The sequence below is a fragment of the Humulus lupulus genome, chromosome 8 (assembly GCF_963169125.1).
Source record: "Humulus lupulus chromosome 8, drHumLupu1.1, whole genome shotgun sequence".
Classification (NCBI taxonomy): Eukaryota; Viridiplantae; Streptophyta; class Magnoliopsida; order Rosales; family Cannabaceae; genus Humulus; species Humulus lupulus.
Genome location: NC_084800.1, coordinates 175,178,693 through 175,322,871, shown reverse-complemented (window position 1 = coordinate 175,322,871; position 144,179 = coordinate 175,178,693). Strand labels below are relative to the sequence as shown.

General features: G+C 39.0%; 2 protein-coding genes, 1 long non-coding RNA gene and 1 other non-coding gene across 6 annotated transcripts; 2 read left to right on the top strand and 2 right to left on the bottom strand.

The window, feature by feature from the left end:
• Positions 1-41,370: 41,370 nt before the first annotated feature.
• Positions 41,371-41,477, bottom strand: LOC133798911 (small nucleolar RNA R71). Its single transcript, XR_009876128.1, has one exon. It is a non-coding gene; the product is annotated as a small nucleolar RNA R71 (small nucleolar RNA).
• Positions 41,478-48,030: 6,553 nt separating this feature from the next.
• LOC133794750 (uncharacterized) lies at positions 48,031-51,545 on the top strand. Its single transcript, XR_009875307.1, has 4 exons — positions 48,031-48,331; positions 48,724-48,788; positions 50,157-50,287; positions 50,791-51,545. It is a non-coding gene; the product is annotated as an uncharacterized LOC133794750 (long non-coding RNA).
• A 26,226-nt stretch (positions 51,546-77,771) lies between these two features.
• On the top strand, positions 77,772-102,701 carry LOC133798682 (uncharacterized). 3 transcript variants are annotated; one of them, XM_062237117.1, is made up of 13 exons: positions 77,797-77,977; positions 78,717-78,902; positions 79,201-79,251; positions 80,099-80,229; positions 80,349-80,465; positions 81,465-81,584; positions 82,363-82,454; positions 94,454-94,620; positions 100,465-100,518; positions 101,406-101,515; positions 101,645-101,758; positions 101,860-101,985; positions 102,438-102,701. In XM_062237117.1, the coding sequence occupies exons 2-13, from the start codon at positions 78,726-78,728 to the stop codon at positions 102,463-102,465; spliced, it is 1,287 nt and encodes a 428-aa protein (XP_062093101.1). In that variant the 5' UTR covers positions 77,797-77,977; positions 78,717-78,725; the 3' UTR covers positions 102,466-102,701. The 3 variants fall into 3 exon arrangements, with proteins under 3 accessions (XP_062093103.1, XP_062093101.1, XP_062093102.1); XM_062237118.1 differs by lacking the exon at positions 77,797-77,977 and adding an exon at positions 78,026-78,115; XM_062237119.1 differs by lacking the exon at positions 79,201-79,251 and having other exon boundaries at positions 77,772-77,977.
• Positions 102,702-125,966: 23,265 nt separating this feature from the next.
• LOC133796276 (uncharacterized) lies at positions 125,967-127,163 on the bottom strand (the record flags this gene model as incomplete). The annotated part of the gene is made up of 3 exons (XM_062233750.1): positions 125,967-126,216; positions 126,632-126,817; positions 126,948-127,163. Coding segments are annotated over 3 exons (594 nt in total), but the record flags the coding sequence as incomplete, so codon positions are not given.
• Positions 127,164-144,179: the final 17,016 nt, after the last annotated feature.

Below are 144,179 nucleotides of genomic sequence, written 5' to 3'. Positions count from 1 at the left end.
TGCTCATAAAATGCTTTTATCCATTTACAATTTACCATAACAGTCTCCTACACTTGTACACCACACTATTACATTTAGCATAAAATTTAATCAACACAAAAATCAAACATCAAATATGAACCTATGCCGAAACCCTCATGATCAACATCTCATATTTCTTTTGCATTCTTACAAGAATATTTAAAAGACAACAATATCATAACATAGGCCAAACCAAACTTAAGCCCTAGCATGTGTCTATTATCATTCTTGCATTCTTGTTACATAAACCATTAGATTTAAAATAACCATGAAAATATAACCATAAGATCTCATACTTCATGCATGCCCAAAAATAACTAGTCATGCTTGCCCATATACACCACATGCCCAAGCATATTCAAACACATAAAATCATAGAGCCCACACGCCTAGGACATATACACTTCATAGAAAATTCTTTAAAGAACTACTCAAACCTAATCAATATGCATATTCCCCTTCATGCTCTTATATACATCAAGAAAGTAAATAACAAAAGATAAGAATGAACATAGACCAAAACCCTATCCCTTGGCCGAAACTCAAACAATATAACAAAAATATACTCTTCAACATATATCCCATCGAAATCATTGATTCATTTACAAGGACAAGAGTATCGACAACACATATTCATAACCCAAAACCAATAATACAAATCAACATGTTTTTTCCATGAAAACCATTCAACTCAAAAGAACATAATAACACATCAAGTAAATATAAGGACAGTAGATCCATTACATCCTTTGATAGAAATCAAAACCCACAAATAACTATGGTCACCCTCTTGATTGCTAGCCTCCAACACCTTATCATCATCACTAAACCATTAGACCAACCAAACCAAAATCTCATATCAAGCAACATAATGGAATAGAGAATAAACTTACTCTTGTAGGCCGAAACCCTAGGCCAACACCTCCCTATGCTCTTGTGATATTAAATCCTACCATCACCATGAATTCCACCAAACTTAGAACCGAGAAGAGGAGGAAAATGAAATCATAAATCATACCTAGGAGATTCGAAGCCTCCTCTTCCCTTCTTCTTTCCTTCTTCTTTTCTTCTCTTTTCTCTTCTTTTCTCCTTCTTCCCTCTAGGTTACGGCAGCCACAAGACCCAAATGAGCCTTCAAGCTTTTTTTCTTATTATCTATTTAAAGGCCCAGCTAATCACCAAAACCTAGCTAAGAAAAATGTAATTATCAGTTTCCTTTATTTTCCCTAAATCAAAAATAAAATCAATTAATAATTTTACACAGCCAATCAAATCCCCTTCACAATTTACAGCACACTAACTTCTCTCTTTCCTTCATTGGCACACCACACTATTAAGGAGAAGTTTAATTTTCGTAGTTCTAGGATCCTACAACTTGGGACTCAAATTTGACCCTTTTTCATTGTGTTTTAGGAAAATACTATTTCACAAAAATTGTAGATAATTTAATTATCTTTCTAAGGGTATCAATTTTGTTTAAATTTCATATATACAACTCAAGTTATTACTATTTTACTGAGACTAGGTCCAGAGTTGCGGGAATTCAAAAATGACAACTCTATCCCTTCTTACCATTTGTTTCCCACTTCTTTCTTGTGTGAACACAAGCTTTCTAGAGTCTTCTATCTTTATTTCTCCCATTATTTTCCTCTTAATTAAATAAAAACTAAATAATAAATAAAAGGAAAAACCTAGAATAATGCATGGGAAAACTATTGCATGCTCACCATGCAGTCATGCGCATGTACACACAAGTGCTAAGGTGCATTTCTACTAACCATGCACATTGGTGCATACAACCAAAACTCATTCACTTACAAATTAAAAAAATAAAATAAACAATTAGCAAAAATAAAGTCACATAATTTCTACCAAGTAATTCAAACAACTAGAAATAATTTCTTAACACTTAACAATTAATAAAAAAATCAAAGCACAAAATTAATTAAACTAAAAAAAAAAAACTGGTGCACTACAAGCAAGTTAAATGATTGAGTACTCATTTATGTGATTAAAATTCACGGAAATATCACTTACAAGGAATTGATAACTTCATTTTATGGTTATTTTAGAAGGTGTTTTTGTGGTAGTCTTGAGTTTTTATGTGTGTTTTGTGCAAGATTACGCTTTTGTTTGTCTTTGTTGTAGGTTGGTGCGATGAATCACGAGAAAAATGCAAAAGGAAGCGAAAATGGTGGAAAAACGAGGCTCTTGGCAATTATTGGACTAAAAATGATACTAAGGATACTTAAAGGACGGGTTTTGATGAAGAGATGAGCTCAAAGATCTAATCTGAGAAAAATTTGAATTAAAGTCGCGACTCAAGGTGAAGTGAGAGGCACATATGCTTCCTGGAAGGAATTAATGTCGCGACTTGGGCTTACAAATCGCGACTCAAGAGGGAAATAGAGGCTCAGCTAAGGGGAAACTCAGACACGGGCCACGCCTTGAGATTCTTGAGTCGCGGCGCCTGAAGACTCTACACGAGAAGGAAAGGCCTTAAAACAGACACGGGCTACGACCCAGAGAAGGTCAAGTCGCGGCCTGCACACAGAAAAACACAGATTCTTTTAATTTCTTACTATAAATTTGTATTTAGGGTTTAATTAAGTCATTAGGTTAGTTTTTAATTACGTTTTTAGAGACTAATTTTGTTTCTTAAGCTAGTAATTCTGCAGATTTATATTTTTCTTTCTTCTTTAAGTTTATTAATCTTATGTTCTTTAATTATTATTTTATTGATTTAGTCATGTCTAATATGAACTAAACAATTTTTATCTAGGGTTTAATGCAGTCACTTGGATTTCTATCTAATTGAATTATGATGTTCTATTGAGTTTTCTTCTCTATTCTAATCTATATAATGTGTGTTTAATGCTATTAAATACTTGATCACTATTTGCTTGATTTAATGATTTTGATTCAAAATTCGAAAGATGAGAATTGAATATGGTATCATTATATAGACATAGGTTGCATATTGGACGAAAGTACCTGTATGGCTTGTGTAGTAATTATGTTTCCATGCTTAATGTCTTCTATATATTTAAGTTTATCACAGAGATGTAGAAAACCTGCATATAGGGTGAGATCTTATATCTTGAAAAAGAATTTGAATCGATTTATGTTAACATGCTATTAGAATAGAAAAAAAGAAATTTAGGATTGATTAATACAATTAGTATAATGAAAAGTTGATGAAATTAACACCCTAGGTTTTTTTTTTCATTGTGAGTTAAATCTTTTATTTAGTTTTTTTTGTTTAAAGTATTTTCAAATTTAAAATTAAATTCAAAAATCAAATTCTTAGTTTCCAAATAAAAATTTAAAGAACAATCAGTGGTACTTGGAAGAAAGTCTTCAAGGGAACGATACTTTACTTATCATATACTACTTGAATCGATTGTGTGCACTTGCATATATACATATTTTCACGATCAAGTTTTTGGTGCCATTGCCGGGGACTTAATTTCTAATATCATAGTTGTTTACCCAAAAATGGCTTCTGATGACATGACAAGAACTTATTACATGTGGCAGTGTCAAAGTGAAGAGATGTTGTTCGACTATCGACCAGCTCCTTATTGCCTCATCAGATCTCGCGATTAGATGCAACCAGCCTGGTCGAATGCTTTGGTTTATTTCCTTTAAAGATATGTAATCTTGTAATAATTGTATTTCCTCTTTATTTCCTTGATACGTGGATATTAAGAATAATTAAGGCCCATTGGCCCATGTAACCCCCCTTGAGCCTATAAATATGAATGAGAGGGCTCAAGGAGGGGACTTTTGAACCTTTTTTCTAAAGACTCATAGCAAGAGCGTAAGTGTGATTATCCACCATTTTTTTGTAATTCTCTTAAGGCTTGTGAAACTCAAGAACCCTAGTTCTTTGATCACAGCATTGGGATTCAACATCAATAATAACACTAAGTGGACGTAGGTCATTACCACATTGTTGGGGCCGAACCACTATAAATCATTTGTGTCATTTCTTTACCATTTGATTCCATTCTTGACTATCATCTCATTTCTTGTCATAATTCTGACTCCGTGTCATTGGCCAAATCAAGGGTCAACATTCTGGTGCTTTCATTGAGAGTTGAACTCAAGAAGTTTTAAGAAGATCAAATGGCAAAGACATCCAAGAAAGCTGGACAGACCGCTGGAACTGCGTCATCTCAACCTCCTCCTCCAAATGTGGCTGAGAATGAACAACATTTGGAATTCGAAGAAGAAGAATTAGATTCGGAGACGCTGAGGGCAACACTGGGGGTGTTACAGGATGAGTTGGCCAATCAGGAGAATGCAGTGGAAACCTTGGCGCTGCAGCAAAGGGAGATTGAGCGTCGGCGCCAGGAGCTGAATGAGCGGTAGGCGGACATGGACCATCGGCAGAGGGATACCATAGCCGCTCTTGAAGCAGCCATTCAATTGGCTAGAGGACAGGCTATGCTGGCCTCTCAACTGGATCAGCCACCGAGTGCGCCACCTCAGTAAACTCCCAATCCAAGTCCTCCGCTCCAGCCAGCAAGCCCTCAAAGGCCGGAGCAGCCACCTATGGCTCAGGATGATGTGGCAATTCGGGATCCTGAGCAGCAGCCTCCATCCCAAGCTGGTCGCGGCAATCCCTAGCGCCAGAGGCAGAATAGGGCCGGGCAGCCGCCCCGCAGTCCTAGACGCCCAGGGGACGAAGAGCCAAATCCACCGAGCAGGGGGCAACGTCTTTCTGCCAACAGAAGGCACAACGAGTTAGGCTCTGCGGTCAGGGGCCCCCCACTGTATAAAAATGCACGGGGACCCCACGACCAGTGCAGGCCTCACCCTGACACTCGGGAGATGCCAACCCAAGGAGGAAACAGCGTGTGTAACCGATTGTGCCATAGTCGGCCACAGTTTAGAGACAGTCATGACTATAATGAGGTCGATTCTGGTAGAGGGAATGCTGGTAAGAGGAATGAAGAAAGAGGTGGAGACAGAAACCCCCCACCTAAAGAAAATAGGCCGACGAGCCATAACGTTGGGGGGAAACCCTAAAAAAATAACGTCTTTGATTGGCTAGGAGTTAGCGAGCAGAGGTGCAGGGATGATGATTTGAGGGACGTGCTCAATGACCATCATGAGAGGCACGATGAGTACGCTCCTCCAGCACCAGCCGCCCCAGCGATCCCAGACGTGGTTCAGGCACAAATTGATGCTCTGAACTAGACAGTGCAGCAGCTGGTCGGGAGTCGAACATCCCACATAGAGTACGACCTGAGGAGAGGCACTCTGTTTGTGCAAAGGATTGCCGTGGCAAAAACCCCCAGCAAATTCAAAATGTCACTATTGCCAAAATTTGATGGGTACGAAAACCTACTATCTCATGTCAACAAATTTGAGATACAAATGGATATTCAGAAGGTGTCGGACGATGCCTGCTGTGGGATCCTCCCAGCCACACTATCTGACACTGCTCAGGAGTGGTTCTTTAAATTCCCTCCTGCTAGTATAGTATCCTGAGAGATGTTCGTAAAGGAATTTTACAGACAATTTTATGTGGGTCGCGTGCACCCCACTGAGGCCAACCAGTTGGTCGAGATATGCCAAAAGGAGGGAGAGCCCTTGAAGGAGTATGTCCAGCGCTTTATGCGAGCAGCAGCTGGAGCCAAAATAGTGGGCGACGAGAGAAAGATGATGGCCCTAATTGTCGGGGTCAGAAGCCATTCTCCCCTCTGGAACAGCCTAAGGAAGAACGGGGTAAGGAGTACCCAAGAGTTTCTGGATCGAGTTGATCGATACATCAAGCTCGAGGATGCAATTGCCAACGAAGGGAAATCTCCTATGAAAGACAAGCGACCAAAAGAAGAACCCGCCAAGGCCACCAACGGGTTGGATAAATCCAATGGCAATGGCAAAGGCAATGGGAACGGAAATGGTGGAAAAAGGGCGAGCAATAAGCCGTCAGCATCTGAGAATAAGCGCCCCAAAGGCAATAGATACGAGCCAAGATTCACCAACTATATGGCCCTTGTCGAAATTCAAGCAGAGGTCTACCACGCGACCATCTCTAATGTTCCTTATAAGCAACCCGCACCTATAAGGAAGGTGTTGACCCTGATTTTGGTCAACGACACGGAGTCTAGAAAATGACAGGAAAGTAATATAGAGCTTGAGAAAATGATCTAATGGAAAAAATAAAGAACACAGAGATTTAGAGTGGTTCGGCCCCAGGGATTGGTAATGACCTACATCCACTTGATACAATTATTAGTATTGAGCTCTAAAGGTGTGATCAAAGAACTAGGGTTCCTGAGTTTCACAGACCTTAGAAGAAGAAAGCAATACAAACGATGGATAATAGTACTATAATTCCGAAAGAAAAAGATTGATCCCCTTCCTTGAGCTATTTCTTGTGTATTTATATGCTTAAGAAGGATTACATGAATTAGGAAATAATATCTATCCTTAATAAACGGATCTGCAAGTCATAATGAAAAGATATTCTCAGATATCATTACAACTGTACAGATCTTTACATAAATGAACGGAGTATACGACCAAGCTGGTCGTTTGTAAAACTTGATCTTTTCATGTGGAAATAATGCTGGTCGATAGGTGAGCCGTATCTTTGCTACGTGTCCGCCACTTGTTGAAAATCCTTGCCACGTCATAAGCTGCTGATTTATGGATAAAAATTTGCCTTCCAAGTTTATTTATTGCGACCAGCAATAAGTAAACTTAGGAAACTAACTTTTTGTATGCCCCACAAAATCTGTCAGAGCCTCTCGTGCGTTCTTGAAAACTGTGACCTAATCACGTCCAATCATGCCTTTTCAGTTTTCAAGAAACTTTCGACAGCTGTTACACTCCCCCATGCCTTGAAAAAGGTAGCTCATGATTACCCCTTTTCATCCCATCTCAACCTCTATAAATAATCCTCACATTTACCTTTTAACTCTTTACACGCCATCCCTTTGCCAAGAACTCTCAAGAACCATATTTCAGAGTCCGGAACTTCAAGGTTTCAGTTGCTTTGCTAAGGATCTTTCGCCTACAATCCCAAAGCTACTCCTTTTCAGAATCTCCAATCTTCATTCAGGTAAATTTCTTCGACGTTTAATCCTTTGAGATGCCATGCATACTGCTTCTGTGCTCTGAAACTTTTTATGTTCTTGGGTAGAAATTTGTGAAGATTTTGTATATACCGTTTGATGCTTGATAGGGTAGCATAGTTTTGCTCTGTAGAAGTTAGGAATCAGTTTGATAGTTAGGATCATGGGTTTAGGGCGTAAAATCAAAGTAAAAATTCGATTTTTAGGCTAGCTGAAAAACTGGGGTTTTCCCGCCCCTTTGGAGTTGAAAAAGCTTTTTCCATAAAAACTTTTTACTTTCACTTTTTGATCCGTTTTTCAAACTGTTCGCATAAAACTTATTGTTTCAGTTAGAATGCTGCTGGTCATAGACACAAGCAACGTTATTCCAACTTTCAACATAAGCTCCCAGGTTGTGCGTCTTATCTCCTCCTTTGTCTGTTTGTAGTTTATATGCAAGACCCATGGGGAGGAGAAAGACCCATCGACAATGATCTGCTAGCTCAACTGCTCGAGGATGAAGAACAACCCTCGATGTTGATACCCGATATTCCTTTTTCTCGTACCAATCGAAACACTTCCCCAGTCTTGATCCGAAAACATGGCTCGCACCAAAACCAAGGCCTAGAAAAGGAAAAACTCTGACCCTTCTCATCAGCCTGCTGCTGTGGCTAATGCTCCTTCGACCAGTGGTCGAGATGAAAATGCTCCTGACCAAAACATCCAAAGACATGCCTGCCCTCGACACGCCATTCAGCCGGATGTTGAGTGGCATGTAGTCTCTGAAAGTAGGGTGACGATCAGAATGATCGCCAACTACTTAAGGAAATATAGTCTGCCAGGGGTGACCTTAGCCCAACCAAGACCAAAGGGCTAATTTGCCTAGAGGTGCCTATAGCGCCTGGTCGTGGTTTCATATTGAGGCAGGGGCCACCTTGCCTCTTCACCCATTCTTTCAGGGGGTGGCCAAGTATTTTGGAGTTGCCCCCTTTCAAATAACCCCAAATGGATATAGGATGCTTGCTGCATTCTATATCCTGTATAGCCAGAAAAAATGGCTTGTGCCATCGCCTCATGAGTTTAACTACTTGTTCGACCTCAAATCTAACCCTAACCATGAAGGCACGGGGTTCTTCCACCTTTGTCATCAGGAAACTGGGCGCACTTTCCTGACTGACACGACTCATATCTCAAACGTGGGGAGGTACTATCAAAAGTACTTTCTTACGGCTGACATGGTCGTGGACAACCTGGCTTTCGCACGAGGAGGTAAAACTTTCGTATCGCTGGCTAAATTCTTCACTTAGTGTTTTCCTCCACAATGTCTTAAACTTTTGATGTCTTCCAGGCCCGTGGCTGCGACCAAACCCAACTCTGAGCATGGAGTCGAGATCGGCACTCTTAGCCAGCATGACTGATGCTGAAAAGAGTGTCAAGAATCTGGTTACAGAGGCTATCCTTAGGTTGGCTGGCCTCTGGGCCCCTCAACCGGATACGAGGGGGCCCTCGGCAAGGAGTGCTTGCGCCGAAGAGGAACCCAAGCAGCAACCTCAAGCGTCACCTCCACGGAGGAGACCGACTGGGGTCACGATCAGGGAACCTGCTGGCACTCCTCGAGCAGAGAGGCCCTTGGCCCCCTTAGGGAAAGGAAAGCAGAAGGCCACCAAGCCTGCCGACCTCTCTGACGACTCGTCGGATGTCAACAGTATAGTTATTTCGCTTTTAGAAAATTTGCCAATTCCCTGTCATCTATTCGACAAGGATGGAAATTTTCAATATGCTCCACACTTAGAGCCAGACTTCTTCATGTCAAAGAATGAGTGTAAGACTAGTAGAGTCTGTAGTGTAACGACCAGTAATAATAGCTCGGGTATTGGACTTTGCAATCCTTTTTTTTTCCTTTTTCTGATGTAATGTGTTTGGCTATTAATGCTATCTTACTGTTTGACTTTGTTCTAGCTTTTTAGGCATGGACTCCACCAATGTGTTTCATCTTTACAGCACCCCAGAGGTTGCCGCTGCTCCTCCAAGCAAGAAGAAAACCAATAAAAGACATACTGGGGAGAGCAGCAAAGCGCCTCAGACGAAGAAGGCCCGAAACGCAGGCCCTTCGAAGGACAGGCCCTCTACCACAGCGACTCCACCTTCTCCCCGCGAGCAGCAAACTCCATCTGCTGCGGCCAGGTCGAATCCTTCTCCCGATGCCCCATCTTACCAACCTCAACAGGGAGATCCTACCTCAACCGGGAACTTGATGGTTGGTCACGCCTTCAAGCTGATCAAGGAAAGGGTCACCAAGATTGCGAAGCATGAACGCTGCCGAGAGGCAATGGCTGCTACGGAGATGATGGGTGTTGACCCAATTCTGAACCGTGCCCTAAACGAGTTCACTAGCGTAAGTCATCTCTTTTTGTGAAAACAGGTCTTTGTTAGTTTACTGTTTGTCTAACTTTTGTTCTGACTGCAGGCCATGCTAACCCTTACTGCCAGCCGCATCTGCCTGGTTGCTGTCACCGAGCAGGCCAGGACTTCGGAGCAATGGCACGAAGATGAACTCAAAGTTGTTGAGGCCAGACATGCTGATCAGCTGGCGGCGATGGTTGAGGGAAAGGCCCAACTTGCTAAGGAGTTGGAGGAGAAGCTTAAGTCTCTGGAAAAAGCCCGCGAGCAGTGGGACCAATACAGGGAGTCCAACCATTTTAACTTCAAAGCATCTAAACAACTTGAGATCGACTTGATTGCGAGCAGGCAGGAAACCAGAGATTTGGAGGGTTGGGTTGAGGACTTGGAGAAGACCAACGCCGGCAACTTGGAGAGGTAAAAAAATGCCACCTTGAGGTGCTTCTACGATTTTTGGAAGCACAATCAGGGTGCCAATTTTGACTACCTTCCTGAGAATGCGAGGGAAGCTGAACTGGCTTGCTGCGCGGCTCAGTTGGCTAAAGAAGAAAGATCAAGGGTCCCTGCTTCCCCTGAAATCTCGCTAGCCACTGGAATTGAGGGTGTAGACAACCAAGCTGCGGTGCTGTCGACCAGAATCTTCCCCAGGATCCTCCAGCTCCTCAAGCTCCTTAGTCTTTTCTTTTTATATTTCTTTTCTTTTTTAACTACACGACCTATGGCCCGTGATGTAAAGACATCATAATTTTTTGGCTTGCTGCATGGGCAGCTCTTACTTTTATTTTGAACAATTACATCCAAGCAGTTACTACTTGCGGTGTAAAAGGATCGCTTTGATATTATAATATATTTACATATTATTATAACATCTATTTGTTCGCATGACCGAACTTAGCATAGCACTTTAGTTTGATTTAACAAAATATCCAAATTTTGAAAAATACTCTAAGTGCCCTAGCATGCTTTCACTAATTTTGCTCATGTGTTTACATACCTTTTAACGATATGCTTTGCTTACTTGTACCTTGTATGCCCCCAAGTGATCGGGGAGCTTTAGGTCCTTGATCACTTGCCTTAACTAGAACCTGCCCGAACGTTACTGCTCGTAGCAATGTGATTAGAATTATAATACAACAAAACAACACATGTAATGAGCAAATACTTGTAATAAATACAATAGTTGGCAAGAAATGACTGGTTGAGCACAGTCCCTTTTATTCTCGTAGTAACTGGACTAAACATGTCTTTACGAGTGATCAATAAGATCTTACACAAAACTTGTAAAAAGTAAAATTTGTACAAGCCAATTCTTTAAGAAGAATTGTTCATTGGTATTACTTGCGCAAGTGTTCTCCATTCCAATATCGAGGAACGAGATCTTCATTTAAGCGTGCAAGTTTATAAGTGCCTGGGTGAAGGACTTCATCAATCTGGTAAGGCCCTTCCCAATTTGGCCCGAGTACTCCAGCAGCTTGGTCACGGGTGTTAAGGAAAACTCTTCTAAGCACAAGGTCTCCAACATTGAATTTTCTTTCTCCCACTTTAGAGTTGAAGTACCGGGCGACCTTCTGCTGGTATGCAGCTACTCAGAGCTGGGCTTGTTCACGCCTTTCATAGATCGAGTCCAAGGATTCCATTAGTAGCTGGCTGTTAGGAACCTGGTCATATGCTAATTTGCGGTGCGAGGGTGGATCCAACTCGATAGGCGACATGGCTTCATACCCGTATGCCAAGGAAAACGAGGTATGGCCTATTGCTGTTTGGTGGGAAGTTCTATACGACCAGAGGACTTCAGGCAACTGTTCTGTCCATGCTCCCTTGGCTTCCTCAAGTCTTTTCTTCAGTGTTTCTTTTAGCGTTTTGTTAACTGCCTCAACTTGCCTGTTCACCTGGGGATGAGCGACTGAAGAAAAGCTTTTGATAATGTCGTGACGTTTGCAGAAGTCCGTGAATAGATGTAATGCCCTACTACCTTAGAGTCGTTACTAAGTGGGTTTAAAATGTGCAATTAACTCGCTAAACGAGGTTTTTAGAACAAAAGTGTGATTAAACAAAAAGTCAAGGCTGTAATCTTTAAAAGTACTCCATTCCATTAAAAGTTCCAAGAGTTTAACATTTGGGGATCCCAAAATAAGGTTTGTAAAATATTCACAGTTCAAAATAGGTTTACAGATGACTAATTATCAAAAACATAGTTTAATACAGCCATTTCTCAAAATGCCCCCAACCAAAGCAGTCGGGCAGGCCAAACATGTACGCGCCGCCCCCACGCTCTCTGTACTCATGGCCGGTTGACTTTCTCCTTGCCCTTACCTGCAACACAGAGCACCCGTGAGCCGAAGCCCAGCAAGAAAACTCATACAGCACATAGCATATGCATATCACACAATCCATAAGATTTAAACACATACACGTCCATGCCGTCCCAGAAGCGTTACCAAAGCCTGGGTTCTCGGTCCACACCGTAAGGATATCCCATGTATCCATTGGGGTCTCCCCTAACCACAAGCACTCCATGTGCTAAGTGATATTCCCGGCCCCACTGCCGTTCTCGGCCTTCGCCGTTCTCGGCTCTTCGCCGTTCCCGGCTCCTTTGCCGTTTATTCTGCTATAACCACATATAGCATTCTCAAACAACAATCAAACATATAATAATTCATTTAAAACTACATCTTAGCAATAATACAATTTAGGGTCGTGCCCTGCAACAACACTATGGGCCCATGCCCTGCTCTAAGGGTGTTACAGTTTTCTTACCTGTATCCCAAGCTTTCCGATGCACCAAGGTCACAAGCACGGTCCTCTATCACGAGCCTCTCCAAAATCCTAGTCACAACACATATAAAACACTTTTAATACTAACCAATCCCAAAACCACTTCCCGGGACCAATCCCGTACTCTCGAGACCTCTAATTCCCTAAAACAATGTATTGGAACCATCCCCCAAGCCCCGGGGCAAAAGCCCTAAAAATGCAATATTTGGCAACCAAAAATAGCCTAGGGCCGCGGCACTCCCATCAAGGGCCGCGGCGCCCAGAAGCATTCCCTGATCCTGATGCAAGCCTGCGCCACGGCACCAAAGAACAGGGCCGCGTCGCCCCTACGCGAACCCAGATTTTTGGGTTTTCCCCTGCATTTTCCCCGAGACAAAATATCTCCAATTCAACCCAAACAAATACCTAAGCCCCAAAATCAATTTAAAACCCCAAATGAACCCTTTAACAACCTATAAACATAAAAAACAAGCTTAATTACACAATCACACCCAAAATCTACACTTGAGTTTCAGATTTCAGAAACTCAAACCATGGCTTCTAAGACCTAAACCAGAGCTTGAAAATTATACACCATGCCTCTAAAATCTTAAACCACACCAGATATGCAATTCAAACATGATAAAAAAACTCTTACCTCAGTCAAGAACTCAGCTTGAATTCTCCTCAATCCTAGCTTCAAGTCACATTCCTTTTGAATATCCAAACTGAATTTTCAATAAAAACCAGCCATCCTATCTTTAAATTCCACACTTAATCTCTGAAAATCAACCTTGAACTCAAGCAATAACAGAACATAATCCTTACCTCTGAGTAGTCCTAGCTTAAATTTGACCTTGGTTGTCTCCAATCCCTCTTGATTTTCCTCCTAGGTCTCCCAACTTCAGCCCCCTTCTTCTTTCCCCTTTCCTTCTGGTTTTCTTCCAATTTTCAGCAAAACTGAATTGCCCAAGTGAGAATAACGTGAATGATCTTTCCCTTAGCTGAAGTAATCTAAACCTTTGCCAAAAGCCCATTTTACCCCTCATAGAAATCCTTTCCTAACTAAACCTCAAGGCCTTTTTTGTCATTTCATTTATATTACTATTCTACCACTTTCCCATCACAACTTGTTACTCTCAGTAGTTACTAATGGTTACTCAGGTTACTCAATCACCAATAACCATTAACCACTAATTCTTAACTCAACTTACGAAATTCCCCAAAGTACCCCTAGGCTCCTCTCGAGCCGGGTATAAAATCCCATTGTGACTTTTAAGACAACTAGCACTCTAGGACCGTCTCAGCATGTGCATCACATTAATATCACCACACTCACATGGTACAAATCACATAATACAATTATCACATTTATGCCCTCAGCGGGCAAAAATTACCAATTTACCCCTAACATACAAACGGGGCCCACATGCATATTTATACCACCTAAACATGCATTCTAATCACATATTCATTCAAATTCATATATTATCATGTTAATTCACTTATTGCCCTCCAGGCACGCTAATAAAGGTCCTAAACCTTATTAGCAACTTAGGGTGTTACAATAGATCACTTTCAAACTAGGTGCCATTATCTGAGACAATCTTCCTTGGTAATCTATAGCGACAGATGATGTTTTTTACTACGAAGTCAAGCACTTTCTTCGTCGTTATGGTCGCGAGTGGTTCAGCTGTGGCCCATTTGGTGAAGTAGTCGACGGCAACCACTGCATACTTTACACCACCTTTCCCCATAGGCAAAGATCCGATTAGATCTATTCCCCAAACTGCAAAGGGCCATGGACTCTGCATCTGCTTTAACTCGTTGAGAGCTTCTCGCGGGATTTTAGAAAACCTCTGACACTTGTCACATTTTCGCATGAACTCCATTGAGTCTTCATTCATGGTTGGCCAGAAATATCCCTGCCTTAGGATCTTTTTTTACAGGCTTTGCCCCCCAGCGTGGTCCCCGCAAAAGCCTTTCTGTACCTCCTTCATCTACTCTTTGGCTTTCTCCCTTGTAATACATCTCAGGAGTGGCAGTGAGTATCCCCTTCGTTACAGGATTCCATCGACCAGGATATACCTAGCAGCCTGCCGCTGAAGGGTCCTAGCTTTGTTTCTGTCCACTAGTAGCACACCGCTTGATAGATACTCTACATATGGCGCCATCTATGTGTCCGTCATCCGGATGACCAGAGTGGTTTCTGTTGCTTGGATGCTGGGCACGGATAGTCGCTCAACTGGCACTATGTTCAGAGTATCAGCATCTTTTGCACTTGCCAATTTCGCCAAAGCGTCCGCGTTGGAATTCTGATCACGAGGAACTTGCTGGAGAGTGTATCTGTCGAACTGGGCTAACAGATCCTTTGCTTTATTGAGAAAGACGACCATCTTCAATCCTCGCGCCTGATATTCTCCCAAGATTTGATTCACAACTAGCTGAGAATCACTATAGACGTCAAGCGCTTTTATGTTCATTTCCTTGGCTAACCGCAGTCCAGCGAGCAATGCTTCATATTCAGCCTCATTGTTGGAGGCAGTGAAGTCAAATCTTATTGCACATTGAAATTGATGCCCTTCCGGCGTTATCAATATCACTCCTGGTCCTGCATGGGATTCATTAGATGAACCGTCTATGAACAATTTCCACGAGGGTGCTTGGATTTGACATTCAGGCTCCTTGATCTGCTCGCCACCCGTGGGCTCTGTGAACTAGGAGATGAAGTCAGCTAAGGCTTGTCCCTTTATCGCTGCTCGCAGCAGGTAAGATATGTCAAACTGCCCGAGTTCGACTACCCACTTTAGTAATCTTCTGGCAGCCTCTGGCTTTTGTTGGATTTGACGAAGAGGCTGTTCGGTCAATACCATAATCGGATGGGCTTGGAAGTAAGGTCGTAGCTTCCTAGAGGCCAATACTAAGTAGTAGGCTAACCTTTCGATGGGGGGATATCTCAATTCTGCTCCGATCATCCTTCTGCACACCTTCTTCTTCTCTCACCAGAACAACACTAGCAGCGTAACCCATGATTTCCAGGTAGATGAACAAAGTCTCTTTATCGACCGGCTTCGACAGGATGGGAGGCTGCGCCATATGCGTTTTTAGTGCTTGAAAGGCCTATTCGCACTCATCTGTCCATTCAAATTTCTTATTGCCTCTGAGTAGATTGAAAAATGGGACACACTTGTCCGTTGATTTTGAAATAAATCTACTGAGTGCAGCAATTCTCCCAGTCAAGCTTTGGACATCCTTAATCTTCACTGGCGACTTCATCTCGATGAGGGCTTTTATTTTCTTGAGATTAGCTTCAATTCCTCTTGAGTTAACTATGAATCCCAAGAACTTTCCTGATCCAACTCTGAAGGAACATTTAAGGGGATTTAGCTTCATCCTATATTTATTCAGGATGTTGAAGCATTCCTGCAAATCCCTTACATGTCCTTTTGCCTTCTAGGACTTAACCAGCATGTCATCGACGTAAACCTCCATGTTTGCACCGATCAACTCCCTAAACATGTGGTTGACGAGTCTCTGGTAAGTCACACCAGCGTTTTTCAAACCAAAGGGCATCACTTTGCAACAGTAGAGCCCTGTATCAGTTTGAAATCTAGTGTGATCCTCATCAGGGGGATGCATACTGATCTGATACCCAGAGTATGCATCTATGAATGAGAGGATCTCGTGTCCTGCAGTGGCATCGACCAGCTGGTCGATCCTCGGGAGTGGGAAACAGTCTTTGGGGCAGGCTTTATTGAGGTCTGTAAAATCCACGCACGTATGCCACTTGCCTTTCAGCTTGGCCATGAGTACGGTATTGGAGACCCACGATGGATAAAACGCCACCCTGATGAACCCATTCTCCTTCAGCTTCTCGACTTCTTCCTTCAAAGCTTTTCATCGGTCTTTGTCGAGCAGCCTTCTTTTCTGCTGCATAGGTGGAAAGCTTTTGTCAATGTTCAGGACATGGCTGATGATTGCAGGAACTATCCCAACCATGTCTTTATGCGACCAGGAAAAGACGTCCTGGTTCCTCTTTAAGAACTCCACCAGTGCTTGTTTTGATGTTGTCTCTAAGTTTTTACCGACTTTCACAACTCTGGTCGGATTTTCCTCATCGAGTTAGACCTCTTCAAGGTCCTCGATGGGGCCTACTTCTTCTTCTAAATCCCCAAAGTGAGGATCTAAGTCTTAATCCTCACTTTGGGCAACGCCCCATTTGGTGAGATTATCACCTGAGCGGGCTTGAACATCAGTTGCCATTTGCAACTCCTTCCCAGCAGCATCCCTCGATACACCCTTTTTTGCCTTGGTGATCGAGGCGTTGTAGCATTCTCTCGCCTCCCTTTGGTTTCCCAACACGCATCCTACTCCTGCGTCCGTTGGGAATTTCATGGCGAGCTGCCATACAGAAGTGACGGCTCAAAGGTCAACCAGAATAAGTCTCCCTATCACGGCATTATACGCCGAAGGACAATCAACTACTATAAAAGTAGTGAGTAATGTCCTGTTAGCAGGTGCAGCACCTGCTGTGACTGGGAGTCTAATTGACCCCACTGAGGCGAGCCCTTCTCTGGAAAAACCATAAATGTTTTGGTTGCATGGCTCTAGGTCCTTAACGGACAATTTCATCCTTTCCAGTGAGGACTTATATAGGATGTTGACTGAACTTCCTGTATCGACCAACACCCTCTTTATAACGACCCAAATTTGCTAATAAGGCTTAGGGCCTTGATTAGCGTGCCTGGAGGGCAATAAATGAATTAATATGCTAATATGTGAATTTATGTGAATATATGATAAAGATGCATGTTTAGTTGAATTAAATATGCATATGGGCCCCATTTGGATAGTAGTGGTATGTTTGAGATTTTAGCCCATTGAGGGCGTAAATATGATATGCATGTGATATATTTCTGTGTAGTACGATCCGAGACAGTCCTGGGGAGCGGTTAGCCAGAAAGTCACAACGGGGTTGAGAATCCGACTCAGGGCGAGTCGGGGGGTACTTTGGGTATTAGATGTATTATGGGGTTATCGGGTTATGGAAATAAATATTTGGAGATATATTTGAAGATAGAATGTCTAGGAGGGAATATTGGGGAAAATTTACCATTTCGCCCTCAGGGACGTTTTGGTACCCCGACCCTTAAGGTAACCTTAAAGCTTAAGTTAAATAAAACAAAATAAAGGAATTGTTGGAGAACTTGGAGAAACTGACCTTAGACTCTACCATACTCTCTCTTTACTCTCAAAGCTGCACTAAGGGGGAAATCTTGAGGAAGAGAGCTAGGGAATTCAGAGTTTCAAGTTGGGGATTTGGAGAATTGTAGCTTGGAATCTAGAGGATTGGCTCAGAAGTATAATCTAGCAAAGGTAAGTTCCTAATATGTTGAATTGTATCAATTTATTAGCTGGTTTAAGGTTGAATATCTGAGTTTGCATGTTAGCTAAGTTTGAAATTTGTTCTTAATGGTTTGGCTGAATTTGGTGCTAGACTCTGTTGGGTTTTGAAGCTAATACTGTGTTAGAACTCTTGTGGTGATAATCTGGGACTGCTATTTAGTTTTGGGTGAATTGGTTTGAAGAAAATGCAGGAAAATGATGGAGATTTTTGGGTTTGGAGGCGAGGGCTGCGGCCCTAGGAGGGGCATGCCGCGGCCCGTGTGCGCGCACGGCCATGGGAGGCCAAGCTGTTTGATGCGCGCCATGGCGCTTGGCCAAGTGCGTCGCGGCCCGTGTGTGCTTCAGTGAGGTGCTAGCCTCTGTTTCGAGGCTAGCCTCTGTTTCGAGGCTAGCCTCTGTTTCGAGGCTAGCCTCTGTTTCGAGGCTAGCCGCGGCGCTTGTGGGAAGGGTCGCGGCTCTTAGTGCCAGTTTGTGTTTTTAAGTGTGTTTAGGCTTGGGAACTCAAAGGTTAAGGCTCGGGATGGATTTCATCACCTGGATTGATAGAATTCAAGGTCCCAGAGATTAGAGATATGGATCAAAGTTATTTAGTGGATTAGAACTTGATGGATGGATATTGTTAATGTGTTGTTACTATGGTTTCGGCGAGGCTCAAGTTAGAGGACTGTGCTCGGGATATCGGTGCTCGGAGAGCTCGGGACGCAGGTAAGAAAACCCTTATTCCCATAGAGCTTGTATGTAGGGCTGCCCCAATATGTTTGAATTGCAGGGCGTAGCCCTTTGACTGAATTTGTTAGTGTTAAGTATTTGTTTATTATGCTATGAATGTTATTGTGTAAATGTTCGGCAAGAGCCGGGAACGACACAGGCCGAGGTCAGCAGGGGCCGGGAATGACGTTGGGCACATTGAGTGCAAGGCCGAGTGCGGCAAGGGGCCGGGAGCAGCGTTGAGCACGTGGAGTGTGATTTTCCAAGGTGAGACCCTAAAGGATACCTGGGATATCCTCACAGTGTGGACCACAAACCCAGGGCCTGGGACGGCTTGGCCATATGTGTTTAGCCTATTGATGGCATGTTTATATGCTATGTGTTGGTTTTGCATATGTTATCTGTTTGTGGGTTTTCTTGTTGGGCTTTGGCTCACGGGTGATCTGTGGTGCAGGTAAGGGAAAGGAGAAAGCCAACCAACCATGAGTGTAGCAAGCATGAGGCGGCGTGTACATGTTTGGCCTGCCTAGCTGCCACTGCTAGTGGATTTTGGGAGATGATTGTAATAAAACCTAGATTTTGTCGTTTAGCCGACTTGGTTGTATTCATATGTTGTAAATATTTCTAAACCTTATTTTGGGATCCCATGTGTTAAACTTTTATGATTTTCAAGGAAATGGAGTTATTTATAAAGTTTCCACTATGTTTATGTTTTAATTATACTTTTACTTTAAAAGCCTCAATTAGCGAGTGTTTGCACGGTTTTAAACTCACTTTGTAACGACTCTAAGGTAGTAGGGCGTTACAACTTGGTATCAGAGCGAGCCAAGGTTATTGGTTCTGGAGATTGACCGAACATGTACACTCGCTGTCAGTGACAAGCTCGACTCACGGTTGGTTGGTATGATTGACTAATATGCTTGAATGCCCTGTTTGCCTGCTTATGTTATATGGAGCATGATGAATAAGTTAACATGTGCATGATTCCAGGGCATGGCCCGTTGTGTGTTATATGTTATCTGTATGCTATATGAGTTACTGTTTGTAGATGGCTAATGTGTTTGGGTGGTGGTTTCAAATGTTGTTATCATGCCTGATGAGCTGCGTCATTGGTTGCAGGCATATTTGTTGAGATGCCTCGACAATCATCTAGACTCCGAGGCAGTAAGGCTGAGGATGACAACTAGGGTCAGGACCCTCCACCCCCACAGAATTGGCAAGAAATGTTTACCGAGATGGAAGTGAGACTGCATCGAACAAAGGAAGAGCTGCGACAGTTGAGGCAGCAGGCCACACCTCAGGTCACTGGGTTGCCAGTTCAGCAAGTTGTGGCGCCAGTGCCAGTTCAATCTGCTATGGAGAATAAGTGGGAACCTTTGTATGAAAGGTTCAGGAAACAGTATCCTCCCACCTTCGAGGGTGGACCAGACCCACTACGAGTAGAGCAGTGAATGAATATGATTTCCTAAATTCTGGATTTTATGAGGGTCAGGGAAATGAGAGGGTAGCTTGTGCTAGCTACATGTTTAGAGAGGATGCCCGCATCTGGTGGGACGTGGTAGTTCAGAGAAGGGACGTAACAGTTATGACTTGGGAAGATTTCAGAAACTTATTCAATGAAAACTATTACAGTGTGGCGGTTCGAGCTGCGAAGGTTGACGAATTCATCAACCTAACTCAAAATTGATTGATAGTGACAGAGTATGCTTTGAAGTTTGATAGATTGGCGAAGTTTGCGCCAGATTTAGTGCCGACTGATGAGGCAAGAAGGGATAGGTTTGTGCGGGGGTTGAACGTTATGATCGCCCGCGATGTGAATATTACTTTGGATCTAGAGACTTCTACTTATGCCCAGGTAGTGGACAAGGCCCTTACAACTGAGAGGGCTAAGGATCAGATATGGAGGGAGAGCGCTGTTATACACGATGCCAGGAGGACAGTGCCACCTTTTATTAGATCCAGTCAGGGTGGTGGCTCTAGTGAGCAGAAGAGGAAGGCCCCAGATTCCTTTGTTCCTCCCAGTTTAGATAGGAGGGCACGAGGTGCTTCTACTGGCCGTCAGGGTAGAAGTGACAACTGGAGGAGTTTCGAGTGTGTTCGCGGTGCAGACGTCGCCACCAGGGTGAGTGCAGGATCAGGGTCTGCTTTGTTTGTGGGAGTGTCAGTCATCTAAAGAGGGATTTCCCTCAAGTCAAGAAGGAGGAGCAGAAGCAGGGTGACAGTCTTGCTCCTGCCAGGGTATTTACTTTGACTCAGACCAAGGCGGAGGCTAGCCCCTCAGTTGTGATAGGTCAGATCTCTAGTGTTGGTTCTCTGTATATTGCATTGTTTGATTCAGGGGCTACCCACTCATTTGTATCTGCTAGAGTGATAGATTAACTTTCTAGACCTAGTGGTGTGTATGCTAGGGGATTTCAGACTTTGTTGCCAACATGAGAGTTGGTAGTCTCTAGGAAATGGATTAGAGCATTGCCAGTAGAGGTAGATGGTAGGGAACTGTCTGTGGATTTGATTGAGTTAGAGATGGATGACTTTGATATGAATCTAGGGATGGATTGGTTATTGAAGTATGGGGAAACGATTGACTGCAAGCGCAGAATGGTGACTTTTGAACCGGAAGGGGAGGTACCCTTTGTGTTTGTGGGGACAGTTAGTGGACCGCGGGTACCAATGATTTCAGCATTGAGGGCTAGAGACCTGATGCAGGAAGGTTGCATGGGATTCCTAGCGAGTGTTTTGGATACCTCTAGGGTAGTGTCGGTTGGACCGGTAGAGACTAGATTGGTGTATGAGTTTCCGGATTTGTTTTCGGCAGATTTTTCAGGGTTGCCGCTGCAGTGGGAGATTGACTTTGTTATAGAGTTGGTACCAGGAGCGGAGCCAGTATCTAGGACACCTTACAGAATTGCTCCAGCAGAGTTAAAGGAGTTGAAGATTCAGTTGCAGGAGTTACTTGATTTGGGGTTCATCAGACCGAGTTTCTCGCCATGGGGTGCTCCAGTATTGTTTGTTAAGAAGAAGGATGGATCCCTTAGGATGTGTATTGATTACAGGGAGCTAAACAAGTTAACCATTAAGAACAAGTATCCACTGCCTAGGATCGACGATTTATTTGATCAGTTACAGGGAAGAACAGTGTTTTCTAAGATAAATCTCTGATCAGGTTACCATCAGCTAAGGATTAAGGAGGAGGACATACCAAAGACCGCTTTCCGAACGAGGTATGGACACTATGAATTCCTGGTTATGTCCTTTGGATTAACCAATGCCCCAGCAGCCTTTATGGACATGATGAATAGGGTTTTCAGAGATTATCTGGATAAGTTTGTGATTATGTTCATCGACGACTTCTTGGTGTAATTTCAGTCAGAGACAGAGCATGAGCAGCATCTGCGGTTGGTTCTACAGCGGTTGAGGGAGCATAAGTTATATGCTAAGTTCAGTAAGTGTGAGTTCTGGTTACCACAAGTTACATTTCTGGGCCATATTGTCAGTAAGGAGGGGATTCTGGTTGATCCAAGTAAGATTGAGGCGATCAGAAATTAGCCTAGACCGAGCAATGTTCCTGAAGTGAGAAGCTTTCTGGACTTAGCGGGGTACTATCGACGGTTCGTTGAGGGGTTTTCCAGAATAGCTACGCCATTGACAGAACTAACAAAGAAAAAGACAAGGTATGTTTGGACGGATGATGTGAGAATAGTTTTAAGGAGCTGAAGCGGCGATTGATCACTACGCCAGTGTTAAGCTTGCCGACAGATAATGAAAAGTTTGTGGTTTATTGTGATGCATCCAGACAGGGTATCGGATGCGTGCTGATGCAAGCTGGTAAGGTTATAGCCTATGCATCGAGACAGTTAAAGGAGTATGAGCAGAGGAATCCCACGCATGATTTGGAGATGGCAGCGGTGGTGTTCGCACTTAAGATTTGGAGGCATTATCTTTATGGTGAGAAGTGTGAGATATACACCGACCATAAGAGCCTAAAGTATTTCTTTACTCAGAAGGACCTGAATATGCGCCAGAGGCGGTGGCTGGAATTGGTTAAGAATTATGATTGTGGTATCCTATACCATCCTGGGAAGGCTAATGTGGTGGCTGATGCATTGAGTCGGAAAGGCCCAGGACAGTTGTTTAGTTCGAGGCAGATATCCGATAAGCTAGCCGAGGAGATGACCAGAGCAGGTATAGAGTTGGTGGTTGGTCAGTTGGCCAACATCACTCTTCAGTCTACACTCCTTAAGAGGATCAAGGAGGCACGGGGAAAAGATTCCCAGTTGAGAGGTCACAAAGAGAATGTCTTAGTCGGAGCGACTAAGGACTTTTCTATTTCAGAGATGGGATTACTGAAGTACAAGGGTTGGATCTGTGTTCTAATAGATTCTGATATCCGGCGGGAGATCTTAGATGAATCGCATACCACTCCCTATTCCTTGCACCCGGGTATGATGAAGATGTACCAGGATTTGAGAGCTTTGTATTGGTGGTCGGGCATGAAGAGGGATGTGGTGGATTATGTGGCCAAGTGCTTAACTTGTCAGGAGATTAAGGCTGAGCATTAGAGGCCAGCGAGGTTGCTGAAGCCTCTGGGGATCCCAGAATGGAAGTGGGAAGATATCACCATGGACTTTGTGGTTGGTTTGCCGAGGACCATGGGACTGCATGACTCGTTGTGGGTGATTGTGGATAGGTATACCAAGTCCGCCCACTTTTTTCCTGTTAGGACAACTTATACTGTGGAGCAGTATGCTGAGTTGTATGTGAAGGAGATTGTTCGACTTCATGGGGCTCCGAGGTCGATAGTATCCGACAGGGACCCCACCTTCACTTCCAAGTTTTGGGAGAGTCTGCAAAAGGCTATGGGCACGCAGTTACGGTTTAGTACCGCTTATCATCCTTAGACAGATGGACAGTCTGAGAGGATGATTCAGATATTGGAGGATATGTTGCGAGTCTGTGTGCTAGATTTTGGGGGATCATGGAGTAAATATCTCCCTTTGATCGAGTTCTCGTACAACAACAGTTATCAGGCGACCATCGGAGTGGCTCCGTACGAGATGCTCTATGGAAGGAAGTGTAGATCACCTGTTAATTGGGATGAGACAGGTGAGAGGAGATATCTGGGTCCAGAGATGGTTCAAAGGACCAATGAGGCGATTGAGAAGATTAGAGCGCGAATGCTCGCCTCCCAGAGCCGTCAGAAGAGCTATTCAGACCTAAAACGCAGGGGCGTGGAATTTCAGGTTGGTGACCGTGTGTTTCTTAGGGTTTCACCTTTGAGGGGAGTGAAACAGTTTGGCGTTCGGGGCAAGCTGAGCCCTAGGTTTGTTGGCCCCTTCGAGATTCTAGAACAGGTTGGAGAGGTAGCATATAGACTAGCGATGCCTCCAGCCTTATCAGGGGTTCATAACGTTTTCCATGTGTCCATGCTCCGGAAGTATGTGTCAGATTCGACACACGTTCTAAGTTATGAGAATCTGGAGCTTGATCAGGATTTGTCCTATGAAGAGAAGCCAGTTCAGGTTCTAGACCGGAAAGATAAAGTCTTGCGGAGCAAGACCATCGCCTTGGTGAAGGTGTCGTGGAGGAACAGCAAGGTTGAGGAGGCGACGTGGGAACTTGAATCTGAGATGAGGGAGCGGTATCCCGAATTATTCAAGTCATTTCGAGGATGAAATTTCTGTAAAGAGGGGATAGTTGTAACGACCAAAATTTGCTAATAAGGCTTAGGGCCTTTATTAGCGTGCCTGGAGGGCAATAAATGAATTAATATGCTAATATGTGAATTTATGTGAATATATGATAAAGATGCATGTTTAGTTGAATTAAATATGCATGTGGGCCCCGTTTGGATAGTAGGGGTATGTTTGTGAGTTTAGCCCATTGAGGGCGTAAATGTGATAAATATGATATGCATGTGATATATTTCTATGTAGCACGATCTGAGACAGTCCTGGGGAGCGGTTAGCTAGAAAGTCACAACAGCGTTGAGAATCCGACTCAAGGCGAGTCGAGGGGTACTTTGGGTATTAGATGTATTATGGGGTTATCGGGTTATGGAAATAAATATTTGGAGATATATTTGAAGATAGAATGTCTAGGAGGGAATATTGGGGAAAATTTACCATTTTTCCCCCAGGGACGCTTAGGTACCCCGAGCCTTGAGGTAACCTAAAAGCTTAAGTTAAATAAAACAAAATAAAGGAACTGTTGGGAAACTTGGAGAAACCGACCTTAGACTCTACCATACTCTCTCTTTACTCTCAAAGTTGTACTAAGGGGGAAATCTTGAGGAAAAGAGCTAGGGAATTCAGAGTTTCAAGCTGGGGATTTGGAGAATTGTAGTTTGGAATCTAGAGGATTGGCTCAGAAGTATAATCTAGCAAAGGTAAGTTCCTAATATGTTGAATTGTATCAATTTATCAGCTGGTTTTAAGGTTGAATATCTGAGTTTGCATGTTAGCTAAGTTTGAAATTTGTTCTTAATGGTTTGGCTGAATTTGGTGCTAGACTCTGTTGGGTTTTGAAGCTAATACTGTGTTAGAACTCTTGTGGTGATAATCTGGGACTGCTAGTTTAGTTTTGGGTGAATTGGTTTGAAGAAAATGCAGGAAAATGATGGAGATTTCTGGGTTTGGAGGCGAGGGTCGCGACCCTAGGAGGGGCATGCTGCGGCCCGTGTGCGCGCGCGGCCATGGGAGGCCAAAGTGTTTGATGCGCGCTGCGGCGCTTGGCCAAGTGCGCTGCGGCCCGTGTGTGCTTCAGTGAGGTGTTAGCCTCTGTTTCAAGGCTATTCGCGGCGCTTGTGGGTAGGGTCGTGGCTCTTAGTGCCAATTTGTGTTTTTTAAGTGTATTTAGGCTTGGGAACTCAAAGGTTAAGGCTCGGGATGGATTTTATCACCCGGATTGATAGAATTCAAGGTCCCAGAGATTAGAGATATGGCTCAAAGTTATTTAGTGGATTAAACTTGATGGATGGATATTGTTAATGTGTTGTAACTAGGGTTCAGCGAGGCTCAAGTTAGAGGACTGTGCTCAGGATATTGGTACTCGGAGAGCTCGGGACGCAGGTAAGAAAACCTTTGTTCCCATGGAGCTTGTATGCAGGGCTGACCCCAATATGTTTGAATTGTAGGGCGTATCCCTTTGACTGAATTTGTAAGTGTTCAGTATTTGTTTATTATGCTAAGAATGCTATTGTGTAAATTTTCGACAAGATCCGGGAACGGCGCAGGCCGAGTTCGGCAGAGGCCGAGAACGGCAAAGCGTCGGGAACGGCGTTGGGCACATTAAGTGCAAGGCCGAGTGCGGCAAGGGGCCGGGAGTAGCGTTGAGCACGTGGGGTGCAAGTTTCCAGGGCGAGACCCTAAAGGATACCTGGGATATCCTCACGGTGTGGACCGCAAACCCAGGGCCTGGTAAAGCGCCTGGGACAGCTTGGCCGTATGTGTTTAGCCTATTGATGGCCTGTTTATATGCTATGTGTTGGTTTTGCATATGTTATCTATTGGTGGGTTTTCTTGCTGGGCTTTGGGTCACGAGTGCTCTGTGGTGCAGGTATGGGCAAGGAGAAAGCCAACCAACCATGTGTGTAGGAAGCATGAGACGATGTGTACATGTCTAGCCTGCCTGGCTGCCACAGCCAGTGGATTTTGGGAGATGATTGTAATAAAACCTAGATTTTTTCGTTTAGCCGACTTGGTTGTATTCATATGTTGTAAATATTTCTAAACCGTATTTTGGGATCCCATGTGTTAAACTTTTATGATTTTCAAGGAAATGGAGTTATTTCTAAAGTTTCCACTCTGTTTATGTTTTAATTACACTTTTGCTTTAAAAGCCTCGATTAGCGAGTTTTTGCACCGTTTTAAACTCACTTGGTAACGACTCTAAGGTAGTAGAGCGTTACACTCTTCACCATCATATTTGCGATTTGGACATCCACGACCAGCGGATCGGAGTGTGAGAATTGCACATGCTGGGCGTTGTCGTTAGAGAAGGTGATCGGTTCCTCCTCTGTTCGAGCCTTTTTGGGTGCACGATCCTCAACACTCATCATCTCGATGTCCTGGTCATGGCGTAGGGTTCAAGCATATCGTTCCCTCGCTTTTCCACTATCTCCTGCAAGATGTGGGCCTCCACAGATGGTGAGTAGGGTACTTGCCACGGGAGCTGGCTGTAAAGGTGGCGAGTACTGGCGTACAGGCGCCGACTCATTGCCACCTTGAGCCTCTCGTTGAGAACCTCCCTCAGCTCGTACATACCTTCTTAAGTGTCCCTGTCTTATCAGGAACTCAATCTCATCCTTCAGCTAGTTACACTCATTGGTGTCATGCCCGTAGTTGTTATGGTAATGACAGAACTTTGTTGAATCTCTCTTGGAGATATCTTTTCTTATGGGTGTGGGTCATCTGTAGGGCACGCTCGAGCTGGTCGCTTGGAAAACCTCCGCTCGGCTTTCAACAAGGGCGGTGTAATTGGTGAATTTCGGTTCATACCGATTACTTTTGGGGAGCTTACTCTCGGAGGCTGAGGGTTCGCCATTCGCCCGCTTTCCACCATTCTTTTCGTTGCCATTCACGTTGCTTTTGCCATTGCCATTGGGCTTAGACCTGTTGGCGGCTTTGGCGGGTTCTTCCTTGGGCCCCTTTTCTTTTGCTGGCGACTTGCCTTCATTGGCAATCGCGTCTTCGAGCTTGATGTACCGATCAGCTTGATCTAAAATCTCCTGGGTACTTTTAACCCCATGCTTTCTGAGGCTACTCCAGAGGGGAGAATGGCGCCTAACCCCAGCGGTTAGGGCCATCATCTTTCCTTAATCGCCCACAGTCTTAGCTCCTGCTGCGGCTCACATGAAGCGATGAACGTATTCCTTCAAAGGCTCCCCCTCTTTCTGGCGTATTTCGACCAGTTGGTTCGCCTCGGTGGGGTGCACACGACCCGCGTAGAACTGTCCATAAAAATCCTTCACGAACATCTCCCAGGATACTATACTTGCAAGAGGGAACTTAAAAAACCACTCCTGAGCGGCGTCAGAAAGGGTCGCTGGGAAGATCCTACAGCGAGCATCTTCAGAGATTTTCTGAATGTCCATCTGTGTCTCAAATTTGTTTACATGAGATACCGGGTCTCCATACCTGTCAAAATTTGGCAGAGTCAGCATCTTGAACTTGCTGAGGGTTTCTGCCACAACAATCCTTTATACGAAAGGGGTGCCTCTCCTCAGTTCGTACTCGATATGCGATGTCCGCCCCCCGACCAGCTGCTACACAGCTTGGTTCAGGGCATCAATTTGAGCCTGAACGACTTCAGGAATTGCTGGGCCCTCTGGTGCCGGGGGGATGTACTCATCGTGCCTTTCTCGGCGGTCGTTGAGTACATCCCTCAAGTCATCGTCTCTTCGTCACTGCTTGCTGGCTCCGAGCTGGCTAAAGACGTTATTTTGTCTGGGCTGCCCCACAGCATTATGACCTGCTTGTCAGTCTTCTCTAGGTGGGAGGCTTCTGCCTCCACCTCTCTCCTCGTTCCTCCAACCAGTATTCCCTCTGCCTAAGTCGGCCTCATTGTAGTCGTGGCCATCTCTGAACCTTGAATGGCTATGGTGGGACCGGCTGTTTCCTCTGTTACCTTCTTGGCTTGGCATTTCCCGGGCGTTATGGGGAGGCCTGCGTTGGTCGGTGGGACCCCGTGCGTTGTCATGCCGTGGGGGGCCCCTGACCGCAGAGCCTGTCTCTAAGTTCCTTTTGTTGGCAGAAGGACGTTGTCCCCTGCTCGGTGGATGCGGCTCTTCACCCCCTGGGCGTCTAGGGCTGCGGGGCTATTGCCCTGCCCTATTCTGCCTCGGGCGCGGGGGATTGCCTCGACCAGCCTGGGACGGAGGCTGCGTCTCAGGATCCCTAGGTGGGATATCATCCTGAGGCATTGGTGGCTGCTCCGGCCTTTGAGGGCTTGTTGGCTAGAGCGAAGGGCTAGGATTGGACCTCTTTGACGTGGCCCGCTTGGGGGTTGATCAGGCTGCGAGGCAGGCGCAGCCTGATTCCTAGCCAACTAGAGGGTTGCATCAAGGGCTGCCATGGCATCCCTCTGACGACGGTCCATCTTTGCCTGTCGTTCGCTCAGCTCTTGGTGCTGGCGCTCTATCTCCCTCTGCTATGACGCCATTATCTCAACGGCACTCTCCTGATTGGCCCTCAGAGCGGCCAACTCATCTTGCAACACCCCTAGTGTTGTCTTCAGGGTCTCAGATTCCACCTCCTCCTCATCGAACTCCAGATGAGGTTTGTCTTTAGCCATATTTGGGGGAGGAGGTTGGGATGGTGCAGCGGCAGCCTGTCCAGTCTTCTTGGTAGTCTTTGCCATTAGATTTTCTTGAGTTCAACTCTCAATGAAAGCACCAGAATGTTGACCCTGATTTTGGTCAACGACACGGAGTCTAGAAAACAACAGGAAAGTAATATAGAGCTTGAGAAAATGATCTAATGGAAAAAAAAAGAGCACAGAGATTTAGAGTGGTTCGGCCCTAGGGATTGGTAATGACCTATGTCCACTTGATACTATTATTAGTATTGAGCTCCAAAGGTGTGATCAAAGAACTAGGGTTCCTGAGTTTCACAGACCTTAGAAGAAGAAAGCAATACAAACGATGGATAATAGTACTATAATTCCGAAAGAAAAAGATTGATCCCCTTCCTTGAGCTATTTCTTGTGTATTTATAGGCTCAAGAAGGATTACATGAATTAGGAAATAATATCTATCCTTAATAAAAAGATCTGCAATTCATAATGAAGAGATATTCTCGGATATCATTACAACTGTACAGATCTTTACATAAATGAACGGAGTATACGACCAGGCTGGTCGTATGTAAAACTTGATCTTTTCATGTGGAAATAATGTTGGTTGATAGGCGAGCCGTATCTCTGCTACGTGTCTGCCATGTGTCAAAAATCCTTGCCACGTCATAAGCAGCTGATTTATGGATAAACAGAAGGATATCTCCAAAAGAGATACAACAAAATTATGTCTTTTCACAATGACTACGGACATGACACCAATGAGTGCAACTAGTTGAAAGACGAAATTGAGTTCCTGATCAGGCAGGGACATCTAAGGAGGTATGTGCGAGCCGCGGGAGGGTCTCAGCGAGAGGCTCAAGGTGGCACCAAGCAGGCGCCTGAATGCCAATGCTCGCCACCTTTACAGCCAGCTCCTGTGGCGGGTACATTACTTACCATCTGTGGCGGCCCACACCTTGCAGGGGACAGTGGGAAGGCAAGGGAACGATATGCTCGAACCTTACGCCATGACCAGGACATCGAGATGATGAGTGTGAACGATCGAGCACCAAAGAAGGCTCGAATAGAGGAGGAATTGATAACCTTCTCTGAAGACGATGCCCAGCACTCCGATCTGCTGATCGTTGATGTTCAAATTGCCAACATGATGGTTAAGAGGATGTTTGTTGACACAGGAAGCTCAGTCAACATCTTATACAAGTCTTCATTAGAAAGAATGAAATTGTCCATCAAGGACCTGGAGCCATGCAACCAAACCATTTATGGTTTTTCTGGCGAAGGGCTCGCCCTAACTGGGTCGATTAGGCTCCCAGTTACAGTAGGAACTGCACCTGGAAACAGGACATTACTCACTACTTTCATAGTAGTTGATTGTCCTTCAGCATATAATGTTGTAATTGGGAGGCCAATTCTAGTCGACCTGCGAGTCGTTACCTCGATATGGCACCTGGCCATGAAATTCCCAACCGACGCAGGGATAGGATGCGTGTTGGGAAATCAGCGAGAAGCAAGGGAGTGCTACAACGCCTCGATATCTAAGGCGAAGAAAGGTGTGTCGAGGGAAATTGCTAGAAAAGAGCTGCAAATGGCAATTGATGTACAAGCCCAATCAGGTGATGATGTCACCAAATAGGGTGTTGCCCAAAGTGAGGACAGAGATTTAGATCCTCGCTTTGGGGATTTTGATGAAGAGATAGGACCCATCAAGGACCTTGAGGAGGTCCAACTCGATGAAGAAAATCCGACCAGGGTTGTGAAAGTCAATAAAAACTTAGAGACAACGACGAAGCAAGCACTGGTGGAATTTTTAAGGAAAAACCAGGAAGTCTTTGCCTGGTCACACAAAGACATGATTGGAATAGACCCTGTGGTCATTAGCCATGTCCTGAACATAGATAAGAGTTTTCCACTAGTACAGCAGAAAATGAGGCTGCTCGTCAAAGATAGATCAAAGGCTCTAAAGGAAGAGGTCGAGAAGCTGAAGAAGAATGGATTCATCAGGGTAGCATTTTATCCATCGTGGGTCTCTAATCCCGTGCTTGTTCCCAAGACGAATGACAAGTGGCGAACATGTGTGGATTTCACAGACCTTAATAAAGCCTGCCCTAAAGATTGTTTCCTACTCCCTAGAATCGACCAACTAGTTGATGCCACTGCGGGGCACGAGATTCTCTCATTCATGGATGCATACTCCAGATATAATCAGATCAGTATGCATCCTCCTGATGAGGATCGCATTAGCTTTCAAACTGACACAGGGCTTTACTGTTACAAAGTAATGCCCTTCGGTTTGAAAAATGCTGGTGCGACTTACCAGCGACTAGTCAACCACATTTTTAAGGAGCTGATCGGCACAAACATTGAAGTATATGTTTATGACATGCTGGTTAAGTCAAAGAAGGAAAAAGGGCATATAGAGGACTTACAAGAATGCTTCAACGTCTTGAACAAATACCAGATGAAGCTGAATCCCCTCAAGTGCTCCTTCGGAGTAAGATCAGGGAAGTTCTTGGGATTTATAGTAAACTCGCAAGGAGTTGAGGCCAATCCCGAGAAGATCAAAGCCCTGGTCGATATGAAGTCGCTAGCAAAGATCAAGGATCTTCAAAGCTTGGCCGAAAGAATTGCTGCTCTCAATAGATTTATTTCCAAATCGACGGACAAATGCGTCCTATTTTTTAATCTTCTGAGAGGCAACAAGAAATTTGAATGGACGGAGAAGTGCGAACAGGCTTTTCAAGCCTTAAAGACTCACATGTCGCAGCCACCGATTCTATCAAATCCAGTTGATAAAGAAACTTTATTCATTTACTTGGCGATCACAGAATACGCTGTCAGTGTTGTCCTAGTAAGAGAGGAGGAGGGTGTGCAAAAGGTCGTTTATTATGTAACAAGAGGCTAATAGGAGCGGAACTGCGATATTCACCTATTGAAAAATTAGCCTATTGCTTAATCTTAGCCTCTAGGAAGCTGCGGTCCGACATCTAAGCTCACCCAATCATAGTTTTGACCGACCAACCTCTACGGCAAGTTCTACAGAAGCCAGAAGCCACAGGAAGATTATTGAAATGGGCGGTCGAACTTGGGCAGTTTGATATCTCTTACTTGCCACGAGTAGCGATAAAAGGGAAAACCCTGGCAGACTTCATCATAGAACTCACTGGGCTTCCAGATAGCGAGCAGCTAGAAGCGCCTAAAGAGCCCAAGCCTCAAAACCAAACTCCTCATGGAAGTTGTACACAGACGGCTCTTCTAATGAACATCACGCAGGAGCAGGAGTGATTTTGATAATGCCTGAGGGGCATCAATTTCATTGCACAATCAGGTTTGACTTCACTGCTTCTAACAACGAAGTCGAGTATGAAGCACTGCTCGCTGGACTACGGTTAGCCAGGAGCATCCACATAAAGTCACTTGACATCTACAGTGACTCTCAGTTAGTAGTCAATCAGATCATTGGAGAGTACCAGGCCCGAGGCTTAAAAATGGTCGCTTACTTGAATAAAGTGAAGGATTTATTGGTGCAGTTTGATAAGTACACTCTGCAACAAGTACCTCGTGACCAGAATTCAAATGCTAATGCTTTGGCCAATCTGGCAAGTGCCAAGGATGCTGACACTCTGAACATAGTGCCGGTTGAATGACTATCTGCACCAAGCATCCATACAGAGGAGACTTCTTTGGTGATCCAAGCGGCGGATACATGGATGGTACCTTACATAGAGTACCTGACGCAGGGCGTGTTACCAACGGACAGAAACAAAGATAGGACCCTCCAGCAACAGGCTGCTAGGTATATCTTGGTCGATGGAATCCTGTACTGAAGGTATTCTCAATGCCACTCCTCAGGTGTATTTCGAAGAAGGCCAAAGAATTGATGAGAGAGGTCCACGAAGGCTTTTGTGGGGACCACGCTGGGGGCAGAGTTTATCAAAAAAGATCCTAAGGCAAGGATACTTCTGGCCATCAATGAATGAAGACTCGATGGAATTCGTGCGGAGGTGTGACAAATGCCAAAGGTTCTCCAAAATTCCACGAGCAGCCCCTAATGAGCTAAAACAGATGCAAAGTCTGTGGCGGTTCGCAGTCTGGGGTATAGATCTAATCGGATCTCTGCCCATAGGAAAGGGCGGCGTCAAGTACGTCGTAGTGGCCGTCGATTACTTCACTAAATGGGTGGAAGCTGAGCCACTTGCAACCATAAAGACCAAGAAAGTGTTGGATTTCATAGTCAAAAATATCGTGTGTCGCTATGGATTGCCAAGAAAAATTGTCTCAAACAACGGCACTCACTTTAATAGTGATCTGTTCATAGATTTTTGCGAGCAGCATGGAATTATCAAGAGCATTTCTTCAGGTGCTCACCCTCAAGAAAACGGACAAGTCGAAGCAGTCAATAAAATGCTAAAGGATACTCTGAAGAAAAGACTTGAGGAGGCGAAGGGGGCGTGGCCAGAGCAATTTCCTAAAGTCCTTTGGTCGTACAAAACTTCCCATCGAACAGCAACAGGCCCATACTCCAATTTCCTTAGCTTATGGGTATAAGGCTATGCTTCCTGTTGAGTTAGCTACGCCATCGTATCGAAGAATAACGTACGATCAAGGCTCTAATAGCCAGCTATTGATGGAATCTCTTGATTTAGTCGATGAAAAGCGAGAGCAAGCCCAACTCCGAGTAGCTGCTTACCAGCAAAAGGTCGCCCGGTATTTCAATTCTAAAGTATGCGAAAAGAAGTTCAATTTCGGAGACCTAGCACTTAGAAGGGTTTTTCTCAGCACCCGCGATTCGGCCGCTGGAGTACTCAGACCTAATTGGGAAGAACTGTACCAAATTGAAGAAGTCCTTCAACCAGGAACCTATAAACTTGCTCGCTTAAATGGAGATCTCATTCCTCGCTATTGGAATGGAGAACACCTGCGCAAGTATTATCAATAAACAATTCTTCCTAAATAATTGGCTTGTATTAATTTTACTTTTTACAAGTTATGAAAAAGGGTTGGTCATTTTACGTGACTGATCACTTATAAGTGTAAGATCTTATTGATCACTCGTACAGACATGTTTTGTCCATTTATTACGAGAAATAAAAGGGACTGTGCGCAGCCAGCCATTCTTGCCAACTATTGTATTTAATACAAATATTTGCTCATTACGTGTGTTATTTTGCTATATTTTTATTTGAACTTCTTTGCTACTAGCAGTAATGTTCGAACAGGTCCTAGTTAAGGAAAATGACCGAGGACCTAAAGCTCCTCAATCACTTGGTGGACAGATAAGGTATCTAGTAAAGCAAAGCATATCAAAAGGTATGTAAACACATGAGCAAAATAAGTGAAAGAATGCTAGGGTACTTAGAGTATTTTTCAAAATTTTGTTATTTTGTTAAATCAAGCCAAAGTACTATGCTAAGTTTGGTCGTACGAATAGGTGTTATAATAAAATGCATATATTATAATACCAAAATAAATTCCTTTACACTGCGAACAGTTACTGCTCGGATGTAATTGTCTGTTAAAAGAAAAAAAAAAGCTGCCCTTGCAGCAATAAAAGTTAAACATCATCTTTACATCACGACCCGCAAGTCGTGTATCTAAAAGATAAAGAAAGAAAAATAAAAAGTCTACGAGGCTGGAGGATCTTGAGGAGTGTTCTGGTCGGTAGTAGTGCCAGCTTCATTGTCTGCGTCGTCAATCCCCATTGCTAAGGAAATTTCTGGGGAAGCAGGAATTTTGGCTCTTTCTTCTTCCTCCAGGAAAATGGTGTATCAGGTTATTTGATTTCGTCTCAAGCGCTCAGACAGATAGCTGAAGTCGGCCTTTTGATTATGCTTCCAAAACTCGTAGAAGCAAAGGTGGGTGGCTTCCCTATACTTCTCCAAGTTTTTGGCATTAGTCTCTCCGAGCTCCTTAACGCGCCCCTCCAGCTCCTCTGTCTCCTTTTTGCTCGCAATTAGACCGAGCTCAAGTTGTTTGGCTTCTTGGAAGTTGAGTTTGGCACTCTCCCAAAAATTTTCTTTATCTTCATTAGATTTGTTCAGGGTAGCCCAGCACTCCAACAACTCTTCGGTCAGCTGGGCTTTTTGCTCGCACAGTTCATCGTTCTAGTTGGTCAATTCTGTGTTTTTCTCGAGCAGGTCAGCATTTTTCCCCTCGAGCACCTTCACTGCCTCAGTATGCCTGATATCCAAGTCTTTGGTCTGGGTGACCAAAGTACTCGTGCGGTGCCAACCAGCAGTGATAGTCAGCAATCCCTGCGGTCAAATACAAGAAATAAGATGATGGAAGAAATTAACAGAGTAAAATGACTCAATAACAGGAAAAAAAAAAACTTACACTGGCTATCTCATTCAGCCCTCGGTTTATTATTTGGTCGGCCTCCATGGAGCTGGTGCCGATGATGGCCTTTTGACTGCATTTGTGCTTGGAGAGTTTGTATATTCTCTCCATGGCCGAACTAACCACGGTGCTGGCTAGAGTGTCTTCGGGTTGAGTGTGGTGTCGCTGGTCGGTAGGCGCTGGAGGAGTAGAGTGTTGGTCGACCGGTGCAGTTGAAGATGGCTGGTCGAGTGGAGAAGGAGGTGGCATTGTTTGCTTTGTGGGAGGTGGCATGGTTTCCTTCGAAGGAGCAGCTGCTGAAGGACCCTCACTCCGGGCCTTCTTTGAAGCAATTTTGCTGCTTTCTCCGCGAACCCTCTTGTTGTCTTTCTTCCTGCTAAAGGGAGTAGCAACGGTGGTGTAGTGATTGAACACGTCTCCAGATGACATATATGCATGTAAGGAAATGTTGCGAGTAGTGAGACAATGTGTATAGATGGAGCTAAAAAGGGAAGCAAGGAAATTATAAGTACAGTACCCATGCTATAACTATTAGTCGCTACATTACTTACTGAACTACTGCTACCCTCACTTACTGCCTGGAAGAAATCTGAATCTAAGTTTGGAGTATACCTAAAGTTGCCTTCCCCGTCAAATAAATGATAGGGAATTGGCAAACTATCTAAGAATGAGAAGACAGTACTGTTCCCATCTGAACACTCGTCGATATGTGAGGGGGTTCGGAAGCTTTCTTTTTTCCTTTCCCGTAGGGGCAGGGGGAGCAGCTGCTCGTGGGGTGCTGGAGGGTTCCTTGATTGTCACTCCAGTCCTCCTCCTCCTTTGAGGTTGTGACACATCTGGGTGCCGCTCAGGAATTTCCTCGCCAGTCGCACTCCCCGTCGCGGACTCCCTCACGTCCTGGTGAGGTGCCAGAAGCCTGACCAGTCTCAGGTTTGCCTCAGTGACCATCTGTTTGATGCTCTTCTCTACGTCGGACATGCTTGCCGGTAGCGCTACTCGAAGCTCCATTTCTGGAGTAGGAGCTGGTCGCAATCATGGACCTAAAGAAAGCTAAATTTCTAAGAGAAATGCGGATAAAATAAAGGAAAATATACGACCAAGAAAACGAAGAAGTTACCTCCTTGGGTAAAGGCTAGGTTGTTGGCGACCAGGTCGGTAGTTAAAAAGTACTCCCGGTAGTACTTTCCTACATTAGACTTGTAGGTAGTCCCACTTAGGAAGGTGCGGGTCGTTTCCTGGTGGCAAAGATGAAAAAACCCCATATTTTCTTGGTTGGGGTTGGATTTGAGGTCGAACAGGTAGTTGACCTCATGTGGCATAGGAACAGACCACTTCTTATGACTGTAAAGGATATAGAGTGCGGAAAGCATTCTATACCCATTAGGGGTTATTTGGAAAGGAGCGACCCCAAAATAGTTGGCCACTCCTTGGAAAAAATGATGGAGAGGCAAGATCGCTCCTGCCTCGATGTGAAACCACGACCAGGCGCTGAAGGCGCCTCCAGGCAGGTTTGCCCATTGGTCTCTGGTGGGAAGGAATAAAGTAACCCCGGAAATTCCATACTTTCTAAGGGAATTATTTCTCATCCTAGCATTGATTGTGCTAGGAGGAGCAAGGTACCATTCAACGTTTGTTCGAATGGAATTTTGGAGTTGTGCTTGATTTTGGATTTCTGGGTCAGGGTATTTTCTTCTCGACCACTGGTCGAAGGAATTTCAGCCCGAGGAGCATGCTGATTTGAAGGAGGATTGGATGATTTCTTTTTCTGGGCTTTAGATTTTACTCAACCCATGTTTTGAGGAGGGGTCAGAGGATTATTTGGGGTTTTTCGAGAAAAACGGATCTCCAGAATTAGTCGTGACGATTGTTCCTCGTCCTCAAGTAGTTGAGCCAGAAGATCATCGTCAATTGGTCTCTCACCTCCCCACGGATCTTGCATGAAAATCTGAAAACAGATAAGGGGAGATGAGAATCTATGGCCTAAAGCTTATGTCTAAAAGTTGGAATAACACTGCTCGTGTATAAAAGATAAGCTTTTATATGACCAGCAGCATTCTGACAAAAACATTAAGTTTTATGCGAACAATTTGGAAAACAGATTAAAAAGTAGAAGTGAAAGGTTTTTCATGGAAAACTTTTTGACCCTAAGAGGGCGGGAAAAACCTAGTTTTTCAACAATCTTAAAAATTGTAACGCCTTGGATAGCCAAGACCGCTACATTGTGTACTTTTAAAGGTGCAAGACTTGCTTATCAAGTCATTAATTTGAAAACGTGTCATTAAACATGTAAGAACTAGGGTTAAAAAGGTTTTGGTCTTAAAAGACTCATTTTATATTATTAAACTGTTATATACATGGGATCCCAAAAGAAACAGAGTTGAAAGTTGATTTACAGACTTCCAAAAGTATATAAACAAAGGTAAGCCATACTAAGGCAAAATAGACAATCTCTGGGTCTCACGTCCCTGCCTAAACCTTAACCATGGCGGCCTAGCAACTGGTCATGTACATTCCGCCCGCTGAGCTCTCCAATCAATGCTGATCCAACTTGGCCTTGCCTTTACCTGCACCACGTAGCACCCGTGAACCAAGGCCCAGAAAGAAAACATGTGCAACACAAACAATAGAAACAGATAACAAACTCACTAAGCATGAACTCTCATCAAATAATCCACAATAGTCATACATCATATATTCAGAGTCATGGATGCAATCAAACACCTATAACATTTATATCACATAATAATCAGGGCCAACAACTTAGGCCGCACCCTCTGTTTATCCCACTGACTCCAGCCCGCTTAAACCGAGCTCAGTGCATATTAAGCTATCCTCGGCTACCAGTGGCCGAGCCGCGCCCTGTGCGCTAGTGTAACCCTTGGCACCCTTAGGCCGTTGGTTCACTAAATAACTTGCATGGCATAATACCATCTTTTCAAGCATCCATAATAGGGAACCCTTAGTCCCGTCACATATATTCAACCAGGTGCAGTTTTCTTACCTTTGATCTTTGCAGTAATTATTTACGAGCAACACTCCTCAGGCACGATTCGATCCCAAGCCTAAGCTTTTATCACCTAGTCACAACCAAAGTACAAGGTTCCATTAATATTTAAATTAGGGTTTCCGGTTACAAAACTAGCTTCTGGGAATCCGAATTCCACCAAGCACGGTGGTGAAAACGATCTTGAGCATTCTAGACCACATTCCCATGCCTAAAATCCCTAAAAGTTCAAGTGCATAACTAAGGGTTGCGGCCCTTGAAGCTTAGCCGTGGCCCTAGCCTCAAATAGAGCCGAGGACCACCCCTGGAAGAGGACACGCACCGTGGCCCTTGCCTTGGGCACTGCGGCGCTCACCTTTGGCCGAGCCCTCTTGGGTCATCTTCATCCTAGGGCTGCAGCGCTCTAGAACAGATCCGCGGCCCTTCCCTTCGAACCCAGAATTCCCACCATTTCTAGGCTTGAAAACTTAGCCAAAACCACCCTTAAACTTCCTACTTCAACACCCAACAATCCCAACACTTTTAGCATGACTTAAACAACATAATTCCACAGAAAACCCAGCCTAACATACACTAGAATTCTCTTCCCAATTTCTGAAACTCAAGATCTATAAACACTCAAACCAGCCATTCAAACCCAAATTAAAACTTCTAAATCATGAATTGAAACTTACCTCTTCTGCTGGACCACTTCACCAAGCCAAAACCAAGCTAATTCCTAAGCTTTCCTCCTTAATTCTGTCTTTAAACATCAAAACCATATTTACCTCAAAACCCAACCAAAACCCAGAATTTCTAACCACAAAATAAGAAATTAAGTGCTTACCTCAGCCTTGATTTAGTTCTTGATTAATTCTTGAGCTAAGCCTCCAAATCCCCACCTCAATTCTCAGAAATTCCCAGCTTGATTCACTAAATTCTCAATGGTTTCCTCTTTGTGTTTCCTTGAATGAGAGAGTAAAGAGAAGGGCTGAGAGAGAGTCGGTCTAATATTTCTGTCTACTGTTTTCTATTCCTTTAGTCTAACCTTATCTTGTTAAGTAAATCCCGAGGCTCGGGGTGCCGAAACCGTCCCCGAGTGCAAAACGGTAAAATTCCCCAATATACCCACCTAGACTTCCTAACCTCAAATATATCTCCATATTTTTACTTTCATAACCCGATAGTCTAAATAGCTACCCGATACCTAAAATATCCCTGACTTATCCAAAGTCAGCTGTTAAGCCCTGTTGTGACTTTTCCCCGCTAACCAGCCCTAGGATTGCCTTGAGTCATGCTCTGCAGACCTACCCACATAATAATGTGGTTCTCACAATTTCCATATACACATATCACATTAAAGCCAATATAACCACACAAGCATCATTAACCATATAATCATGCATTTATATCAATATATTCATGCAAACCATATTTATTCCAATTATGCCTTCCCAGCATGCTAATCAAGGCCCTTAAGCCTCATTAGCGAATTTGGGTTCGTTACAAAAATCAAATTTTTACTTCGATTTTACGCCCTAAATCTATAATCTCAACTACCAAATTGATTCTCAACCTCTATAAAGCATTATTTCACTACCCTATCAAACACAGATCAGTGTAATCGTCTACCTCGAAGCAATTTTTTTTTCAAGAACAGTCGAGAATGCTCAAAAACTTATAATACAAAACGAAGATGAAACAAGTGTTGTATGGCATCTCAAATAACTGGAAGGTTCAAAAAACTTACTTGAATAAAAATTGGAGTACGAACATGTGCGTCTCGAGCGACTGAGCAGAAGTACCTTGGATAAGCGATGAAAGTTTCTGGGTTTGTTTGGCTCTGTTCTTCGGTGTTCTTGAGGAGAAAGTAAAAAGTAAAAGGTAAAAAATGATCTTGGGGGATTATTTATATTGATCGTGGCACTGTAAAAGAGGTAATCATGGAATTACTTTTTTCAAAGCATGGGGAAACACAATAGCCGTCATATAATTTTTTGGGAAACCGAACAAACTTGATTGGACATGATTGGTTACCTTTTTCGAGAAGGCATGGATGGCTCTGACAGGTCTTATGGGGCGTACGAAAGGTCGGACACCTAAGTTTACTTTATGCTGGTCACAGTAAAATAAACTTGGGGGGCAAATGTTTACCCAAAAATGGCTTCTGATGACGTGGCAAGAACTTATTACATGTGGTTGGCACGTGGCAGCGTCAAAGTGAAGAGATGTTGTTCGACTATCGACCAGCTCCTTATTGCCTCATCAGATCTCGTGATTAGATGCGACCAGCCTGGTCGTATGCTTCGGTTTATTTCCTTTAAAGATATGTAATCTTGTAATAACTGTATTTCCTCTTTATTGCCTTGATACGCGGATATTAAGAATAATTAAGGCCCATTGGCCCATGTAACCCCCCTTGAGCCTATAAATATGAATGAGGGCTCTAGGAGGGGACTTTTGAACCTTTTTTCTGAAGACTCATAGCAAGAGCGTAAGTGTGATTATCCACCATTTTGTTGTAATTCTCCTAAGGCTTGTGAAACTCAAGAACCCTAGTTCTTTGATCACGGCATTGAGATTCAACATCAATAATAACACTAAGTGGACGTAGATCATTACCACATTGTTGGGACCAAACCACTATAATCATTTGTGTCATTTCTTTACTATTTGATTCCATTCTTGACTATCATCTCATTTATTGTCGTAATTCTGACTCCGTGTCGTTGGCCAAATCAAGGGTCAACAATAGTTAATTGTTATTTGTTCTAATTTGGCATTTTTAATTTTTAATATTTAATTTTTATTGTTTAATATTTATTTGGATCAAGGCTATGTTGTGTTTCAGGAATTGTTGGTATATGCGAGGAAGTAAACAAAAGGAAATCATACCAATAGATCTTGAAATTGAGAAAATGTGTAGAAAGAATCGCAAGATAAAGAAAAGTCTGGACTTTACCATGGCTGAGAACGCAAATAACGTTGTCAACCATAATGCAAATATAGATAATGCAGTTGAAGTTAATCTACCATTAAGGAATTATGTACTCCCTACTATTACGGGGATACATTCAAGCATTCGTCCTCCAACTGTTGAGGCAAATAATTTTGAGATAAAACCCTCAATTATTCAGATGGTGCAAAACTGTGTACAATTTGGGGGGTTACCAAATGAGGATCCAAATCTACATATCATAAAATTTTTGGAGTTATGTGCGACATTTAAAATGAATGGGGTGAGTAACGATGTTGTACGATTGATACTATTCCCATTTTCACTAAGGGATAGAGCTAAGAGTTGGTTGAATTCTTTACAAGCCAATTTCTATACTTACTTGGGAAGATTTGACTCAGAAGTTTCTTGGTAAATATTTTCCTACTGCCAAGCCAGCCAAAATTAGAGGAGAGATTAACAACTTCCATCAACTGGATGGGGAGTCTTTGTATGATACATGGGAACGATTTAAAGAATTTCAAAGGAGATTCCCACATCATGGAATAGAGAAGTGGCTATTAGTTCATACTTTTTACAATGGTTTGGGGGGGAATATAAGAACAATTATAGATGCAGCATCAGGAGGAGCGTTTATGAGAAAAAGCGCTAATGAAGCGTATGAGCTGTTGGAAGAGATGGCTATGAATAATTATAATTGGCCTATTGAGCGAGAGAATAAGAAAGTAGTGGGAGTCTTAGAAGTTGATCCAATAGCTATTGACCGCTTAAGTAGCATCTCTAACCAAAAAATTGTAGCAAACTAATCTCGCCACACATGCAATGCAAGTGCAGAATGTCATGAGTTGTGAGATTTTTGGAGGACCTCATTCTTATGAACAATGCCCGAGCACAGCTAGTTGCTCAACAGATGTAAACAATATGTCCTTGGAACAGGCACAGGTTATAGGTAATTTTTGAAGACCTGCACCCAATACTTACTCAAATTCCTATACACCTGCCTGGAAAAATCATCTTAACCTATCTTGGAAAAATAATCAAGGATTACAACCACAATATCCAAAGTACCCACCTCAACAACCTCCTCATCAACCAACTTATGGATTACATGCTAGACCATATTATGATCCAAACCCACACCCATCTCATCCACCACCTCCTCAAATGAACCCATCAACAATTCAGCCAGACCAATTAAATCAATTCATGACAAAGACAAGGTCTTCCATCAGAAGTTTGGAGACACAAATAGGTTAATTGGCTCAAATGTTCTCTAGTAGACAGCAAGGAAATTTGCCTAGTTCTACAAAGGTAAATCCTAAAGAACAATGTCAAGCTGTCACTTTGAGGATTATCCTAAAGAACAATAATTTTTCTATGCACCAAACATAATTATTGTATAATTATGTGTAATTAATTAATTTAGAATTAATTAATTATTTGATTTAACAAAAATATAATTAATTTTGAATTAATTTATTTTTGGGATTTTGGTATTTAAATAATAATAAAAATTGGGAAAAATCACATGCCTTCATTGTCATGTGGTACACGTGTAGCACAGTGCACAGTCACTGTGCTACACACACAAGAAGCTTCTAGAAGTTTCTTTGTTCCACAATTTCAGTTATTTAAATATTAAATAAATAATGAGATATTGTAATATGATTAAAATATTATTATTTAAACAAAATCTGATAACTGATTAGTTATTTTTAAATTGTTTTAAATAACTAATATTTATTTTAATATATTGGATATATTAAATATAGGAGAACAGTTTTCAGAGCGATACTTTTCAGTGATAGAAAATATATCGTGAAATCTCCCTGAGAGAAATAGAACAGTGATACAAGCATAGGTCACTGTTCTTCCAATCTTTGGTCCAAACTTTATCAGATCTCATGTGTTGAGAACATCTGATAAATAGATTTTGCTTATTGTTTTGTATAGAGAGCCCACACTCATTCTTTGTGTGCTGAGAATATTTTGGAAGACCTTGATGTGGAATCTGAAGGATTTTTGCCATACAAAAAGATTGCAGCAAGGAAGGACTTGAGGTAATTTTCTATTCGTATCTTTGATTCAATATATATATATGTATGTGAAGAAGTAGATCTAGAAATCTTGTGGGGTTAAATTAACAATTTTGATTGTTGTTACGCTGCGTATAATCTCTTATTTGATCTATAAAAGCCAACAAATGGTACCAGAGCCATCTTCACATATATGTATATTGAATCTGTGTGGGTTTAGTTTTATGCATTAATTTATTTTTGATGAATGAATTGATGGCTTAATATGATTGAATGCATGGGAATGTTGAATCATTAATTGTATGGTATTTTTGGGTTAGGATTAGTTTATGATTAGATCATTGTGTAAGCCATTAAAGGGCATAGGATTTATGTAATTTTATTTGGTTTTTGACACCATAAAATTGTAATTCCGATCACACAAAGTCAAACGGAGCCCAGGATTCAAAATTCAGCCACCGTTCCTCCGAGGCCACCCTCCGAGCCGCTGTCGGGGACGTCGTACGGACGGTACGGACGTTGTACGGATCCGTACAAGTGGGCCCCCAACACCAAATGGTGCCACGTGTCCCCGTCTTACTGGTCTAGAATTTTTTTTATTTTTTTGAAATTAATCTGTTATTTTTTAAAAAAGAATTAAAATGTTAAATATCCTATTTGTTAGAAATTTGATAATTTTATTATCCTAACAAACTTTTTTGAATATGTTATTTAAAAAAAATTAAAAATAACTGATTTTAATTAAATTTATTTCAGGTTTTTTAATTAAAAGTTATTTTAATTAAAAAGGAAAATAAAATAATGATTATTTAAAAGTTTTGTTTTAATTAATCAAGATAATTAGAAAATTATTTTCTTATTATTATTCTGGACCAACGACACATATCCTGCCGAAAGTAAAGTAAAGAAGCCCAATGGAGATCAAGGCAGATTTATTTTATTTAATTTTAATTTTATAAAGAGGTTGTAAAATTAGAAATACCCAAAAGCACTCGGTTCAACATTTATTGTTTATTTATTTATTTAAATAATTATTTTCATGTGATTGATAACTGTTCATGCATTTTGTGCCATACCTATAAAACTCACACAGTCATTATCGTGCATCTCATTGGTAGAAACATGATTATTAGGATTTTCCTATATGTTTATATGATTTGTTTTGCGAAACCAATTGCATATAAATTACTTAGTTTTATTCTTTGAAAACTTGGAAAAATATCACATCGGTTTTAAGTCTTTATGACTTAATTTCTTTAAACCAAATTTATTTTAAAATTGTTTTTTAGTAAAGTTTAGATTAACATAATTGGTAATTTAAAATTTGATATGGACCTAGAAACTCGCTTTCTTTCCAATTTTAATTATGTTCAAAAAGTTTAAAGAATCTATAATTAATTTGGAATTAATTAGGTTATAAACACTTATTTCAAAATAGTGAGTGGGAGAGGGTTGATAACTCAACATAACCCGTGGTCTCCATTATTAATATAACACCGTGAGATATGAATAGCGCCTCGCGACGACTTTGTTTTCATCCCCCTAAGGAAGGTGTCTAGACATGTCAATAGCAAGGTTATATTTCTTACAAAGATAAAAACTAATGATGTATTTTAGGTTTGACCGACCCTAAGGCGGCATGTCCTAAGTTAAGTCATGAACTCCGAAATAATGGGTTACACTCACAAAGTTATGAGTTGCAGTGGATAATCATAACTTGACCAAACTAAGCGATACTTTAATGTTTAAAAGAGAAAATAATGAGTTATCTTAAGTTTTAAACAATAAAGATAAGAATGTCTTATAAATTCTCTCACATTAATTTGACCGACCCTAAGGCGGCACTTTATGTAATGCCCCAAGTTTCCTAATAAGGTTTAGGACCTTGATTAGGAGGCCGGGAGGGTCATAATTGATTTATTATGGTATTTAATGATTATATGCATGTTTATGTGAATTATATTATTATATGATGGTGAATGCATGCATATGGGCTCATATTTTGAATGCATGGGCATTTTGGTAATTTGGCCGTTGGGGGCGTAATTGTGTAATTTTATGCATATGGGTGAATTATAATTTTACCACATTATATGTGGATTGGTTCGAGCCATTCGACATGAGACGATCATGAGGCGCAAGTTTTCAGTCTTGTCATAACGGGATTAAGTTCGAGGCACGGGGAGAGTCTCGGGATCATTTTGATGATTAGAACATTACTGGGAATTAAAGGGTAATGGGATATGATTTATTGGCATTTGAGAATGTTGAGATTAGCGGGAATCGGAGAGCGTTAATTATAATTAACGGTATAGGTTGGAAATGACGAATTTACCCTTGAGAGTGTTTAGAAGCTTTTAAATTGGCCTAGGGGCATTATGGTCTTTTGACCTTAAGGATTTATATCAGCTTTGGGGTTTGGAAGGCTGTAGAAAACAGAGTAAAACAGAGACATCCCTCCTCCTTCCCATACGTTACTTCTCTCCATTTTCTCCTTTGGTGTTCTTGAGCTCAAGGTGGGATATTAAGTTAGGAAACTCAAAGGCTGAGGTTGTGGACTCGGTTTAGCTATTGAGGAAGGTTCAAAGCTGGTTTTAAGGTGAGTTCTAGCCATTGAATTCAGGTCGTGCTATGTTTTCCTTTTGGTTTTCAACTTATGGTTTTTGATGTAGGAAGTGGGAATCAAGGGGAGTTCTTGTGTATGTTTGGTTGGGTTTTGATGAGGGGGAGTTATGGGTGATGTTTGGAGGTTTAAATGAGTGTTTGGAAGAGGTTATGAGTTGATTTGAAGGGCTGGTTTGAGAGGAAAAACACAGGGGAAAAGTTGAGTTCGTGTGCTGAGTTATGGATGGTCTAGGCTGAGCACTGCGGCGCAGCTATGGAGCGCTGCGGCCCTTGGCGTCTGGCAAGGAGGCCCTCTCTGTCTGGAGGGCGTGCCGTGGCGCAGCAGGGGAGGGCCGCGGCCTTTTAGGTCATTTTGGCCAGAATAGTGTTTTTAGCTTGGGGATTCAAGCCTAAGGCCTCGGGGTTGAACCTAGTACCCGGTTGGGTAGTGTTTGATGTCTCGGAGGCTGGGTTTTGGTTTGGGAACCTTTTATTATTCATTTTATTGATGGAATCCCATAATTGGTTATGACCAGGTGACCGTTAAAGGACCAAAGGACTAATCGTTCTCAAAGGTCGTTTCTTTTATTAATTCTCGCTCGAACCCAAGGTAAGAAAACTGCACCCCATATGTGACATGCATGGCTGTGATTGACGCATGTTGGATATTGAATGTGAACATTGATAGCATAATGAATGTTTGGAAATCTTGCCCATTTTCATATGGTTATTATTGAGGCATGCTGGGTGATTAAGTGTGATGCATGTGATGCACGAGAAACATGTGATTAGGGCATGCCATGAATGTTGAATATGAGATTGGTCAGAGCTTGAGTCTCTGTGTTTGTGCATGATCATAATTATGCTAGCAACTGTTTAGTAAGCATGCTAAATGCCCTGTTCTTGGATAATTGGCATATGATACACATTGATAGCATTGCTTACTTGTGCATGGTACTAACTAATTAGTCAGGTTTGGCAAAGGTGCTAGTATCAACTGTGAAGCTGTGACTCACTAGTCAGGTTCGGCAGTGGTACTGGGCACTGGTCACATCGTGCTAACTCACTAGTCATGACAGCCTTCGTGTGTTTAGTGCAAGCTATGTCGATTGGACCTAATCGACCTTCTGCATTGAATGACTCAAAGAGCATTAATGCAGGACCGACCTTAAGTTCGATGAATATAAACAAGCGTTTATCTAGCCAGAGGCTAGTCATTTAGAGCTAGGGCCAGCGAGCCCCGTGACTGTTAGGTCACATGGCTATGGGTACCGGCCCCTTAGTGACATGCTTGTCAGTCACTCATTTGATAAGAGCCATTGCGGGAAAGCCTAGGTAACGGTGTTGTTACACGGCTATGGGCACTAGGCCCCTAGTGACTTGGTTGTCAGTCACTCAGTATGGTTTACCAGGACCTCAAAGTGATGTTCACTCATCTGATCAGAGCTCACTACAACATTTTTGACCAAATATTACGGTCAAATATTACAGAATTTGAAAAACGTTATTAATGCTACGGGTAAATAATAAGACACATATAAAATTTTGGAGACAAAGAGCGGCAACTGAAATAATGGGCGCCAAAAATAAAATACACACGTCTTTTTTTAGTTTTTTATCTAACCTCTAACCTTTCTCATTCTGTCTCTCTCACTTCTCAATCCTCTCTCACTTCTCAACTCTATTCTCAGTCTCTCACTTCTCAACTCTCTATCTCCTTGACATCTAACCTCTCGGATCTCTCTCCAAGTCTTACCATTTCTCATGTAGGTGGCTGGTGCAAGAGGCTGGACAGCGATGGAAACGGGGCTCAACGATGCGTGGGCTCGATGATATTTCTCTCTCTCCCTGCTTTCGACGGTTATGCTCTTATTTTGCGTGGATTTACTAGCTTTCACCATTTACCTCTATTTTTTTGCCTCAAATTTCAGCTACAAATCTTTCTTCTAAGGGAAATTTTGGACCTTATTTGCTTTTATGTGCTCTATTTTTTTAGTTTTGTTTTTTATTTGTGAGATACCAAAAATTTTGATTTGGGGATACTGAAACCCTTAAGTAGTGTTATAGCTCCATTAATCATATGGGTTTTGTGATTTGGGGATACTGAAACTAATAAAGACTCCCAGTTTAGTTTCTTCTTTTTTCTATTTTTGTTTCTTTCCACTCACAGGTTCTCGTTGGAATTTATGTTTTAATTAAAGGCATTTTTTAATTTCCTTTTAGTTGGTTTTTGTAGAATTCTGAAATACTAGATGAATTGAGGCAATTGGCAAGGGCTTCGAACTATGGGTAATATCTTTTTCTTTTCTATTATTTAAGATCAATGCACAAAATTACTATGTTATTAATATAGCTATTTGGTTTCGATCCCATTTGCTCAATACACTTATAGTTTTTTCGACTAAGCAAGATAAATCAGTGATTTTAAGAGAATAATCGTTGCTTTTGCAGGTAAATCTCAGATATTCTATTTTTGAGCCAAAAGAAGTGGCAGTAGTAAATCCACAACTTTAGGAGGCTAAGAATTTTGGTCAAATATAAATCTTTTGTGTTTTTGTTTTTCTTTTTAAGGAGCTCTTGTTTGCAAAATGTGTATCTTCATAGGAGTACCACTATTCAAAGAAAATTGCTCTGTTTTCCATCTCTGGTATGTTCAAACGTTGATTATCAAATGGTTGCAGTCACATATATGCACCATCATAGCCAAGACGACAAATAAACACTAATGCGAGACATATATATGTATGATATAACACTGAAGGTACTAAATCAACACAAATAATATTGAATCTTTATATCTTTATTTTGTGTTTTCTTTTCTTTTGGTACCATATACACATGCTTTTCTAATATGAAGCACATATATATATATGTTATTTTGTAGATTTTGATTGTTAGTTTTGGGCTTATAATATTAAGTTTTATTTTTGTAGGTTTGTGAAATATAGGAACTAGCAAAACATAATTAAATCTAAGAATACTTACTCATGTGCCTAAATAGCATAACCAAGCAAAGTTTAGATGAGTCGTTGGCTACCTAAAATTTTCATTTTTTGTAACTTTGTTAATTTTATTTATTTCTCTTTTTTTGTTATATATATACACACACTCTAGTATTTATTGGGTTCTCTGTTTTTTTGAAATGTAGACCAGGTGTTTGTGAGAATGCCTCACTGAAACCATTAAATAATCTGAAGATTAATTTTCACATTCTTCAGGTATTTCTTTGCTGTTAATATATATTTAGTACTCCACTGTTTCTTTCTTTCTTTCTATTATTTGATTATGAATTATTATTCTTGGGATGCAAAAGGGTGAAATAAAAAAATCACTTAATTACTTTGTACTATGTTTTTAGGTCGAATATTGGTGATATATATGATTGTTTTATATATTTTAGATTAGTCATTTAATGTTGTAATATCAAAGAAAAGCCATTATTAATAATCCTTAAATAACATTAAGGCACATGTAGTACATGCTTCTTGTTCTCTGTAGCTACTAGTTGGCTTTGATAAAGTTTGTGAGTAGCAAGTTCAAACTAGAATTTGAACACTAAACTCTGAATGTGAACTAGTTGTAGTTTTAACAGATCTTTATGCTACTTAAATTCTTCCATGTAAAGTTTTGAGATATTGTTGGAAGCTCAAATGGGATTCTGTTAGTTATGTTGCTCTAAATATTTTGCTATATGCATATACCGGCTTTGTATTCTGTTATAGACTATTAACTGTAATGAATAAGGCTTCTTGAGTTTAATATTATTAATGAACCAATAAGTTTTCCATGATTCTATTGTTTAGCCATAGCTTTGTCTTTCTATATATAAGAGAGGACTAAATCTTTACAAGAAATACAAATTATTCAACATTGCTTGGTTCTTTAATACACTTCACAACAACTTTGATAATCATGATTTTCCATATAAATGAATTTCTAAGCTTTGCCTTGTGAATGAGCTAGATGACAGCTTGCTTCTTGGACTATGCTAATTAATTCTATGTATTATTTATTATCCCAAATCATATTTAATTTCTCTTTTAAAATAAATCATTTTTCATGTATTAAATCTGATTTTATTTTTGATACAGTAATCATCTACACGTCCTATTTTCCATTATTTGGTCCTCCTTTTGATGTATTGATTATTCCAGTAAGTTTTATTGATTATAGGTTGACTTGTCTTGATGTTCGTTCTCTTAGCTTTGTGCATTGAAATGGTGAGTATTTTGGCGGTCCTTGTTGTATTGTTGTTGGTCTAATAATCATAATACTAACTAATTTGAGTTATTAGGCTTAGTGTATCAATTAGCATGATGTTGTGTTTAAAAATATGTTTTCTTTAATTTTTTTATGGCAAGGGGGACTAAGAAGTTTCAAGAAATCTTTTTGTTGTTGGTCTAATATATATGCTCATGCTTGCTGATTTTTGTTGATTTTGATGTTTGTGGTTATTTTTTATTTAAGATATATATTGGTTTCTTTAACTTTTATTGTGCTTGAATGCATTTTTATAATGCAATGTTATGATCTGAGATTCTAACTTCTCTCTTCTCTCTTACTCTGTTAATTCTTGTTATTCAGAGGCACACAAAAGAGAAACTTTGAGGGCATTCTTCTACTATCTTACCTAAACTTGTTTGAAGGTGGTTCTTGAAAATATCGCACGGGCCTTGAACAGTGGAGCTTTACCGTTCAATAATCTAGAATGATAAAAGTAAGGGTTTTGAAAAATTTACTTTTCTTTTTTATCTATCATGTGTAATTTTGAACTCTAGCGTAAGATTCTTTTGATTTTTTATCTTCAGTTATAGGAAGTATTTTTTTTGCTTTAATCTTTAGTTATGGGTATGCCATTTGATTCCAAAAGCCCCAATTGAGCAATGGATTAGGTGTTATTTTCCTTTTAGCTTTTAGTTTTCTTTTGGTTTTCTTTAGATGTTTTCTTACATTTTGAGTAATGGGTTGCTTTATATTGCTCATTTATATGAAATGAATTAAGATAGGTCTGGTTATTGCAAGAGAAGAAGGCCTATGCTTGTTTCTCTTCTTCTCCTTTCTCTTCTCTCTTACATCCTGGTATGGGCTATCTCATGGTCATGCCTTGTTACACGTTTAGTCTATCTCTCTCTCTTTATATATACATATATATATAGTCTTCTTTTTTTTTGTTTGGTTTGTTCTTGACGATGCTTTTCTGGGATTTTCCTTATTTTGCAGATTCCCCCCCATGATGTAAGTGAAGAATTGTCTTCTGATTTGAATGCAAAAGTTCTTCCAATTTCTCTTGACCTTAATAGTAATTACCTTCCCTTCTCTTCTTAATATTCATATTTTTCCTTTTTCGGTCAAACAGTAACTCTTTCGTTACTGTTTTGCGTTTTATTTTTTTAGTTCTATAACTCTTGCTTTTATTGATAATTTAAAATTGATACGAATAGGAATGCCAATTTGGTGGGCTATTATCTGTCGTTGACATTTAGAGCTTACTTGTTATTAGTGCAGACTAAGATCTCCGTTTTTGCAACTCTACCAATCTTTGCTTGCCATCCTCCATATTGGTGATGTTTGAAGAAAGAAATTATTATTATTATGTATTTAATTTGGGACTTAGTTTCTTTCATATTGCATTGTTTTCTTGTCCATTTTTTCTCTAAGTTTGAATCAATTCCTGCTTTTAGAATATCTTGATGCCTAATTAGTTGTGTGAAAGAATGTGTTTTTATAAAGTATTGATTTTGGTTATATAGTTTAGGTGCTTGGTTAAATGTTTCAATGAAAGATATATGAAATATACTTGTCATCATCTGAGCTGCTTTTAATTTTCATATGTCAGCTTCTTTTTCCAACTATATATGCATATATATCTCTGTTCTTAGCTTTACTGCTTCAACATGAACTCAGGTAGTAAATAAAAACTCTAGAGTATATATTTTCTTCCTTGTCATAACTTTGGAAATCACTTAGTTTATATCCTCAAAAGAAAGCCTTTATTAGTACAAACATCATGTCCATTTTTAAGTGGTTTCTTTTTCTCTAGAGTTAATTATGAGAAATTCATAAACATTTTTTAGTAAATGAAAATCGTATTGTTTTGCTTTACTAACTCTGTTAGATCATTCCTTTTATGTTTTGCTTTAATCGTATTCTCTCTTATGTTTTATAGGGGTGTTGTTATGGGAAGTTTATGGTCTGTTACTTGTCATTTTTTTGTAGTTTTCACCATGTTTCCTTGTTTTATGTTTCCCCTGGTTTTGTTTGTCTTGAAGTTGTCCCTCTGTCTCTATAGTTTCTAGTTTTTCCTAGTGATTTTGTTGTCTCTGTAGCTTTATAATGGTTTGTATAAATTATATATATAAAGGACTTCTTTTTAGGAATTTTGTTGCAGCAAGTAAAATTTAATCAAAAGAAAAAGAAGGGAAGATTTCAAGTGCTAATAGAATAATTAGTTTCTCTTTGAAGCTTGTGTTGTTGTTCAGTAATTTTCCCTCTTTATTTGTTTATTAATTATTTATAATTTTGCTATTATTTGTTCTAAAGTGCATTTTAGTTTTTATGTGTTTATTAATTATTTATAATTTTGCTATTATTTGTTCTGAATGTCTTATTATTTTTTTGAATGCATACTAAGCATAACTTATATTTATGAATTAAGTGAGATAGAAATAAGATAACTCGTCTTCTATGAAGTCATCATCATTAAAGTCTCTTACTTTCGTTACCATTCGAAGATTATAGTTACTTCCCCTTTAACCTTTTCCATCTATTGTTGTATTTGATCCCAATTACTTGGATTGGCTACCATGACGTTGCAAATTCTTGGCCTTAATTTTAGCAGATAAATTGTTTCTACTACCTAATTTTTCACTATGATTAGAAGAGACCAAATAATTATTAAACAAATGTTCTTGTAGTGCTGAATTTATCTATTGCTTCTTTCCCGCTCTTTTGGTTTGTTCATACTTTCTCTCATTTGGATCATTGTACCTATCATTTTGACAGCTGGTTTTTATATTTGCTGGGGATGCCTTGTATGGGTGCCTTCTATATATACTTCTCCTGGCATGTACCTGGTCAATCATCCTGTACACCTTGGAACTCAGGTATAGAGTTTTCTATTCTAAGTTTATTTGGTCAATAAAATGTAATATTACTGCTTTCGTTCAGGAACAGTTCCAAAATGTTTTTCAACCTTTTCAAAATGTGAACACTTTTCTGCATTACTAGAGAGTAGGAAACTATAGCAATGGCTATGTAGATACCTTGGTGGGATTCAAACTTTAGACCTTATGGAAGCAAACCACATGTCTTCCCATTTGAGCTAACTCCCCTTGGTATACACCAGTAATATTATTATTAGCTTGTAAAAGCTGTATATTGGCAATTTGATTCTAGATTTGAGTTAGAAGCTGCAAATCTATTCTACCAGCCAAATGCAAAAGTTGAATGCTTGTAACTTTGTTTGTAAGCTGCCAAGCCCATGAGATGAGCGTAGACTTGATTTTTTTTGCAACCAACCATACTTTCTTTTCTGTCCTATTTCCCCATTGTCCCTGTTAAATTAATTCTTAATTTTAGTTGTCTACTTTGCTTTGTCACAGTTGGCACTCTACATCCTAGTAGCAGGCATTCTTTGCATATACATCAACTACGACTGTGATAGGCAAAGGCAAGAGTTTCGCAGAACAAATGGCAAAGCTTTGGTTTGGGGTAAAGCTCCATCAAAGGTATATGGTTCTCTGAAACTCGTTATTTGGTTCTCATTATACATACAATTTTCTGTATATCTGCTGCTAAATCCTGCATAATTCTTCCCTTTCTGTTTCACAGATAACTGCCACTTACACTACCACAACTGGGGAAACAAAAAGCAGCATTCTTTTAACTTCGGGATGGTATGTTTTCAGGCTCTGCCATGTAAATATGAACTAACTGGATTTTTTTTTCTTCTTGGTTATGAATGCGGGGGGTGAGCATGCTGTTGTTGGCCTACTTGCTCCAACAGGATGTTGGAAACCTTGAAATGGGTACACTATGTATATAAAATGAGCATTCTAACCATGTGGATGGTTTGGTTTTCTGATAGAGGGTGCTTTCTTCTTCTATTTCTATGAGCCATTGTCCTAATTTGTCAAATGCTAAAATTCTAAAAACAAAGTTCTCTGGTTCACGCAGGTGGGGATTAGCTCGACATTTCCACTATGTCCCAGAAATATTAGCTGCATTTTTCTGGACTGTTCACGCAGGTTCGGTACAGGGTCATCCCCGGAATTTACTGAGAAAATGTTGCACAAGTGTTTGTTCTATGTTGAGAATGGCATGTATATTCAGCCTTTCCAAATTAAATGATGGCAGGCTGGTATCATGTTGTTGTTATTGTTGTTTTTGTAATGGTCAACTTTATGGATGTTGTATTTCTCTCATCTTCAATGACCAAAAACTTTTCTTGTTTAGGAAAATTACTATAAAGTTTTGTTTCTATTTTTCATTTTTGAAGTAAAAATTGTTCAAGATTATAAAACTTTATTATGTTATGCTTTCAAACTTAAGTTAGAACTAAGATCTCATGAAGTAGACACATTTATGGTTTGAGTTAGTTATTGTTTAATGTAATACTTATGGTTTATCAATCTATTGAGAATTACATTTTATGATTAATTTTGATTTTTTTTATCAAAATACAATAATGAAAATCTTTTAATTAAAAAAAAACCATGTAAGTATACTTATCAAAATAAAATTTAAAATTTTATTACTATATGTTATGATTTAAAAGCATATTATAAGCGTAAAAAATCGTTATGGTTTATATAATATAACAAACTAAAAATGTTATCAAAATAATCAAATGTAACAGTTGAAAAGTGTTATGAAAAAAATACAAGATTAAACTTCAAATTTATAATCAAAAACTCTATCTAAATGTTATTATTTGAATATTATAGCACCTAAAAATGTGTTATTGAATAGTTTAAGATAACACCGAACATAACATTCAAAAAATGTTATAGAAAAGACTGGACTTTTAATAACATGGGCTACGTTAGCATTTTCAGAAGTGCTATCAATAGTCCCAGATAGCACTTTTTAAGTGTTATGAATACTGTTTTTTCTTGTAGTGGCTATGAGCTCTGTATGATCATTTTGATCATCATATGCATGGCTTTGGGCACTGAGGCCCCAGTGACTTGCTTGTTGGTCACTCAGGATGGTTTACTAGAACCTATTGAAGGTTAGAGGCTTACCCAACAGCCAGCCTTCCATTTGAATTAGTGACTTGCTTGTCGGTCACTTAGTATGGTTTACGAGAACCTCAAGTGTTGCGACACTCATCTGATTAGGATTGACTTGATAGTCCTCCAATCAGAAGGCCAGGACTTCTTATCCTGGATACCCCAGCATCTGTTTGGATTCACTTGCATGCTAAGTAGAGCTATGATTGCTAGGCATGCCAGATATGATTTGATATCATGATATGACTGTTTATGAGCATATGAGTTTTCTTGTTGGGCTTCGGCTCACGGGTGCTTTGTGGTGCAGGTAAAAGCAAAAGGAAGCTGGACCATCCTTGAGTTGGAGAGCTTAGGTGATGACGTGTACATATGCAGCTGCTCGACCAATACTTGGGCGAGGTTTGAAAGTGGAACTAGGGCTGAACCCTGTTTTGCCGCTTAGAACGGCCTGTTGAAAACACTTTCTTGTAATAAACTCTAAAATTATATTTTTGGGATCCCAATGTATACGGTAAACATTCTAGTGAAACGTTACATCTTAACCAAAGTTTTTAACCCTAAATCGCTAATCACACTTAGTTACATGTTTATGGCCAAACAACTCGATTAGCGAGTTTAGCACTGTTTGCAATGTGCACTGTAGCGGTCCCTGGAGTTGGGGCGTTACACTTTAATTGTTAGAAAGTTTTATCATGGAAATTGAACTTTATGTTATGTGTTTTAATTGTGCTCATGAATCATGTTTAATTTCCGAAACTTTGATATTTATTTTTCTAAATATAATAATAATAATATTTTTATTTATTTATTTATTCCCAGCAAAAATGTCTATTGTTGAATTACACACCAATGCATTTCTTAAATCCTTGATTTTTGAACCTGAAAATATGCAACACTGGTTTCGAGGCATGTTGACCATTTTTTCTTATAAAAAGATGATGTCAACAGTCTGTGAAAAACCTCCAACAGAACAATCTTTGGCTACTAGCTATGAAGCAGAAGAAAAATATGCAAATTAGATGAAATCTGATCGGTTGGCACGTTATTGCATGCTTTCAACAATGCCTGACGAAATAAAGGAAAAATATATACACTATGACTTAGCACATGAGATGTGGTGAACAATGACAGAGAAAGTCTTTGCTGAGTGTCATCATTTATATCAAACGAAAAAGGTAAATAAGATTTACATATATTTTTCAACTTTGAATAGTAGATTCAAATACTATGAATATCATATTCAAATTTTTGGATAGTAGATTCAAAAATATATGCCACTAATTTATTTTTCTTTTGTTTTTCCTTTTACAGAATCAGAACCCTGAAAAGGAGGAAGAGACTAATGAGGATTAAAATAGCAAGTAAAGAGATGGAGAAGTTGGAGAGTAGTTTTATTTAGTAAGTTTATTGTTAGTTGAACAATTTAAATTTCTTTATTTTGTTTTAGAAATTTTAGATTTCTTTAAACAAAGAAAACTACAATCTAGAAATTTAGTTTATTATTAGTAATTTTGATTATTAATGTTTAGAAATTTATTTCTATTTTTGCATAACATTTATTTTTTATTAATAAAGTAGTTATTATTTAAAGAATTATCTATCTACTTGTTATGCAAATGCTTTGGAATAAACAAAGTTTACATACTTATAATGAATGACAATTTTTTTATAATTCTAAATTATTTAAAACAGTTAATCCTAGATCTATTAAACTGATTCTGATAGTGAGACATATCTATAGCACTTGAGATTGGGCCAAATTGGTCTAGATAGAATAAAGAGGCTTGTAAAGGATGGTCCTTTAAGAGAACTATCTATTGGATCTCTCCCTGTTTGTGAATCCTGTCTAGAAGGCAAAATGACCAAGAGACCTTTCTCTCTTAAAGGTTCAAGAGCCACAGAACCACTTCAGCTAGTACATATGGATGTTTGTGTTCCACTTAATGTACAAGAAATAGGAGGTTATGAATACTTCATCACTTTCATTGACGATTATTCAAGATATGGTTACCTATACTTGATGCAAAGAAAATCTGAAACTTTTGGAAAGTTCAAAGAATTTCAAGTAGAGGTTGAAAAGCAATTAGTTAAATCACTAAAAGCTCTTAGATCTGATTGAGGAGGAGAGTACTTGGATTGTGAATTCAAGGACCATTTGCATGAGCATGGCATTCAATCCCAACTCACAGCACTTGGAACGCCACAACAAAATGGTGTTTCAAAAAGACGGAATAGAACGTTATTAGATATGGTTAGATCAATGATGAGTTTCTCATCATTACAGTTGTCATTATGGGGTTATGCAATTCAATGTGTTCTATACATATTGAATGATGTTCTATCTAAGTCTATCCAAAAGACACCCATAGAATTATGGAATGGTTGTAAACCTAGTTTACACCATTTTCGAATTTGGGGGTGTCCTGCACGCGTGCTTAAAAGAAAGACCAGGAAGTTGGAATCACGCTCTGAAGTGTGCATGTTTGTGGGATATTCCAAAGAGACTAGAGGTGGATATTTCTATAGTCCAAAAGAAGATAAAACATTTGTATTGACAAATGCAACTTTTCTTGAATATGACTATGTTAATAACCACAAACCTCGCAGAAAGGCTGTTCTGGAGGAGATGATCTCGAATGAAGTTGCAAAATCACCAGCAACAACCAATGAGAAACGGCAAGAGGAAACTGCTAGTTCTAGTCAGAATAGTAGAGAACCTCGCCGTAGTGGGAGGGTTAGTAAGCAACCCACACACAATGAACATGAAGTTCAAATGCTTGTGTTAGTCATAAACAAAGATGATCCATTGACATTTAAAGATGCAATGAATGATTCTGACAAGGAAAAATGGCAAGAAGCCATGAACCAAGAAATGGAATCGAAGAATTCCAATTCTGTCTGGGTTCTTGAAGATCCACCTGAGAATATCAAACCCATTGGTTGCAAGTGGATATTCAAAAAGAAAATAGGAGCAAATGGGAAAGTATAGACTTTCAAATCAAGGTCTGTAGCCAAAGGTTACACACAGAAAGAAGGGGTTGACTATGAAGAAACCTTTTCTCCTGTAGCCATGCTAAAATCCATTTGTATACTCTTGTCCATAGCTACGTGCATGGATTATGAGATTTGGCAAATGGATGTCAAAACAACTTTTCTGAATGGCTACCTTGACGAAGCCATTTACATGTCTCAATCAGAAAAGGTTTGAATTAAAAGGTCAAGAGCAAAAGGTTTGCAAGCTCCTTAGGTCCATTCATGGACTCAAACAAGCTTCTAGATCTTGGAACCTTAGATTTGATGACACAAGTAAAACATTTGTTTTTTGAACAAAATGTTGATGAACCTTGTGTCTATAAACAAATCAAGGATGGTATAGTAGCATTCCTCGTTCTTTACGTTGATGATATATTACTAATTGGAAATGACGTAACATCATTATCAAAGGTAAAGAACTGGTTAGCTGAACAATTCCAAATGTAAGATTTGGGAGAAGCCAAGTATGTTCTGGGCATTAAGATTCTTAGAGAAAGACAAAACAAAAACTTTGGCACTGTCTCAAGCAACTTATATTGATAAGTTGCTAAAACGCTTTAATATGCAAAACTTCAAAAAGGGTGATATGCCAACTTGTTTCTGGAGTATTCCTTTCCAAGGAGCAGTGTCCCAAAACACCTCAGGAAGAGGAAAACATGAGACAGTATCCCTATGCCTCAGCAGTAGGCAGTCTAATGTACGCCATGTTATGTACAAGACCTGACATTTGTTATGCAATAGGGATAGTCAGCCGTTATCAATCCAATCCTGGATTAAGTCAATGGACTACAGTGAAGAATATTCTCAAGTATCTTAGAAATACTAGAGATTACATGCTTGTATATTCAGGTGGAGACCTAAACCCCACTGGTTACACTGATTTTGATTTTCAATCAGACAGAGATAGTCGGAAATCGACCTCTGGATCAATGTTTACTCTTGGAGGAGGAGCAGTAGTCTAGCAAAGTATGAAACAAACCAGCATTGCAGACTCCACCTTGGAAGCCGAGTATATAGCGGCTTGTGAAGCAGCTAAGGAGGCTTTGTGGCTCAAAAAGCTCTACTCTTATCTGAAAGTTGTTCCAGAAGTGGAGAAACCACTTGTTCTTTACTATGACAACAGTGGAGCAGTGGCTAATTCTAAAGAACTAAGAAGCCACAAGAGGGGAAAGCATATAGAGCACAAATACCAGTTAATCATATAAATCATATAAATCACAACCTGGCAGACCCGTTTACGAAGACGCTTCCTGCAAAGAAATTTGAGGGTCATGTACGTAATATGGGATTGAGAGAAATGCCTTACTTACTTTAAGTACAAGTGGGAGATTGTTAGGAGTATGTCTTAAAAGCATGTAAATGACATTTATTATTTTGATGAATAAATAAATACAATGGTTTATTATTGTTATATTTTTTTTTGGGAAATCAGAAAATATATTCCAACAAACAACCAATTACAAAACTACATCACCTTAACTCAAGGCCTGCACCAGACTATACACCAGAACAAATAAGCAAAATAAAAACAAATATGCAAACTATAATTTCTCAAACCATTCTATATCTTCCTGGCCAATATGTTTAGGCCAAACAAATAAGATTCTATTTTTAACAGATTCAGTTATCCTTTTTACAATTAGATCTAATCTAGCTACTTTTAAGGACCACAAGGCATCATTTCTGGACTGCCAAATATGATACACCAGTGCAGCAAGGCAAGCAGCAAAACAGAGCTTCTTGAATTTGCTAATCTTAGAATGAGTATTCCACCTAACCAGCTGCTGCAATGAAACAGATTTAGCTTGCCAATGAAGCCAACTTTTGACTTCCTGCAAACATCTTTTGCTAACATTACACTCAAAAAACAAATGAGCAGCAGATTCCTTCTCAACTCCACACAGGAGACAAGTCGATCCTACACTATACCAAACTTGTACAACCTATCTCTAGTTTTTAGGCGATCTTGGACAGCCAACCAAGAAATAAACTTGTGTTTGGGAATGTTAAATCTACTCCAAACCTCCTTACTCCATTGATAACTATCGCCTTCTGGCCAGATTAGCTCATAACCCTGTTTTATTCTATAAGGCCCTACTGAGAACTGATGCTCATCAACCAAAGTTTTAAGAGTGTCCTTGACAGCAACAACTTTCTTCCAGTACCAGCTATTATTGTTATATTTAGATTATTAAACTATTGTTTGAATAATTTTGTAATTATCAGAAAAATTCCATATTCATTATTGAGGATGTGATCTTGTATTAGTACAAGAGAATTAAGATCACATGAATGAATAAAAATAGTCAACAACAACAAATTGAAGTTATGGAATTCTTTAATTGGGGTTGTATGTATGGTTTGCTGAGTATCATGTTGATACAAATAATCTATATTCGGATTATTGATGTGGCAAGACATCTCGGTAAAGGTTCTTTATATAATATGATTATATATGACATGGACCGATATGAATAAAAGTCTTTATCCAAAAACCATTTAATAATAAAGACTTGTAATTCATATCATAACTAATGATCATTTATAGATCAACCTAAATCCTGAGTGTTCATGAACTCCTGTTCATGTTTATTAAATATTTTGATTCATTTGTTAAGGTCTCTTCAAAGAATGAGGCTAATGACATTTGTAATGCCTCGAATTCTCCGATGTGTTTAATGGCGGGAATAGTAGGCCGAGAGGGCCATACTTGTTTAATTATGCCATTAAATGAATATATGCATGTTTATGAGAATTATATTATAATATGATGTTAAATGCATGCATGTGGGTCCACATTTGTTTACAGGGGTATTTTGGTAATTTGGCCCGTTGAGGGCATAATTGTATATTTGTTTGCATGTCAATGATATATTTTGAGGCCTCATTATAATGTGGATTGGTTCGAGTTATTCGGCATGAGACGATCTTTAAATATAAATTATCGGTTTGGTCATAACAGGCGTAAGCTCGAGGCTCGGGGTGAGTCTCGGGGTGTTTTGGTGAATAGAGCGTTACCGGGAATTAGAGGGTAACGGGATAAGAATATTTGGTGTTTGAGATTATCAAGAATAGCGGGAATTGGAGAGCGTTAATTATGATTAACGAGATAGGTGGAAAATACCAATTTTACCCTTGGGTTGACTTTAGAAACCTTAAATGACCTAGGGGCATTTAGGTCATTTGGTTTGGATTTACATGAGGCTTTAGTTGGCTGTAGAAAAACAAAACAAAACAGAGCAAAGGATTCTCCTTCCCGTACATCAACTTCTCTTTGTCTTCTTTTGGAGTTTTTGAGCTCAAAGTGAGGAATCAAGCTAGGAAATCAAGGAGTTGAGTTCATAGGGTTGGTTCATTCGTTGAAGAGGGGGGGGGTTTAATCTCAAGTTTGAGGTGAGTTTCAGCCATTGGTTTCTAGTTTTACTCTGTTTTGGCTTTAAGTTTTCAGCTTGTAATTTCCTTATGGATGGTTGGAATTAATGGAAGCTAGGTTGGTGTTTAACTTGGGTTTTGATGAGGATGAGTTGTAGATGAAGTTTAGGGGTTGAATTGGGTGTTAGGTTGATGTTTGGGATTGGTTTGAAGGGTTGGTTTCAAGGAGAACGCAGGGGAAGAAATTCTGGTTCTTTGCTATTTTGCGCAATGAGCCGCGACATGGCTATGGTGAGTCGCGGCCCATGTTGCTTGGCAGGGAAAGGCCGCCTCTGTCTGGGGGGCGAGCCGCGGTGTGGCTAGGGAGGGTCGTGGCCCATAAGTACATTTTTGGCCAGAAATGAGTTTTTAGCTTAGGGATTCAAGCCTCAGGACTCGGGGTCAATCTCACTACCCGGTTTAGTAGTGTTTGATGGTTTTGGTTTGGGAACCCTTTGTTATTCATTTTATTGATGGAATCCCACAATTGGTTATGACCAGGTAACCGCTAAAGGGACAAAAGGTTGATCGTTCTCAAGGGTCGTTCTTACATTAATTCTCGCTCGAACCAGAGGTAAGAAAACTGCACCCCATATGTGACATGCATGGTTATTCATGAGGCATGTTGGTTGTGTAAATGTGGACATGGATTGAATATTGAATGCTTAGCAAATGTTGCTCACTTGTGCATGGTACTGACTCATTAGTCAAATTTGGCAAAGGTGCTAGTACCAACTATGAAGTTGTGACTTATTAGTCAGGTTCGGCAGTGGTACTGGGCACTGGTCACATAGTGCTAACTCATTAGTCAGGACGGCCTTAGCGTGTTCAATGCAAGCCAATAAAGATTAGATCTAATCGACTTTCTGCATTGGATGACTCAAAGGGCATTAATGCCGGACCGACCTCAAGTTCGATGAATATTATAAGCGCTTGTGTGACTTACCCATCAGTCACTCATCTGTTAAGTTAGAGACTTACCCATCAGTCTCTCATCTGTTTAAGGCTAGTGGCTTACCTAGCAGCCACTCTTCTGATTAAATTAGTGAGTTGCTCGTCAATCACTCAGTATGGTTTTCTAGAACCTCAAGTGATATTCACTCATCTGTTTAAGAGCTATGAGCTCTGTGTGATTATAATGATAATCATTTGATAATGTTTACATATAATGCTATGTTTTCTTGCTGGGCTTTGGCTCATGGGTGCTATGTGGTGCAGGTAAAGGGAAAGAAAAGCTCACCCAGCCTTGAGTGGAGAGCTTAGGTGGTGAAGTGTACATATGCGACCGCTTGACCACCACGGCCAAGGAGTTCTCAGAGGAACTAGGGGGTTTACCCTATTTTTGCCGCTTAGGTCGGTGGGTTTTGTAATTTTGAAACAGTAATGACCTTATGAGTTGTAAATAACTTGTAAATGTTCTTATGGGCCCATGAACAATTTTATGCATTAAATAAAACATATCATTTCCTTTTTACTGATTTTTCACCTTAACCTAATAATAACACTTAGATCACGTTTTTAACTAAAGGACTCGGGTAGCGGGTCAAATTTCTGGTTCACTGTTCACCGTAACTGTTCTGGGGTAACCAGGGCGTTACAACATTTGTTTTGGAGATTTAATAACATGGATGGCTGGGAACATGTATCAACAATACGGAATCTAATATTTCCTAACTGATCGTATATTAGTTCCCTTAAGGGTTAATTCTGGAACTGAATGATTTTGAGCTCAAATCTATAATTAGATTATAGATTAATTATTCACTAGTGAATTAATGGTACTTAAGGAATAAGAAGTAAATTAGAAAGGTAAAATGGTAATGATTCCATTCTAATTTATGAACTAATTAATTAGAGGGTTGAACTATTGTAAGATGGTTGTATCAATGGACAGCTTAGAATAAGATTTCTATAAAAGTATATCTATAACATAAAGAGTTCAATTCTGAATTTATAGTGGAGAAATATCAGAATTAATAAATTAACTATTATAATTAAAGAGTTTAATTATTTAGTTTCAATTTATTGGAGCTTAATGTTATAGGTCCATGGTCCCCGAAATGGCTCAAACAAACACTAACAAAGATAAATACAAAAATGGGCAAAATGACTTATTTGATAAGTAAAATATTTTTCTATGCACCAAACATAATTATTGTATAATTATGTGTAATTAATTAATTGAGAATTAATTAATTATTTGATTTAACAAAAATATAATTAATTTTGAATTAATTTATTTTTGGGATTTTGGTATTTAAATAATAATAAAAATTGAGAAAAATCACATGCCTTCATTGGCATGTGGTACACATGTAGCACAGTGCACAGTCACTGTGCAACACACACAAGAAGCTTCTAGAAGTTTCTTTGTTCCACAATTTCAGTTATTTAAATATTAAATAAATAATGAGATATTGTAATATGATTAAAATATTATTATTTAAACAAAATTTGACAACTGATTAGTTATTTTTAAATTGTTTTAAATAACTAATATTTTATTTTAATATATTGGATATATTAAATATAGGAGATCAGTTTTCAGAGCGATACTTTTCAGTGATAGAAAATATATCGTGAAATCTCCCTAAGAGAAATAGAACAGTGATACAAGCATAGGTCACTGTTCTTCCAATCTTTGGTCCAAACTTTATCAGATCTCATGTGTTGAGAACATCTGATAAATAGATTTTGCTTATTGTTTTGTATAGAGATCCCACACTCATTCTTTGTGTGCTGAGAATATTTTGGAAGATCTTGATGTGGAATCTGAAGGATTTTTGCCATACAAAAAGATAGCAGCAAGGAAGGACTTAAGGTAATTTTCTATGCGTATCTTTGACTCAATATATATATATGTATGTGAAGAAGTAGATCTAGAAATCTTGTGGGGTTAAATTAACAATTTTGATTATTGTTCCGCTGCGTATAATCTCTAATTTGATCTATAAAAACCAACATATCTGACAGTGCTTGGGTTAGTCCTGTCCAAGTAGTTCCAAAGAAAGGTGGCATGACGGTGGTTAAAAATAATAATAATGAACTTATTCCAACTCGTACGGTGACGAGGTGAAGAATTTGTATTGATTACTATAAAATAAATAAAGCCACCAGGAAAGACCATTTTCCTTTCCATTTTGTTGATAAAATGTTAGATAGATTGGCTTACCATCCTTATTACTGTTTCTTGGATGGATATTTTGGATATCATCAAATTCCTATAGCATTGGAGGATCAAGAAAAGACTACCTTCACATGCCCTTATGGAACATTTGCCTTTAGGAGTATGTCATTCAGGTGATGTAATGCTCCCGCCACCTTTCAAAGATGTATGATGTCAATTTTTTTGGACATGGTGGAAAAATGTATTGAAATTTTTATGGATGACTTTTCAGTTTTTTGACCCTCTTTTGATGGATGTTTACTTAATTTGGAAAGGGTTTTGAAAAGATGTGAGGAGTCAAATTTAATTTTAAACTGGAAGAAATGTCACTTCATGGTGACAGAAGGAATAGTCTTGGGCCATAAAATTTCACGCCATGGAATTGATGTAGATAGGACCAAGATATCAACAATAGAAAATTTACCTCCTCCAGTGTCAGTTAAAGGGATTCGAAGCTTCTTGGACCATGCTGGATTTTATAGGAGGTTTATAAAGGATTTTTCAAAAATTTCAAAGCCCTTATCTACCTTACTTACGAATGGTGTGGTATTCGATTTTGATTTTGAGTGTTTAAAGGTGTTTAATACATTGAAGGAAAAATTAGTCTCCACTCCAATTGTTGTATCACCAAATTGGGAAATTCCTTTTGAATTAATGTGTGATGCTAGTGATTATGCAGTAGGAGCGGTTCTTGGACAGCGAGTTAACAAGGTATTTTGAACAATTTATTATGCTAGTCGAACCTTGAATGGTGCTCAGTTAAATTATGCAACTACTAAGAAGGAATTACTTGCAATAGTCTTTGCATTTGACAAGTTTAAGCCATATATAATTGGTAATAAGCTGATAGTTTACACAGATCATTCAGCTATTAAGTATCTTATGACTAAAAAGGATGTTAAACCTCATCTGATTGGATGGGTTTTACTATTGTAAGACTTTGATATGGAAATTCGTGATAAGAAGGGGGCAGAAAATCTAGTTGCTGATCATTTATCTAGATTGGAAAAAGAAGAAGAGTTGTGACGCCCCACGTCACTATGGCTGCTTTCTGGAATGACGATTGGCCCTACAAACCAACACGAGTCTTTCCAGCGTGCTTTGTCCTCACTCGCACGCTTCCTAGGAAAACTTTCCAGGAGGTCACCAATCCCTAGATTACCCCAGGTCAAGCACGCTTAACTTTGGAGTTCTCAAGTGATGGGCTACCGAAAAGAAGATGCATCTTGTTGATATAGGTAGTACCCATCAATCCATTTAAGCCCTCTTCAACTGTGTAGTCCCATACCTACACAGTCTTAGAATCATCACACTTGACCTTCCCCAGGCAGTGTGGGATTGCACAGCTTACACGGTCTTTCCCCTTACTGATCACGGGATTATGACTGTCACAATCACCCCCCCCTTACAGGCCCGACGTCCCCGTCGGCCACACTTCTGGCTTGGTCAAGGTTCTGATACCATTTGTGATGCCCCACGTCACTATGGCTGCTTTCTGCAATGACGACTGGCCCTACAAACCAACACGAGTCTTTCCAGCGTGCTTTGTCCTCACTCGCACGCTTCCTGGGAAAACTTCCCAGGAGGTCACCCATCCCTAGATTACCCCAGGTCAAGCACGCTTAACTTTGGAGTTCTCAAGTGATGGGCTACCGAAAAGAATATGCATCTTGTTGATATAGGTAGTACCCATCAATCCATTTAAGCCCTCTTCAACTGTGTAGTCCCATACCTACACAGTCTTAGAATCATCACACTTGACCTTCCCCAGGCGGTGTGGGATTGCACAGCTTACCCGGTCTTTCCCCTTACGGATCACGGGATTATGACTGTCACAAGAGCATAGTGCGAAAGAAGAGTCAATTGATGAAAAATTTCCGGATGAAAAATTTCCAGATGAAAAATTATTTTCAATTGAATGTGAAGAGAAAATACCAGGGTTTGCAGATTATGTTAACTATTTGGTAGCTAAAGTTGTGCCTCCTAGCATGTCAAGGTAGCAACTAAAAAAGTTCTATTCGAAAGTGAAGCATTATTATTGGGATGAGCCCATTCTTTTTCGTCATTGTGATGACCAAGTGATTAGAAGATGTGTCCCAGAAGAATAAATGACTTCCATACTTTACATTGTGGTGGTCACTTTACGGGAACAAGGACAGCAGCAAAAGTTTTGCAATGTGAGTTTTATTGGCCTACGTTATTTAAAGATGCTAATGCCTTTATTAAGAATTGTGATTGTTTCGAAAGGACCGGTAATATATCCAAAAGAGATCAAATGCCAATGATTGGAATTATAGAGGTTGAGTTGTTTGATGTGTGGGGCATAGATTTTATGGGACCTTTACCATCATCTTATAATAATAAGTACATTTTGCCAGCAATAGATTATGTTTCTAAATGGGTAGAAGTTGCAGCAACTCCCACATGTGATGGTAAGGAGGTACTTAAATTTCTTCATAAGAATATTTTTACTCGGCTTGGTATTCCAAGTGTTATTATTAGTGATAGAGGCAGTCATTTCTATAATAAATCATTTACATCTTTATGTGCTCATTATGGAGTTCATCACAGAAAAGCTCTGTTTTATCATCCATTAGCTAATGGTCAAGCTGAGGTGTCAAACCGAGAAATTAAAAGTATTTTAGAGAAAACTATAAACACATCAAGGAAAGATTGGTTGAAAAATATTGATGATTCACTATGGGCGTATCGCACAGTTTTTAAAACTCTGATTGGTATGTCGCCATATCGGTTGGTGTTTGGGAAGGCCTGTCACTTACCAGTCGAACTTGAGCATTGAGCTTATTGGGCGGTGAAAAAGTTGAATGTAGACTTATTTATGGCTGGGCAAAATAGGCTTCTAGAGTTGAATGAGCTTGATGAATTTAGAAACGAAGCTTATGAAAATGAAAATATTTATAAAGAAAAGTCTAAGGCTTTTCATGATAAATGAATAATTAGAAAGGATTTTCAACCGAGAGATAAAGTTTTGTTATTTAATTCTAGATTGAAACTGTTTCCAGGAAAACTAAAGTCTAGATGGTCGGGACCGTTTACAGTTGTGGTATGGTTACCTTATGGAGTAGTACAAATTCATAGCGAAAAAACAAGACATTTTAAAGTAAATGGTCAGAGGTTAAAGCATTATTTGGAAGGATCGGTGGAAAAGTGTAAATCAGTGATGGTTTTGGAACCCTTCTAAATGGGGTGTTCAGTGTCCGACTAAATGACGTTAACGACAATGCTATAGGAGGCATTCCTATTTTTTATTTTTGTTTTTGTTTTTAATTTTAATTAGTGGACAATTTTATTTAATTTTATTTTGGATTTGTAAAGTTTAGTTATTTTCATTTTATTTATTTTTCAGTATAAAGTTTGTAAAAATCGTGAAAAAAAATGTGTTTTTCAATTAGTCATTGGGCCAAGTCACGATTTGAACTAGCCAGTCATGACATTATCAAAATCAAATAGTATTCCAAATATAAAGAAGGGGGCGGGTCATGACTTGGGCTTATAAGTCGTGACCTTAGGCTGAAACAAAGAGTAAGGAGTTATGGAATGTTGGGGGGGGGGGGGGGGACTTGATGATCTGAGTCGCGGCGCCTAGAAAGGAATTTTCTGGAAAAATTTAGGGTGCTCCGTGACTTGAATAGGCTCGGTCGCGGCACACCTGTGTCAGACAGAAGGAAAAAAAAGGCTTAAAACTCGTTTTTTCTGAAATCCTCTCTCATTTTTTCAAGTTTCTCTCATTCTAAATCAATTTTCCTTAAGAAAAAACTCTACAATTTTTCCCTTTTTTCTTCTATTTCAAATTCTCTTTATCTATTTTTCTAATTTCTACTTCATATTTCTTATTGATTTCTTCCATTTTTTTTCCTAACCCTATTTTGTGTTCTATTGTTGCTCATTGAGGAATTGAAGGAGGATTAAAGGGTGGCAGGTTTTTCAACTTTCAAGGCTTGTAAGTTTTTCTTTTTGAAGTTTTCCTTGAGTTGCATTTATATTAAGAGATTACCTTGGATTTTTGGACTGTTTGTTGGTATATTGAGTGTTAATGGGTGAAATTTTTTTGGAGTTTTTCGTAAGGAAATTTCAGAGTTTTAGGGGAAGTGCTGCAGAAATTTTTGTGTGTCATTTTTGAAAAAATTTGTGAAGGTATGGGACCAAGGAAACAACCCACTAGGGAAACATCTTCAAAGAATACTAGTCACCCTTCCTCACCCCGTTCCCAACCATCCCAAACCCAGCCAAATCCGCCAGCATCTCAGCCAATTTTAGAATATGATCCCGCGCGTTTCATTAACAAGGATACCCGTGATCTTTATCAAAGGCTATCCCAGCGACCAGTTATTAAAGAGCGTAGGATGGTCATTAAAGAAGAACTATACCCTAATGACACTTATCATATTATTAGGAATGAAATTTTACGCCGAGGTTGGCAATTGTTTGTGGACGATAAGATGCCAAAAGCCAATTTCTCCTTGGTTTATGAGTTTTACACCAATTTTCCTGGGGCTGTAAATAGAAAGGTGTTCGTTAGGGGCGTTTCAGTTGAATGCGCCATTGATAATATTGATGTCTTATTTAATGTACCTAAGTTATCTCCAAATTAGGATGAGTATTATCAATTGGCATATCATAGTGAGGTTAATTGGACTGAGGTGGCTGGGCCATTAGGAATTCCTGGTGCTTCCTTTGTTATACAGAATGGGGAACCGAAACATTTAAGAAGATACCAAATGAATGTCGTAGCTAAAGCTTGGACTCTTTTTGTGAGTGCACAACTTATGCCAAACATCCACTTGTCTGAAGTGAGGACTGATAGGTGTCTTTTGGTATATGCCATTATGACAGGGCTCTCCATTGACATTGGTCAAGTTATTTTCCAGAGCATGAGGGATTTATGTCGCTTAACCACTACTGTTGGGTTGGGGCATGGTTCCATGATTACTGATCTGTGTGAGGTTTAGGAGGTGTCAAAATATCCTAGTGATATTTTTAGGAAGGCGATGGGGGTTATTTCTCGGGCTACAGTGAATAAATTCAATGCCCCATCCTTAGAGCCACCAGTACCGATACCCAGAAATGTAAGAGTTGGTATGGAAGGAGAAGCACATGAGGAGCCCATACCAGTCAATGATCAAACAGAGGGAGTGCAATGATCAAACAGAGGGAGTGCAAGCAGCTGAGGAAGAGAGAAGAGAAGAATGCCCTCAATATTTGGCACTGGAGGCTCCACTTGATTCACACTTGGCTAGACTAGATTACATCATTCAACAGAACCATCATACGCAAAATTATTTGGGCGAGCTTCATGATTTTCATAGAGCTCAAGTTGATAGACAGAATGATCTGGTTTACCGATGGTCGAACCAAGAGGCGGACCGCTAGTACTTCCCTTATCCACCGCCTTGGCATCCATTCCCAGACCCACCACCATTCTGAAGTGATTCACACCAAGTAAGTTTTCTTTTCTTTACTTATTTTTAAACATTGGGGACAATGTTTAGGTTAAGTTTGGGGGAGGGAGCTTATTTTTTGTTAGTGTTGTTTTGTGTGATTTGTTTATGTTAATGTTTAGAGTTTTGTTTTAGTGTGTTTAGTTTGGTACCAACATGAATGAAAATTAACAACAATTTTTTATGAGAATAAAATGAATGTTATGAGTATAATTCAAAGAAAATGAAATCTGAAACAAAATCTGTGTGCTTGATTAAACACTCCATTAGTTCATTTTATTTTAGATAACATTTTTTGAATATTTTGTCATGATGTTAAATTTATGTTTTTGATATTGATTATGCTTGCTAAAATTGGTTAGTGGAATGATTAATGGAAAGTGAAAATTATTTCCAACAATTCTAGAACTTGTTACTTGTTATTTTAGGCGAAATAACATGATTTAGGCTATCATTTGGATCGTTTGAGCTTTTCTTGCCAATCTTAAATTACTTAATCCTTTGGTTACCCTTTTTTAGCCTAATTTTGTATCTTTTTTGTTCTAAACCATCATTTAAGCCTAATACTTGCAACTTGGTTATATATCCGTCCCTAATATACTATTAGTATATGATTGAGAAATAATTATGGGGATTGATGTGTAATGGAGTTTAATTATGATTTGAGTGGGTTTAAAAAGTGAAAGAAAAAAATTTAGAGAGAATATATATATTGAAAAAAAAAAGAAAAAAAATGATGAAGGATATTTCAATACATTCCCAATATGAGTATATAAGAAAAATCAAGTTTTGGGGAGTGTAGTTATTATTGAGAAAGAAAAAAAACAAAATAAATATATATCTCTCTAAAGGAAAAAAAAATAAGTAAGAGACAGGATTATGGGATTGTATTCTTATGGGAATAAAGCTGGTGAGTTTTGGTTATGTGCTTATAGTAAAGTGAGCTTAAAAATTCATTTTTCATCTACTTATACCTAAACCATCATTATAAGCCTATAAAAGTCCTATTGATTCTTATGTATATCATGATTTATATTAGTGGAGAATAGCAAGTAAGTGAGCTTATGGAATTGTTTGGTTTGAATGGATCGATTGGAAAGAAATTTGGTGAGCGTATAATTGATTTCAAATTCATTTATTTAATGATCATGAGTTGATAATCCAAAATGTTAGTAGACTAAGGTGTGTTGATGAGGTGTTTTGATCAAAATTCTAGATTGAATAAACTGTTGAGTAGTTTTTTGAGAATTATATGATTAACATTCATGATTTTGAGGCATAATTATTGTTGTTGGTATAGTTCATGCTATTAGAATTTAGGATTGTTTTGAGTCCTTTGTTCGAGGGCGAACAAAGAGTAAATTTGGGGGGTTTGATAATTTCATTTTAAGGTCATTTTAGAAAGTGTTTTTGTGGTAATCTGGAGTTTTTATGTGTGCTTTGTGCAAGATTACACTTTTGTTTGTCTTTGTTGTAGGTTGGTGCGATAAATCACGAGAAAAATGCAAAAAGAAGCGAAAATGGTAGAAAAATGAGGCTCCCGGTAGTTATTGGACTAAAAATGATACTAAGGATGCTTAAAGGACATGTTTTGATGAAGAGATGAGCTGAAAGATCTAATCTGAGAAAAAATTGAATTAAAGTCGCGACTTGGACTTATGAGTAGTGACTCAAGGTGAAGTCAGTGGCACGTATGCTTGCTGGAAGGAATAAATGTCGCGCTTGGGCTTACAAGTCGCAACTCAAGAGGGAAACAGATGCTTAGCTAAGGGGAAACTCAGACACGGGCCGTGACATGAGATTCTTGAGTCGCAGCGCATGAAGACTCTACACGAGAAGGAAAGGCCTCAAAACAGACACGGGCCGCGACCCAGAGAAGGCCAAGTCGTGGCCCGCACACGGAAACAGATTCTTTTAATTTTTTACTATAAATTTGTATTTAGGGTTTAATTAAGTCATTAGGTCAGTTTTTAATTACGTTTTAAGAGACTAATTGTGTTTGTTAAGCTAGTAGTTCTACAGTTTTATATTTTTCTTTCTTCTTTAAGTTTATGAATCTTATGTTCTTTAATTATTATTTTATTGATTTAGTCATGTCTAATATGAACTAAACATTTTTTATCTAGGGTTTAATGTAGTCACTTGGATTTCTATCTAATTGAATTATGATGTTCTATTGAGTTTTCTTCTCTATTCTAATCTATATAATGTGCGTTTAATGCTAGTAAATACTTGATCACTATTTGCTTGATTTAATGAACTTGATTCAAAATTCGAAATATGAGAATTGAATATGCTATCGTTATATAGACATAGGTTGTATATTGGACAAGAATACATGTATGGCTTGTATAGTAATTAGGTTTCCAGGCTTAATGCCTTCTATATGTTTAAGTTTATCACAAAGATGTAGAAAACTTGCATATAGACTGAGATCTTATATCTTGAAAAAGAATAGGAATCGATTTATGTTAACCTGCTATTAGAATAGAAAGACAGAAATCTAGAATTGATTAATACAATTAGTAGAATGAAAAGTCGATGAAATTAACACCCTAATTTTTTTTCATAGTGAGTTAAATCTTTTATTTAGTTGTTTTGTTTAAAGTATTTTCAAATTTAAAATTAAATTCAAAAATCAAACTCTTAGTTGCCAAATAGAAATTTAAATAACAATTAGTGGTACTTGGAAGATAGTCCTCGAGGGAACGATACTTTACTTATCATATATTACTTGAATCGATTGTGTGCACTTGCATATATACATATTTTCACGATCATGAACTTAGTGGTACTTAAGGGTAAAATAAAATAAGGGATAAAACGGTAATTTATACCCGACTCAGTTGTAAATCATCTATAGAGGATTGAATGAAAAATTATGGTTGTGACAGTGGATAACGTATTTACTTTATGTTGAAAGCGTTCAATGAGTTCAAGAGTGCAATTCCGAGTATTTAGTGGAGTCACGAGAAATTAATAAGATGGTGAAATTATTCGATCATAATTTGATGGTAACCTATTGGAGCTTGAATTCATGGGTCCATGGTCCCCACAATGTCTTTGATTAAATCATCTAGATAGTCTCGATTAATTGATTTAATTATCAATTAGAATTGTCAAAATTGGTTTGTGTCAATTTTACATAATATTACTGATGTGGAATTCAGAGAAGAAAAGGAAAATTTGGGCAAATTTATTAATTATGATAAATTAGTGTTAAATTGATAAATAGTACTAAATCAAGGTTCAAATTATAATTAGCTAATTTGAATAAATTATTTAATTAATTAATTACATTTTAAATATATTTATAATTATAAATATAAAGTTTTAATAAAACTGTTATATAATATATATTATATTTATTTAATTAATTATTAAGGGTTTTGTTTGATTATATAATTATAGAAAATAATAGTATTTGAATTTAAAGACCTTTATGCTCTTAATTTAAAAATGAAAAAATCCCAAGGCTTGATCAAATATCTAGTATTCAGCCATATAGGGATTTTAAGCAATTATTTTAATTAAATTGAATTAACCCTAAAATATTGCTATAAATAGGTACTTAAGTCTAGGGTTTTAAAAAAAAGTGTTAATTGTGATTAAGCAAAAACCTATACTCAAAAAGATACATATTGTGGTCGCCCATCACTACTCTCTTCTTCTCCATAATTTTCCAATCTCATGTGTTGAGAATTACCCACCCTAGTCTAGGTGATCAAAGGAAATTGTGGAAGACTGTGTAGTTTGAATATCCGGTTCACTCTCTTATTATTACTCCGCGACAGAAATGAACAAGGGTTAAAGAGAGTGAAGGAAGGAGTCTCAATATCCGCTACGTAAAAGTAAGATTCTTAAACTCTGTTATTTTATTCACTTTATGAAATTCATTAAAACATGTTTATAGGTCGTTTTATATGTTAATTTGTTTAATATATGAAACATATATGAAAATATTTATGATCCTGTAAAATATATTCTCAACATTGAGCCCCTTGGCTCCTCCTTGTTGCGCACACCACTGAGCCCCGCGACTTCTCCCTGTTACGCACACCCTTAAGCCCCACGACTCTTCCCTTCCGTGCGCGCCACTAGAGCCCCTCGACTCCTCCTTGTTGCGCACACCGCCAAGTCTCCATGCTCCTTTGTCACTGACCATATGGTGCCCTAAGTGTCATGGGCAGGCCCATGACACACCTAAAAATCCTAACCATTTTTTTTAAAATTCTATCCTTTATTCAATTAATTTTAAATTTCTTTGAATTTGAAAATTAATTAACTCATTTTAATTTGTTAGAAAATTAAAATATCTTTTAGTTGGTTGGATATTTTATATTCCAAGTTTGAATAATCATTTAAATTTTTCTTAATTATTCAAATTAAACTAAATTAAAAACATAATAAAAATGTTATTTAATTAAAATTTAGTTTGAATTAAATAAATAAATTTATTAGAAAGTTGTGTTAATTAATTAATTAATAGGTTGGGCTTAGAGCATAAAAATTATGAAGACAAGCATCAGGATGAGAAGAAATATCTTTAGGAAAAATGTATATTTGAAGCCCTATTTATAATTTTATTTATTTCTAGTTTTTTTAAGGAGTTGTAAATCTAGAAATACTCAATAGTTACTTGGTTAATCATTTATTGTTTATTTATTTATTTATTAATTGTAAATGTTAATAGGTGTGATTAATAACATGATCATTCATTAGTCAATTACATGTCATACATTAAACACCACACAATTTAATTAATCATGAATCTTATATGTAGAAATATGAATCGTTTTGATGAAATCAATTTACACATAAACAACCAAGTTAGTTGAACTTGGTAAATCACACCATAATAAAGACAAACTTTTAAATTAGACCTTTTAAGATAACAAACTTTAAATAAAAATTGTTTTATTAGAATTTGATAAATGTAATTGTATAATTTATTAGTAAAGTTCACCTAGACTCAGGATCTGTTATGGATTAATAATAAATTAATTATATTACATTCATAGAGTTATAATAAACTAGTAATTAATTGATTAGTAATTGATTAGTTCAATAAACATATTTAATTCTAACACACTAAGTGGGAGAAGGTTGACATGTGGTCTCCAATGTACATATCAATATAATATAATATATAAAGTAATTATTTTAGAAGTCTAAATTGATAATCAATTTTATTATGAATTTTTAGTATGTATAAGATAACATATATAAACATATATTTAATATTAAAACAATTAATACTATGCGGGGACATATTTTCTAAAGGCGAGATCAATAAATATTATAACTTATTACAATGTGAAGTTTATTCTTATTTATATAGCTGGTCCAAAGTTGGGGCTAAATCATTTTTAGGAGTTATTCCAATATAGAGTAACACTTTATGAATGTTTATTGTGGTATAAACTAATATACATGTATCATTATTATAATATAATATTAATTTATTTAAAATATTCAATAAAATAAAAAAATTATACTATAAAACGATAAAAAAAAATTATAAATTTACTTATATCATTATAAGTAAAATTATTGATAAAACACGATGTGGTCAAAAATAATAATATAAAATATGAATATGTGCGAGAAAAATCCTTATATATTTATATTTGTAACACTTACGTCTTTATGTATTTTTTATCCAATTTGGGATGGACATGTGGCACTGTTAGCTATGCTAATGACCAATAATTAAATGTGCAACAAAACACTAACGTCAAAGACTTTTGCCATCAAAATTGCAATAAACACGATTACATAGTGATTTTTGTCACAACTCTCATTTTTTTTGTTATATAAAACTAAATAAATACAAAATATTGATTAACAAAATTTAATATAAAACCATTTAAAAAAAGTAAAAAATAGATTAGATATATATAAAGTATGTGTATTAGTGTACAACTCAATTTTGATATACTGTAATATAATATATAAATGTACATGCTATTAAACATATATATATATATATTTTTAACAACAACGATTAATATAAAATAACAATAATTGTTATGATATAATAGCTCAAATAACAAAATAACATATAACCCTCAAAAAAAAAATTTCATAACAATATTCTTTTAAATGTCTTAACAAATTTTGATATATTGTAACACAAAATATCAATATACCATAATAATTAAATTATATATAGTAAATTTTTTTAACAAAATAAAATGGGCATATTATTGCTCAAAAAATGTATATACCATGCTAACAAAATTATATACCATCATTATATATAACAAAATGAAAACTACATATATGTACAAAATGTAATGTACTATAGTTTACAAAATAATGAATATACCATGCTTAACAATATACATAATTCCTCTATTTTTTTTTATTTGAACAAACATGAAAGTACTCTAAGTTACTTACTGCCTCCAACACCGAAAACTATTAGTCAAATATATGTTTCTCCATTGAATGGGTGAGATGCTGCCCATTTTAGGCACATGACATGAGTGCCACAAATTATTGCTAAAATTTAGTTTTTATTTTTGAGTAGGTGCAAGAGTCATTTTTGGGCGCGTCGCTAAATTTTAGTTATTATTATTTGCTTATTTGAATATGTGCAAAAACACACATTTTGGGAGAAGAGTGCCCAAGTCAACACTAATATACTATTTATTTAACCTAAAACTGGACATGATAATGAGGTATATGAAAATGACACGTGGCAGTAGAAAATATGAAAACTAGTTGGTCGAGTTGCATGAGCTGATCGAATGAGCTCAGCCAATATAAAGGAAGCTATTCACTTTGAAGATATTGAGGTTTATTACACAAAAATTGCTGGTTGAACAAAATAGCTTGCTCATAGGTCTGCTGATCACATAAACCTGCTCGAAGATGGATCATGCTTGTAGGATTTGTCAGATAACAAGATTGATCCTAATATCAAGAGATATTTATGTAACTGATATTTAAATGTATTTTTTGTATTCTTTTAATTATGCAATGAGTTGTAACAAATTCACACTACACGTGTAGGACCTAGATTATGTTTGTAAGGCCCATGACCCTCTAAGAGACTCTATAAATGGAGATCTTTCACAATCATAATTTTCTTATACGGACTTTACATAAAAAATCCCCATCGAATTGTATTCTCTCTCAAGCTAATGAAACTCAGCTGAACATTGTTCTTCTTGATCTTGAGTTAGAGATTCTTTATTGATTAATATAAGTGCAAGTGAATGTAGGTTATTACCAACTCTTGGGGCCGAACTATTATAATTCTTTGTGTTATTTTACTTAATTTATTTCTTTAAATTATTTACCGTCGTTTAATTTGACTCAGTGTTGTTGACTAAAACGCTGGTCAACACTATCATATAAAAACTAATATACTATACTAGTAAACTTATATACCGTGAACTTTTAACAAAATGATTTAATATTAAAATAACAATAACAAAATTTGATATATTATAGCATATAATAGGAAATAATCATGTAATTTTTAAATAATATTAACCATACAATTTTGATATATTATAGAACATATATACTGAGTTAGAAAATAATATACCTAACAACACTTCAAAAATTAAAAAAAAAATCTATATATATAACTTTAAAATAAAATTAATTGAAGAAAATTAATATAGTAATCAGAGCATATGTTCTTAAAAATAAAAATAAAAAAGAGAAAAAAATGGTAAATTATATAATAAAATAGAAAAAAATGTCTATTTTTCCTTAAATTAAAAATGAAAGATATTCGTTATTTATCAATTTAGGAGGCGATTTGTTATAATTTCCCACAATAATTTTTGTTCTCTCTAATATCGCACTTTGAAACAATAGACTTTAAAATGAGCAGCACACTAAAAATAAATGTACAACTAATTTAAAAATTGGTTGACAATATATGTTATTATGAAATTAATGTTCGTTATTGAATTAAACGTAAAGCCAAAGAAAGCAAAAAAGAAAAATTACTGAAGGAATGTGATTGACTGCACCAAACGTCCCGCTAACAATGCTCCACCATCACCCTCATTCTAACCCTTCTCTCTCTCTCTCATTTCTAACCATTCTAGAAGGCAAAATTGAAGATTTCTTCCCTTTTGGTAATCCACTCACCCTCTTCCTACATTTATTTTTTTTATTCATTTTATATATGAATTGAGATTCGTTTTTTCCTTTTTCTGATACCTTTCCAAATTTTTAGATAACCCCTTTTTGGGATCCATCATTCTGTTGCCCTGGTGAATATCTTATGGATGATGTCATTTGCAGTTCATTTTATTGCATTTGGCATTGAAAATGTTCATATTCTTTTCATTGTTTGATGACCAGGGAAAAGTACATACAATCTTCAACAATAATAACTCAAATAGTAATTGGCTTTTCAGAGATCGATAATTAGGAAGGGCTATGGATTATTTTCACTTTTCACTTCTCGTATTACTTCTCCAAATTAACAAGTTATCATCATGCATAATAACATGTCTTGCTAATTGTTAAAAGTTTTCATGCCATGTATGGTTTGTAGCTATTTTTTTATGTCGTGCCTCATAAAAAAAATGAACTTTAGTATACATGAGGGGTATACTTCAAATAGTCAAGTATGTGGTTTGTTCTAACAAAGTCTGAGATTCAATTTCCTTCTGGGCACCTACATAGCAATTATGCAAGGTGCTAGTTTCAACCAAAAAAGAAAGAAAAAAAACAAACCTTAGTAGCTGATAATATATGACTAACAGAAAAAAGAATCAAAGTTACCTCCAGCATCTGTTTTCATGTTTATTTGATGGTTCCCAAAAGGTGGTTATGGTTGAGAAGATTGATTTTGTTTGTTTGATTTAGGATATTGCAATGGCTGTCAACTTTAAGTACTGGGATGACTATGTTGATCCCCTGGACATGGAAGCAATGTGGAAAATCCCAGAAGTGAGTTCTGAATGGTTAGACGCCGGAGAAACAAGAGGACAGAAAGTTCACCTTTCACGCGATCCTGATGGACAGCCTTATTTGACTCAGACAGAGATGAAGGTACTATAGATATGATAAACCATTTTGAAAAGAACTAACTGTGTAATTAATTATACATTGCAGCTGAAAATCAAAACATGTGCTAGCAATATGCTCTCAAATATTTGTAGGGCTCATATGGAGAACAAATGTAAATACTAATAAAAAAGGAACTTAGTAACATTTACTTCTTTTTCATTATTGCTACCATAGTGTTGTTAACTGCCTTATGACATATACTATATATAGAAAAGAATGTGTTGAGTTGCTACTCTTTTATTCAACCTAAACTACCTTCCATCATGTTACTTTTTTCCAGGCTGTTGTTGAAATTATTGTCAGCAGACATTTTTGCTTGCAAATAGATCCCGTAAGTGTTTGTACAACAATCTGTTTCATTGTGATTTTTTTTTGGTTTAAATATGAATATGTTTCCCCACTGTTGTATGAATCTTGAAGTTTCTCTCTTTACTCACAAGTATTATAAACAGCCTCGTTAGAGCACATAAACTCTCTGTTGATCTTAAGATTTCATTTCTTAGCTGATGAAAATCCTTCTCTTTTTATTCTTTTTTAGGATGATAGATAGTTTTTTTTTTTAAAAAAAAGATGCATTTTATTATACTGGTATCCAAGTTTTATAATTGACAACTTTGTAAGTTGAAAAAAAACTATAATGCTGATACGGAGGAACTTCCCATTTTGTTCTAAATAAAGAAACTAAATTTAGACCCTGCTACTCTTCCTTTGATAGTATTAAGTAATGACCTTCTGTTACAGTGTAAACTTTGAAATATTGTTTTAGGAAGGTCCTGGGGCTTATCGAGCTCCTTGGTTTCAGGGCCCTTAGTCCTTTATATATATGGGAATGTTTTGTTTTGTTTTGTTCACTAGTCTTTGGAACAGGGGAATAAGATACTATCCAGGCCTAGAGAAGTGGTATTAGGATTAGTAAGGGTGCAATACTTGTAGCTTTTAAATAGTCTAAGTCTGAAAACAAATAGGAGAGTAAAATAGAGAGAAAACGTTCTTGACACTTTCCGAGATTTGAGATTATCTTTTACAAATAAAAGAAGTTTTTCTTATGCTGCTTTTGCCCATTCATCTATATTTATGTTCCCTGAGGTGTTGATTTGTTTACAAACTTTTGGGAGTAATTTCTCCAACAAATCCAGAATGAAAAAATTCAAGTTTTGTGTTATAACACTATGATACAGAACATGATTTGTGCCATTGCCGAACTTGAAAGTGACAGACAGCCCCTTTCTATACGGTATGACAAGAAATCCAAGGATACACAATTAGGTATCATGCAAGTTTTTCCAAAAACAGCAGAATGGCTTTATAGGTATATCACTCTAGTACCTCATCTTTTTTACCCCTTTAACTCCTCACTTCTTTTGTTTCTTACTATATAATTTTTGTGTTGGAGCAATGGAGTGATAGTAGAGTCTTGTTAATTTGCAGTGAATTGTATTACCAGTCATATGAAGTAGAAGGGAATCCAGATATTCTATTCAGGCCTTTTGTGAGCGTATATTTTGGTGCTGCTTATCTAAAGTGGTTATCAAATTTTGAAGACAAGTAAGTTTCATTGTACAGTTTTTTTTTTTGTGGTTACTTGTTCTAGCATGCATGAAACCTTGATAAAGCCATTTTCAATAGTTCATTATTACCCCCCCTTATTTCCATAAAACTATGCTTTTTTTTTTGTTTGAGTATTGTCAAGGGACACCAGTGTTCAACACTCTTTAGAATTTGGTCCCAAGTAACCAATAATTAATACATAGGTGGTGTTTGGCACCATAGTGCCCTATAGCAATGCTCTGTTTGTTTTGGTAGAAATAAACGAGAAGCATTCCGACTAGATCTAAAAGCCATCTACTCCACCATATCCAATGTATAAAAATAAATGAAAATACTAAGTCTAGGATTGCAAATAATGAACCAAAGTTTCTTAAAAAAAATAATGAACCACTAAACACCCTAAACAAAAAAGAAAAATTCACACAAATACTTCAGATTTAAAAAAAAAATTAAAAACATTGAATCTGAAAAAAAATACAAAAATACGAAGGGACATAATTATAAATACATAATTTTTTTTAGAAAACAAAGTTTATAAATTTGTAACAATATATTTTTCTTGTAACTATATATTACAATTTTGTAAAGAACATTTATTGACTAAAGAAAAAACTGTAACTGACGATTACAGAATTGTTACAAACTCTTATCCATATTTTTGTAAAATTCTGAATTGTTCATTATTTTTTTAAAATTTACATTGCTAAAAATATGCAGTTTTGTTGATACAATATAAAATTTATGATATAGCAAAGCCTCGTTAAAATCCCTGTAAGAGCAAAACCCCGTTAAATAAAATAAAAACATAAGTTGCAAAACATCTTTTAACTCTGTTGAAAAGATGATAAAAATCAAAATAAGGAGAAGAGGTCCATCACGTAAAATCCTTAAAAGAAGAAAGCAGTTGAGAGTCAACTGATTGATTTTCTTCTCTATAATTATGTTAAATGAAATCATGATGTTATTATTATTATTATTACTTTTTTTTTATTACAGGGAGAGAAATGAAGAGTTTGTGGTGAGGGCATATAGAGGTGGTACAAAAAAGGCAACTCACAAATCAACCATGCCCTACTGGCAACGGTATCTTTCAGTAAAAGAAAGCTTTCCATCCAGGTAGTGGTTCCCTTTCATACTCTTATAATTTATTGCCTTAATAATAGAGCATAAATATATGGTAATGGTAGTCTTAAATATACATGTTTTGGAATATGCTAGAAAAAATAATTATTCAATAAAGGTATTGGAATATAGTTGAAGAATATCCATCGGTTTGGATTATAATAATTTGGAATATATTGTATCAAATCATTTAAGTTTTATGGTAATATGTGTTTTCATTGTGCTGTGATTGGGACACTTTTATTAATATAGACTCTTTTTCTTTTCTTCTCTTTTTGTATTTTTTATTTTGGGTGGGACGGATTTGGGAGATTACAGATGTGTAAATTTTAATTGAAAACAGAACTATGATAATATTTTATCAATGTCTTAGTTTATGAATTTTGTTGGAAATATGTTTTGAAAGCACAACCATTGATGCGGGGGCTTCTCATCACAATGTATTTGTTTGTATCTTTAAAGAGGCTAAGCAATAAGTTTAAGGGCATGCTACGATTTGATAATATTTTACCTTTTTCCTTTTCTGTTTAAATAAGTTTTTTCTATAATAAAGTTGATCATCAAGAACAATTCAAGCTATATGTAATAGAATATATGCCACTTTTAAAAATCTTAATATAACTATTTAACATAATAACTTAACTGTCACATCTGTCAAATTTTGGGTATTGTCAAGTCTAGGTTTACTGTTAAGGATGGAAATTGAATTTAATTACTCCATTTACGATATTAACAATAAACATTTTCTAACACAATTTTTTACCATGTTTAGAAAATGTTTTGAAGATGGCATGTCATTGAATGATGCTTCTGTCACTACTACTACATCTTCTACCCCTTATGTGCCATCTCCACAGAATGCAGGTTCTCTCTCTCTCTGTACGAAATTTTTGATGAACCATAGATAAAAATAAATGTCATAGGTTTTGAGATTTATGTTTCTAATATGTCACTAATTTGTGGTTATAGGCATAATTTTTTCTCTCTTCACAAGAAAAGAAGTCTCAAATTCAAATTCTTTCTGTTAGTGACAAAAAATAAATATTCTTTAACCTAACTAAATCGTCAGCCAACTTGAATTAATATATATAAATAATTAATAAATATTTAATACTAATATTTGAAAGTCAAAATGATGTGTCATTTTATTGTAGGTGACACATATTTGAGATATTAATATTAGGAACAAGTATTTTTACTTTGTTTATTAGCTATATTTTTACTACAATATTTGGTGACTATCATGCCACATCTATTATTTAGAATGTAGTAGTGATGCAGTTTTATTCCTCAAAACACACATATAAACTTGAGAAAAGTACTTGCCCTAAATCTGGCAGTCTACCCCAAATTTTTTAACATTTGTCGATTTCAGCAAGCTGGCTTGTAAAATCCCTGCTTTGCATAAATAAGAAATTTTAAATGGGACCAAACCAATATTGTGAAACATAACTCGTGAAAGGATTTGAATAAACTATAAAAGTATAGCAGCATTACATGAGATGAGATGACATTTTATATAATGTCCCTCAAGGCTGGCTCAACACAATTAGAAGCTTTAGGCCTATAAAAAAATTTGAGACCTTATTTTTAGAAGAATTATTTTTTAATCTTGTACAATTTTATGCCTTATTTCTATTTTTGGGTCTTATTACTATACAATTTTAGGCATTATTTTTTTCTTTTTGGGTCGTATCTCATAAAAAATTACAAAAAAAATATGTGGACCTTAAACAAAAGCCTAATTCGCTTAGCGGTTGAGCCGCCGTGTAGCTGATAGTGCCTAACACTAATTATAATAAGTAAGGTCCCATTAAATTCAACCACAATTTTTAAAAAAAAGATTATACATTTTATAATGAGATTTTTTCATATTTATCGGATTTTGAAGGTTATTTTATAAAAATATAGACATTTAATTTTTCTACTTTTCTATGATTCATATTTATGCGATTTTCTTTCTCATAAATTTAAAAAAATATATAATTATGTCACATTTTTTTATCATAGCTATATTTTCTTTAATTTAAAAAAAAAAATTAATTTTTTTTCCTCCATTTTTTAATTACTTTTTCCAATTTTTTCCTTATTTTTTATTCCATTTTTTCCTTTTTCTTTTTATCTACCAATTTTTTCCTTCATCATTTTTTTCTTTCCATTTTTCCATTCTTGTTCTTGTTTTTATTTTTATTTTTATTCATTTATCTCTTTTTTTTCTTTCATTTGTATTGCTTTGTTTTTTTGTTCATTTTTTTTCATTTTTTTTTTCATTTTTCTTTATATTTTTCTTCATTTTTGTATTTATTTTTTTCTCCTTCTATTTTTTTTTTCTTTTTTCACACATATGAGCTTTTTTTTTGCTTTCTCTTTTTCTTCTTCCATTTTTTTTTTATTTTTTCTACCAAAATTTTCATTTATTTTTTTCTTCCACTTTTCCATTATTTTTCTTCTTCTTCTTTTCATTTTTATTCATTCAATTATTTTTTTTCCTTCATCATTTTTTTTTTGTTTTGTTTTTTTCATACTATTTTAGTTTTCTTTCCTCAGATTTTTCCTTCTTTATTTTTTGTAGTTATTATTTTCTCATTCCATTTTTTTTTCACACATATTTTAACATTACATAATTATTTTACTAGTTTTATTTATTATCTTTTATTATTGTAATTTTTTATAATTTTTCCACTATATGTAAAAAAATTCAAATCAATTTTTTCATCATTGTTTTTTACTGGTACCCTTATAGGAGCACCCAAATTTGGAAAGAAAACTAATAAAAATATGAAAACATGAATGGGTTACCAGATACCCTGGTGGGAATATTCAAATCTAGAATGTTTTTTATGAAAATGTGAATGGGTAACAAGTTATCATAGTGGCAACATCCAAATCTGGAAAAAAAATATATGAAAACTTGAATAAGTAACTAGTAACCCTGATAGAAACATTCAAATTCGAAAAGAAAAAAATAGATATGAAAGTGTGAATGGGTAACCAGTTACCTTGATGGGAACAATCAAATCTAAAGAAAAAAAAAATTGATGAAAATGTGAATGGATATCCAATTACCCAAGTGGGAACATCCAAATTTAGAAAAAAATATATATATATGAAAACTTGAATGGATAACCAGTACCCTAATAAGAATATCCAAATTTGGAAAGAAAAAAATAGATCTAAAAAATATGAATGGTTAACTAGTTACTCGGATGTAAACATTCAAACTTGAAAAGAAAACAAAATTGATATGAAAACGTGAATGAGTATCAGGCTACCCTAATGGAAACATCTAAATTTTGAAATAAAATCACAGGTAACTGATTACTTATGTTACTAAAATCATAGTTACTTCTTCTTCCTTTTTTTTAATGAAGTGTTCTTCCTATTTTTTCCTTAAAATTTGATATTTTTGTTATTCATATTTTATATGAGTAACCCATCACCACTCTTATGGTAATTGGTTACCCCTCTTATAATAGAAGGTTACTCCTCTTAGGGTAACTGGTTACCTCTCCTGGTACATGTTATTTAACCTAGCTCTAGGATTTTATTTTTACATAACTATCAAAGATCAATCAAGTAATTTGTTACCTTACCTAGGATTTGAAAAAAGAAACGTACAATCTAAAAAAACGAAAAAAAAAATGTTTATAATAAATAAAAATAATAATAAACACAGTTCACAAAAACTGTTGACGCCATTTTTCATCAACTTAAAATGTAGAGCAATTAAACAATAAGAACTATGGCGCAGATGAATAATATGGTAGAACAACAAGAATTTTACGTGGCTCACCAGTTAACTTTTCCTAGTCCACGAGTCTATTTTATTAAGACTTGGAGTTTTCTGGAAATCTTTCAGGGATGAATTCTCCAGAATTTCTCTCCGTATATCAAAAGATTCGTCCTCCACAAATGTTCATGAACTCTCTATTTATAGAGAGTTTTCAGAGTTCATTCCCACATATTTCGGGAAGATACTTCTGCTTATTAATTAAAATAATGATATTAAATATTGTAACTCCTATATACAAGGAAACGTCCCCTGAAGACCAGGGGGCGAATAACAGACTTGTTAATATCCCTTTAATGTTGGGATGTTACAACAATAAATATCTTTAAAATGCATGGAACACGTTACATCAGACGACCCATTAAATCTTTCGAGGTTGGCAATCAGCATCATGTCAGTCCAGATCTATAGATAAGTTACGAACTAGCCGCCTTACTCCAAGACCAGCTCGGAGCGGGTAGATACCAGCGAGGTTGTTACATTCTGAGCTTGTACTCCTGTTAAGCTCAGGCTACTTGATCTGAAGACACCCGACAACAGATATGCCTCGATGCTAAGTTCCTTCGAGCTCAGAAAGAACTTCGAGGTTAAACGTCTTCGAGGTTGCCATCTTGATTCGAGGGTTTGACATCTGGGCCACGAACTTGCGTTTTAGATATCTCGAGCCCACACTTGACGAGTCCACCTTTCGAGATCACAATCTTAGGTCTCGAAATCTGGGTGTAACAAAAACAAAAAAAAAATTGCAAAACATCCAAGGAAAATTTTAATACAAAAAAACAAATAAGCTAAAAAAAATAATAATCAAATTACAAACATACCCTTCTATGGATGCCAAAAATCCACCAAATAAGAAATCTCTAGTCCCTGATTAGAACAGAGGGATAAATGCCACTTAATCATGCAATTGGACTCGAGCCTGTAGGCCCTTTTTTAATACAGGAGACTGTCTCATGAGAAATGTGAATGCTCGAAATTCAACAGTTATAAAAAGGCCAAAAGCGCGTGATAGGCTCCCATAAACGCCTCGTGGGTACGCCTGATATGCTACGGGCATATCGCACCAACTGTTTTAGGGACCCATCTCGGCCCATGCACGACATGGCCTCGCATGCCCCCGCACCACGGCCTCGCGCACCACCAAGGCCCCGCACCACGGCCTCGCGCAGCCACGCTCTCACACCAGGCGACCTCGCGCCCCAGCAGGTCCTCGGCCTCGCGCCCCAGCAGGCCCTCGGCCTCGCACAGCCACGCCCGCACACCAGGCGGCCTCGCGCCCCAGCAGGCCCTCGGCCTCGCACAGCCACGCCCGCACACCAGGCGGCCTCGCGCCCCAGCAGGCCCTCGGCCTCGTGCAGCCACGCCCGCACACCAGGTGGCCTCGCGCCCCAGCAGGCCCTCGGCCTCGCGCAGCCACGCCCACAGCATCAGATGGCCATGCGAATGGGGGCACGCGTCAAAGGAGCCTCGCCCCCAAGGGCCACGCATACCTAGTGGCCTCGTGTGCCTCGCCTTGCGCACCGGCCACGTCAAAGGCCTCAAGAGACATAGCCTCCACTAAACACCCTTCGGCCATATACCAGGGGCCTCGTAGTGTGGGGGCTGCAAAGTGATGGTTTCACAAGATGAGACCCTCATCCCATTTGTAGGCGTCATGCTTCATCACACACGCAGCAGGCCCCGTTCAAGAGGCCTTACCTCTCTTCCTGAGGTAAGTTCCACCAACGGGGCACCACTCTCCCTATGAGTCACATGAGATGAAGAGCAATAGGAGAGACCCAATAACTATTAGGTATAGAGCTAATAGTGGAATAGATGACTGAGTATATCGTTCATGTCAACACACTAGCTTCCCTACACTTAGTAGGACGTGGAATAGCCTTGAGCAGATACATGCCTTGGAGGGGCGAGAATAACCATCGGGTACATAGTACCCGTACGTGTACGGGTGCATGACGTACAACCATGAGGAGGACAGAAGCATGACCCTGACACCTGTATCACACAGGTAGTGGAGGTACAGATTTGTACAGAGAGTGGAGGCACTATATGCATGCCTCTGACTATGTACCAGGCTGACACTATGATCTTCTGCTCCACCACTCTTCCCATACCACTACCACCTGTGCTATTACCCTGACAGTGTACTTATGTACTATTTTGTCCCAAGGGACCACCATGTATAAGGGGCCATTAGAGCCCAATTATAAAAGGAGCTTGACCCCTCAGAATGAGGGGTTGGAAAATTCATTGTAAGCAGAGGCTATTGAGAAATATACCAAGACTTGCTCCATCATTTATCTGTGTTTACTTTTTCTTAAAGTTTATTCTCAGTTCTTATATAAACATCACCTGACTTACCTTTGAGTTTTCCGATCTAATTTCGTTGACGAGATTTCACCGTTAACAGTTTGGCGCCGTCTGTGGGAAGGACAAGCATCGAGCCAGTGTTCTTCCATCACTTCCAACAAAGAAAGATGCTAAGACGTTCAAAACGCCTACGGCAAATACAAGAGGTTGAGGTTCACCAAGACGAAGTAGAGTGGAGGGCCTCCAAGAAAGACCCCCCTCCGCCCGAGCATGGAGGTCGGCCAGAAGAACCTCTTCCCCCAGGGGAGGAGAGGGAAGCATCGTCCCCAGCTATCCAGCCCGACGGAGGTCATTCAGAGCCACTAGTGTATCCACTTAACCGGCCCTGGTTGACCCCACGCTCAGGCCACCAGGACCCCGGTCCCTCAACGCACTGGCCAGGCAAGGGTCCCGGGGTACGCTCGGTAAGCTCCAGCTCAAGGACGCGCTTCTACAAGGATGAGATTCACGAGTTGCATAAAAAGACTAGAAGGTTGGAAACCATGATAGAGAACATGCAGGAGGTTTTAAACGACCTACTGCAAGGGAAGTCAAGCATACCCCTCCCAAAGCGTAAATGGAAGGAGTATGAAAAAGGGGAAAACACTGTCCCCATAGACGATGGGGGAACCCAACTTTCCACCAGTAAAACCCCTCATGCAAAGTACCATGGGGGACCTAGGCCGATGAAATTTCCCCAGGAGCATAGGCAGAGAGAAGATGATGGTCGTAAGAACGAGGCCGAAGTCCCCTCAAAAGAGGCACCCCCTGGCCTAAGAAAAGAGCTCCATGGGAAGAGGTCAGAAGTAAGACATGCACCCCCCGTGGTTCCCAAGGCAACGGATCATCCCAAGAACCCGCAAGACTCCTTATGCAAAAAGAGGAGGGGACTAGACACCAAAATGTGAAGCCCTCGGGGCAAGATCACCACTGCTCTTGGGGGGCACATGGATGACGAAGAATTCGACCGTGACTCACCCTTCACAAGGGAGATTCAGGCTGAGCAAGTGCCCACTGGCTTCATAGAGCCTCGCATGACTCCGTATGAGGGTACGACAGACCCAAAATATCACATAGGCTCCTTCAATAACTTGATGAGGTTAAGAGGGGTCAACAACAGGGCAAAGTTTCATTGCTTTGTCGTTACGCTTAAAGGAGTGGCGTACAAGTGGTTCAAGAGGTTAGGGCCAGGAACAATCGAGTCATGGCAACAATTCTCTGATGAATTTCTTCAGCAGCACCATGCAGCTTGTGATTACGTCATGCCAACTACCGACCTCGCTAACATAAAACAAGGCGACAATGAAAGTCTGAAGGACTACGTCCATAGATTCAGTATGGAGGCAACAAAGGTGGGAGATTTAACCAAAGCGGAGCTCAAGATGGCTATTACAGTCGGAGTTCGTCCAGGAAGCAAGTTATGGGGGAGCATGCTCAAAAGAGAAGTTTCGAATTTGGATGACTTCTTCGAGAGAGCACAGAAGTACATACGTGTGGAAGAGGGCCATAAGAACTTCCATGTCGAAGAAAGCGAACCTTCCTCCAGTGGCCATACTACCAATACGTCTGGAGATTCCATATAGAAGGGGGCTTCGTGCTAGAGGGGTCGTGGACCATGTTTGAGATCGAACGAAGACCCTCTAGCCATGAAAGTCCCCACCCGAGGGGAAATCACCTCCAAAGTAGACGCCTCCAAAAAGGGTCTCCAAAGTAGACGCCACCAAAAGGGGTCTCCAAAGTAGACACCTCCAAAAAGGGTCTCCAAAGTAGACGCCTCCAAAGTAGACGCCACCAAAAAAGGTCTCCAAATTAGACGCTTGCAAAAAGGGTCTCAAAAGTAGACGCTATCCAAAAGGGTCTCAAAGTAGACGCTTCCGAAAAGGGTCTCAAAGAAGACGCTTGCAAAAAGGGTCTCGAAGAAGACGCTTGAAAAAATAGTACTATGCCTAATGACGAGAAGGACGCTTCTCGCAAGATATAATAAGCGCGCGCGAAGATATATAAAAGGATAACTCGAACCCAAGGGGTCAATATATCCTTATAGGTGCAACTAAGGCACACCACAGAGAGACCTACCGAACCCCCTTTCGCGTGGGTTCCAAAGGACCTCGAACATGATAAATATAAAAAAAAAAGAAGAAGAAAAAGAATAAGAGAATAATAAAAAGGAACGGAAGAGTCTACAAGAACGCCTAAAGGCCTCCCTATAGACTAGGGGGCAAGTGTGGATGCCAAAAATCCACCAAATAAGAAATCTCTAGTCCTTGATTAGAACAGAGGGATAAAGGCCACTTAATCATGCAATTGGACTCGAGCCTGTAGGCCCTTTTTGAATACAGGAGATTGTCTCATGAGAAATGTGAATGCTCGAAATTCAACAGTTATAAAAAGGCCAAAAGCGCATGATAGACTCCCATAAACGCCTCGTGGGTACGCCCGATATGCTACTGGCATATCGCACCAACTATTTTAGGGACCCATCTCGCGCCCATGCACGACACGGCCTCGCATGCCCCCGCACCACGGCCTCGCGCACCACCAAGGCCCCGCACCACGGCCTAGCGCAGCCACGCTCGCACACCAGGCGACCTCGCACCCCGGCAGGCCCTCGGCCTCGCACAGCCACGGCCGCACACCAGGTGGCCTCGCGCCCCAGCAGGCCCTCAGCCTCATGCAGCCACGCCCGCACACCAGGTGGCCTCGCGCCCCAGCAGGCCCTCGGCCTCGCACAGCCACGCCCGCAGCATCAGATGGCCATGCGAATGGGGCCACGCGTCAAAGGAGCCTCGCCCCCAAGGGCCACGCATACCTAGTGGCCTCGTGTGCCTCGCCTTGCGCACCGGCCACGTCAAAGGCCTCAAGAGACATAGCCTCCACTAAATACCCTTCGGCCATATACCAGGGGCCTCGTAGTGTGGGGGCTGCAAAGTGATGGTTTCACAAGATGAGACCCTCATCCCATTTGTAGGCGTCATGCTTCATCACACACGCAGCAGGCCCCGTTGAGGAGGCCTTACCTCTCTTCTTGAGGTAAGTGCCACCAACGGGGCACCACTCTCCCTATGAGTCACATGAGATGAAGAGCAATAGGAGAGACACAATAACTATTAGGTATAGAGCCAATAGTGGAATAGATGACTGAGTATATCGTTCATGTCAACACACTAGCTTCCTTACACTTAGTAGGACGTGGAATAGCCTTGAGCAGATACATGCCTTGGAGGGGCGAGAATAACCATCGAGTACATAGTACCCGTACGTGTACGAGTGCATGACGTACAACCATGAGGAGGACAGAAGCATGACCCTGACACCTGTATCACACAGGTAGTGGAGGTACGGATTTGTACAGAGAGTGGAGGCACTATATGCATGCCTCTGACTATGTACCAGGCTGACACTATGATCTTCTGCTCCACCACTCTTCCCATACCACTACCACCTGTGTTATTACCCTGACAGTGTACTTATGTACTATTTTGTCCCAAGGGACCACCATGTATAAGGGGCCATTAGAACCCAACTATAAAAGGAGCTTGACCCCTCAGAATGAGGGGTTGGAAAATTCATTGTAACCAGACGCTATTGAGAAATATACCAAGACTTGCTCCATCATTTATCTGTGTTTACTTTTTCTTAAAGTTTATTCTCAGTTCTTATATAAACATCACCTGACTTACCTTTGAGTTTTCCGATCTAATTTCGTTGACGAGATTTCACCGTCAACACCTTCCAAATTAATAAAACTTAATTAAGAATAAAATTATGGTATAAACTAACTTTTATACAAAAATATGGGAAAATAAACCCATAAAAGTGAAAATTCTTAAAAAAAGTCATATATTAACTTTTTTTTTTTGAAAAAAAACTATATTTTTGCACACTCTATTAAAAATCTCATATAAAATGTAATTTTCACTTTTATAATATACTTCAAACAAGTAGTTTCTAAGAGTATCTCCAAAGGTTCCCTAAAATAACTTTTAGTTATAATAGGGAGTTAAATATAAAGAGAGCTCTAACTACTCTTTATATTCACTCTTTAAAATAGAAAGCTATCAAGGAGCTAGCGAAATGTAGAGAGCTCACTAATTTTTTTCCAAATTTTTTAATCAAGCTTACTTTTTTTGCATAAATTATTTAATAAAAAAATAGAAATTTAAATTCTAAAAAAATTATTAAAATAATCTATATTAACTAGAGAGCATAGATGGATAGATGGAATGAGGTTGACAAAAGTAACTTTCTAAAATAGTGTTTTAGACATTTTAGATAAAATTTAGCTAAAAAAATAGGGTAACTAACCTTGGAGTTGCTCGAACAATTGTTTGTAAGAAATTGTGAAAAAGGAGAAAATTCTTGATAATAAACTAGCACAGAGATCACATTGGAGTTTAGAAGAGAAAATTAAAAGTGATGTAATCTAGATTCTAAATGAAAAAATAATCCCTAATAACTAGGAAATCTGAAAAATAAAACCAGAGTAGTGGATTACTATTTACAAGGGAATATAATTGCGCCTCTCACACGGTTTTTATAACTTGTTGCCATCGTACAATCGTAGATCAGTAATAGTTTACTCACTGACGACCTTGTTAAATATGACCGTGCAAAACCATCTGCAAAATTGACATTTTATGTAGTAATTAACTTATTTTGCCTTAGTGTAGCTTTGCTGATGAGGAGGTCAGCTATATTGTTTTTTTCTTTCTTTTAATTAATTGTTATTATATTTATTTTTTAATTAATTGGTATTATTAATAAATTTTAAAAATAAGAATAATAAAAAATAGAAATAACCACAAATTAAAAAATAGAATGCTAGAAATATAGCATGTCACATAAATAACGCACATGTAGAGAGATGGGGGAACAAACACTAAAGACTGTATAAAAAAACAATAACACTTAACACACTTTTATTCTTTTTTTTTTGTTGAGTATTTTTATCATCACTAACTTTATGGTCAACAATTTGGTTTCCTCTCCTCATTTTCTTGTAGACATCATTAACAACATGATAATCTCCATCAAAATCTTCCAAATCATTTGATAAGATATTATGAAGGTTCTGTAAAAATTTATTAGACAAATTACATTCATGCCTACAATGAGCAAACTAATTTTATTCATAAACGAAAAGTTAGTAATAAGAATAAATGAAATTATCATTTCTTGAGAATGCTTTTTCTTTCTTTAATTTTTTTTTTTCATTTTCCTCATTTGTATTTTCTTTTCCGAATACAAAAAAAAAACAATAATTAGTACTTTATGTCTATTAGATATTTTTCTTACAAATTGAACATAGCATAGTTAAACATTTTCTTTTTTTTCCCTCCCTTCAATTCATGTTCTCATTCCAATTTCTCATTTAGCATAAAAACTTTTGACACAGTAATATTCTAAAGTCCTTTTAGATTATATTCGTTTAATCTCAACTTGTAAACAAAATATTTCCTACAAAAGGATTTGAATCTCTAAAAAAATTTATGCGACAGTTGTGTTTAGTAACTTTTCAGCTACAAAATTAAATAAGACCAAACTTGCCTCTGCAATTTTGTCGATGACTTTTATATGTATTATGTACTTATATTAGCACAATAAATTAGAAAAAAAACCTATAACATAATCAATTTTTTTGTAAAAGAAAACTATATTATAATTTTCTTACATCACAAGATGATAGTATAGGATCCTATTAGCTATATGAGAATTCGGTCCAAACCAATAGCGAGCCAAAAACAACAGCTAGAGATCATATTCAAGATTAGTGCTCGGAAAAGCACCATCTCGAGGGTGTATTAACCTATTTATAAGAGCATTGGTTATTTCATTTATCACTAATTGATTTTGACATGGAATCCCATAAATCTTAATATATCATCTACTATTTTGTAAATTCTTTTCTCCTGCTATCTAAACATTCACCCCACTATCTAAAATTTACGAATATCACATATTTTTCTGAAAATATAAAAATCATGATAAAATTTGTAGAAATACAATAACAATTACAATAATACATGCAATAAATTTTAAAATTATAAATCAAACGTTAGTGACATGCATAATTGCATATTCTAAGTATTGATACTTCAAAATATCGGGAGACCTCAGCAACAATGTGTACATTTTTAACGGGAGTGTATCGAGAATTTCTATTGACGATTTTTTTCTGATTTTTCACTGGATTATGGACGATATACAGATGGATTTCCTTTAACAAATGAAAAAATATTGGCACCTTCATTTTTCCAATTTTTTTTATGATATTTCTACCGAAATTATCTTTATTTACTTTCTTGGCCAAGATTTAAGATCAATTATATTGCAAGTAAAGACGTTTCAGCCCTTCAAATATTTTTTTAAGTCTTAGATCACTAGATTGGAGAGGTTTAATCTCAGGAGATTAATGCAGAACAAAGATTATAAGCACTCACATTTTAATTAATAATCAACACATTTTGGATTTTTATTTCTCGGTTAGTTTCAATAGATATATATCATAACATAGTTTGTCTCTAACAAAGTTCATATTCCATCTCCTTTGAAGATTGGAGTTGACCTAGAACCATCTTTCCTTTAGTTTAATAGCACAATTTCGCTATATTATCGCTAGTAAGGTGTGAATGTCAGTTTCATATATGGTAGTTGGGAATTATTTTTCATTCACCTTTATATATATATATATATATCACTAAATTAACCAGGTGAACTTTATTAGGTGATTACACATACTGGGATTCCAGGGCATCTCCTGAAGACATGGAAGAGATGTGGAATAATCCTGAAGTTTTAAAGGAGTGGAGCAAATCTGGAGAGAAAAAGGGAAAGGTCCGCTTCTCCCAAGATGAAAAGAAAAGACCATATCTTTCTCGGATAGAAGTAAAGGTATGTCTATATGTGAACAAAACAAGTCCTCAAATGTATGAGTTATCTCTAGTATACATGTACTCTTACTTTTTCTCATTTCCCTTCTATCTTTTCTTTCAAATTTCTACTTTTCTTCTTGTACTTTCTATTTTTTTTTTTCAACTAATTATATACACTTGATTGATATTACCTATATATATGTCAACTTCCTGTAAATTGTTGCCAAACAACAGCTATATACCATTTCATGAAGTTATATTTTGCTTTTTTTTTCATCATATTTTTTAATCTTTTGAGAGAGTAAACAAACAAACAAATCTTAATTTGCTTGATGAACTTTCATATGTTTATAAGGGATTCTTTGATGCAATAATAGTATATTGTGCTGTGTCCAGTGCCTGGAATTGACATGCTCTTTAATCTTAAGATAGTAAAATTTGATGTTGGTGAATTGTCTTCTACAAATGTATCTTATTCCAAAATCAGATTTTAAAACTTTTGAATGACAACAAACATTTATATGTGAAAGCTCAGAGGAAAAAATATCTTGTCTACTTATTTTGATAGGGTTAGAGCCTTTAAATAGGCACATGCACGGTATATGATAGATCTGTCAATGTTTAACAAAATATTATAGATTAATTCTAATCCCTAAGAATCTAGAAAAATATATAAACTAGGAAACAAATATTTCGGCTTCCTTAGGTGAACGACTGAATATGGGTGTTCATAAAACCGCCCACACCGCATAAACCGCTCACATTGTACCTCATCGCACCGTAATTTGCGGTTTAGAACCCTTCGCGGTGCGGTTTGCGGTTTTAAATTTTATAAATGCGGTTCAAACCACACCGCACCGCATCATTATATATATAAACTTTTTTATATTATTTTTTTCAATTTTACTACATTTAAAGTTAGTGCATAAATATTTATATAGTATAATATAATATACACAATATCTAGAAAGAAATATAATGTTTCATAGGATGCCAACACATATTCTACTTCATTATAAAGATATTCCTTCTTAATTAAAATAATATTTACTTTTATATTACATTTTTTATTTGTTATTAGTTTGTTATATTTTTATTGTTTTGCTTAAAGTTTATTAGTTTGTTGTACATTTAATTATTTTGTTAAACACTCTATGGTTATAAGATTTATTATGAATTTTTCTTAATTATAATATTTAATTGTTAAATTATTTGGAGATTGGTATAAACCGCCAAAACCGCACCGCACCACACTGTATTTTTGCGGTGGGGTTTGAGGTCTATGCGGTGCGGGTTGGAAAATTATTCAAACTGCATATGCGGTGCGGTCCAAAAAATTAAAGAAAAACCTCACCAACCGCACCACGAACACCCCTACTGAATAATATTGTGCAGATATTTTCTAAAATTCCAAATCTTTGCTGATTTAGTTCAGATTTTCAACACTCCCCCTTAAGCTGGATAGAAAATATCTTTCATAGACAGCTTGCCAATTAAGTTTTCGAGCTGCTTGGTTGGTAACCCTTTTGTGAGAATGTCTACAATTTGATATGTAGTGGGAACATAAGGCATACAAATGGGTTTGTTCTCCAATTTTTCTTTTATAATTTCCACCAGTTTGGTTCGATCATGGATGACTGGATTGTGAGCTATTAACATGGCTGACTTGTTATCACAGTAAACATTCATTGGTAATCGAATTCCCAACTTTAGTTCTTCAAGAAAGTTTTTAATCCATAATATCTCACAAATGTCAAATGCAACTGATCTAAACTCATTTTCAGTGCTACTCCACGCCACCACGCCCTATTTCTTACTACGCCAAGTAACTAAGTTTTCTCCCATAAAGGCGCAGTAGTTTGGTTGATCTTCTATCAGTGAAACTTCCTGCCCAATCAACATATGTGTAAACTTCTACTCCAAGAGTATCACTTTTTCTAAAAAACGGTCATTTTCCTGGAATGCCTTTTAAGTACCTTAGTGTTAGGATTGTTAAATACATAGTGAATTTGGTCATGCACAAAGAGGCACAAAATATTACGATTTCACCAACATGAGTGAGTTGACTTTTGTTGTAGGTATTTAAAAATTATCTGTTTGGGTCCAAAGTATTTATTTGGAATATATAAGAGTACCCAAAAAGTTTGGAGACATTTGGAGATGTTTTGGGTCAATGTATGGGGTGACAAGTCAGAGGAGGATGTGTTACGATGCCTGTTGAGAGGCGATGCATCGCCAGCCTCACAAAAGTTACGAAAGGCAATGCATCACTTGCATAAGGGCGACACATTGCCTGCATCACATGGGCTGTCCATACAGAGCCATATATTTACGTGTTTTTAGCTCCAAAATTTATTTCAAAATGCTCTAATCTCATTGGTTAACACTAATGACAGTTCCTATAATATTTAAGGAGTTCGTATGAGATTTTGGTGAATTGATCACTTTCCATACTCTCTCTCTCTCTCTCTCTCTCTCTCTCTCTCTAAAATGCTCTATCTTTCTAACTCATCAAGATTACTAGTTTTCTCTAAGATCTTCATTAAGAAAGCTTGACTTGTATGAAGAACAAGACTTGCTAATCTAAATCTAATTTCATCATTATAGTAGCTTCAAGCAATCTCTTATGGGAGGCTAGAAATAGAGATTTTTGGATAAAAATTCTGAGTGTGTCAAGCCTTTTTGTCATCTCCATTGTTTCTTACATAAAATCATAACCTTATGGTTTTATGTAATTACAGTTTCTATCTGCAAAGGTCTTTTCTTCCTCTAATTTGTGTTATTCTTCCATTAAATCTATTTTTATATTGTGATTAATTCTCATAAATTACAATTCATATTGTGTTGTAAGTCATACTCCCAACACTTAGTACCCTCTCGATTGCATCAAAATGATTTACACCAGCAGAATGCATGAATTGACTTACAACATTTATTGTAAAGGAATGTCTGGCCAAGTGTGAGACAAGTATACGAGTTTTCCCACTAATTATTGATACTGCTCTTTATCCACTTGTTCATCTTAATTTTGGCAGATCCAAAACATTCTTGCGTTGTGAGATAACTAGCTCTTCTTTAGATCTTGTAAACTCCATACCAAGGAAATTGGAGAAAATATTTTTTTATTTTATGTTATTATTCTTTATTATTTTAGTATCCTCGAGAATGGGAAACCAAACTGTATAGAATATTTTTGTTTCCTTATTTAGGTGATTTTAGGTTTATTGTAATTATCCTAGAATATATATGGGATTCAATACCAGTTCTGCCTATAGGTTGTACAATGTCTATTTAAATGGCATAGCTCTTAAGAAATAAAATATCAGAAGCTATTTTCCACATGGTATAACAACCAATACATTCACCCTAGAAATCGCAGCTTCCTTTTGTCCCTATCGAAGCGTTTTCTTATTTTTGATGGCCACCTTACCATATTCCACCAAACAGCCTACTACGGCCTCCATCACTGATGATAACTCAGTCGACTCCACCCTCAACAAGGGCTCTTTTGATGCCTCTCCCTCTACATTTGATTACAAAAACTCTCTACAAATCACCATTCATAACTTGAAGTGGTCAGAACTTCTTGCAATGGTCTCAATCTATGAAGATGTACCTGTGTGGACGTGGACGCTTAGGATATCTGAATGGTGCTATTGCTGCTCCTGCACCTGCTAATCCATCTTATTTTAAGTGAGAGTCAGAGAACTCTCTTATCATGGCGTGGCTGATCAACTCCACGGAAGTTGACATTGGTAAGACTTATTTGTTCCTTTCTACTACTAAAGAAGTATGTGAAACTTTCCAAGAAGCTTTCTCGGATTTGGAGAATTCTGGTCAAGTCTAGGCTTCGGGCCCAGCGACAAAGCACTCTTACAGCAACTCAGTATTATGGTGTTCTTGTTATCTTTGGCAAGAGATTGATCTATTTTATGTTCCTGAATGGAAATGTTTAGCTAATGCTTCTTTTTATTAAAAAAAATGCTCGATCGAGAGAGACTTTTTGATTTTCTTCATGGACTTAACTGAGACCTAGATGAGGTACGTGGTTGTCTCTTGGGGAAAAATTCTCGTCCCACCATTTATGAAGCTTTTGCAGAGGTTCGTAGGGAGGAGAGTTGGAAAAGATTCATGCTGGGTTCTCCTCTTGCTGTTGAAACTGAACAATCTGCCCTTGCTGCCCGATGTTCTAATGATGGTGATAACTCTCGAGGGACTCGTCGTGATTGTCCTTGGTGTTTTTCATTACAGTCCATTTTCCCGCGATTGGTGAAAAACCACCATATCCTATGCGAACTTTGATAATGCCAAAACAAGGAAAATAAGAATTAAAAAATGTGAAATTATTTGTCATATGGTTGGAGGCACCAAAATCGATGATCCAAGGTGAAAAAATCAGAGAACTAGAAAGAGTATTAGAATTTCTACCTGTTTGTGCCAGAACAACACGAGGACTACTAGATTGTTCAACAAATTTTAGCAATTTCAGAAGTTGTTTGAGCTATTCTTTGTTGAGAATTTGTTTTAGAATAGAGGATTCGTTTGCAAGTGGAGTCAGAGCATGGTTCTTCTCTCCGCTACTTCTAGTGCTATTCTAATGAGCTCGTTTTCCATGTATTTTCCAGCATGTCTCACGAGTATGCCTTAGTTTGTTACAATAATCACACCAAACACATGCTCGGGCATTTAAAAATGGTTACTTTTAAGAGAAACGAGCAACATTAGCATCATAAATAAGGGTAGAATTTTCAAATGGTTCACTTAATTTTTTTCCAAGCATGACATTCTGGTGACTTTCCTCATGCCTAAGCCTAGAGAACACCTCACCTATTTGGGGTAAAGGCTGCCTACCAATGACACATTCACAAACATCATCAAATTCTACTCTTAGGCCTGCAAGAAATTTAAAGATCCAATAATCCTCCATTCTTTTTTTCTAATGGTGAGTGAGATCCTTAGTGCTCTCCCATTCATAGTCATCAAATAGATCGAGATCCTGCCACATTCTCATCAAAGAATTGAAGTACTTTGTCACATCTTCATCTCCTTGATGAGTACTACCAAGCTTCAGTTGTAGTTCAAAGATTTGTGACTGGTTTCCTTAATTTGAATACATTTGGGTCACCTTAACCCATAATTCTTTTGGTGTAGAATACCACTTATAGTTAGCACTGATATCTTCATTCATATAATCTACTAACTAGGAAATAATCATAGAGTTTTCTGTATCCCAAACAACATAGTTGGGGTTAGTGCTGGCGCCTTAGTGTCTTCGGTCAAATACTCATCTTTCCTCGCGTCCATTAGGTTGTATGTTGCTGATTTAACAACAGGGACAACATTAGTGGTTTCAGAAACTTCAGCCATGTTTTTATGTGGCTTACCTAGACCTAAATGGGAGAAAAGGCTTGGAAAAGAGAACCTAGCTCTAATACCATAAAAACTCGGAGGAAAACAATCTTTTATCTGCTTATTTTGATAGGGTTGAAACCCTTTAAATAAGCACATGCACGGTATATGGTAGATCTGTCATATTCTTACAAAATATTCTAGATTAATTCTATTCCCTAAGAATCAGGAAGAAAAATCTAAACTAGGAAACAATTATTTCAGTTTCCTTAATGGAATGACCGAATAGTACTGTACAAATATTTTCTAAAATTCCAAGTCTTTGCTGGTTTGGTTTGGATTTTCAACAGTATATTTTTTTTCAAAAATAATCTTTTATGGTTCCTTAACAATGGTATTTATAAGATTTGAGTTTTGAGTGTCCTTGTATCTTTTTTTACTATACGGTTTTTCTTTAGGAAAATATATATACCTAGAGAACATGTCACATATTGATAATGTTGATTTCTTGCAGGCAGTGGCAGAAATTATACTTTCAAAACACTTCAGCACAAAGGGGTTGAAACCAGTAAGACACTAAACTCTATCTTTTATTTATGTAGATACACTTTCTTTAAGTTTGCTGTGACATGAATCTCTCAACCATGTTATGTGTTTCTCAAACATAATTTGTGACCATATATGAAGTCTCATACAAGTTTAACTGGTCCATCGTATGGCTAATCAATAAAATAAAAATGAAAAAAGGGAAAACGATAGTTATAATTAAGCTCCCAAGATTGTGGGGTTTACAGTCTCAAAATGATTTTACAATCCAGTAAAATTTTTTTTTACAATCCTAAATATTCAAAAGTGCATTTATTGGCACCCTAATTTTTTTTCTCTCTACCATTTTTATTTAAACATTTCTTTCTAAAATTATCAGTATTTAATATTATTTTTTTGCACATTGTAAAACATAAAAGCTGAACATTACACAACTTTTTACACTTTATTTTATATGTATCAAAGGAATTTTTTATCATTTTATTTTAATACAGTATGGTGTAGAATTTGTCAAAAAAAGCGTGCGTGTAGATTTTTATTTTATTATTAGAAATGGGTAATTTTGTACTGTAAAAATATTAAGGAGTTTAAAAATGAATTTTAAAATTTAAAAATATCTCTAAGAGATTAATATAGAAAAAGGGTGCGAAAAGAAAAATAAGAGTGCATATAGAATTACCCAAATATCATTAAAACATTGGGTTGAAATGTAGCAGAATGAAAGGTATGCTAAGATGTTTGGTTAGTTTTGCACCAGATGCATAAAGAAGAAAGAATAGGAGATTTGCACTTCAGGCTTTTCTTCAATGTTTTCTTGGCAATCCTTTTCTCGGTTTGGATATGCATGTACAAATTTCTTAATGAAGTTTAGTGGTCATTTTTTTTTTCTAAGGTTGACTATATTCGCAGTCAGTTCTTTGTGCTATTGCGGAGCTTGTTAGCATGCGTTTTGTCTATGGCATTGGACCTCATGCAGGAATAATGGGACTAGACTATTCTACAGCCTTCTGGCTTTACATGTATGTAAAATGTAGATTATTTAGTAATTAATGAACTAAAATTGTGATTTGAATAATTATCTGATTACCCTTTTTGTAATGTTAGCCAAATGTTTTAAAAAAGTGTTTGAATGTTGTTGTTGTGCGTAGGGAGTTGGGTTTCAGGGGATATAAGGTCGATTCCATTGATGATCTAACCAAGCCATTTGTGTCCATGTACTTTGGTGCAGCATACTTCCTCTGGTTATCTGAATATGAAGGAAGGTAAGTTTATTCAATACCAAACTATGTTACATTATATTTTTTTTATCATAAAAATTGTACATCCTTGATCAAGTAATGTTTAATTGATGTTTAAAATACAGGGAAAGAAATCCACAGTTTGTAGTTCAAGCTTACATAGCAGGGCCAAAGAATGTGAATTTTCAAGAGACAGGTCCAATGTGGCTCAAATTTGAGGAAGCTTTAAGTTATTTTGAAGACATAAAGAAGTATGTCTTTTCTTTCTTATGCATAATTAGTGTAGAGCTTTTCTCTAGAAAAGAAAATTCTTTCTAATGGTCCAATTAGTTTGCAAATTGAAACGTTATGGATGTTGATATAAATAGATTTGCATAGTGTAAATCAGTATAAATTTTAGGAATTATTATATCATTTTAGTACTCTTTTATAAATCTTGGAACCAACTTATCTTGTTGTTTACTTAACAATATTTTAATATCTTGTATATAGCAAATCAATTAAAAAATGTACATTTTCACTAATTGTAGTAAATATATTTGTACAATACCAAATATTAATTGGAAATTATATTGTTAACTACCAAATTTCTGTTTTACATGTACGACGGGAACCAATCCTCTGGTGGAACATCATCAGTGAGATCTTATATAATATTGTTTAATCACTTACAAATTTTTCATGCACATATATCTTTATGTAGGGATCAAGGGGGCTGCATCATCATGTGAGTTGCTTACCAGTTCAAGATGCATCATATTGTTGTAAGCACTCCTAAAATTGTCAAATATAGACTAAAGGTTATGTTTGTATAGTGTATTCTATTGTATTGTTTTGATTGAAATATACTAATATAATGAAGTACAATAATTGATTTCACACATTATACTATAAGTATAAATTACATTAGCCTTTGTTTGTAAGTTGGATTACATTGAGTAAATTTTTTATGAGAGAATTAAGAAAAATCTTGAAAAATGTATATTTTTTAAATTGTATAATATTTTTTTTAATATTTTATTATTTTAAATGTATTTATAAATGTACTCAATTTTATTAAATTACATCAAATTTAATTGTCAAAATTTTGGAAAATATATTATCTCATTTTTCATTTGAATTAAAAAAATATATATTTTAAAGTTTATATTTTTATTCCTTAAAATCCAAATTCCAAATAGAGAGCTAAGGTGGGCATATAAGTAAAGAAAACGTGAGATTTATTAGAAAAAAGAAAAAGTAATAAAAAGAGATAGGGAGGATAGGTAAAGGGCCCATTCGGTATAATTTTTGGATAAACACACTACTACGAAATTGAGTTTTCTCCGCTGTTTCTTTTAATATGTTGTGGTCTTTTGGAGTAATGAGAACTGCAATATAATCGATCGCAAAAAAAAGTCCACCAAAAAACTTCAGAAAAAAGTAAGACTTTTGCGGTGTGAAACCCTTTTATATATATATATATATATTTTTTTCATATATATAATTATTTTTTATTTTCGATTAAATATTTTTTCTATCAATAAAATTATATTAATAATACTATATTTAATACCAAATTATATTTAAACTTTTTAACATACAATACCATATTTTATGTTATTATTATATAACTAAATTTTATAAATTATCATCTAAATAAACATAATGTATAAATTAAAATTAAAAAAAATATGCATATATAATTACTAATTAAAAGATATCATTTATATATACATAAGTAATATACATAAGAAAAATTAAGAACATGGTAATCAAGTTACACATAAGAAAAATTAGACTTGATAAGTAAATGACATCAATCTTGCTAACTAGTCACTTTGTAGTGGAAGTAGGTTATCCTTGACACTCATTATCTTTTTGTCAAGCCACTACAAAATTGTCAAGTAAATATAGATTAGATGTTTAAATACTTTGTATAGTTTTCTTTAAAAAAAAACATACTTTTTTCTTGAGAACTTCTGCTAGATTTGGTGCATTTACAAGATCATACATTATATCTTAATATATAAAAACCACATTCATGACTTTCGGGTTGTCTTGGACAAGAATCTCTCATCAGATTTGTAAATTATCAAATGTATTCATTTCCCAAACATTGTGTGTATGCTCTACAAAAATTAAAATGAATTATCTATATTATAATCTCAATTCTAAAAAATTAACATTGAATACATTTAATCTTTAAAAAATTGAGCACAGTTTCCTCTATTTCTATATAATATTCCAAAATATAATTAACTATAAGTTCATTCAAACAAACACAACAATCAACATGCATAATTTCTTCCATAAACCACCGCAGCACACACAATTCGCAGAACCTACTTCACTAAGACACACATGGTCTCAACCTTCTGTTATCTTCGCAACACACAATTTCATCTCAGAATCTACTTTACTACATATGAATATCTAATATATTCAAACTCCTCAAACAATAATTTTTATATTATTAAAAAGTGAAATAAAACATTAAGTAGTAATTATTTTTCACCTTCAAAATTAATATTCAAAAAAAGCAAAACACGGCATATTCGAGCAAGTAAATATATTTCCTACAATAAAAGTTTAAATAATAATGAGTAAATATGGTAAACCATATGTATGATTTCACAATACGATAATTGATATGATTTAGATTATATACTCAAAGTTACTTATCATATTAAATCAAGTAAACTCAAATTTTAACTAGTCACTACAAAAAAAAGAGTCTGCAACGACGACAAGAAATTGTCGTTGAAGGTATACAACGACGAATGTCATCGCCAAAATGACATTGCTGTAGGTCCATATGTATAGCAATCTACATCGATGACAAAAGGTAGTCGTCGTAGTAGGGAATCATTTTTTTCGGTTAGACTGGGATATTGCGTGTCATCCCAGAGAGGGGACCCAACTCTAATCCTAAACTGGAGAGCCATCAAAAGTTGTCCGTCATCCACCTTATTTTTTGAGGCTTCCTCCGTAAAGCGCTAGATGTAAACCCTAAGGGTTTCTATGGGATGTTGCTTGACATTAGCCAGCGCACTAACTTGCATGTCCAACTTTATGGTAGCCACGAACTGTTTATGAAATGTTGACTGCAATCCGGACCAAGACCAGATCGATCCTGCCTTAAGTCTTTTCCCCTACTCTTCTGCGGGTCCTGCCAGAGTGATTGAGAAACATAGGCACTTGTCGTTGTCACAGACATGTGCTACAATCATTAGGCGATTGTAGCGGGACAAGTGATCTCTAGGGTCTGTGTTCCCGGTATAGGAAAGTAGGTCCAGCATCTTGAACCCCTTTGGTAGGAAAACATCCAATATGTGCTTGGCGCATGGCTCCTTTTCTTCTTCTTTAGAATCGGAACCTCTGCCTTCTTGTTTCCAGACCAAGTGGTCCATGACTCTTTTAAGAGTGGTCAACTGTTCCATGAATTGTCTGGCCATTCCATTGTCCAGGGGGACTCTCTCGTTCCTCCTGACGTAGAGGTTATTCGTTAAGTTTCCTCCTCGAGGGTGAATCTTTTCCTTGCGGGCCCTCTCCTTTCAGGCGTTGAGGCCGTCATGCAAGTCTACTTGGGAAGTATCGTCTCCCGAAATGATTACTTCTGGCTCTTCTCTGCATTTTCGCCCTCTGTGATTCTCATTCATGGAGGTGCTAGGATAAAAGCGTTGTTCCCGTTTGTTCTGTTTAGGGACGTTTCGAGGCTTAATACCCTGCGAGTGCTTCCCCTACAAATCATATGGATGATCCCATCCTGGGATAGGATTCATTTGTTCTCTTCCTGGGGAATTGCTTGGGTTAGCCCTGGTTCTTGGAACGAGGTGAGCTTTCTTCTAGGGTTTGTTTTTCCAACAGGATCAGCCATTTTGGCTTTTCCTTTCTCATGAGAAAAATTTGATGGGTCGGCTTCAAGATGCGGGGATGGTCCTGGAGGAGGAATAGGGCTAACTTCATTTGGTATGTAAGTCTTGATAGGTGGGGCAAACGACTGCATTCCTAGAGGAGGGATGGCTAAAGGATTGGCTGCCAATCCTTGGGCAACAATAAAGGCCTAAAGAGCAAGGAGGGACTCTTGCCTTTGGCAGGCGACTTCTTTTTATTCAGCTATCCTAGCTTCTTGATCTAGGACCTGTTGTCTCAGGAAGACCACCTTTGGATCCTCCTGTTCAGGATCCATATCCTTCTCGGTAGGATCAACGAGATTTTCGGCCTCATGGTCCTCCTATTACCTTTCATCTTCCTAGTAATAGTCGTCGTCGTAGTCACCCATGTCTCCAAAGTTCTAGGAAAATCGTCGACAGAGGCCCCTAATAAGGTGTGTCCTCGGGTTGGTCTTGAGGAAACGGTTGGTTAGGTAATGGTTCTCCATTGTCTTGTTGGTACTGGTGAGTAGGACCAAATACAGTATGCCTAATGTTCACCATTTTCGTAGATGATCAAGATTGATTCAAGCTTCCTTCAGCTCTAAATGAAAGCACCAAAATGTTTACCGAGTTTTTCGAAAACTAGAAATATATTAAGAAGTAAGAGCTGAAAAGAAAGAATTAGAGATGAACAATCAGAATTTTTACGTGGATGGGGCGTTAATGAGTCTTAGTCTACGAGCCATTTGTCTTAGGCCTTAGAGAGCTTTTGAAAATGGAGCTTTCTACAAGTTTTAGCAGAGTAATTGCTAACAAAAGAAAAATCTAAGATCCCTGCAAAAGTGCACAACTGGCCCTATTTGTAGACAGTCAAGCGCAGTGGGCTTGGGCCGGACTAATCCGGGCCCAATAGAAATATAATCACGGTTTGCTCGCTAATGGAGCCATAATACAAAGAATGTTACATAATAAAATGTAGTTAAGTTGGGCCCATTGGTCGGGCTCAGGCGTGGCCAAGCCTTATAGCTACCCATTGTATGTTAGCGCGGACTGGTTCGCATGGGCTTCTAAGGGGATCTTGGGGACATGATTTGTCAAAGTAGTGGCAATACTGTTCCCTAGGAACAGTGTACGTTCCATGCGTTCCCTCTTCTGCAGGTTAGTTGTGGAGACCAACTGCCGAATTTCATAGGGAAAAATCAACATTGGGGCTAGCTAGGCTTGCCCTATCATGGAGTCTAGTCCGTGTTCGTTTACTAATATCCCGGTTCACTTACCGGAGACCTGATTCATTCACCAGGAATCGGGTTCATTTGCCAAGATGGACATCATGACATTTTAGTATCTCCCCTTGATTCTTGATAAGGTCAATCTCCATCGACTAGTTAGTCTGCCACCTTAGTTGGCATCCTAGAGGATATAGGTAGGTAGGGACTGAGAAGATGAGTTGGGCTTGCATCTTTATAACGACTCAAATTCACTAATATGACTTAAGGGCCTTGATTAGTGTGCCGCGATAACATAATTGGTTTATGTGTGAATTTATTGATTTAATGCATGATTACATGATAAGCATGCTTTTATGATTATATGAATATAAATGTGATTAAATGTTATACTTGTGAGAACCACATTATTATGTGGGTAAATCTGCAGCGGGTGACTTGAGGCGATCCTAGGGAGCTGGATAGCGGGAAAGTCACAACGGGGCCTAATGCTTAACTTTGGACAAGTCAATGGGTATTTCAGGTATCGAGTGGTTATTTAGATTACCGGGTTATGAAAATAAATAATTGGAGATATAATTGAGGTTAGGAAGTCTAGGTGGGAATATTGGGGCATTTTACCATTTTGCCCTCGGGGACGTTTCCGGTACCCCGAGCCTTGGGGTTAACTTAATTGCTTAAGGATAGACTTAAGAAGATTTTAGAAAACGGTGGAATATAGCAAACCGACCCTCTCTTCCTTTCTCTCTTTCTCTCCCAAAGAAAAACACAGAAACTTACTGGTCTTGGCTAGAATTCTAAGAATTGAAGCTGGAGTTTAGAGGATTAGCTCAAGGGTTATCCAAGGAACTTAATCAAGGTTGAGGTAAGCATTGAATTCCATTTTTTGTGGTTGAAATTTTTTGTTTTTGGGTGTGTTCTAAGAGGTTTTGAGTTTTTGGATTTGAAGATTAAATTGAGGTTGGAACCTTGGAAGTTAGGCCAGAAAATCTTGGAGGATTGTTTCTGCAACTGTGGTAAGCTCTAATTTAAGGTTTAAAGGTTGAGTTATAGTGTTTCCATGGCTGGGTTTTGAGTTCTTGAGTTAGAAAGTTTCAGTGATTGAAATGGGTTTTTGATGGGTTTCTAGTCTAGTTTTCAGCTGGGTTGTGTTGCTGGAATCTTGTGAGAAGTTTTTGGATAATTGAGTTGTGGAATTGGGGTAGTTTTGAGTGAGTTTGCATGAGGTTTGAGAGTAAAAAATGGAGGTTTTTTCTGGGTTCGAAGGGGTCGGGCCACGGCATAGTTCTTGGAGAGCAGCGACCCTTCGAAGCTGATGGGTGATGAGTAAGGAGGGCGGGCTGCGGCATGGTCTGAGTAGGGTTGCGGCCCTCACCTGTTTTTGTGCATTGGGAGGCCTCTGGTTGGGGCCATGCCATGGCATGGGTGGCTAATGTAGTGGCCCTTAAGGGATTTTGGGATTTTGAGATTCTAGGCTTGGGAATTTAACTTAGGGTGCTCGGGATTAAATCTTTTACCATGTTTGGTGAAGTTCAATGTTCTGGAGACTAGAACTTTGTCTAGAAGATCATTTAAGATTATTGAGGTATCCTTTATCTTGGTTGTGACTAGGTGCTAAGCTAGGGCTCGGGGATCGGATCGCGCTCAAGGAGCATCGCTCGTAACTAGTTCACTTGGAAGCCAAAGGTAAGAAAACTGCACCTGGTTGTGTATTTGTAATGGGACTAAGGGTTCCCTGATATGTATGCATTGAACAGGATGGTATTATGCCATGTAAATAGTAAATCAAAGGCCTAAGAGTGCCAAAGGTGACACTTGCGCACAGGGCGCGGCTTGGCCACTGGTAGCCGAGGACAACATATTATGCATTGAGCTCGGTTTAAGTGGGCTAGAGTCAGTGGGGTAAACAGAGGGTGCGGCCTAAGTTGTCGGCCCTAATTAATATGTGATTTGACTAATGATTGGTTCCATCTTTGATTCTGATTACATGTTATGTGATTAATGTGGAGTGTTAAGTGGTTGATCATGCTTGATGAATTATTCTCTTGATATGATTGTTGAGATGCGTAATATGTTTTCTTGTTGGGCCTTGGCTCATGGGTGCTACGTGGTACAAGTAAAGGCAAGGGCAAACTTGATCAGCCCTGACTTGGAAAGCTCTGTGAACGGAATGTACATGACCAGCTGCTCAGCCACCACGGTTGAGAGGATAACAGGAACAGAAAAGCTATAAATGTCTGTTTTTCCTTAGAGTGGCTGATGGTAGTCTGTATTTTGGAAATTTTGTAAGCAACCTTTAAACACTGTTCCTTTTTGGGATCCCATATGTAAATTTGTTTAAGTATATGAAATGTATCTTTTGAGACCAAAACCATTTTATCCTTAGCACAATTATGGTTTAGTGAAACGTTTTGACTAAATGACCTGATTAGCAAGTCCTGCACCTTTATAAGTACACATTGTAGCGGTCCTGGCTATCCAGGGCATTACAACTTGGTATCAGAGCATCCTAGGTTTAAGGGTTCCTGAAGACCGGCTGGATATGTACATTCGCTGCTAGAGACAAGCTCGATTCAGGGTTCGGTAATGTGTATATGTGCTATTATGCTTATATGCCTGGAATGAAATATGATTGTTGTTATCTGTTGGATTAATAGGGAGCATGAGATATTGATAGGGCCTAGCCCTTGACTGTTGTGTGAGAATATTGAGGCATGTTTATTAGCATTGACGTGCATGTACATGAATATTTGGATGATTAACTACATATTGTGTATAGATGAATGCTTGTTTCATAGCTATTGTGTGATGAGATTAGGGCATGCTAATGTGGATAAATGCCTATATGTTGACTGTTTGTGTGTGGTTATGTTCCATTGGTGGATTTTGGAGAAGCTTTTACCCTGTCATCATGGTCTGATTACCGAGTCGTTGATTGCAGATTGACTTGGATAGCTATGCATCCAAGAAAATCTACGCGACTAGTCGGCACTAGGTCTGGGACCGGGGGTGATGACCAGGGCCAGATTCCTCCGCCAGTCCCTGAGAACTGGTAGAAACTTATGGCCGATATGCAGGCTCGATTGTAGAGCCAAGATGAGAAGATCCGTATTTTGCGACAACAGGATCCGTCAGGGAGTGCTGCCTCTATTGTACCACCTGTAGTGGTACCAGTTGTACAGTCGGGGGAAGTTGGGAACAGATGGGAGCCGTTGTATGAGTGGTTCAGGAAGTAGCAACCCCCAATCTTTGAGGGTGGACCAGATCCATTGAAAGCCGAGCAATGGCTAACTATGATTACTACAATTCTGGATTTCATGAGAGTAGATGGGCATGATAGAGTGGCCTGTGCCACTTATATGTTGAGAGAGGATGCCCGCATTTGGTGGGAAGTGGCATCGCAGACCAGGGATGTTACTGCTTTGAGTTATGAAGGTTTCAGAGACTTGTTCAGTCAGAAATACTACAATGTTGCCGTCAGGGCAGCAAAAGTTAATGAGTTTGTGGGTTTGGTGCAAGGCAATATGACTGTTATTGAATATGCCCTAAAATTTGACAGACTTGTGAAATTTGCACCAGATTTTGTGCCTACTGATGCTGCTAGGCAAGATAGATTTATCAGGGGGCTTAATGCTATGATAGCCCGGGATGTTAGGATTACAACGGTACCTGGAGGAACAACTTATGCCCAGGCTATTGAGAAGGCTCTTACCGCTGAGGAAGCGGAGAACAAGATTTGGAAAGAAAGTGCGGTGAGACACGAGGGCCGCAGAGTGGTGCCTCCTTATTCAGGGCAAGTAGGGGTGGAGGCCCCAGTGACTTCAAGAGAAAGACTCCTGACACTTCGACCGTTGCTGGTCCTGATAGGAGGGGTCGTGGTGGACAGGGTGGCCGTCAGGGTGGCGGCGAGGCATGGTGGACCTATCCGGAGTGCCCAAAGTGTAGAAGATACCATCTGGGTGAGTGTCAGGGCAAGGCTTGCTTTGTGTGCAGAACAGTGGGGCATCTCAGGAAAGACTGCCCAACAGTGAAGAAAGGTGAAGCAGGAAAGGTGGATAGCTTGACTCCAGCTCGAGTATTCACCTTGACTCAGGCAGAGGCCGAGGCTAGTCCCTCGGTAGTGACAGGTCTACTTTCTAGCGCTGGCACTCCTTTTACTGTATTGATTGATTCTGGTGCTACACACTCCTTTGTTTCTAGTAAAGTGATTGATAGATTGTGTAGACCTAGTGAATATCAGACTGCAGGGTTTGGGACTTTATTGCCTACAGGTGAACTGATAGTTTCTAGGAGATGGAGTAGGACATTGCCAGTGATGGTTGATAGTAGAGAACTTTCGGTGGATTTGATTGAGTTAGACATGGAGGATTTTGATATGATCTTAGGGATGTATTGGTTGGTCAGGTATGGAGCTACTATTGACTGCAGGAAGAAGATGGTGACTTTTGAGCCTGAGGGCGAGGATCCTTTTGTCTTTGTGGGTGCGATGTTTGGACCTCGCGTACCCATAATTTCAGCATTGAGAGCCAGAGACTTGTTACAGGGTGGATGTATAGGCTTTCTGGCTAGTGTGGTGGATACTACTAGGGTTATGTCGGCAGGGCTGGGAGAGACCAGATTGGTGTGTGAGTTCTTAGATGTATTTCCTGAGGATCTACCAGGGTTGCCGCCGCACAGGGAGATTCAGTTTGAGATTGAGTTAGCACCGGAGACAGAACCAGTATCATGGGCACCATATAGGATGGCACCAGCAGAGTTGAAGGAATTAAAGATACAGTTGCAAGAACTTCTAGATTTGGGATTCATCAGGCCTAGTTATTCTCCATGGGGCGCTCCAGTGTTGTTTGTTAAGAAGAAGGACGGGACTTTTAGGATGTGTATAGACTACAGAGAATTGAACAATTTGACTATCAAGAATAAGTATCCTCTACCAAGGATTGATGGCTTTTTCGATCAGCTGCAGGGAAAGACGGTGTTCTCAAAGATTGATCTTCGATCTGGTTATCACCAGCTGAGGATCAAAGATGAGGATATATCGAAGACGGCCTTTCGAACACGGTATAGGCATTATGAGTTCTTGGTCATGTCTTTTGGTCTGACCAATGCCCCAGCAGCTTTTATGGATCTGATGAACAGGGTGTTCAGGGACTTCTTGGATCAGTTCGTCATTATCTTCATCGACGACATCTTGGTTTACTCTAGTTCAGAGGCAGAGCATGAGCAGCATCTTCGACAGGTTTTACAGAGGTTAAGGGAGCATCAGTTGTAAGCCAAGTTTAAGAAGTGTGAGTTTTGGTTGCCAGAGGTGACTTTTCTTGGGCATATAGTTGAAGCAGAAGGGATTAAGGTGGATCCGTCCAAGGTAGAAGCAGTAAGGGATTGGCCGAGGCCAAGGAATGCCTCGGAAGTGCGGAGTTTCCTTGGGTTGGCAGGCTATTACAGACTGTTCGTAGAGGGGTTTTCAAAGATTTCTTCACCGATGGCAGAGCTGACGAGGAAGAATCAGAAGTTTGTTTGGTCAGAGAAGTGTGAGAACAGTTTCCAAGAGTTGAAGCGACGACTTCTTTCTGCACTTGTGCTGAGTCTTCCTACGGAGGAAGGAAAGTTTGTAGTCTATTGTGATGCATCGAGGATGGGTCTAGGCTGTGTGTTGATGCAGAATGAGAAAGTTATAGCTTATGCATCGCAGTAGCTGAAAGAGTATGAGCAGCGGTATCCGACTCATGATTTGGAACTAGCTGCAGTATTATTCGCACTGAAGGTGTGGCGTCATTACTTGTATGGGGAGAAGTGCGAGATATACACTAACCATAAGAGCTTGAAGTATTTCTTTACTCAGAAGGATCTGAACATGAGGCAGAGGCGTTGGTTGGAGCTGGTTACGGATTATGGTTGTGATATCCTTTACCACCCTTGGAAGGCCAATGTGGTGGCAGATACGTTGAGCCGGAGGGTCCCAGGACAGTTGTATAGTTCCACCCAGATCTCGAGAGAATTAGCTGATGAGTTGGCCAGGGCAAAGATAGAACTGGTGGTAGGCCAGTTAGCTAATATTACCTTGCAGTCGACCCTATTAGAGCGCGTCAAGGAGGGTCAGTTGGTGGACTCGCAGTTGCAGGAGGTTAGACAGCATGTCTTAGCAGGGACAGCTAAGGATTATTCTGTTTCTGAGACAAGTTTGCTTCAATATCAGGGACGGATTTGTATTCCGACAGATGAGGGGATCAGGCGAGAGATACTGGATGAGTCTCACACTACGCCATACTTGCTTCATCCGGGTACCACAAAGATGTATCAGGATCTACAGACATTATATTGGTGGCCCGGGATGAAGAAGGATGTGGTAGAGTATGTGGCTAGATGTTTGACATGTCAGTAGGTAAAGGCTGAGCATCAGCGACCAGCGGGATTGCTTCAGCCTTTGGGTATCCCAGAGTGGAAGTGGGAGGACATCACGATGGATTTTTTGGGAGGATTACCCAGGACAGTGGGATTTTGTGACTCGGTGTGGGTGATAGTGGACAGATACACCAAGTTAGCTCATTTTATGCCAGTGAAGTCGACGTACTCAGTGGAACAGTATGTAGAGTTGTATGTGAGGGAGATAGTTCGTCTCCATGGGGTTCCAAAGTCTATTGTATCTGATCGAGACCCTATCTTTACCTCCAAGTTTTGGGGAGCTCTGCAGAGAGCCATGGGGACTCAGTTGAAGTTTAGCATAACTTTTCATCCTCAGACTGACGGACAGTCTGAGAGGACGATTCAGGTATTGGAGGACATGCTTAGGGCGTGTGTGATTGACTTCGAGGGAACTTGGAGTAAGTATCTTCCGTTGATCGAATTTTCATATAACAACAGTTATTAGTCCACGATTGGAGTGGCTCCTTATGAGATGTTATATGGAAGGAAGTGCAGATCACCCATTCATTGGGATGAGATGGGTGAGAGAAGGTATTTGGGGCCAGACATGGTTCAAAAGACCAATGAGGCTATTGAGAAGATTCGAGCTAGAATGCTTGCTTCGCAGAGTAGATAGAAAAGCTACGCTGATCCTAAGCGTAGGGACGTGGAGTTCCAGGTTGAGGACCATGTGTTTTTGCGAGTTTCACCACTGAGAGGGGTGAGGAGATTTGGGGTAAAGGGCAAGCTGAGCTCTCGGTTTGTTGGACCTTTCGAGATCTTAGAAAGGATTGGACAGGTGGAATACAGGTTGGATTTGCCACCGTCGTTGTCAGGAGTTCATGATGTGTTCCATGTCTCCATGTTGCGGAAGTATGTTTCAGATATGACACCTGTGCTGAAATATGAGGACTTAGAGTTATAGACAGACTTGTCCTATGAGGAGCGACCAGTTCAGATTTTGGATCGGAAGGACAAAGTCTTACGGAATAAGACAATTCCGTTAGTGAAAGTGTTTTGGAGAAATAGCAAGGTCGAGGAAGGGACTTGGGAGTTAGAGACAGTGATGCGAGATCAATACCCCAAGCTATTCAGGTAAATTTCGAGGACGAAATTCTTAGTAGGAGGGGATAGTTGTAACAACCCAAATTCACTAATATGGCTTAAGGGCCTTGATTAGTGTGTCGGGAGGGCATAATTGGTTTATGTGTGAATTTATTGATTTAATGAATGATTACATGATAAGCATGCTTTTATGATTATATGAATATAAATGTGATTAAATGTTATACTTGTGAGAACCACATTATTATGTGGGTAAATCTGCAGCGGGCAACTTGAGGTGATCTTAGGGAGTTGGATAGCGAGAAAGTCACAACGGGGCCTAATGTTTGACTTTGGACAAGTCAAGGGGTATTTCAGGTATCGGGTGGTTAGTTAGATTACGAGGTTATGAAAATAAATAATTGGAGATATATTTGAGGTTAGGAAGTCTAGGTGGGAATATTGGGGAATTTTACCATTTTGCCCTCAGGGACGTTTCCGGTATCCCGAGCCTTGGGGTTAACTTAATTGTTTAAGGATAGACTTAAGAAGATTTTAGAAAACTGTGGAATATAGCAAACCAACCCTCTCTTCCTTTCTCTCTTTCTCTCCCAAAGAAAAACACAGAAACTTACTGGTCTTGGCTGGAATTCTAAAAATTGAAGCTGGAGTTTAGATGATTAGCTCAAGGGTTATCAAAGGAACTTAATCAAGGTTGAGGTAAGCATTGAATTCCATTTTTTGTGGTTGAAATTCTGTGTTTTTGGGTGTGTTCTAAGAGGTTTTGGGTTTTTGGATTTGAAGATTAAATTGAGGCTGGAACCTTGGAAGTTAGGCCAAAAATCTCTTGGAGGATTGGTTCAACAACTGAGGTAAGCTCTAATTTAAGGTTTAAAGGTTGAGTTATAGTATTTCCATGGCTGGGTTTTGAGTTCTTGAGTTAGAAAGTTTCAGTGATTGAAGTGAGTTTTTGATGGGTTTCTAGTCTAGTTTTCAGTTGGGTTGTGTTGCTGGAATCTTGTGGGAAGTTTTTGGATAATTGAGTTGTGCACAACAACAAAAAAGGTCATTTGCGTCAGTTTCTAACTGCCACAATTGAGTTTTTGCGTCAGTTTAATATGTGACACAATTGCCCATGACGCAAACCAGAGGGTCATTTGTGTCAGTGGGGCACTGTCACATTCTGACATTTGTGGCAGTGCCCCACTGACGCAAATGCCAGGCGTTTGCGTCAGTGGGGCACTGTCACAAATCTGGCATTTGTGGCAGTGCCCCACTACAACAAAAAAGGCCATTTGCGTCAGTTTAGCACTGCCACAGTTGAGTTTTTGCGTCAGTGTACTATGTGACGCAATTGCCCATGACGCAAACCAGAGTGTCATTTGCGTCCGTGGGGCACTGCCACAAATGCCAGTTTGTGGCAGTGCCCCACTGACGCAAATGACACTCTAGTTTGCATCAGTGGGGCACTGCCACAAATGTTAAAAACGAGTATTTTTTGTGTCAGTTGGGCACTGTCACATAAAGTATTAACCAGGGAAGTTGCAAATGTTTATGCCAATTTCCCTGGCCTGTTTTGATAAAAATAATCACCAGCAGAAACAGAAAAAACAGCTGCAGAAACAGAAAAACAGCAGTATGAACAGAAAAACAACAATATAAGTTTTTATAAACATTTATCTAGAGTTAACATTTGTGATTAAAACTATAAAAGTAATTCAAATATCAAAGTTAATATATGTACTCTTGTGTTCTAAATTTCTAAGTGTCAAACCTACTTAAACTAAAATTTCCTCACCCACATGTGATTCATATTGTGCATCATTAATCATCTCTGCAACATCATCAATTTCGTAATCAACATCAAAATACTTATTATTCTTAGATGGTTCCTCATCAGCTCCTTTCATTCTTTCACTGTGCAAAAACCATACTTTATAACTTTTGTCTATTCCATTCCTAAATAAGTGGTCTTTTATTTTAAAAATTGGCATCCTCACAACGTTACCACACTTAACACATGGACAAGGAATACTATTAGGAGATTGAGTATTTCTTGCACAAAATTCCAAGAAAAACTCAACTCCATTCCTATATTTCATAGATAACCTATCCGCTGATATCCAATCTCTATCCATTGTCAAACTTCACACAAAAAAAAAAAAAAAAACAAAGCAACAAACATTAACAATTAAGTTCGTGGATTACTTAATTGAAAAGTAAATAAAGGAAACAATATGTCCAAAAAAAATTGGGCAGCATTTCCCCTATTTCTATCATATTTCCCAAATTTAAAATGTGCATTTATACAGCACATGGTATACACAAAAATATTCAACTAATCAATCAAACATGCATAATTCTAAAATTACTAAATCCTAAACAAAATTGACCAGCATTTCCCCTATTTCTATCATATTTCCCAAAATTTAAATAAACATATTTCATCACATAAACACAACAAACCAATTAATCAATCAAATATGCATAATTCCTAAATTACTAAATCTTAAAAAAAAATTGGACAACATTTCCCCTATTTCTATCATATTTCCCAAAATTTAAATAAACATATATTCATCACATAAATACAACAAATCAAGTAATCAATCAAACATGCACAATTACAGCCTTATATCACCGCAGCACACAGTCCCAGATCCTATCTCCACTATTTTATAATTCGTACATGCTAATAATTTCAATATATTAATTATACATTAAGGTTTAAAATATTACCTCTAATATAAAATCCTCCAAAGCTTGATCTCACCAACAAAGTTGTCAACAAAATACCTACTCAAATATAACAATATACAAAAAAATAATAAAAAAGTTAACAAAATATAAAGACAAATATCATAAAGCTATATTGTAACTAAATAAACAATAAAATGCTTAAAGAAAACAAATAATTTGTTATATGTACACATTTGTTTACTTAAACCCGAAATAATTTTTTTTTTAAAAAAAAAGTTAACAACTCACATAAATAAAAATCGACTATAAATATCCTAACTAAATCAATAATAAAATATAACTTAAAAAAACAAACAATTTTAATATATATCTATTTAACCAATTAAACCCAAAATTTAAAAATAATTTTAAAAAGTTAACAAAATATAAACAAAAATTTACTAATAATAATCAAACTAAACATTTAATAAAATGAAACTTATACAAAATATATACATTAATCTATATATATATATACTCATTTACATAGTAAATTTGAAATTTAATTAAATTAAAAAAAGTTAATAAAACTATCTAAAAATTAAAAATCTGAAATATAGTCAATTTATAAAAAAAAAATTCACAAAAATTATATTTAAATCATAAAAATTAATAAAATTACACTTACTTGTGGTAATTGTGCAGTGTGGGTTCTTGATGTAGAAAACCCCAAAAATCCAATGAAGATTATGGGTTTTCAAATTATATCTTCAAAAAACAAAATTTATACAAAAAAATTAAAAAAAAAACTATATATAAGTTTCATAAACATATATAAATCATTATTTTACCATTAAAATTGAAAAAAAATGGCTGAAAACGTACCTAAATGGGGAGAACCTCGGTTGGGCGCCGCTGGTTTGGGAGGAAAACGGTCTGAAATTATGGTATGAGTGAAATGGGGCTCGGCTGGGACGATGAGGGTTTTATTATGGGAGACCCAGTTGCGTTAATGGCCCACTGACGGTAACGGGCGTTTGTGTCAGTGGGGCACTGATGCAAACGGCAAAGTAAAACGCGCGTTTTACTTTGCCGTTTGCGTCAGTACCCCACTAACGCAAACGCCCGTTACCGTCAGTGGGCCACTGACGCTGTTAACAGCCCATTTGCGTCAGTGCCCCACTAACACAAATGGTTCCATTAAACAGCGTCAATGTACGTTATGACGCAATTGGGCCCTCATTTGTGGCAGTGTCCAAGTGCCAGAAATGCTAATTCTTGGTCAACAACGTCAGTCAACTGTGTTGACTGACGCATTTTTCTGACACAATTGCCCTTTTTTGTAGTAGTGCCCCACTGACGCAAACGCATGGCATTTGCGTCAGTTGGGCACTGACGCAAATGCTAAATTAAAAAAAATAAAAAAATTATTTTAAAAAACCACTAGCAAACAAAACTAAATTTATTTATTTCAAAACCAAACTTAAAATTGATTGAATACAAAATACAAAACAAATTTACAAACTCTAATTTTTACAATTTTTTTTTTCCAGATATCAAGAGTTTACACAAACAAAAATCAAACAAAACAAAACAAATTTCTCCATTGATTGCCTCCACCGAGCACCCCCCACCACCACCCTAATCATGAGCCATAGCCATGACCACCACCAGCAATAGAAAAGAGATTAGAAAGAAAAAAATGAAAATGAGAGAGAGAGACCCATGAACCCAACTGCCGAGCCTAACCCAGCCCCGTGACCCAACCCATGTGCGCACCCAGCCCCTGCACGCACCCATCCATGCAAACCCAGCCCCCCCTCCCCTGCACGCGCACACCCAGCTCCCGCAGTCACCTAGCCCCGCTACCCCTGCCCCCTTGTGCGAACCCAACCCCTGCATGCACCCATCCCCGCGAACCCATCCCCCCTACACGCACACCCAGCCCCGCGACCCAACCCCTCTGCGCACCCAGCTCCACGACCCAGCCCCTCGACCTGAGCCTCACAACCCCGAACCCAACCTTGTCCCGATTCGAACCTCTAACAAGAGGGAGAGACTAAGAGAGAGAGAGAGAGAGAGAGAGAGATTGGTTGAGAGAGAGAAATCAAGAGAGAGTGTGAGAAATGGAGATGGGGGCGGCTGGTAGAGAAATGGAGAGAAAAATATGTTAGGGTTAAGTTTTTAGCTGATATGTTATGGACCCATATTTAATTAAATATTAAAATTAAAATTAAAAATAGCATTTGTGTCAGTTTGTAACTGACGCAAACAAGTTAATTTGTGACAGTGCAAAACTGACACTAATGAACTTGTTTGCGTCAGTTGCAAACTGACTCAAATACTATTTTTAATAGAGCCAGTCTTATTAATGACGCAAATGCCCTTTTATTTGTGTCATTTGCCAACTGACACAAATGCTCAAACTGAGTCAATCGCGTCAGTCAACGGCGTTGACTGACGCGTTTGACTGACACAATTGCCATTTTTTGTAGTAGTGGTGGAATTGGGGTAGTTTTGAGTGAGTTTGCATGAGGTTTGAGAGTAAAAAATGGAGGTTTTTTAATAGGGTTCGAAGGGATCTGGCCGTGGCATAGTTCTTAGTGAGCCGCGGCCTTTCGAAGCTGATGGGTGCTGAGGAAGGAGGGCGGGCTGCGACATGGTCTGAGTAGGGTCGCGGCCCTTACCTGTTTTTGTGCATTGGGAGGCCTCTGGTTGGGGCCATGCTGCGACCCTTAAGGGATTTTGGGATTTTGAGATTCTAGGCTTGGGAATTTAACCTTGGGTGCTCGGGATTGAATTTTTTACCATGTTTGGTGAAGTTCAATGTTCTGGAGACTAGAACTTTGTCTAGAATCTCATTTAAGATTGTTGATGGTATCCTTTATCTTGGTTGTGACTAGGTGCTAAGCTAGGGCTCGGGGATCGGATCGCGCTCAAGGAGCATCGCTCGTAACTAGTTCACTTGGAAGCCAAAGGTAAGAAAACTGCACCTGATTGTGTATTTGTAATGGGACTAAGGGTTCCCTGATATGTATGCATTGAAAAGGATGGTATTATGCCATGTAAATAGTAAACCAATGGCCTAAAAGTGCCAAAGGTTACACTTGCGCACAGGGTGCGACTCGGCCATTGGTAGCCGAGGACAGCTTATTATGCACTGAGCTCGGTTTAAGCGGGCCGGAGTCAGTGGGGTAAACAGAGGGTGCGGCCTAAGTTGTCGGCCCTAGTTAATATGTGATTTGACTGTTATTAATGATTGGTTGCATCTTTGATTCTGATTACATGCTATGTGATTAATGTGGAGTGTTAAGTGGTTGATCATGCTTGATGAATTATTCTCTTGATATGATTGTTGAGAAGTGTAATATGTTTTCTTGTTAGGCCTTGGCTCATGGGTGCTACGTGGTACAAGTAAAGGCAAGGGCAAACTTGATCAGCCTTAACTTGGAAAGCTCTGTGAGCGGAATGTACATGACCAGCTGCTCAGCCACCACGGTTGAGAGGATAACAGGAATTGAAAAGCTATAAATGTCTGTTTTGCCTTAGAGTGGCTGATGGTAGTCTGTATTTTGGAAATTTTGTAAGCAACCTTTAAACACTGTTCCTTTTTGGGATCCCATATGTAAATTTGTTTAAGTATATGAAATGTATCTTTTGAGACCAAAATCATTTTATCCTTAGCACAATTATGGTTTAGTGACACGTTTTGACTAAATGACTTGATTAGCAAGTCCTGCACCTTTATAAGTACACAGTGTAGCGGTCCTGGTTATCCAGAGCGTTACAATCTTAGTCTCGATTCCCTTGTTAGGCTCACGCCCATCGAACGTTGTTGGACTCGATGGTGCTTGGGCTATCTGGGGTTTCATCCTTCCCCGTTCACCATGTTCAGGATGGGCCCAGACCATTTAAGAGAGTCCACGGACCCATTGGGTCATGCCACGTGTCATGGGTTGAAAAGAGGGATAACATTACCAAACCCTAAAAACAAAACAAAAAATAAGAAAAAATTCAGAAAAACAATTACTGAAGGGCACGAGTATGATCAAATGGGGGAAATATAAAAGCGTGATAAGGAAACAAGCTAGAAAAAATGGAGGCTATACGTACTCAAGTACCTGCATGGAAAAAATGAATAACCACGTCTGATTTTTTTTAAAAACGTTTACCAAAAACTGAAAAAAAAAATTACATACAATTACTTAAATACCCTCACAAAAATTCAAATTTAGCATAAATATTCTTATACAATTAAATATGACAAACCTAATAAATTATTGCATAAATATAAAAAAACAAATCTCATAAAAAAAAATTAAACAAAAATACCATAAAAAATGCACACACAAAAAAAGTCATGCATCAAAATTTATAAAATTTTCTCATTAATTCCTCTTAATAGGTTTTCCCTATCTCGAACCCATATAAACAATTGAATTGCCGTTTTGTTACTACCTAGGCCCAGTTTGTGACAAAAATGATTTATTTGACAATAATTAATTAATCTAAAGGGGTGATGACAGAAAAAAGTAGGTTACTGATACTCACGCCATTTTTTCTAACGCAAGCATCTGATGAACAAAAATCTTTTAGATTTGTCACTAGTCACATCATTATGAGTAAATTTTTTTTACAAATTTTGTGTGCAGAAATCATTACTCATTAGCCGTACGTTACTTTATGGTGGTGATAAGAACAATGAAATGGAAACACAAAGAAATACAACAATTGGTTCACGATGTGCTGTCATCACACATCATTAATTTTAATAGGCGTCATCATTAATTCCTCCATGTACGTATGACCTGTATAGCTATAGGAAATAAATACATTTGTCTAATAGTCAATGTTAGTTTTCATACTAATTCATAACAAAAATTTCATTTAAAAAAAATAAATTAAATATATACTATATTACATATTTCAAACAAAAAGCTCGATATGTGGTGTCTCAACTCAAGAGGTACCACAAACAACTATTAATTAATGTGGTAATTCAATATTTTATTATTACCAACATATTTCCAGCTAGGGCGGATGATGCATGTAGTGTGTGTGTTTATATTCATATAAATCATTGAATAATTAAAATTACATGTATGCATGTATGTTTTAATGAGCATATATATAATTGGTAAAGCGCGGACGAAGGAGACGCCGCATCCCGCGTGGCCATGAATAGCATTTGGGTCTTCTGCAGTAGGATTGGCAATTGCACAAGCAAGGGGCATTAGACCTTATATACCAACAGTTCTGATTAAAACTATCCAATTTTTGGTTGTATACTTCAAATACATTTCTAGCTTTGCCCCATTGAAAGGTGCATTTGAATACAGTATACCCAAAGGGTCGAACCCTTGTCCTAAACTTAAACTCGTAGCTGAAATAGGGACTAAGATATTTCCTACCAAGATCATCGTCCATTGATTTACAGTGAACTATCATGTATTTGCTCTCAGTAACCATATTAGTCACTCGAACGCGAGTTGTTTTTCCACCAATATTTATTGCCTCCGTCCATATAAACCCTAATTGAGGCAGAACTAGCAAAATCACCAACATCATTATTCTTGGATTTCTTTCTTTTTGTATTCTTCTTATGTGTATCTATTTACTAATAAAAAATGGGTACTGAAAATAAAGAACATTCCTTCAGATACTTTCACCAACCCGTATATATATGTATAAATATTAAATAGTATTGTATAATTGTTTTTGTCTTTGTTATTTGTTATTTGTTATTACAGAGTTTCACGCGCGATCTCTTATTTATTAGCATTACATTATCTAGCTAGCAAGTCACTTGACCAAATCTATTTTTATATATTGATATGAATCATGACCAAAATAATAAGGAGACTAAATATGATCAATTCAACAAATAATTAAGTTACTAACAACCAAAACTAACGAAACTATAGTTATTTTGACCAAAGACAATACCGACTATTAATCTTTTAAAAAGAATCCCTATATAATATTCATTCTTTAACAGAAAAAAATACTAAGTATGACATAAATTATTCGCAGTAAATAATTTTTAAGTACTTGTATTAATATATATTTTTTACACTAACTGAGACCACATTAGATGAGTACACAAACAAGGGTGTGTGAAACTAACATAATTAAGGTACTATTTTTCAGGAACAATATGGTCTGTCCAACATGTGTGCATGTCTTATTAATTAGTCGTCTACAAATTTAAATGATAAAAAATCATCAAATGATTTATTATAAAAATAAAAACCATCTATCTCCTCCCCATTAGGAGTCGTTTGCATTTTTTTTTCTTCACTGTTGTCTGTTGACTATTTATAGCCTTTACCTCTTTTCAAAACAAATTCTCTCATTCGCCAATGGATTTTATTTTTGGAAACAAATTTTATCATTCCGCAAAGCATTGTGTTTAACTTATTTTAGAAACTTGTGGTACATAGTGATTTTGCTCTAATCATAATGAGATGGTGTAACAATTCTCGATTTCGCTCTAATCAGAAAGAGATGACTTAATTTTTATTTCTCGTATGATTTTGAATGACAGTTAAAAATTGTCTTCATAGAGAGCCAACCAATACAGCTATTAACTGTTGGCGTTGTCAGCAACAGCAACAACTAATAACTGTCGGCGTTGCCAGCATCGGCAATAACAACAACAGGTAATAACTGTCGACATTGCCAAAAACGGTGACAGCTAATAGTTGTCAGCGTTACGAGAAACGGCGACAACTAATAACTGTCGGCGTTGCCAGCAACAACGACCGTTTTTAACTGTCAGCGTTTCTACCCCTACGCTGGCATAGGTAAATACGACAGTTAGTCGACTATCGCATTGCTCAATAGCAATAGTTAAAAACTATCGGGAAAGCCCATTTTTGTAGTAGTGTATGCATTTTTTAATTAATTTCATGGATATAGCTATTTTATATGAATATGAACTAAACATATTTTCTAGGGTTTTAATATAGTCTCTTGACACTCTATTATTATTAAATGCAATATTTTTTATTTCTTCTTCTTTATTGTGATTTTAATTCGAAATTTGAGAAGGGAGAACTAATTATGCTGTAACAACCCAAAACTTACTAATAAGGCTTAAGGGCCTTGATTAGTGTGCCAGGAGGACATAATTGGTTTATATGTGATTTCAATTATTTAATGCATGATTATGTGATAAGCATGCTTATATGATTATTTGGATATAGGAGATGCATGATTATGAGTATTAGTATGCATGTAGACCTTGTTTAGATTATAAGGGCATATTCATAATTTTGGCCCGTTGAGGGCATAAACGTGATTATTTGTGATAAATTGTTGAGACCACATTATTATGTGGATATATTTGCAGCTTGTAGCTCGAGGCGATCCTAGTGAGCAGTTTAGCAAAATAGTCACAACGGAGGTTTATACCCAGCTCGGGGAAGCCTGGGGGTATTTCTGGGAAATATATTAGAGATTTATAGACCTTGGGGAAAATAGTTGGTGATTAGATAGATGACGAGTATTAAGTGGTAAATATTAGGGACACTTGAGGAATTAGCGGGAATTGGGAGCAAATGACCAAAATGCCCTTAAAGTGATTAAAGACTTAGATTTATTTGGGAGGGCAAAATGGTCTTCTGATGGTTAAAAGGGGATAAGGGTTATTCTTCTTTTTAGAGTTAGTGGAAGTTGTAGATAGTTTTAGAAGCTGAAGGAAAGAAAGAAAGAAGAAAACTGAGTACCTGACCTATCTCTCTCTCTCTCTCACGAATTGTTGTCTCTCTCTCTCCTTCTCTTATGAATTTGAAGTTGGGAACTCAGAGAAAGTCTAAGCTAACTCTTGCAACTTTGATCCTTGAAGTAATTGAAGGGGATTAGCTGGAATTAATTCTCAAATTAAGGTAAGGTTTGAGGTTGTTTTTTAGATTTCAGCGTATTGATGAGATTGATTTCTGAACTTGAATTTTGGATGGAAATTAAGGGATTTGAGCTTGGGGATTTGAGGAACTAAAGGCTGGAAGGGCATAGAGGGCAACCTAGGCTCGGATTCTCCATTAAAGGTAATAATTTATGGGCTTGATCATTTGAGTTTCTGTGTTTTCTGGTTATGTTCTTGAGCTCCAAGTTCAATTTATGGTTTTCTGTGTTTTATGGTGCATGTGGCCAAGTTTTGATGTTGTTGGGCCATATTGGATGAGATGTAGTGGATGGTAGGCTCAATTTGAAGATTGGATGAGGTTTGGAGGGGGTTTATGGAGTTTTGGCTCGGGGAAGTTCGAAGGAAAAAACTCAGAATTTGCATGTGCTAGTTATTGCGCTGTAGCTCTAGCTTTGGAGCACTACATCGCTATGCTTGGTTTTCTGGGGGGTGTTTGTCTTTGCTTACAGCGCTGTAGCGCCCACCTAGTGGCGTTGTAGCGCCCACCTAGTGGCGCTGTAGCGCTACCTTGCACTACAAGAAAAAATGCTTTTAATAACACTGAAAATGTGTTATCAAAACATACGATAACACTTTGTGATGTGTTAAGACCGACTATGTTATCGTAGGTCAGGGTACTTTACATAACACTTTATCAGTGTTATACAGATATGTTATTGTACTATCAACGATAACACACTTTCTGTGTTATTTTAATAAATAGATAAGTGTTTAATTATGTTATTTATAGTCGATTATATAACACATTTCAATACTTATAAATTTGTGTTATACTACACTTTAGTATAACACATTTTTTGTGTTATACTATACTTTAGTATAACACTTTTTTTGTGTTATATAATAAAGTTTGCATAACAAAATTCTTTACTTATAAAAAGTGTTATTGTAATAGATATTATAACACATTTTTCATATTATTTTAATATTTAGATAAGTTTAAATTCTCATTATATATTCATTTATATAACACTAATTTATTCTATTATATTTTTATTTTTTATTTATATAATTAAAATTAGCTTTATAATATATACTAGAATCATCAAATAAATTTGATTTTCAAATAACAAAAAGTAAAAAGCATTCAACATTGTATTAACAATCAACAAATTAGTTTAAAACATTCAACATTGTCATCAAATTATATTATAGCTCTCAGGAGACAAAGACCCAAAAACTTAAACCAATAAATCTTAAATCACATGGTAAAAAACATTGTCGCATTTTCGCATATAAAGTGCATCCTAATGACCAAATATCAGCTCTCTCATCGATATCTACATTACTTGGACAATCCCACAACTCAGGAGCTCGAAAAGGTGCTGAACAATGCTCAGATGCCCATTCCTACACAGTAGGCAATGAGTCCACCATCAATACAAGTATGAAATATTTAATGAAAGATGAAATCTATGTCCATTCCTCCATTACTTTGGCATATTCTAACAATAGGAACTTTTAAATTGTACAAATTAAAAATTCAAACACTTTGTAATTTGATAAGTTTTTTAAATGAGGCTATCCAAACAATAACTAAAAATGCAAAAACTTGATAGAAAACCTCAAAACATGAACACATGTCAAGTCTTCACAAATATGCCATTAATTAAAAAAATTCAATATTTTTTTATCTCTTAAGACTATGAAAAAATAAACTCGGACCTCATACAAATACCAAAGCATTGGATGAATGTCATTCATAGTAGAGTAACTGATGCATTGCATGTGTGTGTGTTCGACTGGGGGAACAAAAAAAAAACACCTGCAATTGTAGTGCCTCAGAACGAGATTGAATCTGCCTCCTTGCAGGCCGAGCACTGCCAAAATCCATCAATATGGCTAGTGGTGGTTGTCCTTTCCCATGAGTTATGAGGACATTACCAGGCTTGACATCATTATGAGCATATGGTGGATCTAAATTGTGCATGTGCTCGAGTCCTGCACAAAGCTGTTAAACAGAATTTCAGGTTCAACTATTTTACTATAAGTACACATCATTATATCATATAGATAAGGAACTGAAACACAGGTGATAACATAACTCAATTTAAAATGTCTAAAGAAACATATCTATCTACCTGTCTAAATATATGAAGAACATCAGTGGTTGAGAATAACTCCTTTTTAGCTTTCATAGTGTTAGCATTGTCCAACAATGTTCCATCCAAATGAACTGGAAACAACAAATATGCTTCATGCTTCCAAGATCCTTCTTGTGTAGGCTGCCAACAGAAATATCTTAATGAATTATTCCGGATCAATTTCAGAATTTCTTTTTGCAGTTCCAACAGTGTTTAAAATACCATTTTTAATCAAACATTCTGAAGTTAAAAATTGATATTGCTACTATAACCCACCAGATAATTGTTGCTAAAAAAAAATTAGCATCTAATTCATTACATACAGAAATAAATATCAAGAATGCAACCACAAAAAATTGGTGCATACAGGGTGATTTATAGTTTTATAGAAAAATTTGACTATATAAAGTATGAAGTCACTTGTGCACAAAATTATCAACATAGTAAAGAATCACATCAGAAGAATAATAGTTCAGATACATTCAGCAAAGGGATAACTATTTACTATGTTTGACTTGACACAAAGAACTACCTTTCAAAGCTTGCAATGATACCCTCAAACCAGTAGATGAAGAGATTTTTACTCATGCGCCTTTTGTAGTTGTGAGTGAGACAACAAAAAGCAGCATTCCTGTAGAATAGTCCCGGTAGTATTATGACAGGGAATCATAAGGTTGAAAATATTGGTGTCCATAGATAAACTATATTTTGACAGATAAAGTTTTACACTCAGAAAAATATCAGAACCTTGGAAAATTTAGATATTTCGACAGAAATATCGCCGATAATATCAATTTTTTCATCCTTGATACTAACCAATTATTTTTTTTAAATCACCACTTTCCTCACATAGTCTAGCTACTGAACTCTGTTTTAAAAAAAAAATCTCCAGACTAGTATGTCCAGAAATGTTACTCCATCCCCTACTTACATCCGTACATTACCAAGTTTTTCATGAACTTCTTTCTACCTTTTCCACACATCAAAAACCCTGCTAATAAATTAATTCCTATAGTCCACTCTGAACATATGAAGCAAAAATACTTCCAAACCTATAAAGAGTAGAGCCTCGTTTCAGTAGATGAGCATCAATATAGATAAGACAATGATAACTGTTCTAACCAAAGCGTCCTGTGTCACACTAAGAAGCCTAACCTCCTAATCCAAAGTTAACAAAAATTTGTTACAGCTCATCTAAAACTAGTGACCAGGGTGGTTATTTATATATTTAGTTTCCCTTAATATATTTTACAATGTTCACATCACACAACTCATAAACTATTAGACTCCTAAATTCTGGTACAATATACACATAGGAACTTAGTTGTAACCTGTCAGATATGAAATTAATCAAGCAGAAATTATTATTATCATCCTAAACTACCTAATAGCTTACTAAACAAAATGAAAAGACAAGCACCAAATCATGATTGAAAATCACAAATGTTTACAAATGTAATTATATGTTTAAATGAATGTTACAAGTTTCATCACCTGCTCTGTGTGGTTTGAACATGAAGTATGGTAGTATTAGTATATAAAACATGTTAACTACTGATCTTACAAAAGAATGGTAAGTCCGAAACCATCCAACCTGAAGAATCAACCATCATATCATTGGTTATAATTTCAAACATGTCCTGTCGAACTTTCACTACTTTACCAGCAAGATATCCATTTCCCTCAACCTTGAAACATTTAATACCATAAGTTAGTAAGGTTTGGACTCAGACTACGGACTCCTTACTCTAAAAAAATCAAGGAGAAGCCAGAAATATGCAGGCTTACCAGAAGTTCAGGCAACTCAACAAATTTATCACGCAAATTTGGAAGGTCAATCATTCTAAAGTCCTCAAGAAAACTTGATCTTTTAAGGCTTTCTTCAACTTCATTTATTATTTCAGATATGACCCTAGAATGCAACACAAGGATCATCATAGAAGCATAAACAATAAGTGAGAAGCCAACATTTGAATGTTCTATCAGGCAAAGAAATAGGAAATAATGTATCTACATGGTAAGAATGACATAATTTAAATATTCAAATATGTATGCATGCAAAACAACATAAAGTATATAAAAATGCCAAAACTTACATTCTGCTTTTATCTATGACCATAATTAGAGCTTTTGGAGGTGGAATGTGATAATCTCAACTTTATTGACACAAATATATAATGCAAAAAACTTAGAGGGCCTTCTTCGTGGCTACAAATGACAACTATATAACCACATTGAGTGAAAAGTTAGGTTTAAGCACCTTACTTAAACTAAAGGTCCTTTTGATTCTTACTGGTACCAATGACCCATTTCTCTAAACTTCACTTTATCCCAAAATAAAAAAATCCAATAACCATAAGCTTTATAAATCTTTTTAAAAACAAAAAGGAAAACAAGCCTAATTTTCAGAAAATATTAATGGTATTATAAAACACCATAAGAAAATATTATTCATCCCTAACATAGTAGCGTTGTGTAAACCATCATTTCCTATTTTTTATTATCTTCTATTTTCACACTCAACTCCTTGTACCATTAGTTTCTAGTTTCTAGTTTTAGTGTTCAAAGAATATATTACATTGTGAACACTTAGAACAAAGCAATAGTCATTCCACGTGATTATTCTATTCAACAGAAACCAAACAGCCCAACACAAGTTCAACAAAAATTAAGCCATACACACGCAACTTTGAGTTAAAAAATCAATCAATCAAATTTAACTGAAGAAAAGGATCTTTTTAAGCTTCTAAATGGTTACAAATGAAAAACAAACATACAATTTCCATTTCCTGTATCTTAATTCTTAAACAAGACTGAAAGGGATACACACACACACATATATATATATATACACACACCCTCTTCCTTAAGAAAAATCAACAAATAAAAAGGAAGAATCGAATAAACTCAATATGAAACACACAGTGACCACATGAAAGAACTACTTCCTTTAGAACTACCATATGTGATAATTACAATATGCATGTGCATCAAAACTCGTATCAGGAGGCATCACAATCAATAGAAAATCTAACCAGACCAAAAATCATGCTCATCAAAGGGAAAATATAAAAGATGCTGAAATGGAAATCAAGTCAGTGCTTACCCAGCAAAAATAGAAGAAAAAAAAACACAGTTATTATACCTCTATTCAACTGGTGAAAGCTCTCTGTTACAACTTCAATTTGCAGCTAGTTGTATGGGAATCCTGGGAACAATTCAGATTGAGCCAAATAAGCAAATCATTAAATTACAAAAAATAGAAAGCCATAATTTAAAAAAAAAACAAGAAATGAAATGCTTTTATTTATTCAAGAGAGTAATTAGCTCATAGAGGGAAAACTGCCAAGACTAGAGGGAAAAAAAACTATTGTGACTGTGTAAATATATATGATCTATTAACTACTTGAAAGTCCTACTCATTTAATAAGCAGGAGTTTTCAAATACCTATGTTTTCTAGTTTAGTTAAGCTTAAACATGAGAACTTTTGGTAATTAAAATATATCTGTTGTAATAGATTAATATACAGTTCTAGCTATGGAAACATCAGAGTTTCCTCCCATAAGTATGTGCTAATTCAGCTACATAAGTTGTAAAGCATTCTAATCTATACATACCCATGTAATTCTATGTGTATATATATATATATATGAGCCACATACTAAGTAATGATGGCTCTATTGCCTAGTAATACAAGTTTTATTTCCCCTGTTTTGGAAATACTTTGCACATCTCATCAATCTTTAAACTTTCCTAGTTTTGCTATCTCTGTAATGACTAAAAGGAAAGCAAAGCTCTTAAAAAATATCCCTCAGAATATGAGCCATGAAAATGGCTACTACTAGTTCTATAAAGCTATAATCAAAATCAAATCATGCATTGGCATGATGACACTACTAGAATCAGAGTCAAATTATACATTGGTATGATTTAAGTTATGAGACTCAAATATCAAGAGTGTTGGTGATCAAAATTCAGTGTTTACTATAATAAAATAAAATAAAATGCTCAACCCAAATCTCCGAAATGATTTATCATTTCAAATAATTAGTTACCAACTATAACATTGATTTTAACCAAAAGGGTATCCAAAATATGTGATTCCCTAAAATATCACAAGAGTGAATAAAATTTTCCTCTCATTTTAGACACATCTCTCAACAACCAAACTGTAGAAAGAAGGTTTTATGTTTAAAAGGAGCAACATATTAATTCAGTTGTGATTGACAACAATAAGTCGTGATTTGAAAGAAAAAAAAATCTATCTACATCTTCGTTAATGAGACTCAAAGAAGACAAACAACAACAAAAATATAACCTAATTTAAATCAAACACAATGATCTAAGTTAAATTCTTATATATGTTTGCTTGTTTGTTCTTCAGCTCATGATTGTTCTTGGAGGATCATTTGCCTTTATCATAGGGACAACTATAAGTTGGAGATCATTAGCTCTAACTTGTAAATAGTTATTACAATTACATATTTTATTTCTTTTCCTATATCACTATATATGTGTATGTTATGTGATTAAACTGAAATTTTCAAAGAAACATACAAGAATTTAAGGGACTCACTTCTGAGTTTTTTTTATTTTTTTATCTGAAGGACTTGTTCCATGCATTGTCTTACTGGTTGGTCTACATTTTTTTCCTGCGTCCCCTAGATGGCTGGTATGAATTGGATCAAAACTAAGCTTAGAGAACATAGAAACTTTGAAAATTTCGACAACCCCTAAATTATACAAGCAAACAGAGCAAACTAACCCAAACAAATTGACATGGAACCTAAAATCAATTAAAAATAAAGAGCAAAACCTTTAGTACAGTTATCAATTAAACATAGAACAGATACCCTGACTAGAGCCCTGAAAATGTCGGTGGTCCAACGACTGGTAGAGAAGAACAGTTATCAATCAATATTCTTTGCCCACCATTAGTTTGTCTCAACAATAGTGAGGGGATACATCATGAAAATCAGAAAAGTTACAGATTGTGATTCATGAGTAACGGGATTCTGGTATCCCAATTACTTGACTTCAATAACGAGATTCTAGTGAATTAAAACATATAGCATTAAAACATATGTCAAGCATATGATCTAGTGAATCACACTTGGAAGTGTCTCAGACACAAAACAAACTTGATGGATCAATGAGCTGAATATAACAAGAAACTCTCCTTATTATGTAAATTTCTTTATTACATTGTAATAAAAAGAAGCCTAAGAAAATACCACGACCTAGGTATAAAGTAGACATGAAAACTTACATATTCAAAGCTAATTTTCTTCCCTAGAATTTGCAGTTTGTGGTTTTCCATAAGATCACAATCGAAACTTGTCACCACAAAGTAATTTTATAACTTAAGCCACATCAACAAAACCTTGCCAAGTCAAGTTCTCAAAGTTGTGGTGCACGTCAAATACATTTATATTAATCAAAAAAACTTCAGAAACAATAGAGGAACTAACGATATATTTAAAGAGAAGAGACTTAGTTTTGAGAACCCAAATCATATCAACATTAATCTGTGTTACAAATTCACCAAATAAAATAATGAACATAGGAGATATAACATATATAAAAAATGCTCTGACCCAAATGACCTAAGTAGCCAATATTTGTGGGTACAAAATTCTGACAACTCAAATGAAAAAGGGGTCAAGCCAAGTGACCTAAGTTTCCAATTCTAATCAAAACCCCATTTATGTCTTACATAAAAAAACCATTGAAAAAAACCTCAATGGTGGCATCCCTCTTTCAATTGTTTTCTTTTAATCCAAACAAACAAAAACCCATTATCCATGTTTTGTTTTAGATGTTAGGAAATGAAATAAATATGCTCAGTTAGTTGCAGAGGAAAATAAACGAAATTACCAACATGAATAAATGCGAAGCAAAGTAAGATCTAAAACCAGAAAAAGAAAATATACTTACCGAGATCGAGATTGATGCAGTCATGCACGCTACCGACGAGAAGGGAGCGAAAAGTGAAGCAGTAATAGCCTCACCTGTCCACAAGGAGTGACCGAGAGATAGAGAAAGACGAGAGAGAGAGAGAGAGAGAGAGAGAGAGAGAGAGAGAGAGAGAGAGAGAGAGAGAGAGAGAGAGAGAGGAGATTTGAGGGATGGAGGGAAGAGAAGAAACGGAGAAGCCAAAGACAGAGTCGAACGATTGGAAACGCCGAAGAGCCGAACGCACCGTAGGCGAAGATGGGAGTCAATCTCAGACGGAGTGGAACGATGTAATTAAAAAAGAATTACGAAAAAATATAACTTTTATGCGGCTCCCAAAATTATACCGCCATTTTTTTCTTTTACTTTGCCACACACACACACATATATATATATATAAGTACCATAATACTTTTTCAATAGTATTATATTTATCTGTTATGAAAATGGGTATTTGGTGTAGTGTTGCCTACAGAAATGGGTTTTGGGTATTTTTCTTAGGGTTTTTGCTTGGAGGCTCGGGGGTTGATTCCATCACCCCGTTTGGTGGAATTGGGCTTCCTGAGAGCTTGTGATTGATCCCGAAGTTGGGTTACGGAATTGAGATTTAATGATTCTACTTTACGGTTGTGACTAGGTGTACGCTAGGGCTCAGACGGGATCGTGCTCGAAGGTCGTTTTCATTAACCAAAGCAATAAGAATCAAAGGTAAGAAACTGCACCCGGTTATGTGGTTATGTTGGGACTAAGGCTTCCCTATGCTTGTCTGTGATGTCATAATATGGTATAATGCCATGGGGACATGTGATAAACAGCCTAAGAGTGCCGGAATCAATATTTGCGCACAGGACGTGGCTTGGCCATTGGTAGCTGAGGTTAATTATATAATCACTGAGCTCGGCCTAAGCATGCGACCTAAGGGTATCGACCCTGGATATTGAGTGATATGCTTACTGTTAATAATTTGATGATCATGGCATGTTTATTATTTGGATGAGTGATTAGTTGTTTACAGATTGATGATTTGTACATTATCTGACTATTGATTATTTTTTTATGCTCTGTATTATGGATTGATTGCTGGGCCTTGGCTCATGGGTGCTACGTGGTCTAGGTAAGGGCAAGGGCAAGGGCAAGGGCAAGCTGGATCAACCTTGATTTGGAGAGATCTAGAGGCAAAATGTACAAAGTCAGTTGCTCGGTCGCCATGGCTGAGGGATGGACAGGGACAGGAGAACCTTAAGTGTGTATTTTGCCATTCGAGTGGCTTGTGGTTGTACATAAACTTTGAAATTTTGTAAACTGTCCTTTCAAACCAATTTTGGGATCCCATGTATTAAACGTTTATTTTAATAAGAAGTTTCCTATTTATTACCAAAATCTTTTAACCCTAGTACAATCTTGGTTTAGTGTCACATTTTTAACTATATGACTTGATTAGCAGGTCCCACACCTTTATAAACATACAGTGTAGCGACCTTGGTTATCCAGGGTGTTACATGATTTATAGTTCCATATACATAAATTTCATATTGGATGAGAATATATTTATGGTTTGTGTAGCCTTTAGGGTTTTTGTTCTTAGTGACTACTATATGATGCAATTTATGATAGAGATGTAGAAAATTCACATATGGGTTGAGATTCGTATGTATTAGAAAGTGTTAACCGAGATTTTCGGCAACTATATTAAGGAACAATATTTACTGATAATAGTAATGAAAGTAGAAGATCGTCACGAGGTTTTTACGTGGTTGGGGCGTTAACTAGCCTTAGTCCACGAGTCTATATATTAGAGCTATAAAAAGATTTTACAATGGAGTTTTCTGACTCTATCTGAACAGAGTTTCTCCCTTCTTTTTCCTCCCATTTTTTGCGTTGTTCGACAACTTATATTTATAAGCTGAGGGGAACACCGGGTCTGGGCTGGATCTGACCCGGGCCCCTCAGAGAAATGGGTACAAGGGGCCTTTCTAGTGGAGGCCCAATACAAAAAGGTATACAATACACAAAATTTAAACCAGTTAAGGCCCAACTGGTTGACCTGAGACACAAGCCTTCGCCCGACAAAACGGCACTTTGGCTCTGACCACTTCGAGTCATGAGGTTGATTCAGGAGACAAGACCGGTCAGGGTACTTGGCTGCACAGTCCTGACACTCTAGTGGGCAATCCCGAGGCGACCTCTTCTGCAGGCGAAAAGTGGGGGACAATGCCCACGCGAAATGAGGCGGTTTCAGAATCCCGGACGCCTGGCCCTTCAACTGGGGAGGAGGTGACCCAGGTCCGTTTACCATTGGCCCGCTCCGTTTACCTCGGGCCCGGACCATACCAAGCTCCGGGATAGGGACCCGTAGGCCGCGACGGTCCGGGCGCTCTGGACGTCGCCGGGACCGTTCAAGATGAAGACGAACCCGGAGGTACGTCTCGGACCCCTCCAGACGGGCCCACTCAAGGGTCCCTAGCCCAGGCCCAAATGCCGAGTCGGTCTCCTGACCGTGGGCCAGGGCGAAGGCCCAAAGTCCTTCCAGGAAATGGGGATAACATTTACCCCCCAAGCCTTCACCCGGGCTAGCCGGGAGGAGGGTTGCACCACCCTCGCGGCGCTGTCCAAGGCGTCTCCCCAGTTCCTGTCCGGGCTAGGAGGCTTGGTCGGAGAGCCGTGGCAGCGGCAGGTGGCTTAGCCCGGATCGTTTACCGTGATCCGGGGACGTTTACCTTTGGCCCGCTTTAGGCAAAAGCGACACACGTGTCGCCATGTTATTGTTGCAAGGGCCTCGAAGAGTCGCCTAGGCCTCCCAAAGGCCGCTAGGCCTAGACTAGGGTGTCAGCGCACGTCACGAGGCGTCCCATTCGCACGGGGGGGGGGGGGAGAGTCATCATTAATGTCCATGGAGCGAGGTGGACCGTAGGATGGGACGTCCTTTGGCATCTGCCACTCCTGGACCGTTGGATTGGAGGCGTCGAGGATCCACACCAAAAGGACTCATAAATGCCCCTTGCGCGATTCTTGATCGTCGGATGAAGAGGCACTTGACCGTTGGATCGTGGGCCAGAATTTGGGGGCTGATATAAAGACTCCTAGAGAACAACATTCGACACTTTTCCATTTTCGAACCAGCTTAAAAAAAAAAAACCTGAATGCTTGTTAGAGCTTTGCATGTCCGACTTTGCCGACGAACTACTCCGCCGCTTGCTAGTTTTGCGCCACCGCCTGTTTCCCAGAGCCTCAACCTTCGTTCCTCAACCTGACGGCGTTTCTTGGGTTTGTCCTGTCGAAGAATTATTGCATCGGCTGTGCCACTTCAAGAACGAAGTTCTGCCATCCTTACGGTCGGACGACCACCAGCCTCAGCGGCCGACACCACACAGTAAGTCTTTTCTAATTCCGTTACCAACTTTGTGAACTTATGCTCTCTAGATGCAGGCACCTAGTCCCTGTGCTTTAGAATTTGTCAGGGAGGCTGCCTGGTTTGGGTGGCACCGTGCTCGAATGCTTCCCGGACAAGGGGTGGACCTTAATAGCCTTCTCTCCCGATCAGGGTCCCGGGCCTGGTCCGACGGGACTCCAAGTAGTCCTTAGGAGACTCCCTGTACCTCGACCAACTTTTTTGGGTTTAGGTACTGACTGCTTGGTCTTTCTTTCTCTGTTCCCATATCGTCAATCATGGCCACGGGCGTTACACTCCATTCCGAAGAAGAGGTCAATAGGGCCCCTGTAGTCGCTCCTGGAGCCAAGACGCCCACAGGCAACAGGTGGGAAATGGACGTAACGGCCAACTCGTTCCGAAACTACCGGATGATGCTGCTCCTAGAGACGAAGCTGGGCATCGAATCGACTCCGGGCCTCTTCCACAATCGCATGGCTAGGCTAGAGGAACGGACGCATACGTCCGTGGATGGATTCGGGGCTTGGAGCGCTGGACATATCAGCGCAGGAGCTACGCTCTCGCTTCATGACTATTTCGTGCGGTTCCTGACTTACGTGGGGATCGCACCTTTCCAACTACTGCCGCAAGCGTACCGTCTGCTTGCTGGGTGGAAGGTGTTTTGTGTCGCGAAGGAGATCGCGGAGCCCACTCCGGTGGAAGTCTTGTACTTTTACAAGTTGGTGCCGCAAGTCAATGTTAAAAACAAGAGCTTGGACGGCTTTTACAGGCTGCAGCCACGGAGTGGCTACCCTGCTCCTACCAGCACCTGGAAGCACCCTCCGGATGTCAGGCATTACTGGTTCATGACATCCGGGTTCCTTATTGACAAGAACCCCACGTTGCTGCTAGACTTCCAACGAGTTGGTAAGTATTCCCCCGGACCCTCTTTTTTATTCGTCTTTTGCTTCCACCTCTTATCGTATCTTCCGGGTCGCAGGTCCCTTCATTCAAACCCCCCTTACCGCGTTTCTCATGGAAAGGAGGAGGTTCTATGCCAAGCTGACCGCGGAGGAGCTGGACGTTGGGGGCTATGTCACTGATAGAAACCTCCAGCTAATAGGGTTGCTGGCAGCCACCCAGACCATTGTCGTCCCGAGCTTCTGGGGCATCCCGTGCGAGAAGGACAACGAGGTCCGGGAGCAGCTGGCTCTCGACCACATCGCCGAGGTGGTGAGAGCGGCACGGGCCACGGCAGCCCAGCGCAAGAAGAATCAGCTTCCGGCGGAAGAGGCCGCCTCGGAAGAGCTGGAGGAGCTTTTCGAAGACGCCCTACCAAATGCCGGGACTCCCGGGGCTAGTGTATTGGGGCGAGGTAACTCCCCTTTAATCTTAACTTATGCTCCCCAAGTCGGGGACTTAGCTAGGGATAGGCTAGAGCCGCCGGGCCCCGCGTTTGGGGCTGATGGGGAGATGAGGCCTTCATCTCCCGTCCCTGTAGGATCAGGGATATTCATGTTCCTGTCCGGGTTCCTCCAGTATGGGGGGTTTCTAACCCCAGATGACGTAGGAGACTGGATACACTCCTTCGCTTTAAGGGAATTGAGTCTCGCCCGGGGCCTAGGTTCGTCCCGGGCTGTTCTTTTTCACTACTATGTTTTCCTGTCTGACTTATCATACTAACTCCTTTTTCCTGTACTTTTGCAGAGGATTCTGATATGTCTAACCCGGCCAGGGAGATGAGGAGGCTCATCAAGGAAAGGTCGGCCAAGAAGGCGGCTAGGAGGTCAAACGTCGTGGCGGGCTCGGAGCCCCTCCCCACCAGTGAAACACCCGGGTCAGTGCCCTGTTCCAGCGAGGCTCTGGCAGTGGTCCCCTTCCAGGCCATGGAGCTGGCCGCAGACGTCCCTTCGGACCAGCCCCCGGTGATTGATTTGGAGGCGGGCGAAGCCGTAAGCTGGAGCTCAGGAAAGAGGGGCCCGGAAGATGACGCCAGGGAAGGCGAACTCGGGAAGAGGCCTCGGACGACGTTGTCGGAAACAGCCGAGGAGTCACATGGGGAGAGTAGGCTAACCGCGAAAGAGATCCCTGCTCCGCCTGCTCTTCCCCTCCGCCCAACTCTTCTTGAGGAGGGGGAGTCCGCCCTGCGGGACGAACAGTCCCGGCTGATCAACCGGACCTGGGAGAACGACCGATGCTGGAGGGACGATGCTTACAAGGCCCTGACAATCCGTCGTCAGGTCGAGTTTTCGCACCGTCCTGCCGAGTTCAGCGTCCTCAGCCAATCGTGGACCGGCTAGCTGCCGAGGCGGGCTTCCTTCCCAAGCTGGGCCAGGACGTCGCCCCCATGGCCGCTGATCTGCTGGATCAGGTCGGGAGCACTATGTCCAACCTCCAGCTGAAGAGGTACGCCACGCTAGCCAATCCGGACGTGTTGTTCATCTCACAGGCCCTCCGCCATCAAGCCACCGCGGTAATTTTCATCTCATATTCCTTCGTCATTTGTTGGTGGTGATTTTGTTTTCTGACTTTTGTTTGCTCCAGGTCGATTTGCTGTCTCAGAGGACTGCCGACTTGGTGGCCGAACTTGCGATAAAGATGGAGACGGCCAAGTTGGAGCTTGAGGCGGCCATGAACCAGAGGGAGGCCGTCAAGGAGACCCTTGGCAGGGAGACGGCCCACCTCCAGGAAGAAGTGGCCCGTGCTAAGGCGGAGCGCGAGAAGATTAGCCGTGCCAAGACCGGGTTGGAAGAGGAGTTGTCCCGTAAGACAAAAGTTGCCGACAAAAGGGCGACTCTCTTGGAGACGGCCGCGGCACAGTCAGTCCTGGACAAGGAGGAGATCCGGATCCTGAAAGCCCGAGTCTGCGAACTGGGTGATTCCCTGCTTCAGGAGAAGGCGGCGCATGAAACGACCCGTCAGGAGAAGGAGGAGGCCGACAACCTAGTGGATGTCACCTTTGATGAGGCCATCTATATGGCCTGGTGCAAGGATAAGAACATGAACCTCCTTGTCTTCCCTGATCCTGAATCGAAGCGTGCCGAGTATGAGGCCAAGGAGAGGGAGGACGCAGATCTCCGGGCGGATGCGCTGTAGGCCCGAGTCCTAGCTTTGTACTTTTGTTAGTGTCTTTGGGTTGTAATTAAATTTAAAACACTGCCACTTTGATTGTTATGGAAGCTTTCTTTCACCGTTCAGTAGAACTTTATTTCCGTGACTAACTGATTGCAGGGGGTCTAGTTCTGGTTCCAACGGCCGGGACCATGCCCAACTAAATTTTCCAAGTCTAGCCTTGGCGTGGACATCATTTCGTCCGGGGCGGGACGAGCCTTGGGCTTGGTCCCTTTTATTATATACTCCCGGACATTGTTTGTCCGGGGTGGGATCGGCCTTAAGCTCGGTCCTCTTTTTTAATATCCCCGGATGTCGTTCGTCTGGGGTGGGACGAGCCTTGGGCTTGGTCCCTTTTATTATATACCCCCGGACATCGTTCGTCCGGGGTGGGACCGGCCTTGGGCTCGGTCCTCTTTTTTAATATCCCCAGACGTCGTTTCGTCCGGGGCGAGACGAGCCTTGGGCTTGGTCCCTTTTATTATATACCCCCGGACATTGTTCGTCAGGGGTGGGACCGGCCTTGGGCTCGGTCCTCCTTTTTAATATACCCGGACGTCGTTTCGTCCGGGGCGGGACGAGCCTTGGGCTTGGTCCCTTTTATTATATACCCTCAAACATCGTTCGTCCGGGGTGGGACCGGCCTTGGGCTCGGTCCTCTTTTTTAATATCCCCGGACGTCGTTTCGTCCGGGGCGGGACGAGCCTTGGGCTTGGTCCCTTTTATTATATACCCCCGGACATCGTTTGTCCGGGGTGGGACCGGCCTTGGGCTCGGTCCTCTTTTATTATATACCCTCGGACATCGTTCGTCCGGGGTGGGGCCGGCCTTGGGCTCGATCCTCTTTTTTAATATCCCCGGACGTCATTTCGTGGACATCGTTTCGTCCGGGGCGGGACGAGCCTTGGGCTTGGTCCCTTTTATTATATACTCCCGGACATCGTTCGTCCGGGGTGGGATCGGCCTTAAGCTCAGTCCTCTTTTTTAATATCCCCGGACGTCGTTCGTCTGGGGTGGGACGAGCCTTGGGCTTGGTCCTTTTTATTATATACCCCCGGACATCGTTCGTCCAGGGTGGGACCGGCCTTGGGCTCGGTCCTCTTTTTTAATATCCCCGGACGTCGTTTCGTCCGGGGCGGGACGAGCCTTGGGCTTGGTCCCTTTTATTATATACCCACGAACATCGTTCGTCCGGGGTGGGACCGGCCTTGGGCTCGTTCCTCTTTTTTAATATCCCCGGACGTCGTTTCGTCTGGGGCGAGACGAGCCTTGGGCTTGGTCCCTTTTTTATATACCCCCGGACATCGTTCGTCCGGGGTGGGACCGGCCTTGGGCTCAGTCCACTTTTATTATATACCCCCGGACATCGTTCGTCCGGGGTGGGACCGGCCTTGGGCCCGGTCCTCTTTTTTAATATCCCCGGACGTCGTTTCGTGGACATCATTTCGTCCGGGGCGGGACGAGCCTTGGTCTTGGTCCCTTTTATTATATACCCCCGGACATCGTTCGTCCGGGGTGGGACCGGCCTTGGGCTCGGTCCTCTTTTTTAATATCCCCAGACGTCGTTTCGTCCGGGGCGGGACGAGCCTTGGGCTTGGTCCCTTTTATTATATACCCCCAGACATCGTTCGTCCGGGGTGGGACCGGCCTTGGGCTCGGTCATCTTTTTTAATATCCCCGGACGTCTTTTCGTCCGGGGCGGGACGATCCTTGGCCTTGGTCCCTTTTATTATATACCCCCGGACATCGTTCCTCCGGGGTGGGATCGGCCTTGGGCTCGGTCCTCTTTTATTATATACCCCCAGACATCGTTCGTCCGGGGTGGGACCGGCCTTGGGCTCGGTCCTCCTTTTTAATATCCCCAGACGTTGTTTCGTCCGGGGCGGGACGAGCCTTGGGCTTGGTCCCTTTTATTATATACCCCCGGACATCGTTCGTCTGGGGTGGGACCGGCCTTGGGCTTGGTCCCTTTTATTATATACCCCCGGACATCGTTCGTCTGGGGTGGGACCGGCCTTGGGCTCGGTCCTCTTTTTTAATATCCCCGGACATCGTTTCGTCCGGGGCGGGACAAGCCTTTGGCTTGGTCCCTCTTTTTCGAATGTGCCTGGGATGATACCCCCCGCAAGTGAGCGGATACGGGTCTGGGGTCGCTTGGGAAAGAAATTCGAAAAGAATTCGCCCTGAGGCGTACATTTTCTTGGTGACGACAACCCTTTACGACGTTTTACACACGTCGTTTTCATTGTTCAAAAGGGAATTAGCCCTGAGGCGTACATTGCTTACAACGTAATTACTAAACTGGGACAAGTCCTAGGACTATTGGTAGTATTTGCGGAGATGCTCCGCATTCCAGGCTCGCGGAACCTCGGAACCATCGAGCCGCTTCAAGCGGTACGTTCCGGGGCAGACCTCGTGCTGGATCTCATACGGCCCTTCCCAATTAGGGCCCAGAACCCCTACTCCCGGATCCTGAGTGGCGGGGAATACCCTCCGCAGGACTAGATCGCCGGTTTCGAACTTGCGGTTCTTGACTTTGTAGTTGAAATGCCGCGCGATCTTGCCCTGGTACATCTTCAACTGCACTTGCGATTCCTCCCGGATCTCCTCGATAAGATGCAGCGATTCCTGGAGTAAGGCGTGGTTCTGGGTAGGATCATATGTGTCGCGTCGATGGGACGGGACGGTCGTTTCAATTAGGATGACGGCTTTGCATCCATAAACCATTGAGTAGGGGGTGCGCCCGGTTGACGTCCTTTCGGTCGTCCGGTAGGCCCACAATACGCATGGGAGTTCCTCGGGCCATTTGCTCTTACAGGCCTGGAGCTTTTTCTTCAGCGTCCCTTTTAGGATCTTGTTCACGACTTCTGCCTGCCCATTCGCTTGCGGTCTGGCGACTGCCGAGAAACTCTTCACTATACCGTGTCTTTCGCAAAAATCCGTGAAGTGGAAGCTGTCAAACTGCTTCCCGTTGTCGGACACGATTTTGTAGGGGAGGTCGTATCGACACACTATGCTCTTGACGACGAAATCTAAGGCCTTCTTGGACGTGATCGTGCTCATGGGCTCCGCCTCGACCCATTTCGTGAAATAGTCTACGGCCACAATGGCATACTTTACCCCTCCCTTCCCGGTCGGGAGAGATCCCACAAGATCGATTCCCCACACTGCGAAGGGCCAGGGGCTGTTCATCAAGGTTATCTCTGTCGGGGGGGCCCGAGGGATCTTCGCGTACCTCTGGTACTGCTCGCACTTACGGACGTAGTTCATGCAGTCTTTCTTCATGGTGGGCCAGAAGTATCCTTGGCGCAGAATCTTCTTGGACAGATTGGGCCCGGCCGTGTGATCTCCGCAAAATCCTTCGTGGACCTCATGCGTAATGCCTCCCAGCTCGGTCCCGGACACGCCCCTGAGGTAAGGCATAGACAGTCCCCGGCAATAGAGTTTTCCGTCCATCATGACGTACCGGTGGGCCTGGTATAGGAGTTTCCTGGCCGCGGCTCGATCGTTCGGAACTTCCCCGGTGGACAGGTATCGGATCAGCGGCCCCATCCAGGAAGTGGAGTGGTCGACTGTATTGACGGTGGGGGCCCTGATGCTTGGGACGGGGAGATGGTTGACGGGAACTAGTCTGGCCAGTTCGGCCTCTGCGTCGGTTACCAGCTTCGCTAATGTATCCGCGAACACGTTCTTCTCCCGGGGAATCTGGCGGATGGAATGCGCAGCGAACGCTTGGAGCATCTCCCTCGTTTGAGTCACGTATGCCGCCATTCGTTCTCCCTTGGTTTGATACTCCCCCGAAATCTGTCTGACTACCAGCTGAGAATCACTGTAAATTTTGAGGTTCGTTGCCCCTACTTCCCGAGCCAGACGCAGGTCGGCTAGGACAGCTTCATGCCCCGCCTCGTTGTTCGAGGCTTTGAACTGGAAACGGAGGGCATTTTGTAGCTGGTGCCCCTGCGGTGACACCAAGATGATGCCGGCTCCGACCCCATTCTCGTTCGAGGCTCCGTCCACGAAGACTTTCCAAACGGGCGCCGCGGGGGCCGCGGGGACACTCTCTTCTGGGGGGATCCCAGAGCATTCGACGATGAAATCGGCCAGGGCCTGTCCCTTAATGGACACCCGAGGCACGTAAGATATGTCAAACTGGCTCAGCTCCATTGCCCACTTCAGGAGTCTCCCCGACGACTCAGGTTTCTGGAACACCTGCCACAGGGGATGGTTAATTAAGACCTTTATGGCGTGAGCCTGGAAGTAGGGCCGAAGCTTCCGGGATGCCATCAACAGGCAGAAAGTCAGCTTTTCGATCAGCGGGTACCTAGATTCGGCGTCTAGTAACCGCTTGCTCACGTAGTATACCGGGAGTTGTGTCCTTTCCTCTTCTCGGACCAACGCGGCACTGATGGCATGCTCGGTCACGGCCAGGTATAGATACCAAGGCTCACCTTCGACTGGCTTCGCCAGGATGGGGGCCTTGGCCAAGTGTTCTTTCAGCTTCTGGAAGGCTTCTTCACACTTGGGTGACCACTCGAACCGCTGGCTTCCCCGAAGGACGTTGAAAAAAGGGACGCACTTGTCCGTGAACTTGGAAACGAAACGGCTCAGGGCGGCCACTCGCCCTGTCAGGCTTTGAACGTCCTTGTGCTTCCGGGGAGAGGCCATGTCGATCAGTGCCTTGATCTTCTCTGGGTTGGCTTCGATTCCTCGGAAGCTCACTATGAAGCCCAGGAACTTCCCGGAAGCTACGCCGAAAGTGCACTTCTTAGGGTTCAGCTTCATCCCGTACTTCTGG

Bases quoted from the DNA above. Each gene is read 5' to 3' on its own strand.
- LOC133798682 (XM_062237117.1), top strand. From the start codon at position 78,726: ATGGCTGTCAACTTTAAGTACTGGGATGACTATGTTGATCCCCTGGAC. The intron at 79,252-80,098 runs GTAAGTGTTTGT...ACTATGATACAG, and splicing joins TTTGCTTGCAAATAGATCCC to AACATGATTTGTGCCATTGC. The intron at 80,466-81,464 runs GTAAGTTTCATT...TTTTTATTACAG, and splicing joins TTATCAAATTTTGAAGACAA to GGAGAGAAATGAAGAGTTTG.